The sequence below is a fragment of the Spea bombifrons genome, chromosome 1 (genome assembly GCF_027358695.1).
Source record: "Spea bombifrons isolate aSpeBom1 chromosome 1, aSpeBom1.2.pri, whole genome shotgun sequence".
NCBI lineage: Eukaryota > Metazoa > Chordata > Amphibia > Anura > Pelobatidae > Spea > Spea bombifrons.
Genome location: NC_071087.1, coordinates 86,448,861 through 86,593,039, shown reverse-complemented (window position 1 = coordinate 86,593,039; position 144,179 = coordinate 86,448,861). Strand labels below are relative to the sequence as shown.

Below are 144,179 nucleotides of genomic sequence, written 5' to 3'. Positions count from 1 at the left end.
GCTGGTTCTTGGGCATCTTGTTGTCTGCTTTGCCCTCAGACACAGGCTGCTCTCCTCCCTCTCATTAGCAGTACGCTTGGTCCTCTTCCTCGCTCTGCCTCTTTCTGCCTCTGTACTGCTACTCTCTCTCTTCCTTTTCAGGACCCGGTCTCCATCGGCCAGGTCCTCAGTCTTTTTAGCGGTTTTGGTGAAAGCTGTTTTCACTCTTTTGAAAAACTTCCTGACTTTTCTGGGGCAGCATCTCCTTCCAACCCACCTCAGTCCATGGAGTAGACAGCAGTCCCCCATAGCTCTCCTTTTTAAAAGGTTCTTCTTTTAAATCTCCTCAATCTCTGATGCCGTTGGTAACAACACTTCAAGTCCGCTATGAATAGCTGCTTACAAGTGCGAGCGCCCAACTACACTGAGCAAGCAGAGGAGCGCACTCTGGCTTTACAGTGTTGTGATGTCACAGACATGTATGATGTCACAATTCACTCACCCGCATAGTGAGGGTTCTGTGCGTCTGCTTTATGGATGTAAATACTCTGGTGGATTTCTTCTAATTTATTGATGGGGCATTTTTGTATCCATCATATAAAATGACCGGGGTGTTAATGTTTGGTGAATTTAAATACTGCATATAAATGTTTCCCTGCATGAAAAACCCATAATTCCTCTTACTTTATATTATTTTTACCGATTTGCCTCTTTTCTTGCCTTCCCAATTTTCAGACCTAACTTCTTTTAATCTCCTGTTCGTTATGGTGTTAAAAATCCTTCACTATTATTACAGTAAATGTTTGTTTTTGGGGTTTCTTCATATGTCGGGGCAGCTGCATATTCGCCGTTTGTCTGAGTTCTGTCTCTGTTATTTCAGACAATGTACTTTAGAAGCCCCCGGACTCCGTATCATACGGCCTGCGGGGAACCAGACGATGTCTTACAGGGACTTTCAGTAAATGAGGAATTGGACTTTTAGATATTAAGGCTTTAGTTCCACTGCCGTAAATAATCAGCCCATAGAACCACATGAGATAAAAGCCACTTTTCTTTAATGCTAAGCAGCCTTATTGTATATCCGGCCTGTGACGTATTCTGGCCGCGTTTTATTCTTTATATTTTGGTGCTAATACATACTATTTAATAACATGAACATGGTTGAATATTAAACTTGGAAATAATTGAGTCTTTGGCAGATCCGGTGACTCACAAAAAGAGGAATATTGGTTAAACATGATTGAGTCTTTATGGGGTAAAACACCCTTTTGTTATAAATTTAACTGCAAAACTGTACAAAGTGGTGCAGGACTGAAGAAAGGTGCGTTTTTGTGTCTTATTGCCCCAGTAAATATCCTTTAATTGCAGTCCAGGTGTAATAGAGGCTGTTGGCAGGGCGAGGTGTAGAAATGGTATAAATGGGCTGTTTGGGCAGATAAGTGATTTGGGTAGTTGTGGCAGGGAGGGGGCGCCAACCTCGGCATTTACCATTTTTACAACCTTATTGACTATGATGGCGCTAAATCATTAACATAATTATAATGCCACGCGGGAAATCAAAAAGGTCAGAGAATGCCGTCTTACCCCACGCTTATTTTTATTAGGGGTAAACAGAAATAAATTCAACAATTACATCTGAGAAAAAAGTATAAAGAGAGACAAAACGAGAAACAACTCATTTTTATTTTCGTTTCATAAAAGTATTGAAACTTTGAACATTAGTAAACTCCAATAATATTTTTTTCCCCAATTTGGCCTCCGGCAGTCGGTTTTGAAAGCGAAGAGGATCCCGCAGAGATGGCCGATTCTCCGCGGCCGGAGCGCAGGGAAGTCCGGCTCAGAGACCAGAACATGTTCCGTCTCCCGCCTGAGGAGGCATCATAGAGACGGCGCGGCCAAAAAGAATTCCCAGTCTGCAGGAGACGGCAAACAGAACGTTACTTACAGAAGTATCCAGATGTAGGAAGTAATTTTGTTACATTGTTATATTGCGTGATAAGCGTTACTATAAGTGTTATTTTGTATCTTTTGGGGGGTGTGCAGTTGGAGTCCAGTACGTCTCCTGCCCTCCAAGTTGATTTTGTGTAAATCGGCACCAAGCCGGCTAAATGCCCCCCTTACATTTTCGGGTAATTCTTGTGTCTGGAAGGACTTCAGCATTTGGACATCTTATGCCGTGACAGTATATCGATCGCAGCTCACAAGGTGAAGCTACAGCAGGAGAAGCCAACAGGCGACGGTCCGGGTGGTTTTGGAGCAATGGAGATGGGAACGTAGTATTTGGCAGCAGATAAGAACCAATCGGGCGTCTGCTTTGCCTGTTTTCCTGATCAGTTCCCGGTCATAGTCATACCCAATGCGTGTTTCCATCCCCTTACTGTATTACCCTCTACCACTTCTGGTGGAAAGTCGTTCCACTGATCTACCACCGCTACCTTCTCAGTAAGGTACAGGAAGAAGCCTCCTGGCTCCAGCTCCACAGGTCATGTCCACCATCTCTGGAAGACCCCAGCACCGCAGGTCCGCCTGACTGCGAGGGACCCTCTTATCTACAGGGCAATTCTTTCATTATTAAGGACAAAGATGCCGACTCAGCCATTCCCGATTTCGTTGCAGCTGAGTGGGGGACGCTCTAGAGGGGGTCTTGGCTGATGCTGAGGGCCCCTTCTACACACTTTTATTGGGCGTATCGATGCCCTTAATATTGTAAGGGGCGTCCTTGGTATTTTTGCTCTACCATTAAGTTATATTACATTCTACACAATATTTATTTACTATTTTTTATGATTATACCTGGATCTTTTATTTGAATACCAAATGGAGGATCCATTTAAGGTTATATAATATTTTATATATTATTATAATTTTCACTTATTATAAGCGGCACAGGCGTCTATTTCCGTTTATAATTAAAGAAGACACTGACATCGCTGACCATTCCTAGCAGATCTGGTGTTATTCCTCCCCGGGGTTCACTTCCATCAGGCAGAAGACTTCTTGGACTTCATTCCACTGGAACAAAGTAAACGAAATAACTAAACAATGAAACGGATCCGCGAGACTCCAGGGAAAGGGTTCTTATTATCAGTCACTATACAGCGTTCACATCCCAGGAGGAGACACCGGAGGTCCCAAGGCTCTGAACAGCATAAGATGTGGGAGGTGAATCCATACGCCGCCTGTTCCTATACGCGCCATTCAACCAATCCCCCTATACCTTTCCTAATACCCCAAAACCACCCAACCTACACCTTCCTCCTCCATGAGACCGAACTTTTCAGTGTGTGTGTGTGTGTGTGTGATATATTATATATATATATATATATATATATATATATATGTGTGTGTGTGATATATTATATATATATATATATATATATATATATGTGTGTGCGTGTGATATATTATATATATATATATATATATATATATATATATATAATATATATATTATATATATATGTGTGTGTGATATATTATATATATATATATATATATATATGTGTGTGTGATATATATGTATTATTATAACTGTGGCAAAACTGAAACAATTTAAAGACTTGGAATCTACACTACTTTGCTTCTGTTTACAAACTTGATTTTTGACCTGTGGCCAGAGGCGTATATAGGGTATGGCAGCCATGGCACGTGCCATGGGCGCCATCTCAAGGGGGGCGCCGGTGAGCGGCTTTTAAAGGCCGCTCACCAGCATTTTTTTTTTTGATGCGGAGGAGAGAGAGGGGGGCGCCTAGCAACCGCTCGGCGCCCCTCATTCTCCTCCACGAGCCCTCTACCCCCGTCCCGGTGCCGGCATTTCATGCAGAGCGCCGCAATATCCCGGCATATGCATGAAATGCCGGCACCAGCGAGCGGCTTTTAAACACTGATGCGGAGGAGAGAGAGGGGCGCCTAGCAACCGCTCGGCGCCCCTCGTTCTCCCCCGCATTAAAAAAAAAGAAGAGAGCGTTTAAAAGCCGCTCGCTGGTGCCCGCTGCTTCACTGCTGGGCGCCGAAATATGACGTCATATTGCGGCGCTCAGCAGTGAAGCAGCGGGCACCAGCGAGCGGTGCAGGAAGACAGAAGTCGCTGGACTTCAAGGTGAGAGGGGGGTTAAAAAAGTGATGAGAGAGGGGGGTTAAAAAGTGATGAGGGAGGGGGGGTTAAAAAGTGATGAGGGAGGGGGGTTAAAAAGTGATGAGGGAGGGGGGGTTAAAAAGTGATGGGGGGGTTTAAAAAGTGATGGGGGGTTAAAAAGTGATGAGGGGGGGTTAAAAAGTGATGGGGGGGTTAAAAAGTGATAAGGGAGGGGGTTAAAAAGTGATAGGGGAGGGAGAGGGGGTAGATATAAGTAAAGAGTGTGCATTAATGTGTGGATGCATTGAGTGAATGAGAGAGAGCATGAGTTAATATGTGAATGTATTGTCTGAATGAGGGAGAGCATGAGTTAATGTGTGGATGAGTTGTCTGAATGAGGGAGAGCACGAGTTAATGTGTGGATGAATTGTCTGAATGAGGGAGAGCATGAGTTAATGTGTGGATGCATTGAGTGAATGAGGGAGAGCATGAGTTAATGTGTGGATGCATTGAGTGAATGAGGGAGAGCATGAGTTAATGTGTGGATGAGTTGTCTGAATGAAAGTGTGAATTAGTGAGTGACTGTAAAAGTGGTTGTGTGTATCATAGATGTATAATTGTGGAAGGGCAAAGATGGCACTAGCAGGAGGTTTGAGCCTTGGGGACCAAGATGGCACAGGCAGGGTGTATATGGGACAAAGGTGGCACTGGCCAGACTGTTTGGGGACAAAGTTGACTTGTGCTGGGCTATTTGGGGACAAAGATGGCAAATCTTATGTGTGTTATCTGGGTGCTGGTCAGGTTCTATGTGGGCAGTGTGGACGCCAGGGCTGGCTTTGGGGTGTGCAACCTGTGATCTATCCCTGTAATTTAGGGGGTTTTAAATATACCTTTAATGCCGTGTTTTTATGTGAATTCCAATTGATCTTTACCTGCAAAGCTGGGTTTTTGTGTTATTCTGTAGATCCATATCTGCTATGCTATGTTTCCAAACATTATTTATGTATACCTGCAAATACAGGGTTAATATGTCTTATTCAGTTGAACTATACCTGCGATGCTACGTTTCATATATTATTATTGTATACCTGCAAATACAGGATTTGTATGTCTGATTCTGTTTATTTGATATATACCTTCAGTGCTGAGATCACCAGTGAATTTCAATTGATCTGGGTTTGTGTGTTGATCTATACCCGCTATCGGCAGCAGGGACTAATATTTATATATATAATTTATATATATATATATATATATATAGGATATATATATATCCTGATGAAAGTCTGTAATAAACAAGACTGAAATGTTGACTTGAAAACCGAAGTTGTTTGTGTGGTTATTTGGAAAGTCCCTGGAGTGCCGGTAACTATTTTTGGACTTTATATTATTTACATCTACAGCTATTTGGCATAAACTTGGCATTTGGAGTGCAATTGTTAATATATGGGCAGCAGGGGCTAGTAAATGGGTTTTAGATATTTGGACAGGGGCGCAATTTCAGTGCTTGCCATAGGCGCTATTTTCAGTAGATACGCCTCTGTCTGTGGCGACCCCCCCCCCCCCCGCATTGAAAGATGGTGTTTAATATGAGGGAGTACAGTTTTATATTGATCTATTTGTTAAATTTATGGTGCAGCTTTACCCTTTAAAATGGAAAATTCTACATGGTGCCTTGCAGCATAGCATCAGACATGTATAATTTAATTTGTTTCAATTAAAAATTAAGCATACAACCAATCAAACACTTGCCTTCAATTTAGATGTGTAGATAGGCCCTTCGGGCCAGCCTCAGGGGGAGCATACATTGGATTTGGTTTCTTAGACAGGCCTGGATTTTACAAGCACGTCCTCGCAGACCAAGATTCTGGACACCATCTGTTCGTATGATTTGCCCCATGGCAAATTGTATATTGCTGGGCACCCACTTGAAACAAAAGGTTAGGGAGAAAATTATAAAAGGCAAATATGTGGATATTTTTCCCATGTTGCTATTAGAGAAGTTTAACCACGACAGGCCTTCAAAGGCTGACAGTTGTAAGGAGGAGAAGTGTCAGGGACCGGGTCCATACAGATGACTGTTACGACCCAGAGCGCCCAATGATGGAATTCAGGAGTTATTGCGCAGTAGCAGAATTGGACAGGGCCTGGTGCAGAGCAACCACACTCCCCCGAGTGTTGAGCACCTAGGGTAGTGCAGCCACATACCAGGGCCCTGACATAGCAGCAGATGTTGTCCATTTCAAAACAAAACTTGGTAATATCCCACAGGCATGAGCTATAGCTCTACTGATGAATGTGCAGGATGCTGCAGGCTGGGAGTAGGGAAGCTAAGCAGAGTAACAGCAGAAACATAGCAAGCAAGGGAGACAGAGCAAGGAACAGGGAAACCGAGCAAGAAACATGACCAGACAAGACATACATGGTACAGGACACAACAAAAGACAGGGAACAAAGCAAGGAACACAAGGGATGGCGTGAGGAGCCGAGATCCTCATACACTTCTCCTTTAAGCAAGGATAGGATATCTTAAACTGGGGCGTGGGGAGAGGAGAGAGGAACTAAGATCCTCAGATGATTCAGGGAAAAGAGGGCAAAGGTACATAAAAGACTGACACATAAATACAGGACTAGCCTAGGACTATATGAGAACAATTGGAGATTTAGTCACATCATATGGCCATATGAAACAAAGTATCAGAAGTAAACGTCAGAGCACAGGGAAATCCAGGAATGGATCAGAGCAAAAGGGGAACTGCAGCGAGACAGGGGAACTGCAGCGAGACAGGAGAACTGCAGGGAGACAGGGGAACTGTAGCAAGACAGGGGAAACTAGAGATAAGCAGCTCCGCAGCCTGAATGGGGCCCTGACAAGAAGATACAGGTTGATCCTTTTCTCTATTCTGGTGTCTGTAGTGGGAGAAAAGCATCTTGAGTATAGCTTGGTGTTATTCTACTACGTAGACTCCATTCATGAAGCATAGAGGGTTTTGGGGTCAAGCCTGGTTGAGATATGACAAGCAATTCCAGCCGTGGATGGCTTATTGTCCTATTCACTGTGACTACAAAGATATTGCCTTGTGGGTATGTATCATGGGTCCAGGTCACAGCTCCATGCAGCCATTCCAATCTGGGGCCTGCAAGTGGGGGAATGTCCTCTGCCAAAGGGAGGGGGTGTGGTCATAAACAAGACACTTCCTTGCTATAAAGATAGACAGACAGTCAAATTTTGGGAGAAGGTTGTAAGAAGGGTTTTAAGATTTGAATTAAAGCCTCATCATTTCCTTAACCTGAAATCAACCATGCATTTTTTGGGAGTGCTTACTGAGAAATTGGGGAAAAAGGTTGCCTTAGGGCGCATGGTGAGCCTATTTGTGACCCTTGTGCTTCTGAATCTTAGGATTTACCTTTTAAAAGTTGTCTTACAACTTTTCTACATCATTTAAAGACAATCAAGTCTGTCTGTGTTTCCTTTGGTGCTCCCCTGGCTGAAGGCAAGACAGAGGGGCCGGCTACCACTGTGAAGTTTGTGGGCATTGAAACTGATTTTTGCTTTTGAAGTCCCGTCCCTTAGGATAAGGTGGAGGATCTCATTGTGAGGTCAAACTGTGCGTACTACAGTGACATTTAGGGAAGCTGAATTTTGTGTGGCACATATTTTGTTGGAGACAGCGGGGGGGGGGGCTAAATCTTTTTTGCAGAAGGAGTCACTGTTCCCAGTTTACCATGAAAATGGCAGCATTAGCATCTTGGTTTAAATGTGCTGGACTTCTTCATCTCGTTTGTGGCTCGTCAGACATTTAAGGGTTATAGGCAGGGATATTAGTCTAAGGATACTTGTCGCCCTGTCACCCTCAAGGTCTTGTTGAGTCTCTCAGGGATTTTAGAGGAAGTGTGTCAATTTGAGACTATTTTCTTTAGGTTGGCTTTCACTTTTGCTTAGGGGAGTTGGTTAGCATGTCCTCAGCGTTGCAAGAAGATTTGCATTTTTCTGATATTTTGTGGGACACAAAGTTGTTAGTATTAGAGTTTGGCATTCAGAAACGACCAAGAGGGTAAGAGGATTATGATGTTTTTACAGCTTCTAGCTGGTTCTGCTGTTTGCCCAAAGCAGTGTCTAGAGGCTTTCTTGGCAGCGTCTCTAGTTGGTTCCTTGTTGATGCATTCTTGTTCAGCCATCTCTGTTTTCTATTTTTTGCAGGTTTCAAAAATGTTTGGGTACTCTGGGTCTAGCCTTGGCTTCTCGCTAGGCTTTCTGAGAATCCATAATTCGTCGCATTGGCTTAATAGCACCATCTCAAGATTTTGTTGGCTTTAACATAGGCATAGTTGTATGTCACCCAGAGTTAAATCAGGCGGACATAGGACAATTTTGGACATTCTGCTCTTGTGTAGGGGCTGGTTGTAGGCAGACAGCCAGCCTTTCTGCACCTGCCCAAATGCGGACAGCCTGGTGCTGGGGGTATGCCCCATCAGTGGTGTCCTATATACTGTCATATACTGCTGTGCTGGTTCACCAGCATGTGCGAGAACAGTAGAAGAGGATTTGCACCCTAAGTAGTGCTCCCAAAATGTTATTTTAATGTAATTTTAAGGCAAGAATTTTAATGTAATTTTAATGTAATTTTAAGGCTTCCTATTTTGCATCTCTTCCTTTACTCTCACCAACAGCAGCAAAGAAAGAGTTAACGTAAAAAGTGAAACAACCAAAAGAACAACACACAGGTGGTATATAAACCCCTAAACCTTCCCCCTCTTACTCTTTCTTGCTGTTTCCCGTAGCTACAGGTCAGATCACTTGCTCTATTGATGCTTTTGATATCTGATTTATTTCTTTAGTTCTCACTCTCAGTTTATTCCATTGTATATTGTGTATTGCATTTCTCATGACCTTATTGTGTTCTCTTTATTTTATATTTTCTTCGGTCCTTCATTTGGTTTATTATCTGTATTTATTTCTGTGTCTCATATATATATATATATATATATATATATACCGTATTTGCTCGATTATAAGACGAGGTTTTTTTCAGAGCAAATGCTCTGAAAAATACCCCTCGTCTTATAATCGGGGTCGTCTTCTAATCAGACCTCAAATAGAGGTCTGATTAGGAGACTAAGATCCAGATCCCCCGCACCGCTGCAGGGGACCTGGATCCTCCTGTCGTCGCCCCCCCTCCCAATTTAAAGCCCCCCCCCCACACACACACTTACCGGTGCTTCCGGAGGTGAAGTTGGCAGCGGGGGTTTGTATGCGTCCGTCGCAAATACCTTCCCCGACTGTCAGAGTTCCAGAGTTCCTGATCTCTGACAGCCGGGGAAGGTATTTGCGACGGACGCATACAAACCCCCGCTGCCAACTCCACCTCCTTCCGGCTGCCGCGGAATGAGACGTCAACCCGCTGCCCCGGCAATACAGCAGGAAATTGGAAGCACCGGTAAGTGTGTGTGTGTGTGTGTGTGTGTGTGTTTGTAGGGCATTTCTGGAATGCCTTACACCCCTATATGCCACTCTGGCACTTAGGGGGTTAAAAGGCATATTATGGGGCAGAGTGGCATATAGGGAGGTATAAGGCATTTCAGGAGGCAGAGTGGCGTTAAGGGGGCATTTAATAGTGCACTCTGCCTCCTGAAATGCCTTATACCTCCCTATATGCCACTCTGCCCCATAATATTCCTTTTAACCCCCTAAATGCCAGAGTGGCATATAGGGGTATAAGGCATTTCTGGAGGCAGAGTGCTCTATATAATGCCTTTTAACTCCCTTAATGCCACTCTGCCTCCTGGAATGCCTTATACCTCCCTATATGCCACTCTGCCCCATAATATGCATTTTAACCCCCTAAATGCCAGAATGGGATATAGGGGTATAAGGCATTTCTGGAGGCAGAGTGGCACATAGGGGGTCAAAAGGCATACCATGGGGCACAGTGGCATATAGAGGGTTAAAAGGCATATCATGGGCCACAGTGCCATATTGGTGTGGCAAGCCTGGGGGCAGATGTGCGTAACTGGGGGACAGGTTGGAAAATACAAGAAATAAAAACAAAAAAAAATATTTTTCTCAATCATAGCTTTTATTAAAAAAAATAGTTTACATGAATTAACATTTACTGGTAAAACTTTTTTCCTTTAGGGTCGTCTTATATTCAGGCTTTTTCTTTTTTTCCTAAGTTAATATTCAGATTTTGGGGGGTCGTCTTATAATCAGGGTCGTCTTATAATCGAGCAAATACGGTATATTTACTCACAAAGTCCATTGCACACCATTCCAAGTTTCCCAAGCCTGGTGCTAGTAACCAGCAGTTTCCATTTAAAGCACTTCCAAAAGATGGTCAGCACTCCAGGTCTTTAAATTAACAATCTCTCTTTATTCAAAGTCAACGTTTCAGTTATTACTGACTTTGTTTGAATAAAGAGAGATTGTTAATTTAAAGACCTGGAGTGCTGACCATCTTTTGAAAGTGCTATATATCTGTCTATCTATCTATCTATCTATCTATCTATCTATCTATCTATCTATCTATCTATCTATCTATCTATATATATATATATATATATATATATATAAAACGTATTCGCTTTTATTAATTGATTGATTTATTTGTTGGTTTCCCTCCTGTGTTCCGTTCCAGGGGTGCCCGTTACCCCATCTCTGTTTTTTTTTCTGCAGCGGTCATGTTTCGGTTCAAGCTCTGGATCTCGCGAGTTCCAAGACGCCATTTTAGTGTGTTATATGGTGCATACGGCAGTTTTTCTTAATTCGGCACGTGTGTTTCCTTGTGGACTGTGTTTTGCTGTTTTCCCGGATCATCTGTTTGTAGGGTTGGTCCCTACATCTTACTATCAGTTATAACTTCAGAGTGATCCTCTGTGTTTTATTACTGCCCCATTCTGGATCTTTTGACTGGAATTTCACATGGTGAGCCCCTGCCATACTATACTTCTACAGGGTGAGCCCCTTCTCTATCCATTACTTCATTCAGGATGAGCCCTGTGTTTTCACCATGTCCCAAGACAATACTCCTTCTAAGGATGCCTTTATGGCTTGGTTGGAGTAAAAGTTTTCCAACTATATGGAATCCTTTTCATCCAAAATGACGGCTAATATGCCTCAGGGGCAGCCTCCTACACCCACTAGACCTACTGCCGTCCCCTCAGAGTCTGATTCTGAGAAGTCAGACGAGGAGGCTTTTGGCTCTAAGCGCCCTTGGAAAGGCAGCAGTGTGTCAGCTGGCAAGGGTAAGGCCCCTGCCAAACGCCCTAAGACCTCTGACACCCCTGTTACTTCAGAACGTCTCTTAGCCTGTGGCGTGGGTCCCTCACAAGATACACTGTCCATTGTGGACGAATGGCGGGCTGATTCCTCTAATGGATCAGAAGCCTCAGTTAATTTGGTCTTATCCAGAGATTTTGACTCACGCTTCGTTTGTGAGTGTTTGGTGGATGAGCCCCACCTGGCCGAGCCCCAACAAGCTTTGAGTTCATCATTAGCAGCGCATATGGCCTCTACCTCTATGGACCTCCCGGTCCTTGACCCAACGGGTTCCTCCATATTTGACCCCACTACTATGCACCACCCTAGGGCTACCGAATGAGCCCCTCATGAGAATATTGCTCTTTACTTACATAAGTGGCTGCCAAAGGAGGTGCGCAACAAGATGAGGGCCAAATGCCCACGCCCATGCATACCTGATAAGGTAACTGTCACACCTGATTTCGACCCTAATGTGGTCTCACTTCTGTCCCTCAATAAAAGAGACCCTAGAAAAGGGTTAGAACAGGGACTTAAATCGGCCCAGGATAAACTCTTGCATCTGGTGGGTCCCGTCACCCAAATCCTATCCCTGGCCAACAGGGCCTTTCTGCAGGCTTCTCCCCTTGATCCCAAGCTCATTCGTGACTGGGCTCTCCGTGTGGTGTGTCTCCTAGGCAATGCCAACTTGGCCATTGCTACTGAACACCGCAAAACTCGCTTGGCCGAGTTAGGCTCCAAGGACTTGGGGGTGGCCACTAACGGATTGCTTTTTGGGGACGCTTTCGTCAAATAATTAAATAGACACGTTTCGCTGATCACCTCCTGGAATAATGCCAAGTTATCCATGCGGATGCTCTTTCAGACGGCCCTCCAAGTCGCCAGCCGCTCATCGTTCCAAGGCTCCCGAGGCTTCCCTCAGGCCCAGGCGTCCTACAGGACTCCTTTCCAGCAACACTCCTTTATCCCACGAGGAGGCAGCAGAGGTCGAGGCGCTACCAGATTCCCTAGAGGCCGCTCAGGATTTGGTAAGCACAAGTGGTTTTTGTCTTTCTCCCCCTCCACGGGTTGCGGGCAGAATATCTCGTTTCTTCCACAACTGGGAGTGGATTTCATCAGACCCTTGGATCCGCCAAACGGTGCAAGGTTTTCCGATAGATTTTGTCCCTCCCCCTGCCAGGTCCCCAGACCTCCCCCTATGTGCAGGTCCTCAGTCGATCAGGCCCTAGAGAAGTCAGAACTTTGTTCCCTACACAACAAAGGAGCCATCCAACGGGCCACGGTTTGGGGAATTTTTCCCAGTTATCAACCACTTCAAGACCTTATATCTTCTTCGAGACCTTATGTCAGAAGGCGATTGGTTCACCAGGCTGGACCTTATGTGGTCAGCCCCGTGGTGCTTTACAAAGCTCCTAAAACCGGTCATGGCACTTTTTCGTTCCAGGGGTATGAGGTGCATCGTCTACCTCGACGATATCCTACTATTTTCCAGCTCCCGGGAGACCCTCCGAGTCGTGTGGTCCAGTCCCTCCACCAGCTCAGCTTCCTGGTTAACACAAGCAAATCCAAGTTGTCCCCGAGTCAGTGTATCCTTTTCCTCGGCTTTGAGAAGGCAGCCATGCTTTGACTGCCGAGATCAAAGATAAATTCCATTCGGAAGGAAATCTGACTTCCGACTTCTGGGTCTCCTCTCATCATTGATTCAGGCAATGTTTCTGGGTCCCCTTCATTACCGCGCCCTGCAATGTCTCAAGGCTCGACATCTCCGCAGGATCCCGTCTTATGACCAGCCTGTTCAATTGAACCCCGAGGTATGCCAGGAATTGCTTTGGTGGCTCCAGCATATGGAGGCGTGGAACGGTCGGGCGATCTTCGGATCTCAACCGCACTTTCTCCTTGAATCTGTCGCCAGCATGCTGGGCTGGGGTGCGGCTTCCGGCCCAGAGGCAACCGGGGGCCTCTAGTCCCTAGAGTAGCACTCGCTCCACATAAACTGTTTGGAGTTGATCACGGGGTCAAAGACCACACAAATTGTTGTCTTCTTCTCTGGATGGACAACGTTTCAGCAGTACGTTACATCAACCGCCTGGGCGGTGCAAGCTCCAAACGTCTCACGGAGGTGACAAGGCCCGAATAATTATAATTTTAAGAAAGACAGGAGGCGAGTATTTTCCCTCCCTTCCCTCCCTAGGGGCCAATGGTTCCTGGGGGGGAGTACATCAGCCTCTGTTCGGATTGTGGTTCTATCCACTTTATAATGTTTTCTGTGGTCCTCTTTTGTGGACCGCTCGTATTTCATATTGCTTTTTGTTGTTTTTGTTGTTTGATAATACTTGTTGGGATATGGTCCTGTTACGTTCTCTCTCGCGGTTTTCCAGTGGAGGCGCCTGGTTGCCCTACTTGTGAGAATTCCGGTTCGAGTTCCAGTTCCAGTTGAAGTTCTCTTCGGTTTTGGTTCCCCATTTGAGGAAGTTACCTTATGTCCCTCGGCTCCGGTTCACAGCGGACGAAAGAGGAAGAGGGGGAAGGTTTAGGGGTTTATATACCACCTGTGTGTTCTATTGGTTGTTTCACTTTTTACGTTAACTCTTTCTTTGCTGCTGTTGGTGAGAGTAAAGGAAGAGATGCAAAATACTCGCCTCCTGTCTTTATTAAAATTATAATTATTTGGGCACCAAGGATAGAGTAATTTCCAATTATAGTGATCTAGAGATTATTCTTGATTAAGGTTAAATATCATTATTGTTATTGTGTTGCAAGGGGATGCCTGTCTTAGCTCTTCCCCCCTTCAAATGGAGTTACTCGCTTCAATTTATTTGAGGTGAAACTGAGTGATATAATTTACTCATTCATCCTATTTCTAACTATATGCTGTGATCTGAGCTGTGATCATGTGAACAGCCAATCAGAACACAGGAACAGTCTATAAAAGTCTGCACATCTTGAAACTCCTTCTCTTTCTTTGCTGTTTAACCTCCAGGTGAGAACATTCCATTATATTCATTTATTGTCTATAGGCGACTATTTATGGTGCTTTCTGTTTTTTCCTCGTCTCATTTTTCGTATTTTTTCTCTTCTTAGTGATTATTTATCGTTTTTTATTTTCCCTGATTTATTTTTCCTGATTTATTTTCTGTCATTGTACCTCATGTAGCCGTTTGGTTTTTGTATCTCATTTGCCTTTACGTGTGTATCTTAGGCCTGTTTTTTCTCTTACCTTGGTTGCTTCTTCTCTCTGTGTGGCCACGCGGGCCTCCACGTGCGCTCACTCAGTTTTTCTTCCCTGGCTTCACGCGCCAGCTATGACCACTATGACCTTTACATTTATTGATGAACAGTAGATAGTACTTGTGCTATCACTATTCATCTGTGTTTTTTGTGTTATTCACAAGGTACCATTATATTAACATGGCAATGCGTCACTGCTCAGATGACATTGCTCTTTAACTTCTGGGTTCTTTTGGCCAATTTGCTTCTAATTCACACTCAAATGCATGTATTTTGTGAATAATGTGGTACTCTTTAATACAGTTAGTGTTCTAAAAGAAGGTTCCTGGTTTGTTTGTTTGTAATATATATGTTACAAAACATTATGTGTACCTTAAGTTATTCTGTATAAACAATTCCTCTCCATTAACCTATATATTTATTTTAATAACTTCTTGATTGTTGCTTGTCAGTTCAGGCAATGAAGAAAAGAGAAAAACTGGCTAAAAAAACTAAAGAGAAAAAAAATGGCTACCTGTCTATCGGTGCTAGTCTATAAATTACTTTGCACTAGAATCATCATTACAATAGAATCAAGTAGCTCTCTTTGTGTATCTGTGGTGACAGTTCCCTAAAAACACAGTTTTCATCAATGAATGCAGTTCATTCACTTAAGTCTTAACCGTGCTCTTTATATTCCTTAACCTTCAGTTTTTGTCCTACACTGTCAAACAAAAATAATGAATTCTATCACAGGCTCTGGCAAAGATATATAAATAAAAGCTATAACATAATCTCAGCCTGTATGTGTGAGTTCTCTACATATTTGACAGTAGATTCTGTTAATATGGAAATAGCGGTGATATTTACATACACATAAATTTACAAAAGACACAAAAAGGAAAATCCCTTCACACATTTATGTATGTTTTATACCTTTGCAATTTGTAATTTTTTTCTTCCATATGTACCCATATTAATAAGGTGTCTGAGAAATAAAGAGCCAGTTAACATTATTTTTAATACATTAAAAAATATTAAACACATCTAAGAAATATTGTCTTGACTGTTTCAGTAAAAAAGGCAGCTGCTAATTACTTTTTCTGTCTACCCATAGTTCAGGATGCAGCAACTCCATGACTTGCTCTCAGAGCCGGCGCTAGGCGTTGTGGCGCCCTGTGCGGACTACTCCTCTGGTGCCCCCCTCACCACCCCCCTCTCTGCCCCTTCAAACTACCCGCCCTCTCTGCCCCTTCAAACTACCCCCCTCTCTGCCCCTTCAAACTACCCCCCTCAAACTACACCTCCCCTCTGCCCCTTCAAACTACCCCCCCTCTGCCCCTTCAAACTACCCGTCTGCCCCTTCAAACTACACCCCCCCTCTGCACCCTTCAAACTACACCCCTCTCTGCCCCTTCAAACTACACCCCCCTGCCCCTTCAAACTACACCCCCCCTCTGCCCCTTCAAACTACACCCCCCTCTGCCTCTTCAAACTACACCCCCCCCTGCCCCTTCAAACTACACCCCCCCACTTACCTTGTTGCCGGAGTCCTGTGGCGCTCAACATGAGATGCCGGCACCGCGACGGAGTCACGGAGAGTAAGGGGCGCCGAGCGGTTGCTGAGAACTTAACGAGCAACCGCTCGGCGCCCCTGTCCGGGACTTAGGCGCCCCTGTCCCGGGCAGGTGCCCCTGCTACCATGGCGGCCTGTGCGGTCGCACAGGTCGCACACCCCTAAGGCCGGCCTTGCTTGCTCTTTAATCACATATACCATTACAATTTTAAAGAACACCAGATGTATTTATTTTTTCCATAATTTCTATTCCTTAAATTCCAACTTTCTATTTGATGCATATTTTGTTTCAAAACAAAGATGCTACATGAAATGTATATAACAATGCAATAATAAAAATATTAATAATCAAAGCACAATTCAGTATTTTAAAACTGTGAAAATTGCTATGGCAACCAATGCAAAGTACCTGCTAAATGTTGTAGTTTTTCTGTTTTGCACCTGACTGGCTATGTATAAGTTTTAGCACTTCTGAATATTGTGCAAATATGCCGGTGTATAATGTAATCGGATGAACTATAATTTTTGTACAATTTTGGGTTAATTTTTGCAAATTACTGCTTTGCATAAACAAAATGGAAATTATTAGATCACTAGAGAATTAGCAGACCTTTACTTTTATCAAAACCACAGACCAACTGTAATAATTTCTGATAATGTGTTTTTCCTTTTGGTCTAACTTGGAGCTGCAATATAATAAATATGATAAAGCCTGTATCGCTTCGATGATCACCACATTATTATAAGCACGGACTAGCGTTTCGACAGAATGTATAATACAATGTGAGACCCATGCTCATTTCAGCAAAGGGACATTTGAACTCTATCCTTTCTTCAAGGTACATTTCTGGTTTTTTTTTGGTTGGACTAGGCTGCTCAAAGGCTGAGATGTATTTATTTCTTAAGTTTGTGATATTTAAGATGTAATATGTAAGGTAATAATGAAACAAAACAATCGTCAGGTATGGGCCCCAACTGTACATCATTTATGTACTTGTGCCTGTGTGGACACAGACTGTGTTACCTCTCATTCTGTGTGAGAACCAGTTACAATCAGGACATGAGAATAGGAAGAAGCCTATAAATCACTTTAAAATTGCTAGGAGGAACCCCCCTCAACGAGGGCAGAATGTACACTGTGTGCACAATTATTAAGCAAGTGACTATTTTGACCATATCATAATTTTTATGCATATTTTCCAACTCTAAGCTGTATAAACGTAAATGCTTATTGGATTTAAGCATATCAGTTGATGTGTATTTGTGTAATGAGGGAGGATGTGGCCTTAAGAGATAAACACCCCATGTCCATACCTGGACTTATGGGCTCCGGCTACCCGGAGCCTTCCCTTGCGGAACGCTGCCAGGACTGCCCACTGACGTCAATGGGAGTTCCTCCTGACGTCAGCGGGAGGTCCTTCTGACATCAATGAGAATGGGCGGGGAGCGGTGCATGTCAAAACCCAACTCCCGCAACCCAGAGGATTCGGGTCTTAACGTTAACGTCTGAATGTTAATTTAGAAAAAAGTTTTACTATTAAATATTAATTCCATGTAAACATTTTTTTTTCATATTTCATACAAAACTATAACAAAAATGTATTTCTTGTTTTTATTTCCTTTTATTTGCCAACCTGCCTCCAGTTATGCAAATCTGCCCCTCTGCCCCAGGATATGTCTTATACCCATATCCAAACCTACTGCCAGTTTTTAGAAGAGACTTTCTTCAAGCAGTGGTACAGGAAAAAGTCTGCATCTTTCAAGAAGACCATACACTGTATGGCAGCAGACTCACTGTACTCAGGAGATGTTACTAAACACATATCGGGGTGTTGTGTGACAGTGACGTATACCAGGAGCTGTAAATTTTTACCTGAAGTAAAATGTAAAAGGTTGACAAAGACCGGTGGTATAATTTGTGCATGGGAAGAGTTAAAATACTAGAGTTTGCAATACCTTGGGGTGTCTATTCTTCATAAGTTTGATGAGGTAAATTGCATTGGTCAGCTTCAAAGATACCCAAAATAGCACATGGGGGAAGAATTACCAGATTTGGAAAGAATGGTTTTCAAATAGCAAAACGCTACTTGTAATTATTGTGTAGTAGAATTTAGTTAGCAGATTTTTTCATTAACTTTTATAGATGAGTAAAAGATTTTTCCATAATTAAGATAAAGTCATTTTTTCTCAATTTTAATATTGAATTTGATGTATGAAATTTTTTATAATATGATCTTTAAATATGTGTATATACTTTTTAATGTTATCTCTTTTATCGTTTTTCCTATAAGTAATACCTCTTTATAAATTCATATAAATTTTTACTTATTTTTATAACATTTTTAGTATTTTATAATATATTAATTTTATAATATATTAATATATATGTATTGATCATTATATTTTATGTATGTATTTTTATGATAACTATATATATAGTTTTTTTGTAAATGGATGAGGATAATGTGTGTGTGTGTATATATATATATATATATATATATATATATATATATATAAATATTTTTTAATGAAATTAATTTTTTTTTAAATTATTTTAATCTACATTTTTTATATGTATATATCTTGTTGGTCTAATAATTCGTATTACATAGATATATAACATTTTAAATATATATTAAATATACATATGTACATATTCTTCATCCATATGAATAAATATGAAGGGGTTAATTTTTACAAGCACATATGGACATAGTTAACTGCATCACGGTATGGTATATAAGACAGAGACTTACCTGGATCGGAATGCACCTGATGAAGCCGATACAATTGGCGAAACGCGTAGTGCTGCACTTAGAGATTCCGTCTGGGTGAATACGTCAGATACGAGAACCCAGAAACGACACAGCGTCCTTCTATCAGGAGAGAAACGCCGAACGAGTATCGGAACAGTATTGTTCTTTGCTGCTTTGGACATTTGTTTTTTCGTTGAGGAGAGACGTATGGAAAGGTCACCGGAACAGTCTCTTACATTGCCAGTTCGGTAAAGCTTTTCCTGACACGCATATATTGCGTCTGCTCTGGTAAGCACAACCACTTTACGTTTATCGATACTGAAGAATTCGATAGCTCTTTGCTGTTTGTTCTCTACTACTTATTAAATTTGTATTACTCCTTTTAAAAGGGGTTGTCCTTTGGCGTTTATTTTATTTTTTATATATTTGGATTAATTTATTCATCTTTTCTGGCTACAAGTTGCGCTATGTATGTTTTTTTTGTTTTCCATGTACATGATTTACATTCTATTTGGAGGAAGAGCCGTGGAGATATAGATACATATATATAAGTATATTTTTTTATATCATTTTTTTCACTGTGGTGTTTATAACATGTTTTTTATTCAATCACCTACAGCCGACCAGACTCTCACTTGTGTTTTTTGTTGTCTATTTATGGTTTTGGGTTGTTTAAGGGGGACTGCCCTGAGTATTTAGTTTGAAGCTTTTTTACGTTTACAGCACTTTATTTTCATATTTTACGTTTTTGGCAATATAACGTCTTGATTATTTTCTTTTTTCAGTCATTCTGTTGTAGATTTGTTGGGTGCGTGGGGTCATTGTCCTGTTGCATGACCCAAATTCGGCCAAGCTTTAGCTGTCAGAGAAATGGCATCACATGCAAGATATTAAAGGCCCTGAAGATTGGATATTATAAAGGATGTCTCATGTTTACAGCTGGTGAATTATACCGCCAATATTTGAGGAAAGTGTTATTCCATGGAATCCCTGAAGCGGTTGAATTAATTGAATGCCTCACTATAATTTTGACTTATTCTGATGTTAATATACTGCTAGGAACTTTGATATCTATTGGGTAACCATCTGGGACAATGATAAAGTTATATATCCTGTATAAGAAGAGCCCTATGTTGGTATTAGTATTTATTTGTGTATTTATTAAATGTAGGGATATTTATTTATTGTGATTATTTTTTTTCTAATAACTTAGTTTTCAATTGTGATCCACACAGATGTTACTGTATATGAAATTGCATGTGGAATAAAACTATTAATATATATATATATATATATATATATATATATATATATATATATATATATATATATATACTGCATATGAAAACCTATGTGTGAATATCACTATGCATATATGTCTATAGAGATCCAGCAGCCCTATGTTATTGCTAAATCAAATATATACAGGATGTGCCTTCCGTGAACAAAAATGCCAAGAATAATTCCTGCTGCATTTTCTCCGACATGAGTCTTACATAATCTTGCCTGTGCCGGTATGACTAATACACCTGCTCTTTTTCCCTAACTTGCTGAACACTCTACACAAAGTTCCTGCATTTTTAAAATAAATCCTGATACTTGATTTGCATTTGTCAGTTATACATTTTATACGTGAAAAAAAGTTAAAAAAAAGAGGGCATAGAAAATGTGAACTTTTTTTTACACTACATGGCCAAAGGTAACTGGACTCCCATTCTAATTATTGAGTTTAGGTGTTTCACCCACAACCATTGAGAACAGGTGTATAAAATCAAGCACATTGTGACTTTAAGCATGGTACTGTCATATGATGCCAAATTTCTGCCCTTCCAGGTCTGTCCTGATCCACAGTAAGTGATATTATTGTGAAGTGGAAGCTTCTCTGAGTTACAACAGCTCAGCCCCAATGCAGTAGCCTAATGCTCATACCTGGAAACTTTTGGGCCCCGGCTACCGGCTACAGGACACGGCCAGGACTGCCCACTGACCTCGGTGGGCGGTCCTGCTGATGCCACTGGACGGTCCCACTGATATTGGGGGCGTTCACACTGATGTCACGGGAAATGGGTGGGGAGTGGGGCATGTCAAGACACTGCTTTGCTTCAGTTTTATTGCCTTGCTTCAGTTTCCTTGCCTTGCCTTGCCTTGCCTTGCCTCAGTTCCCATGTTTTGCTGTAATCCATTCCTGAATTTCCACATGCTCTGTTCTGTGCTTCTGATTCCTTGATTCCAGTTCTGCACATTGCTTCAGCTCCGTTTCCTTTATAAGGTGTGCCCCACCTGTTTCTTATGTTTGTCTCAGTCTGCAGTTTAACCTCTAAAATCCCTGGGGTTTTTGGTACATCAAGTCCCAGAGCAATTTTGCCATTTTTGCGCTATGTCAGTTCAGCAATTATTCTCTTTTCCTGTGAATAGTGTACCCATGTAAACTATATATTGTTTTTTCAAGGAGAGATGGAGCTTTCTTTTGATACCACAGTTGGATGATTAGCTGAAAATTTAGAATGAGAAATTTAGTAAACACTAGCGAAAATTAGAAAAAAAAACATGTTATTAATGCCAGTGACGTCACAATGACATCAACTAGCTTACTTTATTGTTTTTTTTAAATTATTATTTAAAGTATTATTTTAATGATTATTATTATTATTTTTTTTAATGACTAACCGTTTCTTCTTTTGTTTCAGCATGGGAGGAGGGTGAGAAACATGGTTTCTCACTCTCCTCCCCGCGATCCCCCTGCACCGATTACACTGTGATCTCTATGCAAGCCCCCCACAGACTTGCATAGAGATTGCAGCGTCTGTGCATTCTGCAGAGAACAGGGGATATCCTGCAGGGGATACTCTGTCCTCCGATGAACTTCCGGGTGACGTCAGCAGTGACGCAACCCGGAAGGGAATGCCCGATTGCGCGATCGACATTTAAAAATGTAACAGCTTTCCAGCTTTCATGCCGGAAGCTGTTACATCAGATGGGACAGCAGAAAGCCAGCGATCCCGGCTTCAGCTGTCAGTGGGGAGTCCAGGCTGTCAAATGATGTGTCCATGCCGCTGTAAGAAGGGCAGGACGTTCCTGTACGTTGCTAAGCGTTTTGCCTGCTCTAACAGGCTTCCTGCTTTCCGAGAGGCCCCTATCCTACCTACTAAAGGGAGTGTTTGCGGGGTCTAGGTACATTTCAGAACCACTGGACGTTCGCTCTTGTTTTAACCCTACTGCAAATAAAATAACACCATTTGTAAAGTTACTTGGATTTTTTCCCACTGAATAGGTGCTCCTTTTTGTGTTTATCAACATACCCTAAGCACAGTAAACTACCACATGCATTGTTTTTGTATCCTTTGGTGGACATTAAAGGACCGAAAGGCTTCCTTAAACACTACACTATTCTTTCATACAATAATGCTTTCTGTTTGGGTTGCAGCAATGGATTTTTTACATGTATTGTTTCTTCAAGCCGTACATGTTATTTGAGGAATTTTTTACAATGTATTTATTATTTTTCAAAATGTAATTTTTGTATATTTTTAAACTTTTTCCACATGACTAGAGTTCCACTTAAGGTCTATGAAGATAGCTGGAATCATTTAAATATATATGATTATTAGTTATTCATTTGTTATTTTACTTTTTCCATTTTCCGAAGAAGTAAGCACATTGTATTCTTCTTTTTTTTTTTTTAATCTCCTTGCCTTCTGATCACATAGTGACTCAGCAGACTTGCTTTCCTGATGTGTGATCAGCTGCAGGACGATCATTAAGATGATATCAGATAAAAGTGTTACATTTTCTCTGCCTCTTTTCAACCATCTCTGACAGCCCTTCCTTTACTCAAACTACTAATACTAGTAATTAATTTACATGAAGACTCAAAACAAATAAACATCATGGGGGCTTGCTATTTCCCACTTGAATTTGCATCATATCTCCTAAGCATGCCAAGTTGGGACACTTTAGTTCAGTGAAACATGCACAATTTGCGTTACTATAATTTGATTTTAGGTGCTACTAAGCGCAAAAGAATAATGAAAAGAGCTGGGATGTGTTCTTTTTGGCAGTCAAAAGTGTTATTAAGGAAATGTATGCATCAAATACAGCTGTTTAACTGAAATGAGAACAAAAAAAACCTAATAAAAAAAAAAACTTTTCTTGCACTCAATAATAATAAAATGGCATCAACACGTTTTTCTTATGCCAATATTCTTTTTTTTTATTGAGAAAAAGAAAATAGAAAAAAGATCAGTGTGTACTGCTTTTAAAAGCCAATCACTTTCATACATTTTCACCAAAGTAATCCCAGAATAAATAACTAGCTTTGTAGCAAGTGGAAGAAATGAACCTGTTAGACGCCAAGTCTGTAGTACATTTAGGTCTAATGGTCATTTAGGTCGAATGAAATGATTCTGTATCTATACCCCTGTCTTTTACAATTATTGTTATTTTTATTGCAAAAATCCCACTTGTTTTCGAAAAAGAACAGTTGTCATGTATTTCAGTGATTCCTATTGAGAATAAGATAAAGAAATGTTCTGTACTTTTTATACACCATCTTAGCCCTTGCCGAAGAAATATTGCTAGAGCATGTTGGATAGGGTGCTTTTGATTATTTATTTTATGCTGATAAAAGGAGTTGAAAATAACAAAAATGTAGCAATGAAGTTCACCTTGCTGATGTTCAAGAATCAGACAAGAAAATCTTTTAAAATTTTTTTAAAAGAGATCCCACTACTTCTGTCAGCTTGCAGCATCTGTTATAAAAGACATGAAAGAAAGTTAAAAAGAACAAAAATGACAAGACATGACAACTCACACTTTAGTTTTATTTTTAACAAGCACAGAAGTTTATTCAACTTTTGACATGCTCTTTGGAAATGAAGCAAAGATTAATGAAAGAATCAGCAGGGACATGTGGAAATCCATGTAACAGAAATGTAGAAGTGGATTTCAGCAAATGTAAAATAGAACTTTGTTGATGGTGAATGATATATTCCAACAATTTAATTCTGAGCCCAACTTATAGCACTGTGATAGATTAAAGATAATTAAGACTGCATAAAAACACATTAGAAGGAATGTCCCAGAAATTCACAAGAATAAAACGCATATCAAAACAAATAGACCATTAGAAATCAAAAGATGGAGCCTACCCATCAGGGCCGGCCCAAGACAAAATGCCGCCTGGGGCGAAGTTTAAAATGCCGTTCCCCCCATTATCTACCCTTCCTCTCCCTCCCTCCTTTCCTTTTATCTACCCTACCCCCCCTGTACTTACCTTTCAGCAGTCCTGCGGCGAGTCTCCCTGCTCGGCCTCGGTGCCGGCTTGTAATGCTGAGCGCCGGAAATGACGTCATCTTCCGGCGCTCAGCATTACAAGCCGGCACCGAGACCGAGCTAGAGGGCTCGCAGAGGAGAGAGAGGGGCGCCAAGCGGGTACTGACAACTTGGTAAGTGAAAACCTCTCGACGCCCCTCTCTCTCTCTTCTGCTTTAAAAAAGAAAAAGGGCTTCAAAAGTGCCGCCTGGAGCTGTTGCCCCACTCGGCTCCATTGTCGGGCCGGCCCTGCTACCCATGCCCCTTTACCTCGCATCTTGTATGCAGTCGAATAGACTATTAAATATACTCAAACACGCTATATACTAATATATTAATACACATTTACTCACATACAGTAACACATGCTCACTCTAACACCATACAATTACACATATAGGCACATACTTACAGACACATTCACTCAAACACTATGTAGTTGCACACACATACATTCACACACCCACTTTAAGACCATACACTAAAATATACATACTTATACACATGCACTCTAACACCTTATACTTATGCATACACATACACTCCTCCCCTCCCATTATCAATGCAACTCACATAGTTCTTCCCTGTCCCCCTTACCTTGTATTTAGCCCTGTTTTCACTCTCTGTGCATCCAGCCATTCTACCATGTAATGCATGTTACTTGACCCCACTGAGCACCCTTGTTACCAGGTGCTTATGTGCTGTGCACACACACGATTCTGCTCCAAGAGAACAAGTCTAAAACTTGAGTATTAACTGCTCAAATGAATATGCACATTTATCGAACGCATATCTGCGTACTTATTCCACATCTACACTGCTGCAGATTTAACCCCTTAATGACAAAGCCCGTACATGTATGGGCTCAAAATGCATTGTTTTCAATGGGTTTAGGGACCGCCCATTGTCCTTAAGGGGTTAATAAGGTCAAAGGAAAACTACCAATTGATGTTTGCATGAGTTGTTGGTGCAGCAGAATCTCCAGTGTGTTACAAACATTAGTAGCAGTAAAGTGGAGTTAAATATTAAATTAAATATTAAATGCCAAGTTTAATTAGGTGTGTGAGTGTATTATTAAAGACTATTTACTGTTGGTGAAGATATGGCATATGGCAATAATTCTTTATGTATTTTTTTTTTTATTTTTGAAAGTAAAAATAAATGTTTGGATAAGAAGCCATCCCAGTTGAAGTAACTGTGAATTTGGTGTGTTAATAAGTAGGTCTATGTAACTCTTAATTCAAAGACATATAATTTAGCACAATACTAGCATTGTGGGTTTTTTTAATGCGGCAGTCCATTAGTTGAAAGGATTAAATAGTCACACATATACTGTATTTTTGCCTCTGTTCATGTGTAGGGTTTATGTTGGCTTTCTTTGGTGAATAGAATTTTTTTAATCATGGCTTTCAGATACTAAACATGTTTTTGTATAGAATGTATCTTCTTAAGTTCTGGCAATATTTTGCATACCTCTTAGTAGAGGTTCTATGCTGCTGATTTTTATTCAGTCTTTTTTGGCGCCCAAAGTTGAGAATCCATGATTGCCATTTGGTTATAACCACTATTAACAAGGGTTAAGGTTTAGATGGTTCATTGAATAGAGCCTCATATGTTTATGTAAGTTAATTAGGAAGTCTCATCAAATTAAGCATAATTAAATTGCATAAGTCTCCAGAGGAGTGGAGGAGGCACACAACAGCAGAAATTTATAATGACTAGGATTTGGCTTTAGAATGGAAAACAGGACTATATTCTATACCTCTGAATAATTTTGAATCAATACGATTACAGTAACATAGACAGAGTGGTTTAAGAGATGGAGAGAATCAATATCAAGTATTACTTACACAGCTGTGTAAAAAGAAGTATAATTAAAATTGTAATACGGGTTCTAATTGACAAAAACATCCAAGAAAATATCTGTGGAACATAGCAAAAATAAACAATCTCGGTGCCAATTATTAATTGCAAAAATTTGAAAACTGTATAACATAAGAAATGGACTCCGTACCAAATAGTAGCATAAAGTATCATGAAGCAATTGCAACAAGTTTGTAAAAAGACTTAGTTCTAAAATGTCCTGAATATATTAGTTCAGTTGAGGAAGGATTTTCTGACAGTTGTCAGATCCAGATACAATATTTCTAGATGTGGAGTTTGAAGCCATTAATGCCCTTAAGATTTACGAAACGACCACTAGAATTTAATGGTTTCTACTAAGTGTTTTGCACCAGCAGCAGCAGTAGGCTGGAGGCAGAAGTCAGGTTAGCAGCACCAGAAACACTTGCGATTTCTGATCACTCTAAGGTCAGCTGCGGGAGAAAAAAGCTAAATAAAAATATTTAAAACATGTGAAAAACCCCATACAATTCACACTTCAATTTTCCAACCCAAAAGTTTTAAAAAATAATAAATAGTGCAGTATGTAAGAGAACATTTTAGCCCTTAAAAACATGGACTATATATGTGGGGTATTACTGTACAACTGTATTTGCTGAAGACCTTTCTTAAGTTATACCAATTTGGTTGAGTTAACTGATGACTTGACATTTTAGTGGATAAACACATTAGAGACTAGACTTTTGCATTTGGGATTGTACAAATTTTAATGAAATTTGCCAATTTCATCAATTCACTCTCTCGTGCTCTTAGGCTGTGCACTTTTGCTAAAGTTCACTGATAGGCCAGAAGAATGAAGACAGATTTGCTGAAAAAAAGAAGCATTTATGCACCCCTCTTTCTCCACGAATCTACAGTATCTATATTATTCTGCTGTCTCATTGGACTTCTACAAAAGGACAGAGCCACAGGGACAACCTCTCCCCTGTTCAGCCAGTTCGGGAAGAAAGTGTGCCTGGAGGCTCCCCCTTTTGCGGTAGTTCACTGGGAGACCATGTCCAGTTGTCCACAGAGAAGTGGTCAAAAAAAGAGGACTTTTTGGAGGAGCGGATAAAGAAAAAAGAAAGAACACAGAAGAAAAAGACACAAGAGAGAAGCAGAGCTGTGTGGCAAGGAGACAGGGACACAGAAGCAGTCAGTGGAGAAGGTAGGGAGACATACAGAGAGTGTGTGAGAGAGTGAATGAGACTGTGAGAGAAAAAGTGTGAATGAGCATAAGAGAGTGAATGAGGGTGAATGACAACAAATTTTGTTTCCAAATGTAAAAAACCCTCCGATTTTCATCCAAACCAAGATGGTAGAAAACAAATTTGGTGTCCGAAAATGAATGGACCAAAACCAAAACAAAAAAATTGCCTGAATTGTTTTTGGTCCATTTGTACAAGACTACTAGAGATACAAAAGGAATGGTGACACATAAGAACAAAAATAATATGCACAAACACTCCTATTATCCATAAGTTACATGACTTCTTCCAGGCCACATTCACTGCCCCATAATCTCACACAGCACAATTTTTTCTACATTACAGTTGCTAACACACAACTCCCACACCCCAAAGCCAGGGTTGCTTTCTGGTGTAGTCATCTCTAGGAGCAGCTTTTACTCCTCCTCATAAAAACAACCTCAATAAAGACTATATTGCTTCACTTGAATCATGTTTTTCCCACCAGCATGTAGAAGCAGTAATGACATGTTTAAGCAGTGGCGCCTCATAAAATGCTGTAGAATGAACTAAGCATCTTGGGACATCATTGTGGAAACCTATTTTGCCTTGTGAAATGGGAGCTCAAGCTATACATACAGTCACTCTTCACCACTAGCTCAGTTACTCATGGAGCTTCTCTTGCCTGCCCTTACTGATTCACAGAAACAATACATGTAGCAGGTAGTGGATATAACTTATCTCAGTAGAAATGTGCATGTGGACACTAAAAAAAAAGACATAGGAGTTCAGACAGAGAAATGGACACACCTTACGCTAAAATATAGTGCGGGAGGAAATATATCTGTGAGTGACACTGAGAAGTTCAGAGCCTTTGTTTTATGCTGGCCCCAAAAGATAACATATAAGTAATAATATTATAGTATATAGTATATTATATATATTTCAGTAATAGTAATAAGACACGTTTGCAAAGAAGTGTGCATTACAATTTTTGTGACATATGACATGATATATCTGCCTGTTTTTTGTTTTCCCAATTGGTAATATAATAATTAGTGAAGTGTGAAAGCAAACCATATGGCTCTCTGTGAAACAATATTTACACATGGATAATAACTGTATAACTGCAAAGCATCCTTAAAAGTATAACATACATTCATTAGCGAACTGGTACACGGCTACATTTATTATTGCCATATAGTAGCATTGTTTACATTTATTTAGAGATGTTTTCTCTAAATTTCCATTTCAACAAATGTACCTTAGTAAAATGCAACTCTGCTTTTTATTTACACCTTTAAATTCCACTTAAGCATTTTTTTAATAACTGATGTCAATCCTTTCCAGCGGCTACGAGATCTGTCATATAGGGTGACCACATCAGCCATTTTCCCTGGACACATACATATGTAAAGGCTGTTTTCAGCATGTATTGGAGGGAGGGGTCTTAAGGGGAATTTATACCACCCCTTCCAGTATCCCCTCCTTCAGGGCGTTACGTTTTTGTTCCAGGAGGAGGGGCATCTTCATCTGATCTGCTCTTTCAATTGATTCTCGTATGAGAAGGGGGGTTGGAGTTTAAGGACGCTTGGACAGTTCTTGCTATACTGATATAACTTGCCCTCTATTAACCTCTTTGGCTACCCTGCTCCTACACATAGCATTGGTTCTCTCTTTGGCCCCTTTCCTACCTACCTAAGGGGTGTGTTTCTGGGTGCCTATTCAGACCCACTGGGCGTATCACACATGTTTTACATCTGTTCAGATCCACGGGACGCATCGCGCATGCTTTACATCTAACTAGATCCACTGGGCATACTGCGCATGCTCCACACACCTACAAACCCTACTCTGCTCTTACACTCAGCATTGGTTCTTTCTTTGGGCCCTTTTCTACCTACCTAAAGGGGGCGTTTCGAGGTTTAGGCACCTATCCAGACACACTGGGTGTTTCGTACATTGTTTACACATATTCAGACTCGCTGGGCGCTTTGTGCATATTTTACCCCTACCACAAATGTAAAGGCTGTTTACAGCCTGTATTTATGGGAGGGGAGGCGTCTTAAGGGGTATTTATTTACTAAGAAGATGGGTGATCAGTTGTGTTAATGGTTAATTTGACTGATCAGACCTCACTGAAGATGCATGCACTCATAAGCTAACACTTGCAAAACAACTTGAAAATAAATTTATATGCAAGTTGTTTGCAAGGACATGCGAGTGTCTGTACCTTTACAATGTGCGAGTCACAGATAAAGCCATGTAAGCTCAATGTGGACCTGCTTGTCCTTGCATGACACTAACAAATTTACATTCCTCGCTATATTAAAATTATATATAAATTATATTTTCAAAATATATACTGTATGAATATATATATATTATATATATATATATATACTGTACGTATATATATATATATATATACACTCACTGACCACTTTATTAGGTACACCTTGCTAGTACCGGGTTGGACGCCCTTTTGCCTATAGAACTGCCTTCATTCTTCGTGGAATACTTTCTACAAGGTGTTGGAAACATTCCTCATAGATTTTGGTCCATATGGACATGATGGCATCACGCAGTTGCTGCAGATTTGTCGGCTGCACATCCATGATGCCAATCTCCCGTTCCATCACATCCCAAAGGTGCTCTATTGGATTGAGATCTGGTGACTGTGGAGGCCATTGGAGGTCAGTGAACTCATTGAAGATGGGTACACTGTGGTCATAAAGGGACGGACGTGGACAGCAATAAGTGTGCCAAGAAAATGTTCCCCACACCATTACACCACCACAACCAGGATCCATGCTTTCATGTTGTTTAAACTGTTTAAACTGATTAAATGCAGCTTTAACCTAACAAAATGGTAATATTAAAGTAGATCCTGTTTTAAGGGCAGTTTTAAGATATTTGTGCTAAAAGATTTAATGCTTTCCATCGTGCAAAATTTTTTTTTAAGCATTGTAGGCACTTATTCAAGTTTTCTTCTTGCTTTCTGCATCTATTGCATGCTGGGAAATACTATCCCCTCAGCAGAAAAAAACAATGAAAATGTAAACACAAATACAATGCATTGCAAATATATTTAAAGATGCACACTGTGTGTTAGAAATATTAATAAAACATATGGATGGATTTTATGCTCTGCTTATTCATATTAAGTTTATGTTTACTGACAGTTATTTGAACTGTCGCTTTAGTGTTCTATAGTAGTGAGAAATTAATAATGTCATATTTCCTTGTATTTGCTTAATACAGCTTCTTTTGCAGCCTTCCAACTCTTTTGGATGCTTACAATATGACTATGCTTAAGAGATGAAAATCTGTGGTTTAACCTTGCATAAAATCAGCTTGAATATTTATTATAAATTACGTTTTTCTCTAGTTGATGTGAATACACGTGGCTTTACCAAGGGGTTACCAGTTTCTTGCCCAACCAGAAACCATTTTCCAATCTGCTGCCTGATTTTGTAGAGAAGATTTATTTTTAACTTAGTATAACAGGTACAGTTTGGGTATTTTCTGGAAGGTCCTTCCGATGGACTGCCAATGAAACCCCCAAATTCATTACATAAGAATGCTGGTTACATACATAGTTCATAAGGTTGAAAAAAAGACCTAAGTCCATCAAGTTCAACCCTTCTACCTAACCTTCCTATTCTTGATCCAAAAGAAGGCAAAAAACCCCTAATTAAGCTACTTCGAATTCTGCCATCAGGGGGGAAAATTACTTCTTGACTCCAAGTGGCAATGGGATTTCTCCTTGGATCAAGAAGCTCTAAAATATTAATGTTATTCTATTTATATCCCTGTAGGCTACTGATCCGAAGCACATCGCATCATCTGTAAAGCACAGTGAAGGCAGTGTGATGGCATGGGCATGCATGGCTTTTCAACGGCACTGGTTCACTAGTGTTTATTGATGATGTGGAAGAAGACAGAAACAGCCAGATTAATTCTGAAGTACATAGGGATACATTGTCTGCTCAGATTCAGCCTAATTCAGAGAAGTTGATTGGGCGGCGCTTCACTTTATGGAAAAATGACCCAAACCATACTGCCAAAGCAACCTATGAGTTTTTTTAAGCCAAAAGAAGTGGAATATTGTGCAATGGCCGAATCAATCGCCTGATATTAACCCAATTGAGCAGCATGATTTTCACTTGCTGAAGACAAAACTTCAGGCACAAAGGCCCACAAACAACTGAAGACAGCTGCACTAAAGGCCTGGCAAAGCATCACAAAACAGGAAACCCAGCGTTTAGTGATGTCCATGCGTTCCAGACTTCAATCGCTCATTGCTTGACATTTTATTTATGATTGTGTTAACTTGTCCAATTATATTTGAGCCCATAAAAATGGTTGCAATTCCTAAACATTACTTATGATGTTTTTGTTAGAAATAATTTCAATTCAAAAAAATTTTAGATTCAAGAAATAGTCTCTGAACTGAGTTTTTAGCAGCCTATGTGAACCATGTCTCTGGTGCCCTACTATTTCAACCTCAGAGCTCTAGGCCAGGCAGCCGCCCTAGGCCAGCTATTTGGTAAGGCTGGTCATAACCCTAACAGGTGTTTTATTTTTTTTTCATGTCAATAATTTTACTTTAATTCCATTCTATCCCAATCCAAATAAATGACAGTGTTTCTTTTAAAATATAACATTAATATGATAACGATACCGATTGGTATCTGCCACAAAATGAAGTAAAAATATAATTAAAAGTGTAAAAGCCGAATATGCACAATATTAAACATACTCAAATTCAACAGTGCTGATAGCATTACATTTTACCTCATGGACAGCAATATCTGAAAATGTAGACGATAACGATCAGACTCTATGAGAATGAAGTCAGAAAGATAGTCACTGTGACTGCATTATTCCATTGTATATGGGACAGACTGAAACCGATCATAGATATTTTTTACTTTAAATTTGTTCAGGCAAACAATATACAAAAGCTACAATAGATACCAAGACAGAAATATAAAAAATGCAGATTTGCTGCTAGTGTCTTTTCAGTACTGCAAAAGAAATGTGAGTTATTTCACAAAGTAAAAAATAACAATCTATAACAGCAAGAAACTGTAGAGAGCAATTTTCTTACTGTAACTAGGCCTTAACACCCTCTCCTGAGATTCATACATCGTACAAATAATTTGTGTCGCGGGGACTTAAATTATTATTGCTTTAGAATATTTTACCTGATCTCTATGGCAATTGTCGAAGCATTGTAGTCCGCATACCTCAGCTCATGATCTACAGAAGTCTTATAAATATAGTTTATAATGTATTGCCATGGGAGATAATCTTCAAAGAAATAATCTTTAAAGCAAAAAAAGGTAAATACTAATTGTGCTCTTTTGGCAACGTGTCGGGATTGATGACATCTCATCGATTAACAACAAAACCACACATTTTATTTCATAATGTGGTAGATTTTCTAAGCTGATGAAAAAAAAAGTTTTTTTATATTACTGTATGTATATGTGTCTATATCTATCTATCCACTTTATGGACAAAAGTATTGGGACACCTGACCATAACACCACCAGGACTTTAACGACATTGCATTCTAAATACATAGACATTAACATGAAGTTGGTCCCTCCTTTCCAGCTATAACGGCTTCCACAAGATTTCAGAGTGTTTATATGGGTCTTTCAACCAGTGGAGCATTTGCGAGGTCAGGCATTGATGGATGAGAAAGCCTGGCTTGCAATCTCCATTCCAGTTCATCCCAGGTGTTCTTCCACACAAAACTGCATTGCATCAGAATATACACATGCACATGTATGCTGCATCTTTGATGCCTCCGGCTTGGACTATTATTATTCCAGATTACAGAATAAACATATTTGTACTACTTCAATATGTTTTAGGGCGCGTGGAAAAAAAAAATAAAAAAAAATAAAACTGCAAAAAATGTTCAGTTTGCAGTTTTACATTAATTGGCTTTCCACTTGAAATGTTCATATTTTTTTTCTCTCCTCCAAACATAAAGTGCTAGAAATGACTCATCTAAATTCAAGAAGTCTTCCTGCCAAAGATGATGAGTTAAGCGAATGGTCTGATTACAAGAAACATGACTAGAATGTATTATTTTGAATAAGTGGAAATGCCAAAGCTTAGTTTCCATCATACAGGCACTTGTATATTTAGGAAATGCAGGACATGATGTATTATGTAGAAAAGAAAGAACTTGATTTTTTAATGCGTATTTCTCGGCAACAACATTAACAAATACATATCTGCAGGTGTTATGAGATGATTATTAGTAACAAACACAAAAATGCTTCTCACGTCAGATTACATTATTCTAATAAATGATTCAAATACTTTTTTTAATCCTACAATGTCTCTATGGATGAATGCTGGATGACTATAATCCCCGGGTTGTATTCAGTAATCCCTATTTAGATGTAGCTATGACCAGATTACATGTAAAATGGGTACCTATCTACTATGGTTTTCTAAATTCTTCTATGCTTTAGAACATGTTTCTTGTTTTAAGGAAAATCTCCCTTAGGTTTTCTTTATTGTTCATACATATTCAATTTGACACAACTCACAATTTCCTAGTATTTTATGAAACGGTTTTATACTTTTTAAGATTTTATTAGATTTTGCCCATGGGTTCATATAAAACAGTTATGGTCTTGATGTCACCTATGGTTATTTCTCAGGCACGGTAGGTGTTAGCCAAAGCGTGAAGCATCTGTAAAACATAATTATGACTATATTGCATAGTGACTGATACGTGAATAAAAAATATTTCAGCTGTAGAGCCGCTGTTTAGTGTGGATGGGAAATCCCAGGTATAATATAAATTTTGATATATTGCTGGAGGATACATAATCTTTGGATGGGTATAAATGGTGTTCTCATTGATCTTTGGGTTCTGGATACTGCAGCGCCACAGCTTACCACTTTTCCTCTTGCTTGTGGTCTCTCCCGGTCTTAGTAAAGCAGAGGAATGGTGTGATATCACAAGCATGTGTCCCACTTGCCCCTTCCTAAAGGCAAACAGTCCCTACAAATCCTGATAGAATCCCTGCCGATAGGAATATTTTTTCTTGTACTTTTTTTTCCAGATTAATGAGCTATCTCATTTATAAGTGTCTTATTAATGCACACACTGAGGTTTCCAATAGGCATAGGTTATCAATATGCAACATATCTCTTGAGTCATACATCAGGTTTCAAAGCAGGGTAGCCTTGCTGTATTCCCACAGGTGAATATATCAGTTTGACATGGTTCAGATGCAAATATTGATCCATCTGTGCTCAATCAGTAGCTACTGACATCCTGAAAACAGGCACTGTTGATCTAGCATTGAGCTGTATAGAGGCTGGGTCAATGAAGCAAATACAAATAATCGGAAGAAGTCTGAGATGAGGTTGCACATGGCATCAACTTCTTTCGCTTCAAAAAAGTGTGCCAGTTATACAATGTGAATTGTGCTGATTTTATAATAATTAGTCTCATATTGAATAATAAAAATTAAGATGGTTACTTAATTAAACCGTACTTAATAAGGAACTCTTACATCTGAGAAGAGCAAATAATTTTGTATGTGATAAAATGTATAACACTTCTCATATTCAACATGAGAAAAGTAAGAATAAAAGCACTAGAATGCATTGCCTATGGTAAAGGTCATGTCAGGTACTTGAAAGATTTTGACATTTGGGTCTAATGTCACCCCACCAATCCCTGCACTATGGGATTGCTGTTGATTCAATAAATAAACACCAATACACATTAGTTCTAAAACTTTTACTTCTATATTAATGTTTTGTATTCACAATTTTAGTAGAACACCCAATTCCACAATGGATGGAAAATATGAACTGTCTGGATATGGAATCTTTATGTGCAATGGAACACAATGCCATGTAAATTGCAATTTACACACTGAATATAGCCTACAATATCCAGCAAAGCAGGGCAGCATCCTGTGGATTTTTTGGCACAACTCAATAGGAACATAATTAAGCATGGGATTCAACATTGTTGAAATCACTGAAATCGTCATTACTACTGCTGAGATCCGGACAGGTACTTCACATATTGTTAAGCATTCATTGGCATAAACAATGGCATATTCTTTTAGCTTTAATCACAAACTGTGTATAATATTTTTAGGGTTCGCTTTCAAGTTATCTGCAAAATTCATTGAAATGCCATCCAACATTACAATGAAATGGTACGAGTCTATAAATGGTTTAAAGCGTGAGAATAATCTTCCTTAGGGATCCAGATCATCCCCAATCCTAACTCTTATACCTACTTACATCAAATGATTTTGTATTATTCTCTAAATGATCTCTGCTATCTTCTGTTATGGTAATTTCTGGTCTGTCATCATAAAATATGTGTTATAGCAGCTTCATGGAAGAACTCCAGTAGTCACCATTTATATATGTGTGCCTCAAGTATTTCTCATTTTTTGCTTTATTTTTTCTGTTGTCCCTACGTAAACCTCCTGCTTTACATAATGTAGCTTCCTACTTGGACTGACAGTAAAAATACTCCAGATCTCAATCAATGATCTATAGGGGGCAATCACCATCAGTACTGAAGACCTGTCAATAAGGGAACAGAAGATTTTCTTCTTGCCAATAAAAATAAAGCAAGCAGTGCAGCACATAAGATTCAGAGCTAAGCAAAGTGATTACCACAGATGCCAATAAGTTGAACAAGGAGCAATAATACGTAGGTAACTTGTTTAATTGTTGTCATGACCACAGGACTTATAAATACATGGTGATAGGGGAATAACTGAAACTACTCTTATTTAGCAGCAAAAATGAACAGGTTTTAACACACATTAGCATACTAACGTACATACACACATTCTAACACACACAGTAACACGGGCATTAGCATACACAAGGTTACATATTTACACATACTAACACACAGTAACATACTTACACATACACACTACGTGACATTAAGATACTCATACAGTACATTAACATACACACACTATGTAACTTATTTACACAGATAGTAGCATACATACTTACACACATACATTGTTTTCTGTATCTTTGTTGGCTCAAGATAGCTCTTCTTCTTCCTGCTCCTAATCTTCGCACAACACTTGCATCTGAGGTCGGTAAGCTTGTCTTAGAGAGCTCTCAAACTCAGCGCAAGGGAGTGCGGTATTTTAGGTCGGAGGGGGATCCTCTCCAAGCCTTAGGCGCCAGGAATCAGATTGTCAATTGATTTATATTTTATTATACTTTATTATACGTTTTTCCAGCTTGTGTTGTGTCCACACCAGAACATGCTGATGTGGGGCAACAATTTTCATGTTGTCTGTTCATTTCAATTTCCCTAAGGTTCCCATATTTCCGAAATGGTAGATTTAGGTCCAAATAGTGCAAACAATGTTATTACCTGATTTTTATCGTCATTTTGAGGCCTGTCTTTGATACATGTGCATGTGGATGCACAGTGTTGTGGTGCTATGAAGACCCCAGGCCTAATGTTAAGATCTCCATTGACCGGCTATCGAACGTGTTATTTGAACATTACTGCACCTTGGTATACTAATAGGTTATTGCAGAAATCGCTTCAGTTATCTTTGAATATCACCTTCTACAGTCCTCACTTTCTTGGTGAGCATAAATTTATTGAGGATGAACCTCATTGACAGCTCCTCAAGTCTGATGCTGATTTATCCTTTGGATTATTGTTTGAAGAATAACTGTGAACTACCATTCTGTTGAGGCAATGGCCAACAAGCTTTGTGGATCATTTTTGATCTTTAAGCATTTAAATTATGATCATGTTTCTTTTAATTTCTATGTGATATGTAAGTTATTTCAGCAATTGTAAGCAATCGTCTTTTGGGGCGTTCTCCTTGATTAACTGCCCCCTACCTATGTACACACAAAGCTTAGCAGAATAAAAAATATCGATGAGGTTGTCAGTATTTGTATAGGAAGAGTAAGAAGGAAATACTGTACATCACAAGTCACTTGTGGAGTGCAAGGGAGCATCAATGATAGAGTTACTGATGAAGAGAGAAGCAGGTTGGAGACAAGTGCTAGCAAAAAGGGAGCAACACATCGAGATAGTAAGAACTGGGAAAATGAGGGGGAATAATATCTTAAATGAAGAGAAAAAAATATGATGGATTTTATTGGGAAGTTAACACCATGAGCATTCACATAATTTTGTCCAGGGGAGGCAAAATATTAGCCCTGTCCAAGAAGAAAGGCAAGTACCTCTTGTGCATGTCCATGAGAATGGGCTAAAGAAATAAATGAAAATCTTCATTTAAAAAGGAGCTGGAGAAGAGTATAAAAAACGGCGGTGGGAAGTGTTGCAAAAATATCGTTTGGTTAGCTGAAGGCACCAAATGGGGCCATTATAACCTGGAAGGTAGGAAGTGGATGTGTGATGTTTAGTTAAGGCACTGGAAGGAGTCAGCAGGGTTGATAAAGGCATATGCTGGTAGCGAGGGGGTTAATAAGTTACTGTGACTGCATTGAGTGAAAAAAAAAGCCATTAGGTGGTAGTGAGAAGTAATAAAGGCACAAAGCAGAATTGGTGGGGTTAATAAGACATGGCACAGCATTGAGAGTTAATCAGGGTGTGGAGAAGCAGTGTGCAGGTTAATAACATTCGCTGGGCAGTGAGAAGAGTTCATGGAAGCACAGATCAGCAGTGAGAGGGTTCATAAATGAATGGAGGTGCGTGGAGGGGTTAATAATTGCACTGACAGAATAAACACGGATATAGAAGCACGAGAAGGAAGTGACTGGAAAGAGGCAGGAGACAGAACGTCTTCCCTCCACGGAGAAACAGCCATCCAGCAGGGCGTCTTCCCATCTGGCAGGCCGCTCTGCTCCCATGGTGTCTTCCTGACTGATACTGCAAGACAAAGGGGAGGAAAAAAAAAAAAGAGGTTAGTAACACAGGGCTAAGCCTGCCGGCCTGGCTTTATCAAGCCCTTCATCGCCCCCCTCCTCTCCCCCCTCCATTGTTCGACTGTTTTTAGGACAGCAAGCCAAAGAGCATGAGGGGGACCCCGGGGGTGAAAGCAGTTTTAATGCCACTCACTCCCAGTCAGCCCCTCGCGTTGTCGAAGCTCACTCTTCCTTGAATGCCCTTCAGCAGTGACTGCAGTTCCTGTTGAGAGAACACATGGACTAAAAGAGGAGGAGACTGCAAGAGGGGGGGAAAAAACGGTACGCTAGGGAAAGGGGGCGAGCTTTTCTTTCCATGGTGCAGAGTTGGTGCTGAAAGGACAAGCAAACTGCAGGGTCTGCTCTACAAGAACAAGGTAAGGGGGGATTCTTATTGTCGAAACGACCCCTATAGCTCTCAATGCCTGGAACAATGTCTTAAAGACTGGGAGCTGTCCTGTGCTTCCTGGTGCTGAAGCTGGGTTTATTTGCATCCTGCATTGCTAATGAAGTGACATTGCTGGCAGATATATCTTCCCCATGTTGTCCTCGTCATATATTAATAGACACAGGCTCTGCACTGTTTTTTCTTCTATTTAGATCTAATGTTTTCTGTTGATTTGTTTGTATTTTCTATCCTTTCTTTCCCTTTCTTCCTGATATATCCCCCCCCTCCCCAGTTAGTACACTGCAGCATGTGCTGTCTTGAATAACTGCTTTAGGATTTATGTAGCTGCAGAGCTGTGTAGAGAATGCTAAACCCACTAAGAGGAGGATGAGGCTTTTAATAGATACATGGTAGGACAGTGACAGTGAAAAGTTATTTCATTTATTTTTTATGCGCTGTTGTTCTTTAAAAAAAGATGGTGGTTGAAAACTATAATGTATATTATTCTCTTTCATTAAATTAATTTTTAACTTTTGAAGATTGTGCAATGGGCTCCAAATTGAACAATACACATGCTCCTTTTCTTTAAATATTACTATTTCTTTTTGGATTATTGCATGTCACACTTGTCAGTCCTTAATGTGCCGCTAGAGGGAGACATTGAGCTATGGTAGATCCAGGACATGGTGACATCTATTATCACCTGCAGTGCAGAAGTAAAACTACACTGGGATGGCAATTGTTGTAGCCCAACAGCTTGTGCAATAGACTGGGACTAATGCAGCAAAAAAAAAAAAAAAAAAAAAATACACTTTCTATATTCTTATTTTGGTGCATTAAATACCCACACTGAAGGCTGTTAAGTCTAGGCTAGTATGTAAATGGTAAATCATGTGCCGTCAACCTGAATTGTAGAGAGTATCTAATATAAAAAAGCATTGTGGCTGCTGCCATGAGTAATGCCTCAGCTTGTGTTCAGAAGCCTTATATGACCCATTGTATGTGACACAATATATATATATATATATATATATATGTATTCTCTGTCTGGTTGTATTCTTCCAGTAGGTTTCCGCATGAACCTAGCCAAATCGAACCTCACCTTCAAATGCCCCTTCAGACTTACACTGTTCATCTTGCAAAATCCACAAGACCAAAAATCCATACTTTCATTAAAACCCTTTTTGATAATTAAACACATGCAAATGCATTTGTTTATATATATTATTTTTTAACCAACAAAACCAACAAAAAAAATATTTTTCTGCTTTGAGATGATGACAAAGTAGTAACAGGTCTAAATGCTAAAATGCAAGGCTTGCAGATCTATAAAGCCATTTGTAGTAGTGTGTGACATTTATGATGCATCTAGAGCACTCAAGTCCATTTGAAGGTTAACTTTAAAGCAGAACGGCTTCAGCAATACCACAAATGATTAAAAAGGGTATTAATGACGTTTGTCATTAATAGACTTTGTGTATCAAGTACGCAGGTTGCCTTATGATTCATGTACTCATTTATTAATGTATCTTGAAATAAATTGCTGTTATTATTGGAAACTATATAGACATTGATGCATCCCTGAAATAAAGATGATAGAGGGGGTATTTTAGATTTTTAATTTAGGGAGTTTAGTTATATAGCAACTAATTGCTGGCTATTTCTCTGTTTATACATTTATACAATTTTATATATATTGTTATTTTTTTGACCTGTATATTCTAGGCTAGAACTGAAGAGCGTTCCTGCTTATCTTGCATGTAATATTCTAAATAAACTGAGTGGAAGGAATCAAAAGCCATCAGCATGGATTTCGTTATGAAGCAAGCTTTGGGAGGTAAGTACATTCATTTCATATTGCAAATGCTGTTTGTATGTAACTGTTAAGTACAATGCGTCATTTCGATTTGCTCCTCCCTGTATTCTTGTATTACCTCTGCACCATAATGCACAACATCCCTGAGTCACTGTCTACATCAAAGGCAAAATTTGGTAGTACCACAATAATAAGGTGATGATAATGGGAACACAAGATTCAGAACCTTATTGTAATATCGTTGCGTGTTGAACAATAAATGTGTGCCAGCATACGCGTTATTAAAATCGCAAGCTTTAACATAGCAAAAAACAAGAAAATCATTACAATATTAGTAATACTTGTATTGTAGGTTTAAAATAAAACTAAATTAAATTATCTATATTTTGCACTTAATGCAGTTAGTTGTAATGTCAATATTCAAAATCCGAATGAAAACATTTCATATGTGTCACAGATATGTGTTTTTGTGTGATATGTGTTTTTCAGTGCCTACAAAATGCATAATCCATTCAAAAGCAATTAAAATAAAATATATTCATTTTTAGATAATTATTTTGCCAAATTGTACCTATTATACCTATCAATTATTTTTTTTTTAAATCTCATCTTTGATTTCAAAAGAGACTTAATCATAGGTGGTACCGTGGATTTGTTCCAAAACTTTGTTCCATTCCCTAGTGCCCTGAATTTTGCCAAGACCACCGACATTTTACTGTTCAACACAGTGCAATGTTTTTAAACAACCAGGATTAAAGCATTGATCAAGCTCTGCTGTCTGTAGAAAAAAAAAAAAAAACAGTCTGGCAACACTGGAAACAGGATTAAATCAATTAAACAGATTTTAGATAAAAATGTCTCTCAGCCCTTCCACCTAGATCATAGCTATATCAATGCACAACATGATTAAAACTCACTGAGCTGTGCTTAAAATATTTTATGCCAATTGATTTATGCCTGTAGAAGCCTTGAAAGAGTGAACAAGGAATATGTGATGCAAATATGAAATATACAAATTTGGTTGGCAAATGTGACGTACTAAACATTTTTTTTTTATTCTTTAGCAAATATGTTGAATTCATATATATATATATATATATATATATATATATATATATATAAAGAAGTAAAACATTTTAGTAAATTGACACTACAGTAGATAAAGATACATGTACAGCAGTATGAACGCAGATGATCCAAGCAGAGTACAGTGAATTTCCCGTGAATCTGAATGGCCAGTGAACAAATAAATGGAATTCATATTACTTTCAGTTATATTACTTTATGCAGGAAATATATATTTATCAATCACAAGTTGTGTTCAACATGAAGCTAGTTTCAAATTAATTGTGATGTTATGTATAAAAAGAAATAACTATACGTGAAAGGGTATTGTGGTCTATATTACATATATATATATATTATTTTTTCGTGTGTGTGTGCTTTTTCGTTTTATTCTTCTAAGGATACATACAAATGGAACATTAACATACTACTGCTACATAAAAAGATGGATAACTCTCATTTAGGATAAGACCAAGTGCGTGTCGTACATAGAGCAAGGGGCACAGCTGTCACATCACTCTTTCATTACGAGAAAAACAAGCATTGCATGTTTTTGTAATTGTCAGAACTGCCTTGGGGATTTTAATAGTATACTTGACAGCATGTAAACACCATGATGGTGGAATGGGAGTTGGAAGGCTGATGACAGGTTGCCGTTGTGAGAACAATATCAGGGGTAGCAAAGCTATAAAGGTAATTTGCAAGGTCAGGAAATAGATGAAGGTATGAGTTTTGGGGATATGTAGGGATGATAATGGGAACACAGGGGAGGGGATGATGATGGGAACACAGGGAAGAGATGTCTGGTAGTGGGAGAATACTGTTGTTGGACAACCTGTCATTGAATATTTGACCGATATATATGGCTCCACTCAATTTTCCAATTAACATTTTGCATACATTACCAGACTAAAAACCTACCAATCCCACTTTGGTGAAAAGCCACAATGGTGGCAGCCAAATATACATCATTAGAGCTGCAAGTAGACTTTGAGATTTTATAAAGGAATTATTCTAAAAAGGGGGTGACCATGTCAGCCATTTGTATGTAGGACAAATATATAGTTAACATGTTGCTGATCAGTACACATACCTGAATAATGAATTCCCTTCTGTGAGCCCCTGTGCTGGTTAGCTACATGTGAAATGTATGTATCAGCCTTGAAGGTAACATATATGTCTTTAACTTGGGCTGATCTTCTTTAATATAATTTCTGTTCCACCCTCTGATAAGCTTAAATTAAATGGATATAGGCATGTATATTCATTTGTCACAAAAGAGCTAAATGTCTATTGTATTGAGGTCTACAGCTTTAATTTGGTGTCCAGACTATGACCCAAGTCTTAAACCCTAATATAGCTCTCTAGAGATTTACAACGCATTGAAACATAGAAGAAGATTCTCTCTTGCACAAGTTCCTATTCTCTTAAGCCTAATTTTAATACTGGCCTGAGATCTATGTAGAATAACACTGCTGTTATAACCGGAGTGGAATGTCTCCAACGTCTCACCTCTTTGTAAATATCTCTATTAGAGGAACTTCTGTGACAAATTTAACATCACGCTTCACAGTTTAGCATAAGTAGGGAAAAGCTTTTACTACAGAAACCCACTAAAAAGCCTTGGCTTGTGTGAAAAATTATAACCTTTCGAAGCTGCGAGATTTCTTCATTTTAGTTATTGAAAATGGTAGTGAACCTGACAGGAATCCATGCCGTTTGACAGACCCATCAATCCTTTCTCGGTTCAAGGGAAAGTTAGTTAGCAAAGAGGATTTGTGGCTTTTTGCATACTACTAAAACAGTAGGTTATTAAAAGCGACTTTCCACTAGTAAATAAATAAAATGAAAACAAAATATTCATTAAATAAATCTTCAAAATTACCTGTTTGCATGAATGTCTTAAAACTGACATATGGTGAGTCAAAAATGTATATATCGGGAACGTATTTAGGCCCTGTCTGTAAAATGAACATAGTTGAATCTATTTATCAGAAATAGCTGGATCTGATTACTTTCTTATTCAAAATAACCTATAAAATATATAGAAAATAATCATTTCATGGCAGATAACAACCCATTCATCTATTCTGCCCATTTTACTTTTTTTTTATTGACAGTATAGCAAGGTTAATTGAGACATCTGTGCATAGAGAACACGTTTCACATATTAAAGAGAATATATATAAGCAGCAACTAACAAAAAAATACCTCAAACACGAAGAAACTTTAATATTAAGAGGATATGATAGTAGTATGTATCGATCGATCCATAGTTTGTGAGTTCACAAGGTCCTCTTTGCAGAAGCGGACAGAATAAGGCTAAGGCCATAGACCCTCCAGATAATCTGACATTTTCCACAGGAACCTATGTTCCTCAAGGATTTCTATAATGTCATAGTTAGTATACATCTTAACCATTTTTTTTTAAAGTTTATTATGACTGTAAATATTTTTGTCCTGCTTTCATATGGCCTTAAGATGCTTTAACAAACAAAGAAATATATTTTGGATGGTTTTGTGATTAGATACGTTTCTAAATAATACAGTTCAATTTTAGGGACTCCCTATCCTCATTTGCATTAGGAGAAATATATGATCCCATGTGCTATCACTTGCTTTGCCTTGAACTCCCATAAATATATTATTGTGCACTGAATCTCTTTCAGCAATGGGGATTCGCAAGAGATATTTGGGTAGAATTTTTTTTCTTTTAAAACGGGAGAGTTGACTTTTTTGGGAAACCCTAAGTAAATAACTTGTGTTTTAGTAGTATTTCTAAAATGCTTAACCAAGAATTCCAAAGTGAGACTCATAGGTTAGCAATGAACATGAACATGTCAGGCATGTCTACCCATTGAAGTGGGAAAAATTTAGATTTAGCTGACAGATGTAATAAAGTAGATGCAATATAATGCCATAATGGCTATACGATCTGGGATTGAGAAACCACATTTTATTAATGATAATCTTAAAAATGACCAGTGCCACCTATGAAAGCAATGTCCTGCGCTGCAGTTAATAAATTAAGGTGTATTGTCAGATGATTGTCCTATCACAAATCCAACTTTGTTACTATGCAGTAGTTGTAGGAGTAGGGGGGGGCAAGTATTTTTGACGACTTGCCCATAGCTTGGCATATATCTTAACACCAAAGCAAGAGCGGTGTAATGTTTGACCATATTTTTATTTTAGGTAACATACAGCTTGAGGTTTGCTACAGGGATCTGCCCCTGCTTTTTAAACAAGTTAAAAAAAAAAACAACCAAAATTGGAGTGAATGTCTTATGATCAGGGCCGGCCCAAGACTTAATGCCGCCTGGGGCGAAGTTTAAAATGCCCCCCCCCTGCTAACGCCTCCCTATTATCTACCCTATCCCCCCCTTTTGTACTTACCTTTAAACAGTCCTGCGGCGAGTCTCCCTGCTCTGCCACGGTGCCCGCTTGTAATGCTGAGCACTGGAAATTGACGTCACTTCCGGCGCTCAGCATTACAAGCCGGCACCGAGACCGAGCAAGAGGGCTCGCAGAGGAGAGAGAGGGGCGCCGAGCGGGTAAGCGAAAACCACTCTCTCTCTCCTCTGCTTAAAAAAAAAAAAAAAAAAAAAGGGCTTGTTGCCCCACTCGGCTCCATTGTAGGGCCGGCCCTGCTTATGATGATCAGACCATCTACATTTGATGTAGAATGGACTTTTAACTGTTCCATTGCATGTTTTTTATCACTCTTGGGGTTATGGAGGAATGTCATTTTTGTGAATTTCCTGCAAATTTGAGTAATCGAATAATCTGAAAGTTTGTTAGCAATTTTAAACTATATATATATATATATATATATATATATATGTTTAATATATATTTAATATATGTTTAATATATATTGTGGAATATATTGTGGAATTTGTCCCTTTTTGAATAATAGTCAGCCTAATTTCAGCCTGCAGGTTGACTTTGGTCCGTGTCTTGTGTTCAGAATAGGTTTATGCCTGTCTCATTCATGCTTAAACTCCTAATCTATATTAACAATCTATTCAATCTATCACTACTGCTGGAAGGTGTTGTGCTTATTCACAGCTTTCTCTTAGTCATGTATTTATGTATTTAGGTACTGCACTAGGCTTGATCCAGGGCAGCACCCCTAGGCCCTCCCAGGAGCTACCTTGATGAATGGATCCTCTTTTTCATACTCACTCTGTGCTACTTTATTGTGGGCAAACCCAATTTCCAATATATTCCTGCAATACTGCTGTAACCTGAGTCTTAATTGAGGTGTTTCTTTCCTTATAGCATGATAACTACAAAATATAGGCAGTTTATGCATTTATTAATAGCCATATGGCCGAATATTGTATGTTGCCTTATGTAAATATGGGCATGGGAATTGTAGGCATTTTTGTTAGCATTTTGCTTACATGTATAATTGCAATCTTTTCAGATTGCCTAATCATCTTGTGTTACACCAATTGTTATGGTCTTAGTTCAAAATTAGTGATTTCAAAAAAAGTTGTATCTCTACAAGGCATTGTCAAAAATGTTTAGTATTCCCCAACTACAAATTTTACTTCCTGAGGCAGAAGGTCACATTGAGTAATGAATGAATTGGAAGACTATGGAATCTGTCCAGCCATCAGACCTTGTGTACTTCATTTACAGAGATCACGCATGCAATCTCTATTATGTCACATTTGTTTAGCTTACACAAGAGGAAAGGCAAATTAGAAAACTCCTCATACATTTGCATACACACACACATTTGTATACAGCAGGTATCAGAACACTTGGTATCGTCTAGAGAAAGCATACAGTATTGCATTCTTCTATGTTGATCTACGTGGAGAGCACTAAAAGCTACATTTCTGTAAAAAATGAAGGACACAGGAGGAGTATTTGGACAGATGTAAATGTGGCAGGAAAAGGCAATGGTGAGGTCATTAACTTTGGGACCTGGCAGGACTGAGGTTGTGGAATAATTATCATTTAGGAGATTATAGCATTTTTGCTGGGTTTATTGACTGAGCAATGTCTCAAGCATTGTACTTGTCAGGTTTTCGCTTGTCGGTCCAGCGTGAGAGTTTCACTGAAACATAACTGTAAACATAATAGCAAGGATAATATGAGACTAAAATATGGTTGATTCACGAGAAAAAATATTTTGTTTATGCCAGAAAGGTAGCCCTAGGAAATATAGCACCATATTTATATTGTGACATACCCAAAATACAGGTTGTTCTGACATATCAGAAACACAGCATGTTTCATTATCCCAACAACCTGCGACAGTAGGGAAGACGCGTCTGAATTGCAGCCCAGGGTAATACTGCAGTGCAGATAACTAAGTTAATGTTGCATTGTCTGTAATGATATGACAAATTATCTAAACATTATAGAATGTATGGGGAAGTAGGCTGTCATGTGTGCCTTTCATTCCTACACCTCTACTAACTTAGCACAATCTATAACAGAATTGACATTTCATAGGACTATAAAACTGGATGTAAAAGGTTGTGCAATATAAACACAAACATATGGGATTAAGAAATTGAGATGTGTAATAAAACCCTTTCACATTGTCGAATTATTCAAATGAACAATATCTTCTGATTACCAAAATAGCAGAAAGATTAATAAAGATGATGCAGATTCACTATGAAAACGACTGGTTAAACTAGAAGTGTTTCCTAATGAGTTATTTTTAATTATATAGTATGGGTTTATTTAAGATGAATATGAAAATCTTTCCCAGTAAGTTCTTTCCTATTCAGAGTACAAGAAGCCATCATTTATGATTAGAGGAAAAGAGGCTTCCTGTTCAGTCGGCAAAGAGAATTATGGGTCTCTGCAGGAATCTTTCCTGAGAAAAGTGTGGCCAAATAAAGTGAAGATTAAATTCAATATGTAATGTAAAAAAGTATTTAAAATTTATCATTACACTATAGGTGACGTTTTAAATGGACCAGAAAAAATCCTCCATTACATTTGAAGAGGCATGTTAAGATTAAATGTTCTGCATTGTCCAACTGCATTATGGCAGTACTGTTTATGTACAAATACTTTGCTAGGAGATCTATTACTTAGAAGAAGAAAGATGTATACAATAACTGAATAAACAAACTATACCTGCTAAATGAGTTACCTTTTTACCTTGATAACTTCTCTAAAGGTGTATGGAGATATGTGGCATTAACAGTCATTTAAATATTGCTCCTAAAGCATTTTTCAAGTCAATATATACAATTGGACTCAATATTTTTACATTGTGTTTCAAAATGTTTTCAGTACGAAAAAAGCCACATTTCTGTACAGTTGTGTTAAATTTAAACTATGCAGCTACATGGTTATTAATGTTAATGTGTGTTTACGTTTAGAATGCATTCAATGAACTATTCCTTAATGACTTAATAGCAATTTGTTGCACGACTGGGATATGCTACATGATAACATGTTTATGCCCAAGCTTATTATATATATGTATTTACTTATATATATGACCAAAGCATCGGCAGATTGGGAGTTATTTCTCTGTTCTAAAAGGCTTCATAATAATTTTGTAATTGGTAGCACATTCATTGGTTGTTACATAAAGCACCCATTGGTTCCCAGTTTGCTACATAATAATGTAGGCAATACAGGCATAGTGAGTATATTTTGCAGTATATGGCAAGACAAGGCTCCATCAAGATCAGATGTATCAGCATAGCATAAAGGACATGCATCTGACCTTGAATGATGGCTTTCCAGCTGCTAAACTTTCATTTCGATCTCGGCAGTGATAAAATCACATTTTTGCATCAACGACATCACATTTAATAATCCTTTTGGGCATCGTAAATCTAAAAAGCATGATTTGTGCTTTGGAAATCACTCTTATTTAGGGCTAGTTATAAATGTGTCATTCCTCATATGGTACTTTAATATACATTCTTTACCTTTAAAAAGAAAAAAAACAACTGGGTAAAATACTGGCCTTGGCTGGTGGTGAGTATCCCACTGTGAGCAGGAAAATGCACCAGATGTATAGAGAGGGATCTGCTGAATGTCCCTATCTGCTTGGGTCCAAAAACAGTAAGGTATAAGGTGACACTAGGGTGCACACAAAATGCCTATAATGTCTGAAGTATACCTTTAAAAAAGTATGCCACTATATTGCGCCTTGATGCATGTACTCGGAACTCTTTACTTTGTCCTTCTTTTTTATGCATTTCCCTACCCACAGGTGTAGTCTATAGTCATCTGTCAAAATGGCATGCAGAAGTAATGGAAAGATGATTGATGAGTCTTCCACCAGTGTTAATTTAGTCCATGAATCACTTTCAGAAGCTTATAATGCCAATTATTCACTTTGGTATAGCATTTGCAATAATTGTAGGCTTTTCTGCATATTTGTGAATAAGGTTCTGTTTATGATGCCTGTTGTCATACATGGAGCCAATAAATATGAAATATATTCCAAATGTTCTTTACTTAGGTGTCTGCCATTTGAATCATTGAGACTGGCTTTGGTATACTGTATTACCTAAAACTATGCAAAATGTATTAAACGGAAATGCAACATATGCGTGAACAAAGGTGCAATAATACATTAAGCCTTTAAAAAAATTATCAGTTATAATATACTGTTAATTATTATTTAATCATTATTGGCAGTCATTTTAGGGTACACATTTATGGTAGGGATGATTGTCACATGGATCCACTCACAAGTTTAATGGTAATATTTAAAACCAAGTCTATACTTTGCATAGAGAAGAGCCTCCTGAAAAAAAATGATTACTCTGTTTGGACCAGGTGCTTTAGTAGAGGACCTGTTCAGGGCTGGTTGTCTCTGACATGAGCACAGGTGGCTCATTAATTAGCAGAGACCTTGGTTGAGCTTTCTGCGTTTATCTGAGGAGATCTTTTAAATGTGTACTCGAGGACCATCATTAAAGAATTGTTCTAGAATCACATTAGTATAAATATTATCTCCATTGAAGGAACAAAATATATTTAAAAATACTCATTTGTATGATAGAATCCCACCGAAAATAGTCCCCAGAGCCTACTCAGAACTACTAACCAAGATAATTATGCTTTTGGGTTTTTTTGTAATTATTTATCCTAATGCCCAGGACAGAACATCTTGTTGTCGCGTACAGGATTAACTGTAGAAAAAATAGAATCATGGTAAGATTCTTAGAAACTTTTTTAGGCTCAGGTGATCCGGACTAGAACGGTCAAGATTTGTTTCACTTAGAAGCAAATAATGGTTTAAATTGTTTTAGATTATGAGTCAACACAGATGGGGACAATTATCTTATGTAGCAAGATGGTATGGATTATAGTTCTCTGTAAACCGTAAACCTCATCAGTCTATCATCTAGATTTCCCCAAGGACATCTGGAAAGAAAACCAAATGAGCTAGGCAAATTTCCGGTCACCAGATATACTTCCTGGCAACATTTTGCCATTATCTTTTCCAGGATAACCGCCAATATCACTTTGTATGCATGAATACAATTTTAAAAAGCATTATTATTGATCAATCTGCATGGTTTCTGAGCATTTGGCACCCATGTTTTAAAGATAGATTTGGCAGACATACTGTATAGTAGCAATCTCAATTGTATTGACCTGGCTTTCATATCTTATTTTCCTGTCTGTTTTCTATTTACAAAAATCAATAACATTATAATAAAGAAAAAGATGTGTGGGAATGCATATCCTGTTGTTGTCTATGAAATATCATTCACATTATCTTTTTGTAGTCTCATGTATTCATTCATATGCAAGTGGGCTTTTACTTTTTGGTACAATTGAGAATGTTTTCAAATACATAATAATTATGTCTGTTGGTTTATTAAAGAAAAAGGTTAGCCTGCATGCACAAATTAGCAAATACCAAGAAATGCTTAATATATTTCCCTAAGGCTGAAAATATTTTTTTTTTTAAATGAAAACTCCAAACAACAAATATTTACACAGGTAAACGTATCTAATGCATCTAATGGATGGCTATTATTAGCCAATACTATTAATGTCTTTCCCTGTTATTACCAGTACCATTGTTGACCTTATTTGCGTGCACCTACCCAGAATCCCTTGTGGTTGTGGCAGCACCATGAGATTTCTGATGGAAGAACAAACCTTCTGGGTTGTCTGGTGTCTGTAGATGAGTGTTTAGTAATACTTCTACTACCCCCTGTTATTACCAGAAAATATTAAAATATTTAGTATAAGCCATGTCTTTATATGACAGCATGTCAAGGCATCAAGTAGTGTCCTAAAAGGGTTAAAACAACAGAATTTAAATACATACATAATATAATAGTGATAGATAAATTATGACAATATTTTTTAGAGCTTTTTTAGAGCTTGATTTCAATGTGCTGTGCTCCTGCTGGGGTTGTGATAGGGCTGTATCACACTGCTCATTTGTATTGTTAATCTTATACGACTTTTTAATAAGGCAGGGTAGGCAAGTGCTGAGAACAATTTTTTAGCTGCAAGTAGCTTATTAGCCCAGCTGGTGTTCTGCCTCGGCTCTGTCCATCGCCTAGCCATTTGATCATGTTATGTGTACCACACTTAAAACCTTAAACTTTATTTTAGTGGTACTTGTGTCCATGAGATATTTAAAGGGAATCTACAGCAGCAATAGGTAACCTATGCCACTTCCATTGATGTTGACCATTGACATGGTACAAGCTAAATGGACATTCTTACTTTGTTCTTATATCCATGGGTATAGGTGTTCCTAGCAGTACAAAAAATGTACAAACGGAATTTAGTTTAATACATTTTATTGGCTTCATTTTTAAGAAAAGCTGTACATCGTGGAAAACATAGTGACCGCAATGGATACCGCATCAATTTAAAAAATAATTTCTAAATAACTGGGTGATCACGTGCCAATAGATTCAATACTAAAGCGTTTCTAAACATGCTGATACCATCAGAGTATCTTTGTAATGTTATGTGCATATACAGCTTTATCATAATTAGCTCTTTCAGTGCAAAATATTTTTTTGAATGTTGATGGCCCTATTTCTTAGAAAAGGACACAAGCCAGCAATAACTATTGTATATTGGAAAAGAATCAAGCATTAAGTATGTTACCAAAAAATAAGGTAACCAAACGTGGTAAAATATTAAAATTTTACTTGAATAAAAATTTTTCTGGCAATGGTTTTGGCAGTTAATGCACTAAAAATGGTGCATTTAGTTACAAAGCACAGTACATGGAAATGGCATAATGGCCACCCACCCCAACCAACCCACAGAATTAGCATCATTTACCTCCACCTAGTTATTATGGTGCAGATTACTGTAGCAACCGCATCATCTTCTTCTTTAGGTCTTGTGCCATAGGCTGTGATGGGAGCAAAAGGTTTGTTCCTTTAGACCTCTGCTACAGCACTAGGAGCCCAGCTTCCATGCTGAGCGCCGGTATATGATGTCATATCCGGCACTCAGCATCAGTGGCCAGCACCCAGGGTTATGGAGCACTGATGCAGAGGTCTGAAGGAACAGACCTCGTGCTCCCTTCATTTTGGGCCAGTTAGAGGAATATCCATGATCTTCCCAGCCAGCCCTACACCAGCAACTGCCAATTTCCCAGGACATGTCCAAGGACACTGAAAACCTCCTAAATTTTGGGACTGCCCCACCTTTAAGTTTGTGCAATTTCCACTGCTATTTATCCAACACATTTTAGTGTCTGTCTCTCTGGTTGCCGTGGACTATGCCTTCCATCATATAACAAAAAACATATACATGCCCTGTAATCGGGTTGTTACAAAAGTGCAACATGCATGCTTGGCACTTCTACAATAATCAGCCAAGCAGGTAAATTTACAGGCTTGATACAAGAGGTTAAAAATATATTGACTGGACGTAACCTTCTTGAAAGCATAATGAAAGCAAATCCTGGAAAACCACGTAATTGCACAGAAAAGTGCCAGCCGACAGAGTATACTTTACAGTGTAGTAAAAAAACTCATTTACTGCTTTTATTTTCTTTGGTTAACAATAAAAAATGCATGATGTATCTTAGCAGATAAAAGGTGACATACTGGAGGACTAAACGGGGGGATAACTGAGCTAATGAAATGCACTGGGTGAAAGTTTTGTTTGCACAGCGAGCATTGATCGGTTGACGTTCGGATTTAGCATTAAAATACGGTTTAAAACTGATTTAGCTAATGTGTTTATCAAACAGATTTTATTGTTGCTCTAAAATTTTAAGATATTATACCAAGGATCTTTGCACCAGTTAACCACATGGTAAACAATATGACATGGCTCCCAGTAAATATATATTAAGCTATAATAGGCATTGTTAAAACAATTAAGAACCAAAGGCTTAATAGTCTAATTCTACCACAGCTTTGCAATTTGAACCTGATAGGAGCTTTAGCTTAAAGTAGTGAGACTGTCTGCTATTTCAAGGCCACCCTTAGGCAGAGGCAAGATAGGCTTCTGCACATAGGATAGCTCCATAGAATTGCTGCTTATCGCTGTCTCAATTGCTGATTAAAGCAGTGTCCTAAGATATGATGTCATATCCCATTGCCCCACTTGATGATGAAGGGCGTGTGGTAGAGCACGGCCACCCTGTGTTCCTTCCTAAAGTCAAAGCAACCACACAAACCCTGAGGGAATTGTATCTGGTCATGTAAGCATGATGGGTAGAACTTCCCACTGAATCTGAGCTAGGGTGACATAACTTGTGATACTATATGTAGCAGACGTTTTTTGGATTGATTTCTGCTTGGAAAGTAGAATATTACTAAACAGAGGGAACAGTGTAATTTGTTTACCCTTTTTAACCCAGTGTGTTGAATGGGCCTGCTACAATTTACATATAGCCTGCATTCTACAGAGAGGACAGCAGTTGTGGGTTGGGGAGCACCCAAGGTAAATGCTTTACTGTCTCTCAATCATGTCATGTTGCACTGGGCCTGTTTTTGGCAGAGTTAGAACATCATCCACTTGTCACTGTTTTAGGTTCTCATATACATGAAATACCAAAGGCTTCAAACAATTATTTGGCTCTTATCTACGTCTTGTTCTTGTTAATAATAATAATTTATTACATTTATTTACATTTATTTTTAATAAATACAAACAAGTTTTCATGATGTCTATCCATATAAACAACAGTTGTTCGAACCCATGCAATGACCTCAGACTTTTATGTACAGATACCATGACTGAAATATAGCACTGTTGCAGTTAATGCTGTACAGTTGTCAGGGGCGTAACTAGGAACCATAAGACCACATTGTAAAATTGCAGCCCCACCTATTTCACCAAGCAACATGTCCCACTTTGCCCCCGAGCAGCTTATGAGTGCCATCTTTTTCCTCAAACAGCTTGCTTGTGCCAATTTTAGCAACCACCAGCTTGTCTGTGCCATCTTCTTGTCGGTGCTTCCAAATACCATGTCTGTGTCATATTTGCCCCCAAAGAGCCTGCCTGTGCCATTTGTGCCCCAAAACCGCCTTTCAATTACCCCAAACAGCTTGTCAGTGCCCAGAAGCATATTGCCAATGCCATATTTGTCCCCAAACAACTTGTCAGTGTCCCCAAGCAGTTTGTATCTGCCATCTTTGTCCCAAACAACTAGTGTGCCTAAACAGCTTTTCAGAAACACCAAATAGCTTGTCTGTGGCATCCTTGTCCCCAAACAGCTTGTCTGTGCCTCTAAACAGCTTTTTATTTGCCATATTTGTCATCAAATAGTTGTCAGTACATCCAATAAGCCTTGCCATCATTGCCCCTAAACAACCGACCTGTGCCCCTGCCCATACTACTTATCTGCAAGAGCGGTGTGTCTCTCTTCCTCCATGCTCTGCGCAGACTGATCCAACATGCAAGAAGTGGATGTCATGTCAGCAGAGTGCTGGATCAGTCAGACATAGCGTGCAGGAAGAGCATGTGAGAGATCATCCGTTTAGTATTACCCCACCTAGTAACTTTAAAGGGGCGAACAAGTGGGATAGTGGTCGTGGACCATGATTGTTACGCCCCTGACAGTTGTTGAGTATTTACTTTGAGAAAATAATGACTGGTGTATTAACTGTTAATGTTCTGCAATACACACTGTGCGAAACTGACAATATTGGAACCTCAACAGCGACAATAGCATTTATACAAGTCCCAGTGCAATGTGTTGAAAGTGGAACAACCAGCAGGTACATTGTAATGTACCAGAATCACTCCTTGTACCTACTCCTCTATATTACTAATATCCCCCTTGACAAGACATCAAAGCTTTCAATAAGGATTTCTAAACACCTGCAATGTTGAAAGACAGTTTGCTTAATTGTATTTATCACTGGCTACTGCCCAGAACAAAAATGATTGATTCATTCATTCATCGAAGGACACACATTGTGTCATTACACTCGCTTCAATAGCATCTGCCATATTAAATGATGCACAGTGTTTACAATTCAGCAAACACAATAAGCAATTAAGATCCTTTTAGAAATAGTATTCTCCAGCAGTTTCACACCTGTCCATTGAATGATCTTTCAAACCATTATCAATGCTTACTTATAGTTTTCCATTATGAATGAATGTTTGGAGGTGTTTGCATCTAATGTTGATGTTTTTGGTTTATGTAAAAATAAACAGATATTTTTTTTTATATCAGCAACTCAAAACCCAAAGAGGACAAGATGTTTTGGGGTTTTGCAGGATTTCACATTGCAAGAAGCAATGGGCTCCATATTTGTAATAATGTTTCCTGCAGTGTGACATCCTGCAAGACTCTGAGTAAACTTCATCTGTGCTGGCCTCATATTGTACGTTTTCTGTTATCAGATGGCAGTGTTCAGTCTTCAGATAAATTAAAAAAATGGTTCAAGAAAGAATGAAAGAAAAATAAATCAGACATTCAACATAATGTGTTTATTATATTTTTGCTTTTTGGATGAGAAATGTGAATACTTCTAGATTTGATTTGTAGCCCGTAATTCCCAAACTCTGTGTTTCTGTTGTGAACTAAAATGAAGCAAGTGAGTGAACAAAACAAGTGGCAAATTTGCATGCGTCTATGTCTGTGGATTTGTGAGTTATGGAGATGAGCCAACCTCCCCCTGCGTGGTTAATAAAACCTTTCCCTGAACTGGATTAAAGTTTTGCTTTTCTGTGAAGCTCAGAAGAAATTTTTCGTAAAAAAGGAAACACTGTTTAAATTGCCATGTTTAGTCTTAATATCACCCAATCATCTTTCCAGAATTTCTGCAAGTTTAATGTTTAAATAGGATTTAGTTTTAGGGAAACTGATTAAGGGTCTTTAAACAGGGGAATTCATACAAAAGTAATATTCAGTGAAAAGCATGAACAATCTCATGCAACTCCAGTAGGAAGCACACAGTTTGTATCTGGTAATTCCTGGATTAAATGTTCATATAGTTCATGCTACCTCTTTTTCTACCACAGGATTTGCATTTTGTTTTACCAGTTTCACCTAAAAAATGTATTTAATCATTGGGCATATATAATAGAATTGACATTGACAGAAATAGTTGCTTACAAGCCTGCCTTGTTGTAAGAAAATATATAGGGCCAATACAAACTTCGATAATTGGATCAACACATAAATATGTATGTGCATCAAAAATAGGCAGAGTCACTTAGATGCAAACGAAGGTGAAACATTTAATACGAACAAAAATAGACGAAGAATATAAAAAGAAGATAACAAAAATATGAAACAAGTCTTACAAAACCTTGGAAAGGAATTTAGTTCATGACATCTGTCCTACGCATTCCTGAGGATGGAGGGAGGGAGTGTTGGGACGTGAAGTGTCTGTGGATGGCAAGTACATCTTCACTCGACCTCTCTTCCCATGCCTCCCCATGCCTCCCCATGTCTTACACAGGCCTAGCTTATAAGTGCCTTGGATAGTGATGTCAGTCTATTGGTCTTCACCTAATTGGGTAAACATGCTCACTAAGATCTTTACGTCTAAACCCTATTTTAGGTGGTCACTGTAAGCCTACTGTTATGCCCTTTTACAGTTACAACTATCATGCATTAAGAAGTTACTATCCTATCTATAGACTGCCTGTTCAGCAAATCCTTCATTCCATAATTAAGGTCAAGGAAACCTTGAAACCTACCATTGAAACATTAATATATCTTAATTATCATTTATTTATGCCCAATAATTACATATCTTTGACTATTGCCTATACTAATAATTATATATGGTCCATTTCTTAATTGAGGTTAGAAAATGTATTAGAATATTTTACACTTGTATCAACCAGTACTTGTGTATGCAGCCACTGATGTATCATGGGCCTTCTCATTGACCCCTATGGCCCACTACATGGGAGTGGGTCGTCATAGCCTACCACCTGAGACAAGGTCCACATGGCCGACTATCTGGGACTGGGCACTCGCAGATTTGGGGCTTAGTTACTGTGAACTAGGGTCCAGTGACCCCCTTTCTGGGGATTGGGGTCGGGTTGCCCTGTGAGCATGGGACAGGGCAAAGGAGGAGCATTGGGTGGGATGGGGCAGGGGGGCCTTGTCTTTATGGTTGCACTGTACCCTTTCTTTATGTTTGTACAGGACATTCTTAGGTTTAATACCGTTTAAATAATTTACTTAGGTGTTGGTTTAATCACAAGTGCAAAATTCTCTCAAAGTTGATTCATTTCAGTCTATTCAGTTGCTTTTTCTGTATCTGTATTAGGTAAAATTCCAGTTGAAATCCCATTGACCTGCTGAATTTCTCTGCTTTGCTAACTGCCACATTGTATTAGGTAGTGCATTAAGCAGACATTGAAGATCAATGTTAATCCTATGGAACTACCTATGATTATATTATAATATATACTGCAAGTGTTCCTGAGAATTTGGTTATACATTTTCCTTTTCCACCATTTTTTTTTTTGTCCTCATGCTACTAAATATAAAAATAATGGAAAACTCTACCTTTAAACATAGGCACTATAGTTACATGAGAAGTACTCACATGATGGCATGATTTCTTCTTAAAACGTTAAAATTAACTTCTATACATTTGTTTCTATATTTCCTCTTTTCAGTGATGTTGCATAAATACTGATGTTGAACCGGAACTAATGTCTATGTAATGTATATACATAAATGCACATATTCCTCTAAGGTAAAAAAATAATCAGTGAACACAGATCTACATACAAATAATCTCAACATTTTTATATGCTATGGCAAGCTTTATTATTCTTTAATCCTGTTACTTTTATAGCTTGTAGATGTAATGTTGTAAATTATATTAATAAACATGTACAATATAACCAGACTTAATAAAATAAAAATAAAACTTAAGCTTTAAATATGAATCTCTTCATGATTTTCTGCATTGTTTTAAAACCCTTATGGAACTACAAGAAGCAGTCAGCCTAATAATAAAGCTTTGCATTAAAGCCTTTTTCGCGTTTAGCGTTAATTTCACCTCCTCCATAGTCCTTGTTTATTTGATTGACTTTCCCATATTATTTTATATAGCGTTAACAACCTCTGAAGCATTTTACACATTGCATGTAATTGAAAGAAATAAAACAGTTCATAATGTAATGTGTATTTTATCTTTTCATGTTACTCATACAGTTTGTTTTTAAATTTGTTAAATTTACTTATATAGTTTGGCTCCTCTGTAACTTCAGTATGTCATTTTAAAGCATTTGAAATCCTTCGACAAAGCTTGCTCTGTCTCAGATAACTTGCATACCAAGGAACTGTCCTGGTGAAGTGTATCTTATCCTTTATTTTACAATATGTTGTCTATGCATGTACTGCTCAATCTCCATTCCAGTTCATCCCAGGTGTTCTGTGGGGTTGAGGTCAGGGCTCTGTGCAGGCCAGTAATGTTCTTTCATAACAAACTCATCCAAGCATCATGGATCCAGCTTTGTGCACCCCTATATGAACAAAGGTATTGGGACACACCTCTTAATATCTGAAATCAGGCTTTCAGGGTTTAGGCTAGGCCGAGCGAAGGAAAATCTTAATGCTTCTGCATACCAAGACATTTTGGACAATGCTATGCTTGCAACATTGTGGGAGCAGTTTGGGAAAGACCCTTTTCTATTCCAGCATAACTGTGCACACAGGAAGGTCCATAAAGACATGGTTAGATGGGTTTGGTCTACTGGCCCACACAGAGCCCTGACCTCAAGCCCATCAAACCCCTTTGGGATGATAATAATAATAATAATATGGGTCCTCCAAATGTACAACATGTAATGCTACAATTATGTTAGCACAAATATGAGTTGGGTGTTTTTTTTCACATAGAATGTAATAGTACATTTGGCAGCAGAAAAGCAAAGTAAGAGGAGAAGATAAAATACTGTATTTGCTCGATTATAAGACGACCCCCCAAAATATCCCCCTGAATATTAACTTAGGAAAAAAAGAAAAGCCTGAATATAAGACGACCCTAAAGGAAAAAAGTTTTACCAGTAAATGTTAATTCATGTAAACTATTTTTTTAATAAAAGCTATGATTGAGAAAAATATTTTTTTTGTTTTTATTTCCTTGTATTTTCCAATCTGTCCTCCAGTTACGCACATCTGACCCCAGGCTTGCCACACCAATATGGCACTGTGGCCCATGATATGCCATTTAACCCTCTATATGCCACTGTGCCCCATGGTATGCCTTTTGACCCCCTATGTGCCACTCTGCCTCCAGAAATGCCTTATACCCCTATATCCCATTCTGGCATTTAGGGGGTTAAAATGCATATTATGGGGCAGAGTGGCATATAGGGAGGTATAAGGCATTCCAGGAGGCAGAGTGACATTAAGGGAGTTAAAAGGCATTGTATAGAGCACTCTGCCTCCAGAAATGCCTTATACTCCTATATTCCACTCTGGCATTTAGGGGGTTAAAAGGCATATTATGGGGCAGAGTGGCATATAGGGAGGTATAAGGCATTTCAGGAGCCAGAGTGCTCTATTAAATGCCCCCTTAACGCCACTCTGCCTCCTGAAATGCTTTATACCTCCCTATATGCCACTCTGCCCCATAATATGCCTTTTAACCCCCTAAGTGCCAGAGTGGCATATAGGGGTATAAGGCATTCCAGAAATGCCCTATGTCCCCATTTAACACACACACACACACACTTACCGGTGCTTCCAATTTCCAGCTGTATTGCCGGGGCAGCGGGTTGACGTCTCCTTCCGCTGCAGCCGGAAGGAGGTGGAGTTGGCAGCGGGGGTTTGTCTGCGTCCGTCGCGGATACCTTCCCCGGCTGTCAGAGATCAGAGTTCCCCGCACCGGTGCGGCACTGGTGCGGGGAACTCTGATCTCTGACAGTGGGGGAAGGTAAGCGCGACAGACGCAGACAACCCCCGCTGCTAGCCACACCTCCTTCCGGCTGCAGCGGACGTTGTCTACGCGGATGGCGTAGACATCAACCCGCTGCCCCGGCAATACAGCAGGAAGCACCGGTAAGTGTGTGTGTGTGTGGGGGGTGTTAAATGGGGGGGGGAGACAGGAGGATCCAGGTCCCCTTCAGCCGTGCGGGGGATCTCGATCTTAGTCTCATAATCAGACCTCTATTTGAGGTCTGATTAGAAGACGACCCCGATTAGAAGACGAGGGGTATTTTTCAGAGCATTTGCTCTGAAAAAAACCTCGTCTTATAATCGAGCAAATACGGTACATTATTTTGCTTGATCTGGGCAAGGAGCAGCTCAAATGGAATATACTTACAAGTTAAGTGGTATTACTGCCATGATGTAACTAGAAGCTTGACCAATCAAACATTTGTTTGGCAATGAAAGAAAAAAGAAGAGACCTGAATATTCGATGATCCTGAAATAAAACACAAGGCAAGATATTTTGCTATGCAGCAATGCGTATGTTAGCATCCCCTATTTACTTTCAATAATGAAATTGTTTTGCATTTTCCAATATTTTTACTCGCATAACTTCTCAGGTTGTGGCATGATGATGATTAAGTTTAGGACTTCTCTGGCACTTTCTGTATTCATTCTGCGGGGTTGTCTCAATATAAGGAGATCCACAATATAAGGTGAAGTTATATTTCTTAAGACCAGTTTTTTTTTAATAAAAGAGGCTTGTTACCAAGCACATCCAGACACATGGCAGCAGTCAACATAAAAGTTTTAAAGGGATTTGCTAATAAAAGATGTAGGGGGCTTTTTTCCCATTTCATCCCATTGTAGTATGTGTATGTAGCAAGTATCCAAATAATAGTCCCGAAAGTTAAACAAAAATCTATGCTTTATGTGTCGTCTGCCATCTTGGTATATATCAAACATATGTGAGCACCTATAATGTCAAGAAGGATAAAGTTAAGGAAGAGAAGAGAAAATAGGAAAAGAGAAAACAAAAAAAATATGAAAGAATGAGGTTCCTTTTTAGAAGCACTCGTTTAACCAAGGGACACTGCTGTCAATTGACCATGTTCACAGTTATATGGAGGTTTGACTAAAGAATGTGACCGATATACCTCTAAAAAGACTGTTGACCTATTCACGTAGTTAAGAACGTTATACTATTTTTTCCCTTTCCTGTGCATCTTGAGGGTAGCCTAAATCTGTTTTCCTTTTATAAATGAACAAAACATTTATTGATAAAAAGAGGGGAATTAGTTTAAGAATGCATCTCTTCCCCATAGGAGCCTCCAAGGCAAAGGAAAGCCAACTTCCAAGTTACTGTAACATTTGCCACGCAACATTTTTTTTCTTTTCTCTAAAGTCCATGTTTTCTAGGAGCTCATTTGTATTGATGTGTCCCTCTAGATTATAAGATTTCAAGCAGGGCCCTCTTTACCTAATTTATTTGTGAGTCTTAGTCTGTCATACCCTTGTATGTATTTGTAAGAAGCGCTGCTTAAACTACTATGGACAATTGCCTAAAAAACATCAAACTAAAAATATATTTCAAGCAGTAAAAATTGAGCGGTTTTATAATAATACATTTTGTAAGTATTCTGTTTGGAAATGCATTTCATCATGAATTTAGCAGTGACAATAATATTAAAACAGAATTGTATGGTTGTACTGTGCTCTACAGAGTATTCAATAAGCTTTTAGAGTGTCACTTTAGCAGCAGGCAGAACCACATGATATATAAGTGTATACAAATAAATACCCCCAAATAATGCATGTTTTAATTGATTTAAAAATTCTACATTTTTTTCATTTGTTTTGCAGCAATATGTTGTATATGTTTGCATTACCCAATAATATATATATATATATATGTATATATATATATTGGCATTTTCTAGTTTGCAAACATCAAAGAATATTTTTTTTTATAAACTGGACCCTCATTTCAAGTACTTAATTGCCTGCTCATGTAACACATTAGTAGCCGTGTAAGTACAAAAATGAGTATTATTTAGTTCTCAGTTCAGAAGATACCTTCTGTATATAGATGGCTGTTTTATATAATAAGCATGCCTGGGAATTTTCTAGGGTAGGATACTAAATCTCCTGTCTGGAGAAACAAAATTGACCTAGAGAAGCAACCCATGGACTCCGGGTCAAACACAGAGAGTCCCTGGTCTATTTTTCTAATATTCTAAATTTTTTTAATTGTTTGTAAAAAGCAAGTAAACATTAATCTTAGAGCTGCACTTGTTACAGCTGTGGAATTATCCAACTTCACCATTTACATAAGGTAAGGGCATCCATCCCCTGTAATGTTTCTTTATATTCTCTGAAAGGGCGATAGTCTTGATTTGAGACTACACACTGTAGTATTAACACTAAATGACCTATTAACGTATCAGGGTGCATCCCCAATGTTTACTTGAACATAGTGAATATATAAATAACAAAAAGGTCTGTGTTGTGAAAGAACATATTTTATTAATTGCATACTAAAAGAAGGGAAGGTAATTGGCAGGAGTAGAGCAAGTAACAAAGCTGATTTTAAATTGTCTTGGAAACATTTGATCACTTGAATACATTTGCTTATAAATCTTGTCAAGTCATTTTGCCATGCAGCTCATGTTCACTTTTACCTAATTGGCACTGAGGAACTGATGACACCTCATGCTCTAAAGAGGCTAAAATGATTCATATCAAATCATTGCGCCAGTAGACCATGGACAGAATAAACGTTTGAGCTTAGACACATTGGCTTTTGACATATATACACACTGCGCCAATGCGTATTATCAGAAGTAATTAATATATGAACTCTTTACCTTGTTATACATGCATATTAATAATGCGACTAATTGGAAACAAAATACTACCCTCTTCAATGCTTTTTAACTCCTGGATGGATTATCTTCAGCTATACATGTAAGAAAGAAAAAAATATAGACATAGATACATAGAAAGACGCTGTACTTTAACTATGTTTCTGATGTCTCCGTCCTACATGTGTCTGAAAAGTGGTCTTATCGCCATAACCAGGCCCAGACTGGCCATCAGGCACACCGGGCATTTGCCCGGTGGGCGGGCCGGGACAGGGCCGCGGCCAGATTGACATAGGGGCTAATGGAGCTGCAGCTCCAGGCCCCTACCTTAAAATAGGCCCAGTCAGGACCGGACTGACTGGGCCTATGCGGCCGTCCTTAATGCAGGGCAAAAGAGGCACCTGCCCCTTAAGCCCGCAGCAACCGCGACCGGGCCCGCTACTTACCTGGCAGACACACGCGAGCAGCGTCCCTTCCACGGCCAGGGGGACGCAGGAATCCAACGGAGCCATGTGACATACGTCACGTACGTCACATGACCCTGCTGTGCATCTGCTTCCCCTGTGCAGATCCGCGGAAGTCTGCGAGCGGCGCGTACATCATCAGTCCAGGTAAGGGGGTGAGGGAGGCTGTATGGAGTATGTGAGATTGAATGAAAGAGAGAATTAATGAGTATCTGTGAAGGAGTGAGTGAATATTTGTGCCACAGGCAGGCTGTTTTGGTGGCAAAGTTGCCACAGGCAGGCTGTTTTGGTGGCAAACTTGCCACAGGCAGGCTGTTTTGGTGGCAAAGATGCCACAGGCAGGCTGTTTTGGTGGCAAAGTTGCGACAGGCAGGCTGTTTTGGTGGCAAAGTTGCCACAGGCAGGCTGTTTTGGTGGCAAAGATGCCACAGGCAGGCTGTTTTGGTGGCAAAGTTGCCACAGGCAGGCTGTTTTGGTGGCAAAGTTGCCACAGGCAGGCTGTTTTGGTGGCAAAGTTGCCACAGACAGGCTGAGTGAAACCGTCCATGGAAACCCTCCGGATGCGAGTGTCAGTGTGGCATAGCCTGTCCTGGTGTTTGTGATTGGGTGTCAGTGTGGCAGAGCCTGTCCTGTTGTGTGTGTGTTTGGGTGTCAGTGTGGCATAGCCTGTCCTGGTGTGTGTGTTTGGGTGTCGGTGTAGCAGAGCCTGTCCTGGTGTGTGTTTGTGTATGGGTGTTGGTGTGGCAGATTCTGTCCTGGTGTGTGTGTGTTGGTGTGACAGAGCCTGTCCTGGTGTGTGTGGGTGTTGGTGTGACAGAGCCTGTCCTGGTGTGTGTGTCTGGGTGTCAGTGTGGCAGAGCCTGTCCTAGTGTGTGTGTGTTTGGGTGTTGGTATGGCAGAGCCTGTCCTGGTGTGTGTACGAACACAGAAAAGAACCCCAGCACTCCAATCAGCTTCCAATCCTTAGGTTACTTTATTCAAAGAAAGCAAAACAAAAAAGCAACGTTTCGGCCAAACAGGGCCTTTGTCAAGCTATTGGCCGAAACTTTGCTATTTTTGTAATGCTTTCTGTTTTTGTTTTGCCCTTTTTCCTGCTAGCTCCCAGCTTCCTGGGAGTTGAGTGCTGAACCATTTCTTCTTTCTTTAACTGTCCTGGTGTGTGTGTTTGGATGTCGGTGTGGCAGAGCCTGTCCTGGTGTGTATTTGTGTGTCGGCGTGGCAGAGCCTGTCCTGGTGTGTTTGGTTATCTGTGTCCTTAATTTACAGTAGGAACTATTTCATTTTTACTTATCCAGAGATAAAATGCCCTCCTGAATTTGTAGTGACTTCAGGGGACAAAACATTCAAGGCCCTGAAATCATTTAGTGGAAAAGATAAGGTATTGCGTTATTTACTCTATAATATTTATTTCAAGGATTAGTCGCACTAAATTGAATGGCCGAGTATTATGTATATGTATGTACATATATGTTTTTTCATAAAAAATGGGCTGCTCAGTCTGAAATGCCCGGGCCTATTTTTTGTCCCAGTCCGGGCCTGGCCATAACAACCAATGAAATTATCCAATCAGCAGGAACATTTCATTGATTACTATGGTGACAAGAAGAGTTTGTAGGGGAATGAGACAGAAGGTGAAGGACTGCTTGGACAAAGGTGTCTTCATTGCTGTAAGGTGATGTTTTGAAACCAGTGGTGTGGAGATGTTGAAGGTGGGAGTCTTCAACATCTCCATGGTTTCTTTTTGGGATGCAGGTTGTGGTTATTAGAATAATCAATTGTTTGCTTCTCTGAATTTATGAGTTTTTAGTGAGCGATGGAATAAAACTTTTTTCTAATAACCTCCAAAGTATTGAGCCACTAAATGCTAAACATTTATAAAGATTGAATTAGTCTGCATCCAAGTCAATCAGGATGTTCTAACGTAGGATGAATAGCTTTAATTGTTCTATTTCTATTTGTGAGCCATGGAAGTAATAAGTGCAAAAATTGTTAATAAGATATTACAATTGCAATTTTTGTTATGATTTGAATTATAACAATATATTTAATGATTTTCATGAAACAATGATTCTGATCAGTATTCCAAAATGCAAGTAGTAAATGTTACGGTATATTTCCTTAGGGCACCGCTTATAATGTTTCCTTAGGGCACAACTAATAAAGCTTTCTAATTAACACTTGTTAACAGCAAATAATTCAGTGAGCTAAAATAAATGCTAAATTCTAGTACATATAATTGAAGTCATGTAAGATAGAGCAGGTTTTACTATACACATCTGTGAAGTCCTCTGTTAGGCAGCTAGTGCTTATTTAATGAACTAGTAAGAGCTAGGTAAATTCAGCTAGATAAATACCTGCTGGTGCTTAAACCCAGTGTCATGGCTTGTCCAAACGTCTTACAATCAGATTTCTTAATAATGACCACAAACATTGCTCCATCATGCTCACTATATCACTTACTGGTACAAGTTGTTTCCATCTGCAATACACAATGCAATCAACAGCAGGGGTAATCTTAGCATTGATTAAGACTTTCCCCCATGTCACATAGCTGTACAGTACTTTCTATTCTTCAACTGATCTTTTAGCACCTATTTTTCCCTTCTTCTTCTACCCAGATTTTTCCTATATCTCCCTTTTTATTACTGTCAGAGTAAAAATACTTTTTTAAAAGTCTTTAGTTTTTGTTCTCTAGCTTTGTTCAACCCCCCCAAACATTTCAGGGACACATTTGTTCAGGTGTGTGGCTGGAGGTGGGGAAGGGTGGGGTTGTAGGCAGGGATCAGACTGCCCACTCACATTACCTGCCTTGAGCCTTGCAGCAACCAGCTTCATTGCATTTCAAGGTGGGTTTGCATGTAACACAGTACTACTGGCCTTATTAATTACATTTTGTAAATAAAATACATTATTCTTCTCCTAAATAGCAACCCCATTGTTGTAAAATACTGAAAAAGCTTTACAATGGTGATTTGGAAATTAGTATGTAGTTTTCTAAGAAAATGCTAACAGGACATCACTTTTATTGATTCATTGATTCTCACAACATTTTTTATTATTATAACTTGAACCATTAAGGGGGGGTAATGTAGCCTCTGGAATATTAATTAATAAGAGCCAGCATTATGTTAAAATGCTTCCACTGTATAGAATAACCTCATGCTCATTCTAGATGAATACATTTGACTTGATAGATATTTCCTTAGGGCACAAGCGTGAAGCAAAAGGGTTTGAAGCATAGGTTGCACCTCTATGGACTAACAAGAACGCTATCCTATGGGGACATTTCACGTCTTGGAAAAGCAAAACAAAGCAGATGTTTTTAAATCACAGGCAGTTACAGGTCCAGGCTTGTATGGACGCTGCATGTCACAAATTCTATGGATAAATCTGTGAATTAAATTGAACCATTTCTGTGTGTTTGCCGTTTTGATGTATATTTCAACACATCATTTAGTGCTAACAAGCACCACTGGGTATTGCTTATGGTCTAACCCTGTTTTTCCAAAGAATTCTGGCATGGTGTTGCAAATGAACTCACTAATAAAACGTATTAGATTGCCCCAATGGTAACCATTAACCTATTTTACACAGCAGTGATTTAGTTCGAGGCTAGAGCTAAAGATTGATGCCTATGGGTAATATGGGTAATCACTATAAAGTAGTCTAACAAAAGCAGTGTTTTATAATATATAAAGTAGTCTAACAAAAGCAGTGTTTTATAATATGTTACATGCAGTTTAGGCTTCTTGTAACCTCAAAATTAACATATTTACAGACTACACATCTAAATATGTGAAGACATAATTATTAGTATGAAGGTTCACACATAACACATGATTGGTAACTAATCCGTAGCATCTTTGAGCCATATTCAGGTTTGTGCTGTTCATAATAAATAAATGCCCCCTTCTTTAGTGTACTGTCCACCAACTGAGACGTCTTAAGGCTAAATGTAAATTAGATTGTCAAAGTATTTCAATTTAATCGGTTTAACGCCATAAAATATGGACAGCATAATTACAACTCATTATAAAACGCCACCAAACATTTGATTTTATGGATTATAACCTGAAACAATACACAAGTAGTATGTATTTGGAGAAAAAATCTACATACATATCTGCAATTGCGGCCTGTTTAAATTAGGGTAAAGAGTAAAGCAAAGCTATACCACATCCAGGTATCGACATTCTGTTTAGATGTTACTAAAACAATGTCCATAGATTGTGCTTAAAAATCTAGCATACTGACTTTTCTGCTGGTGAATATTCACTTTGTGCGAATGTCTTTCATTCTTATGAGTGTGTATAACTTAAGTGTGCCTGAAATAAGCACCATATTGATACTATGTATTGCCATCTGTATTATCACTCTCCAATATGTAACACCATGTGGTTCAGACCACCTGGTGAATACTCTATCATGCATGCACAAAAAATGAGACTAGCTCGGTTGTAAACAGACAACACTTAATCGCCCTGCCGTCATGTGACTTCCTGCCCATGAGAGTTCAAATTTTAGCTCTTTTATGTGAGGTAAAAATGTGAGGTAAATTTCCTATGTATGTAGGAAAGCAACAACATCCACTTAGTAAAGTTTTGAAGTTACACATTTAAATTGTAACTCACTTGTCATTGAATAATAAAAATGTTTTGTTATTTGTTTGTGTTCTATCTCTGCTATTGTCTCTTTACAACTCAAAAGAAATCCATTGTATTATGATTGATTGGAAAGAAATCCTCGTAAATGGTGGCTGTGTCACAAAATGACATTCATTTATTTTTCTTTATGCACTGTCACCATTGCCATGAGTGAGTAATAGCCCGAGTAAAAAAAAAAGATCCAGCTTGTGTGCTTTGTGATTTGATGTGGATTAACTAAAATTGAATTGTAAAACCTTTTCAATAGGGCTCTTCTAAGCATTTATTCCTGTTGTAGATGTATACTTGGCATCACGGATAGGAGCCAGATATCATTTTCTTCTTGACAGCTTTTGTAAAATCTGTGTGCGTGTTTCATAAAAGTTGCATATTAACACTTATTCTGGTCAAAGAACAAAGATTTTGCTTGTGCAAATGTAACATTGTTGGCAAATAAAAGGTTAACCCTGAATATGCCCTTTGACCTCTTACACACATCTTGACAGAAATTAAATTATTTGAAATGGTATTGCTGTATTACAATTGAAAACAATTACTTTCTGTATAGGAAGATCCTTATAACGCTACATGTAAAGCTGCAGGAAATAGAGTTCAGAAATCCACTCTCTGGAAAGAGCTGACGTGTTTTTAACATGTTGTCTATCAAGGCAGTGTTTGTGTGTATAGAACTCAGATTTTCTGGAAGTTTTCTTTCACATATAAATAAAATATCTATATATATGGTTTCCTACAAACTCACCAAAAGCATTTTCATGAAAAAAAAACACAAAATGCTTTTTGGAATACAGAAACTAGATGACATTTGGTGTCTACATCTTAAATTGAACAATGCATTTCTTATTTTGTGACTTTTCCCCCACAATTTACAGGTTTACAATTGTGCTCAATAAAATACAGTACGTGTCATATGTCATATTAATTATTCTTTCAATTACCATCATGTCTCCATGCCAGCTTTCCTTATCATCGGCTAGCCATTGATGAGCAAATTAATGTAGCAGGTTTAGTACAGCAAAATCCATGGAATTACTGGCTGCCATCTTCTAAAGGGGTAGTAACATCAAACGTCTTTTTTCTAGCATGTGTGGATGGAAGGAATAGCCTATGCAGGTGGAATGGTGATTGCCTCCCATCCTTTGACCATTCCCCATGCCATTGGCCAAACAATGAATACATGAGATGGAGACGTGCTGCCTCCGTCCCCTAAATTCCCCTCTAGGAAACAACTAAGGGGTGGAGATGAAACAGATTCTATACTCCCAATACCCCATTAAATAAACTGTTGATTGGATATGAACAATTGGATAGAAAAGGACATCCCATCAGCTGCAAGCGCTGAATTTACTAAGAATGTGTTACTAAGATATGACATTGTTATTAAACTTTAGTTCCATATGTTTCCCAAAGCTCATAAGCTGATTTACCATGCCTAAGCACCAACATTTACATACCTTGTGACAATCTATAATGTAATGGGTGGAAAGAATTATAGACTCATTACAATAAGGACGTTGTAACCAAAAAGTAACCTTCAACCTAAGTATCAATAGAATTGTATTAAGAAACAGTTTTCTGAGAAAATATATCATCGAGCTTGTGATAAGATAGTACAAAACCATGAGAGATTGTGCACACAGGGCAAAATATATCATATTTAAAGAAATTAGAAGTTTCTTTGTATTCCAGTTTAACTTAACTTTTTGTTTGTTGTTAGCTGATACTCTCCAATCCTCGTCGTATCCTTGTATTCAGGTCTGACATTTCCTCAACAATTAAACAATGTCAACAATTGCTTACATCTGAGTAATTTTATGTAAATACTTATTAACTTGGTCAATTTGTGTGCATACAAAAATAATCTCCCTAGGAAACTAAACATTCAAACCACCATGCTATGGAATTAATTGTTAGGTTTACAAATAAAAATAATATGAGAAGCAATACGGTTTTCGGATCATAAATTACATGACAAAGGAATAACTTTGATTGATTTTCTTAATTTGTTGTCTAATAATTGTAGAATTCATTTGATTAAAACCAGGTTTCTTGCTCTCTGGACAAATGCATTTTATGCTTTAGTTAACAAAATAATTTAGAATAATATATGTGAAAATGTTAGATATACATCAAATCTTAAATTTACACGTCTTATTCTTTCAATAATACATGACATACGCACGCGTTTCTGATTATCTACTTGCCAAAAAAATACCACATTTCATCAAATTTGTCCTAATTCTTTGTATCGTTCAAATAATAACCTTTCTATTTTAGACTTATACTCAATTTGCAGCTCTATCTCCTGCCAACTTGGATTGGGAAGCAATTTTTAAGCTATAACCTGCTTTGCCACTAGAAGTATGTAAATAAGAAAATATATTTGATTTAACTTTAGTTGCAGAAAAACAGAGTGATTTCCGGTCTCAAACACATATGAAATGTAAAAATGTGGGTCAACCTCAATGAAATTCTTTCCCAGAAAGATTTTATAACTATACATTCCAGCCACATATATTTAAAAGAGCCAACCTTATTTTTGCATTTGTACAATCATTTGAAATAAGCTTCAAGTAAGTAGTTTTATAACTCCTTGTCTGGGACACCAATCTTTTTCACAAATGATGTATAGACTTAGTTTTCCATTAAAAGCCATACAGGCTAATTCAGCCCTAACATCACAATCTGTACCAATTAGGATTACTTGACTCTGTTCAGTTTATAGATGGACAAACATAAACAAATATTTATCAATCTCTTCCATAACCGCCTTAAGATACAAAACATTGGGGCTAAAGGACAACCTTGTTCAGGCATAAGTTCACCATGTTTTAACATGTCTAACCATGGTGAATTTATGCCTGAAAGAGTGATCCTAGCCTCAGGAGAATCATACAGAACCCAAATTGCATACAAAAAGGAGGCACCAAATTTATCAAGCGTCTTCCTAATAAATGCTCAGCCAACCCTGCTGGAGTCCTTCCTGCTTCCAATGACAAGGCCAGCATGAAATCCCGTCTTTTCCCCATTTTTCTAATACTGGCTGCCACTAATTTTGGTCAAAGGTATTAATCTAGCTGTCAATAGAGATGAATAGATGCTTCAAAATAGGGACATTATTTGCCGTATAATTTTTTTTTACCATATACTTATTTGTATTATTTAGTTAAACAAGCTGGTCAAAATTGGGCTTAAATCTTTTTCATAGGTTTATGATAAAAAAAAGCAACTTGTTCTCCAATCTTATCCATTCCAATATTGTTTATGTAGAACTACAATTTTATTAACACTGTTTTTCACAGTTAGTTTTTTCCCTCTATTAGATAACATCTTATCTGCCTTATTCCCCTTGGCATACCAATTTTGTTTAAGGAGCAACAGATTTTTCCATATACCTCTATTAAATCTTTTCTATAATCATCTGATTTTTATTTGTCATTGCTTACTGGGGATCAACCCTTTTTTTTCCGGTGATGCAATATTTATACATCCCTTACACCACAGAGTCGATATGGAAATGTTATCTTCATTATTTTCTAAGGAAAAAAGTTGTAATGTCTTTCAGAATATAGACAATGAATCTCTCTAAATGCATCAATGTTTGGCTCAGATTATCCCAGATATTAGCTGAAATGATTTTGGTCCCAAAACAAATCAAAAAATCCCTTGGGAAACGGCGAAGTGCTGCCGATGACTCGTCCTATGAAATCTTTCATAAATTGTCTCCTTAAACCCCAAATCTCTTGCACATTCAGAGAAAAAAGGAAATCCTTTAAACTCTCTGTAGGTATGTCTGCCAAAATTTCTCTTATCCTTAAGTTCGTCCTTCTGGCATTATTTTTTAAGGATAAGTATTAACAGATTTTATCTTTGCAATTTTCATCAAAACTTATCGGGGCAATTTGTTGTTTGTTTGAGAAGAAAATTCTCAAGACTCTGGGGAAATATCAATATCTTGCAGGGAGGTGGTCATTTTATCTTCTTCATTTCTTTCTTTGTGTCTTTTTATCTGATTCTGGAGTTCTTATTCTCCTGCTGTTTCCTAGTTGCCATTTTCAGAGACAGAATGGGAAAACGTTAAAATTATTGCTAGACTTTCCTGTCTATTGATGGAATGAGAGAGTTTTTCTCTCTTTCTCAAGTCTGAAGCAATACCCGAGGAAGATAGGAACATTTTTGAAAGAGTGTCTAATGTTAATATGATAAAAAAAAGTTATCATTGCATACTGCAAATACTTATTTAGTTTATCCAGTGGCATGATTTAGTGGTGGAACTTATTAGTGCCCCATCTTCTACCTCTATGCAGATCCTGAGACGTTAAGTAAAATCCTTATTCCATAGTTATTACATACAGAAAATGTTGGAAACATTTTTATTTGACCCTGGTTTTGACATTTCCAAGTCATATTTGGAACTTTTTATAGTTTCATAGAATTTTTCCTTAACATACCTCCCAACCTTTACCCTTGGCGAATCTAGATGCTGGGGTTTGGAGCCTAAGAGGTAGTGCTACTGCGCATGCGCACAATTCTACACATGTGCAGTATGCATTTATAACAAGTTCAGAATGAAATCGGGGCCGCAGGATTACTGTCTGGAATCCTGCTGTCCAACCGACTACTACTTCAGTCCCGCTTTTCAAGACACATGAAAAATACATATGGCCCTGTATGTCTTTGACTGTAATTGCCATTGTTGTAATGAATAACGCAGCTACGAATGTGGTGGGATTTTTTCCCTAATATTTAAGAAGTTTCTTTTTTAAAAGCCTTCTCATTAACTTGAATCCCTAGGTTGAAACATTTTACAAAGTTTAAAAACTCTGATATTAATTAGTAACTGCAATTTAGACCCATAATCTCCTATAATGTAACCTATTCATTGGATGAAATCAGTAAAATAATCTTCCTTAATCATTATGAATGAATCATTCTAATCTTTAAACAACAGAAGAATTTAAAAAAAAACTGTATAAAAAGATATTGTGGTATCATGGTATCTGCCACATATATATAAAGAGAGTCCATACATTTTTGTAATCATTTCCCTGTATGTCTGTAGAATTATATATCCGATAAACATTTAGCCCTATGCAAGTAGTTGCATGCTGTTATTATTATTATTATAATTATTATTATTAGGTCACTTAACCTTCTTGAAAATATATTACATTTAGACTTTATATCAAAGCACACATAGGTAAAAGTACCTACTAAATAATAATAATAATAATAATAATACAGTTGTCTAAAATTAATGCCTGTTTAATAAGGCATCTATAGAAATATAGTGCAAGTCTACCTGTAGTATGCCATATAGACAGCTGGAAAGTTGCCAGTTTTCACCCAGGTAATTAAATGTAAAGTCACCAGGCAGGGAAGCAGCATTTTACCATGCCCATTCTCTGTCCAGATACTTCTCACTCTCCACCAGAGTCCCTCCCCAGCCATGGACTGCTGCCTAGGGCAATTTTGGCACAATGGATCCAGAAACAACCACCCGTACTAAACATGATACTATCCTGACTTAAATATATTGTCCAGATCGACTGCATAAAGGCCTCCTTGCACATAATAGGTGCTCAACTTATAATGCAGTATTGGATGGGCCCACTAAGTTGTCCCTCCTGAGTGCCTTTCAGAATACAGAATGGTTTTCTCTCCAAGTGTTGAGGGACCGACAGGGCCGGACTGGCCCACCGGGATACCGGGAAATTTCCCGGTGGGCCGGAAGGTCCGTGGGCTGGGCGGCCATGAAGACAGCCGCTGAGCTGCCCCCCAGGCTGCCCGAAATATAATCAAAGCGGCCCGCTGGGTGCTGATGCGGCCGGCCGGCATTAGCACCCAGCAGCCGTGTGCGATGGCCGTCTAGTGATGGGAGCAGTGTGAGGGGTGAAAGCTCCGCCCCCTCGCACTGACCTTTCACCCCCCACGCTGCTCCCATCACTATGCGGCCATCAGATTGCTGGGAATGTAATCTGAACGGCCGGTGCGTGCTGATGCCGCCGGCCGCCTCTGCTTTAATACTTTTTTTTTACTTTATATGGCAAGCCGATCCAGCTTACCATATAAATAATAAAAAAAGTGTTAAAGTAGCTCCGGCCGGCGGCATCAGCACGCACCGGCCGTTTAGATTACATTCCCAGCAGTCTGATGGCTGCATAGTGATGGGAGCAGCGTGAGGCGGAAGCTCCGCCCCCTCGCGGTCAGACTGCTGCAGCACCGGATGTCAGGTCAGTGGCATCCTGGCTGTCAGCATAGAGGAGAACAGTGTGCAGCTACCAGGAAGTCAAGAGAAGTAGAAGGTGAGTAAAATAATGTATTTTTTGTATTGTATGTTTTTTGTATTTGTTAAAAACAAAAATAATCGGCATATGTGTGTATGTAAGTGTGTCCCCCTATATGCCACTCTGCCTCCAGAAATGCCTTATATCCCCCTATATGCCACTCTGTCCCATGATATGCCTTTTAACCCCCCTATATGCCAGAGCTGCATATAGGGGTATAAGGCATTTCTGGATGCAGAGTGACATATAGGGGGTCAAAAGGCATATCTGGAGGCAGAGTGGCATAAAGGGGGTTAAAAGGTATATCATGGGGCAGAGGAGCATATAGGAGGGTATAAAGCATATCGGGGAGGCAGAGTGGCATATAGGGGGCATAAGGCTTTTCTGGAGGCAGAGTGCCCCATGATATGCCTTTTAACCCCCTTCATGCCACTCTGCCTCCAGAAATGCCTTATACCCCCTATATGCCACTCTGTCCCATGATATGCCTTTTAACCCCCTATATGGCAGAGTGGCATATAGGGGGTTAGAAGGCATATCATGGGACAGAGTGGCATATAGGAGGGTTGAGGCATATCAGGGAGGCAGAGTGGCATATAGGGGGGTATAAGGCTTTTCTGGAGGCAGAGTGCCCCATGATATGCCTTTTCACCCCCTTTATGCCACTCTGCCTCCAGAAATGCCTTATACCCCCCTATATGCCACTCTGTCCCATGATATGGCTTTTAACCCCCTATATGCCAGAGTGGCATATAGGGGTATAAGGCATTTCTGGATGCAGAGTGACATATAGGGGGTCAACGGCATATCTGGAGGCAGAGTGGCATAAAGGGAGTTAAAAGGGATGTCATGGGGCAGAGGGGCATATAGGAGGGCATAAAGCATATTGGGGAGGCAGAGTGGCATATAGGGGGCATAAGGCTTTTCTGTAGGCAGAGTGCCCCATGATATGCCTTTTAACCCCCTTTATGCCACTCTGCCTCCAGAAATGCCTTATACCCCCTATATGCCACTCTGTCCCATGATATGCCTTTTAACCTCCTATATGGCAGAGTGGCATATAGGAGGTTAGAAGGCATATCATGGGACAGAGTGGCATATAGGGTATAAGGCATTTCTGGATGCAGAGTGACATATAGGGGGTCAAAAGGCATATCTGGAGGTGGAGTGGCAAAAAGGGTGTTAAAAGGCATATCACGGGGCAGAGGGGCATATAGGAGGGTTGAGGCATATCAGGGAGGCAGAGTGGCATATGGGGGGTATAAGGCATTTCTGGAGGCAGAGTGGCATATAGGGGATTAAAAGGCATATTATGGGGCAGATGATATGCCTTTTAACCCCCTATATGCCAGAGTTGCATATAGGGGTATAAGGCATTTCTGGATGCAGAGTGACATATAGGGGGTCAAAAGGCATATCTGGAGGCAGAGTGGCATAAAGGGGGTTAAAAGGTATATCATGGGGCAGAGGAGCATATAGGAGGGTATAAAGCATATCAGGGAGGCAGAGTGGCATATAGGGGGCATAAGGCTTTTCTGGAGGCAGAGTGCCCCATGATATGCCTTTTAACCCCCTTCATGCCACTCTGCCTCCATGAATGCCTTATACCCACTATATGCCACTCTGTCCCATGATATGCCTTTTAACCCCCTATATGGCAGAGTGGCATATAGGGGGTTAGAAGGCATATCATGGGACAGAGTGGCATATAGGGGGTATAAGGCTTTTCTGGAGGCAGAGTGGCATATAGGGGGTTAGAAGGCATATCAGGGGGCAGAGTGGCAAGCCTGGGGACAGAGGTGCATAACTCGGGGGTAGGTTGTCAAATGAAAGGAAATAAAAACCAAACATGTCTCAATCATAGCTTTTATTAAATATGGAAAAAAATTGTCTACATGAATTAATAAAGAAATAAAAGTTTCTTACCAGAATATTGTGAAGAATAATGTGATCAGTGTTTTGTTCCACTGAATAAAATGGAACTCTTTCATCTAAAAATGTTCGCAGTAGTAAATGTTTTGATCCCATTATGTGTAATGTATTTCATTTATTAGGGCCTTTTAACACTTTTGCTTTCTGGCATTTTAATACAAATAATGAGATAAAAAGAATGGCACATAGTGTGACTCGGGTGTGTATAAGGGGTGCGTGTGGGTATAAGAGCTTCACCGTGAGATAAACTATATGGGGCTGGTCTCCAAATTTTTCCAGGGCTGCTTTTCAGTCCCAGTCCGGCCCTGGGGACCGACACCCTGTGCCCAAAGGAAGCCATTGAAATGTGTGCAGTTTCACATGATAAATTATCCAGAAACAAGCTGCAGTATACATTACTTATCTAATACAATTTCAAATATTTTAACACCTTTTCTCTAGTAACATTGTCAGTCCTTTATTTTTACATTGGTTAATGCCTGGTCAAAGAGTGCACAATTTTGGTAGCCAAATGTCTGCTTCATGGTACCAATTCAGACATATTGCCATCATACAAGGCATATTGTGCATATGTTGTTAATAGCCTATGCATTTCAAGCTCTGTTGCATTTTCTAATCTGTTTTAGATTATGCTGTCTATTGATGCAAAGAATGTTATTTCGCTTATTCTTTGGATTAAACTATTCATGACTGGGTATGTGTCCTACAATACCTTTTTCCTCTTTGAACAATAAAAATATTTCTTAAAAGACTAACTAGGGCTAACCCTGTCTTATGGTTGTATCTCCGAGCAGCCAACCCATATAGGATGACTCCAGCAATAAATAAAGGGGACTAATAAAAATACTAATTATTACATTTTATTTATAGTACCAAAAGAAGGATATATACAATATATCAGTAACATGAAAAAGGGCAACTGGGCATGTGTCTCCTTTAAGATAAATTAAATCCAACCATTCATTATGGTCTTGGACCCATCACTGTTTATCTTATTACTTTCTACCTGAGTAAGCCGAATCATATCCAATGCACTGTTAAGATATGTATAATTTGATTTTTTTTCTCACTTTTATAAATTTTATGGTCTGAGCAAAGCAATGTAGTATTGCTAAGAACTGCTCTTCTACAAGCAGGCGAGATTTATTCCATTTATTCTGAAAGGACCACTTTTGTAACTAAACATCTCTTACTACAGTTGAATACCCATACCTATCCCAGAAATAATTTGTTAATCATTCAGATTCATAAACAACCACTGGTAAGTCATTGTGCTAAAGGTTTATTTGCATGTGCAAGTAGTCTGTTGACTAAGAAGAATAGCACCTACAACACAATCAAGCCATGCATGTGAAATTAGGCAGCTGTGTGGCTTGACTTGCCACCAAGAAGAGCGAACAGTGCGGGTTGCCTTTACTGGAAAGTTCTTTATATATGGATGTTTTTTTTCATGTCAGGTGACAAGTGGCTACTATTGTGATACTAGATTGACCTTTGTTTACAAAAATGTAGACTTTTGTCATCTATATTTCTTTATCTTGTACTTATGAGACTGTTACAAAAAAAAACTAAACGGACCCATCAACATTTTGTTTTCAAAGCTGCTTGTTTCCCACACGTAACCACAAAGTCCTTTAATTTCTTTTATGACTGGTTTATGAAGGACAAAACGATACAAGTGCATTGATTATGTATAACTGAAATGTCAGCAGTCTTCGCCATCTGCAGCTTCAGACCCTGCTGAAGTTAATGGTCCAAACAGAAATAATTTGCATAAGTTAAAGCTTCATTTTGAACATTAAAAAGATAAATACATTTTAGAAGAGGACATTTTGCAATGTTTTTGGCATTCTTTTTATTTTTTATTTAAGTTAATATTGTAATGATTATAATTACAACGGTACACTGCGTCTTTTATGCTCAAAACATGAGTAGGTTCTAATATATGGTACAATATTAGAAGCTCTCATTGCAGTCTGTGTGTTCTGGACTTTATTTTCGCCATTTTAACTTTTTAAAAGTGAAACATTTTTTATGTACATGCATTATTACAGCGAATGTATTTCTAAGACCATAAAGCATTCCTCGTGTCATGTTATATTGACTCAATTCATTGGACCCATTCACTCTGTTTCATAGGTACTATGTAAAAAATCTATATTCACTGTGTAAATGCAAATTATTATTCAAAATGACATACAAACCCACTACAGAATAATAAACTACATTTTGTATCATATCGGTCAGCATTCCTGTTCCAAGTAATGTTGGCATCTACAATCCATCTATGATGCTTCCACAGAGTCTCAAGTAGTGATTAACAACATATGTTTAGCTGTGAACTCATTGAATATTGTATTGTTCTGTGAAATACATTATGAGATCTCTCACATGCCTAAGCATGTTGGTATAAGCATATCAATAGCTATCCATCTATGTATGTATCATATTTCTGATCTTTTGAAACCATTAAATGTATCATCTGTACAATAATTTGTCAAATATTGTTGGTAAAAGGAAAACACATTTATAATGTTCCTATTTGTAGAATGTGAAAATATCTGGGTTGCATATATTCAGTCTTATTGGTAACCATATGCTTCTTGCTTATATCCACGTTATGGCATTTGTTGAGTAATTCTAAATGGATTGATGCATTAAATGTACCCACTGGGCTGGTCCTACCATGTAAACAAACTAAGTTGCTGTCTTAGTAATAATGTGAAAAGGCTCTTGACCAGATGTTTCCAGTTGTGCTAAAATCTAATAATATATGTGCTACTTCTGGATATTTCATTTTGCCTTTTGTTTTGACGAAAAAAAGGCTTTTGATAAATTGTTGCATAGTCGCAAAAAAAGCATATAAAATTATATAGGGGTACATCTTTTTAATACGTTTCAAGACTACTTGAGTTATGACAAAGTGGTAGCAATAATTGAAAAACATCCTCAACTAGAAGTCCACAACTTTTTACTGCAAAGACAAAAAAACTCATATTTATACTATATGTGTAAACCATGGCAAGACTGAGCAGTAAGATAACAAGTAGTTATAGTGCATCAGCAAGGGCTCTCCCAGATGGAAATTTCAAGGCAGACAGGGGTTTCCAGATGTTCTGTCCAAGAACTTAAGAAAAGAACATAGAAACGGGCAATGTTGAGGACCATAAAGTAAACTTAGTGTAAAATATAGTAAAACAATAGTATATATATATATATATATATATATATCCCAAAGATGGAAGGCACACTCTAATCCATAAATTTACTTGCCCCGGTGCTGGTCCTTGACCTCAAGAAAATAGGAGCACTTGCAGGACTTCATATTAAAGTACAAAAATATTTATTAGTTTAGGTCATATACATATATGTTACATCATACATGGGCAGCCATGAGCATTGCATCGTGATGAAGACATTGTGGAATGCAGAAGGCTATCATCTGTAGAAGTCTGATTAAAGCTATGGAAGCTATATTGAAAGCGTAATTTCCAGTTTATCATCAGTGTGTTTAAAATTGTTATTGCAATACTATAATAGAAAATATAGGGTGTTGTGTATAAAGTGTACATAAAATATTTTGGAGTAAATTTAAAATCAACGAATTAATATGAACTAATGGAATATTTCTGCGGATTTGGCAGTGCCATTGGTTGCTAGGGTGATAGGGTATGTATCTTATGCAGATTGAAGAAAAAAAAATACTCTTCCATTCCTTTGATAACATTGGATAAATATTCATAACTTGATAATCTGTATGCAGTCCCGATAGCAGTGATTCAGAATATACATTTTAGTATGTTTATTAAGTTGTATCTTTGTTGTATGAACATACATTTATCAAGATTCTAATTCGTGTCATTTCACTTGACAGTTAAGCAACACCATCTGGCTTCCGATTTTCCTTGAGCACTTAGTTGACATAAATTGAAGGTTATGCAGCTCATCAAAGGAAAAGACAAGAAAGTATTTTTTTCTTTTAAATGCAAGGGAGGAGATGTGTAAATGTGTTTCTGAAAAGAGCTATTGCCACACAACGAACGAGAGTAGGAAAAGGTGAGGAAAGTGGAGCAATCTTCGTGGAAAGCAATGGCTTGAGTCTGCTGGCTTTTCATCATTAAGCACATTGTTCAAGAATTGTTCTTCAGAAATATAACCTCATTATCTTTAGCTGAAAGATTGATTTACAAAGCACAATCCTGGCAGGGGGCACTGAAGTGGGTGCCTGTGGTGCCTGCCCTCTAGACACAAAATACATTCTCAAATGTCAGCGAAAGGATTTAGGGGGTGCACTTTTCCATAATGATTATTATTTTCAAATACAAACCATGAACCAACGCTTAATGGTTACAAGGACAGTAGACATCAAGTTGGTATGGCCGCGCTGTCCCTTTTAGAATGACTGCATACTGCCACTGTATAGACATTTTCTTAGCTGTGTCATGTTGAATCAGCATGCAACATTTTGATATATCCATCTGTGGCTTGCAAGACACTGCTGTTGAGCTAACAAAACAGTCGTGTTTATGACCACTAAAAAGTTGTATATATAAAAAGTGCATGTCTGCAGGGATTCTAGAAACAGAAATGTAGCCTAACAATACGTGGCTAACAAATTTTGCAGCAAGCTATTTTTAGGGTATTGTGCGCTAGCATTTCATATGGGACATGGCTGTAAATTTAGTAGCACATGATGATATCATCCAAATCGTATTAGCTAATGTCCCAGTCAGATTCTACAAATCACCATTTTAATAACAAGGACACAATTCCTAGACGTTCTGTCTTCCCTGCGATATCACCTCATTTATATCAATCACATAATGTGCTCTGTTGGGCAAAAGGCTAAGTACCCTCTGCAGAATGTTTCAATCGCTTTCTTTCAGCAACAATAACAATTCAAGATTATGATAGCAGCCAATACCAAAGATTGCTGCATTAGTCAGAGTTAAAGATCAACCTCATGTTTAATATATACACGGTAATAATAAAAATATATCTTCCTAATGCCCAAATGAATGGCTTCTCTTGAATGCGGTGGTGTATATCTATTTTTAAAGCCATGAGCATCTTAAAATGTATTGTTAACTATAACAACGAATGGACATTATGCAAAACACTTTATTTTTTCATAAGAGCCCAACTTGTAACTTTCCACCTATATAAATACATTTTAGTCAATTTGTTATTCAACTCCTCGGCAAACTATAGGGAAAATGCTTTCAAACCTGCCAAGTCCTACGTTAATTGTCAGCTGGCACTTGTCTTTGTTAATTAATGTCTAAGAAGCCCAACATGATAATTATTAGAAATATGAAATGCTGCCAAGGGGCTGTGAACATTTATTAACAAAAAATATACAATTAATATTTTGTCTTAAAAGTGTTAAGTGGGCCAAGCAGTGGTATGTAACTTTAATCAGCAATGTGTAATGAGACAGGAATTAGTTAATTTAGTAGCTACACATGATTTGAGGTGAGATAAAACATTCATCCCACCAATTTATGAGGGGCCAACCCTGGTGAGTTTCTTCATAAGGGACAAGCTGAATAACGCATCGTTTAATTACTATGAATTCCTTAAAGATTTCTTATGCGGGACCAGGTTGGACTCTTTCCCAATTTAAACGTACTCTCAGATTTGGTCATCTCAAACCAAATTATGCTGCATTAGATGTTGGGAAGGAAAGGCAGCTGTGATACAGTGACACTGGGTTGGTTCACCAAGCTGGAGCTGGACCCTTTTTTCTGGATGGACAGGCTGAAATCAGGTCTAAAAATAAGGTAAGTACAACCTCAGATGAACAACATGACAAATTACATACAAAATTAAAGCATAAGCTATGTGCAAAAAACTAAGTACATTTTACTGCTTACAAGGGATTAAGATGCTAAGTAGCAAATGGTGTTACTAGTCAAATGCTCTCGATTAATTGATCATCAGCAGGTGTGGGCACCTCTGTAAAAGCCAACGTTTAAGCAGTTTACTGGTCTGGGGCATTCAGGTGTGTGTTAACACAATGCCAAGGAGGAAAGACATCAGCAATGATCTTAGGGAAGCAATTGTTTCTGCCCCATCAATCAGAGAAGGGTTATAAGGCTTTTTTCAAACAATTTAACATCCATCATAATACAATGAGAAAGATTTTTCAAAAGTCCAAAACATTCAAAGAGGGTTGCCATCTTCCCAGTAGTGGACGTCCCAGCAAAGTCAGACAAATCTGCAATGCTCAGATAAATTTAAAAAAAAAACATCTCAGACTCTAGAGGCCTCAGCATGTTAAATGTTAAAGTTCTTGACAGTACAGTTAAAAAAAAGACTGAACGAGTGTTGTTTGTTTGGAAAGGTTTCCAAGAGAATGCCTCTTCTCTTGAAAAGGAACTTAAGTTTGCATAGTTGCTCCTGAACAAACCATAAGATTTCTGGAACGATGTCCTTTGGAAAGACAAGACCAACGTGGAGATGTTTGTCTTGATGTTGTGTTTGGTTTTCGCCAAATGTGGCGCTATGCATTGTAGCCAAACACCTCATATCAACTGTCAAGCACGGTTGTGGTGTGGTTATAATTCTGGCTTGTTTTGCAGCCACAGGACATGGGAACCTTGCAGTTATGAGTCAACCCTGAACCACCCTGTATGCTAAAGAATTCAAATCTGAGGCCATCTGTCCGACAGTTAAAGTTGAAATTGGGTCATGCAACATGACAATGATCCTATGTGAACCAGTAAATCTACAACAGAATGGCCGAAAAATTAAAGAATTAAGGTGCTGCAATGGCCCAGTCAAAGTCAAGACCTCAGCCCGATTGAAATGCTGTGGCAGGACCTTAAGAGAGTTGTGCGTATATAAACGTCCACAAACCTCAATGAACTAATGTAACGTTTTAAAGAAGAGTGGGCCAAAATTCCTCCACAACGATGTGAGACACTGATAAAGTCATACAGAAAATGATTTCTTCAAGTTATTGCTGCTAAAGGTGTCTACAAGCTATTGAATTATAACGTGTACTTAGTTTTATACACATGGCTTCTTCATTTTGGCCTTGTTCTTGTTGAATAAATCATGACACTATGTAATATGTAGGGTATTAGTGTCTAATGATCTGTCATGAAAGGATGTTGGTGTGGAAGCAAATTTACCTGTGTGTGTGAGACAAGATGATGTAAATCAGAGATTATTGTAGTTAAGGAAATGAGGCCAAGAACAATGATTTTGTTTTATTTCCCACACTAGTCCTGTTTGGTGTAATAAGAACCTGTATCAAAAATATACATTGCACCTATCTCCCAAACAAACAAAAGTTCTTGCTGAGGGGTTCAGCAATTTTGTAATAGGCATTTACACTAGTAAAGGGGTTAATAGATACTACAGGTAGCACTCCTAGGGTGACCACATCGGCCATGTTTTCCAGGACATATGTAATTTTACATATTGCTGACCAGCCCAGATTAAATGCTGCCCTGCAGTGTGGGGGATATATAACTAACTGGTTCCCTTCCATAAGTCTATACATCCCACATACTGCAGGGCAGCATTTTATCTGGGCTGGTACCACAGCAATATGTAAAAATTATATGTGTCCTGGGAAATATAGTCAATGTGTTCACCCTAAGTATCCTATAATCTGATTCTATATGCTTTCTTTCTGTATTTTTTTTGTACATATTTGCAGGTTTTGACCAATCCTTGGGATTTCCCCCATCCACTGCACAGGTGCCTCATTAATGGTGTCCATGGAAGAGTTTACATTGCATTAGGGTCTTGCATTGGGTTAAAATGCGGTGCAGCCTCAATGATTCAGATATATATATACCGTATTTGCTCGATTATAAGACGACCCTGATTATAAGATGACCCCCCAAAATCTAAATATTAATTTTAGGAAAAAAAACCCAAAAGCCTGAATATAAGACTACCCTATAGAAAAAAAAGTATTACTAGTAAATATTAATGCATGTAAACAATTTTTTCATATCTAATAAAAGCTATGATTGAAAATATATATGTTATTTCCTTTTATTTGCCAACCTGCCTCCCCAGTTATGCACATCTGCCCCCAGAGTTGCCACTCTGCCCCCAGAAATGCCTTATACCCCCTATTTGCCACTCTGCCCCATGATGTGCCTTTTAACCCTCTATATGCCAGATTGGCATATAGGGGGTTAAAAGGCATATCATGGGGCAGAGTGGCATATAGGGGGTTAAAAGGCATTTCTGGAGGTATACATATAACCGCTAACAGCAATCACACTCCTATCAAGCCAAGGCAGTCAGTACATGCTGGAACCTGGGGATGATAGACGTGTGAGTACAGCTTCCATATGCCATGCTACCACCACCACCCACCTTACACATCCATGCTATCACACACACACTCATTCACAAACATTTAAATACTCATTCATTCCATTAATCACACATACTTGCTCAAAAACCCTCCCCCACCCCCTTACCTGAACTGCAGATCTCTCACTCGAAGACTTCTGCAGGGGCCCGGCTGTGCGAGCAACTTCTCTGGCCCCGCCCCCAGAGGAAGGAGGGGGGAAGCAGAGTTATGTGACACTCTGCTAGCTTCCTGTTCTCCTGCTGCTAGAAGAAGAGACGCTGCTCGTGACCAAAGCACCGGTAAGCAGCCTAGCAACCTAATCGAGGTCTGATTAGAAGACGACCTCGATTATAAGACGAGGGGTATTTTTCAGAGCATTTGCTCTGAAAAAAACCTCGTCTTATAATCAAGCAAATATGGTATATATATATATATATATATATATATATATATAAAACCATGTAAAATTAGATAGCACTTTCCAGGATTGGGGTACTTTGACTTAGCAAGATACGGCCATATAGTGTAATGGAATACCCAATATTTATGCCTCAGGCAGATGCTTTTAAATAGTATTAACTGGGTTTGCTCTGATTTATTGCGTTGTCATCTTTAGATGATGTCAAGATGAAATTGAAGTATTTAAGAGATATTCTGCTAAAGGTAGCAGAATAATGCATTAAACATGTCAGTAAGACTAAAAAAAATGAAACCACTCTAGTATTCCACAGATGTTGCGCCTATATTGAAACAGACAAAGGTAGTATTTAGGAACTATAAGCAGACTCAGAATGAGGAAGATGAGAGCAAATGTAAAGTTATGCTTAACACATTATTATATACACCGAAACACAGAAAGAGTAGAAACATTTTTTTCACTTAAGTGAAAGGAGAAAATGTAAATAAGGAATAGATAGACTAAAGACAAGGAAGATGAAGGAAAGAGACCTCTCATAGAAAAGAGATTTGGCGAGGCATATAAAACGTGTGTTTTTAGACGTAGACATTCTACTTGACCTCTACAAGGTAAATGGTTTGCAAGATCAGAAACAACCTTGATTTACTACAATGTCAAACTAACTTTTTTTTTGACTGAATAACTAAAATAATAGACCAGGGAGGAGCAGTACATATAACCTATGTAGATTTCAGTAAGGCATTTTACGCTGTGCCTCATAGTAGAATAAATTACAGTGTTTAAGTTTGGGTGTTTTAACGGATAAGGCAATGGTTGAGTGACAGGACATTTAAAATCCCAAGGCAGAATATAGCACTATGGGCACTGTTCTGTCTGAGACAACAGAACAGAAAGACTTAGGGGCAATTTCTAGGGGCTTAAAGGTAAGGAGGCAATGTAAGCAGGTAATCAGAGACAGCAAGCAGAGTGCTCTGTTGTATAGCTAGAGGCATTAGTTGTAGGAAGACGCTTAGATGTGATGTAAGGTAACGTTTTACTTTACTGAGAAAGTGGTATATAAATACCGTCTAGCAGAAGTAGTAGATGCTAATACAATAAGTAAACCCCTCTCACCACATCACCTGCTCGGAAAGGGAAGTGTTGCATTCTCCACAGCCTCGTTCAAGTCTAAGGACACAACTAAATGGGTTAATGGGACTCATTTAAGTCTAGAAAGGAAGCAATACAGGATCCAAACACTGGTAGCTAGGTGAATGGCAGTATACATATGTGTGTGTGCATATGTATATATATATCTATATCTATATCTATCTATATATATCTATATATCTATATATCTATATATATATATATATAGATATATAGATATATATAGATAGATATAGATATATATATACATATACAAACACACGCTTTTTTTCTTTTCTTTTATTGGAAGTTAATTTTATATTAATAATTGGGCTTTATAGCCTGTGTCCCATCATGCAGGTGAAGAAGAAAGGGAGGATTGATTAGTAGGGGGTCCTGTTTCTTTTTTTAATGGGGGGGAATATATTCCCCGAGGGGAATTAAGTTTCATCTCGAATAGACCCATATTTTTGTGCAGTTTAAAGAGTCCATTCATACTTTAATTTTAAAAAACTGGTTCCGTCAACTTGTGTATGTGAATATTACCATACTAAGAAAACAATCCCTTCTGCAATGTTGGTAACAGAGGCATATAAACAAAAACAAACAAGCAAACAAATCCTTGCAAAAAGAAGGCCAAATAGTTATATAAAAATGAAGCAATTTTCTTCTATTTGAGTCTGTAGTACCACAAATTAAAATGATCCAAACTATATAGTATCGTCAGTCAGATAACCTAGTCGTTGTAGCAGAGAATTAACTTGCTCAACGCATTTCGCACTTTATCAAATTCAGTTTTCTCTCCAGAAAGATGTTCTTAAAGTATACATGCAAATTACAATCATTAAAACATGTCCTTCTAAATATATATATAAACAATGTTCAGAAATGGAGATTTGCACTCACAGGTCTCCAAATAATACTTTATTCAACAAACAAGCAGCATAACAAGAAAAATCAGTCAACGTTTCAGACCACATCAAGGTCTTTAATCAAGATGATCTTGATAAAACATAGACCTTGTCGCTATGAACATTTAACTTTTGCTTCATTCTGAGATCTCAAAAATCCAGTAATTGTAGATTATCAGAGTGGGAAAGTTTCTTATTTACCAAAGTTAACAGTTCATTCCAATTAGTTCCATTAAATTCAGTGCACATGTTGTTAATATTGAGTTCTTGAATGATTGAATGTTTTGTCAGTATTGATAAAGGAGGGGGCTTTTAATTCTCAGTCCTTCGGTATGCATTTAATCTTCAGATATCTCTCAAGCGTGGCATTACCCTACCATGATAAGCAAAAATAGGCAGCTTCTTAGGGCACTGAGATGTGCTGCTGTGCAATTCTCACCTATGTTATCAAGCAATTACATGCAGGAGGTGAGGCACCGTAGACACGATTTTCCTAGGACATTTTAATCCACTATGACTGGCCCTGCTTGGGTATATGGAAATATTAAAACATACAAAAAGCAAATTAAGGTCATTGAAAACCTTCTGGGCTAGCCCTAGAGTTTCTAGCACTCTACTTGTATTTGTCCATATTTGAACCTATAGCAAAGAATGGCCATAGCCAGAGGGAGTAAAGAATATCTGGTATGGGAACTAAGCCCACCTGCTTGGGGCACCTGAAAAAGAGGAGCACAGAATGAAAGCGTGAAATATGTGTGCTACTCACAGCTTGCTAATTAGTGTTGCGCAGCTGCAACTGCATGGAGACAGACCCCTGACGTGAGCTCCTTTGCTTGTTGTAAACACTAGGATAGCTGCCAAGTGCACTGCTGACAAGCTTTTGCGTGATTGAACAATCTGCTTCCACTTGAAGTGTTCTCACTAAGTGTACTCAATGCGTAGTGTTAAGCTTCCATGGTTCATGACATCCCTCTACTGTGCTAAATAATGTGCTTTGCACACAATTTTATCATAGTATCTTTTCAATATATGCTTATGTGTACAGAGATGAACATGATGCAGAAAATTTACCTAAACACACCAATACATACTTTGACACACACACATTTATACTTGAATATATATACGGTAAAACAGCAGAACTCGGTTTATAAATTACATTGTCATTTGCAATAATATGATATGTAAAACGTTAGGGATAGGTCTTCTTGAGTGGGGTGCTATTTGGTCAAGGACCAGCCCTGCGGTCTGTCAAAGCATGGCCATTGGTGGCCAGAGTTTTTACTCTAATCTCAGGGACAATGGGCTGATTTTACAGAAATCTGTGGGAAGACAGAATTCAAGTAAATGGTGTGTATATATATATTACAGAGTGTAAGGGTGTGAGAGATTGAGGTGTGATTGACAAAGTCATGATGGAGTCTATGGGGGAGAATAAGTGTGTGTTAGAAGGCGTGTATGTGTGTCACATTAAGTGTGTATGTGAAAGTTTGTGTATATTATAGTGAGTGTGCCAGCCCTCCAATGAACAAGAGTGTATGTAAACATACAACAGTGTATATCTATTATATAAATTAGCCTTGTCACTGTGGAAATCGTCAGTCACGCTGGGGCTTAAAGTAAGGTCCAATCAGAGTGCACATGCTGCACTCCCTATCTCACGCTGAGAATGACCTGTGCATCTGTTGCCTGCTGTTTCCCAATGCTGCAACCTGCTCTGCAACCCTGTCCCCCCTCTGTAACACTGTCTGCCACTTTGCAATGCTTCCCTATGGTATCCACAGTTCTCTGACGATACCTGAAACTGCCTTCTGGTATGTCCATCTGCTGCCCCCCCTACAACTCTACTCTGCCTCCTTCTACCCCACTCTGTACATAGATAATATGCAGGTAAAATGAAGTGGGAGAAGGTGATGGATATTATAGTAAAGAAGAGAAGGAAGGAAGGAAGGTAGGAAGAGATGGAGAGAGAGGAGGGATATAATGAAAAATAGAAAGAGGAATAGAAATAGAGAAAAATAGAATACAGTAAATTAACTAATACATTGCCCACTATTTCATATCCACTATGTATTCAAGAAAGTAAAAAATAAACTTAATGGATACAAATAATTTGATATCTTTTTTTCAAAAAGGCACATTTTGTTAAATTTAGGTGAGTATAAATTCATTAAATTACATTTTAGTAAAATAAATTAAATAATTTAATATATATTTATTAAATAAATTATTGTTGTTAAAATAAGTTATTAATTTTAACAGACAGACAACACTCTGGCCTTCTGGTTTCTGTATCATGTCATCGGGCTGCCAATACCCATAGGATTCCTTGATTGCAGTCACAATGTGCCACTGTGCCAATTAAGATCTATGAGATCATAAGAGACCCCAAAAAGGATATTTAGACACAGTTTGCTGCTGCGATAGATAAAAAAAAGTGCTTCCAAATAATATGTACAGAGGTGTCAATAATGTAGGGAACTGAGAAAACAATGGGACAGGGAGAGACGAAGAGAAGAAGGGGGAACAGATAGAAGAAATAATTAAAGGGGGTGGAAGCGAGGGAAAGCAAAGAACGATTGAGAGAAAAAAGGGAGAAATGGGGAGGAGAAAAACTAATGAAGAAAGGGTTATAGAGGCAGATGAAAATATACAGAAGAAAGAGGAAGTCAAAGCAAGTGAGGTGAGAGAAGAAAGATGGCGAGAAGAAGTTGGATGACAAAGTAGAATAAAAGTAAGAGGGAGATGAAAAAAGGGGAAGAGAAAAGAAAGAGAAAAAGAATGAAGAAGAGGGTTAAGAGAGGTGAAAAGAAAGTGAGGTAGAGAGAAAGAAAGACTTATAAAGAGAGAAAAAAATAGTGGGAGAAAAAAAGAAAGGGAAGGGAAAAAGGCATGACATTGCAATGACTGGCACACATGCTATTAGCTTATATTGGCCTGCTGCTTTCCTCTACAGGCTGTGGTATATATTAATAAAGCAGATCCTGCAATATTAAATCAAACCACTTAGAAATTAGAAATGTATATAAACCGTTTTAAACAAAAGTTGTTGAAAACCATCAAAACATCGCAGCAAACTATGTGTTAAAATAGTTTTTGATCAACAATTACATCATATAAAACTTTCCTGCATGTATACTCAAGTGTTCTAATTAGTGCTCCCACCACACCACCTGCTTAGATACTAAGATGTACAGTAGATTCTGTCTTTATTTGAGCAGATGGCATTATGTGGGATGGCTGTGGGCCATTATGCAAAATGCTATGTAATGAAAAAAAAAAAACTACTGTTAACAGGAGAAGCCTTTTAAATTGACCAAAACACCATTATAAACATATATCTATACCTAATATCCCCCATATGCCAGTGCCCTCTGATATGCCTTATACCCCAGATATGCCACTCTGTCCCCTAGATACGCCTTTTAGCCCCAAAATATGGCATTCTGCCCCCGATACGCCTTATATATATATATATATATATATATATATATATATATATATATATATATTGTTGTTGCATTTTTTTTGTTACTTTTCATAAAAATGGTTAACACACCAAAAAAAAAAAAACAATAACCATCATATATAATGTCTAACATCTATCACACTTCTATCATGCCTATGCAGCCAGAACATGCCAGAACCTGGGCATGATAGGAGTGTGATTACAGCCACACCCCCCCCACACACACACACACTCATATGCTCATTAATTTACAGATATTCATTCCTCCTTACCTGAACTGCAGGCTACTGCAGGGGCCCTGCTGCTTCCTCTCGAACAACTTCTCTTCCCAGTGGAAGAAGGAGCGGAGCAGAGTCACGTGATGTGCATTCACGTGAATCCGCTGGGTTCCTGCTTTTCCTGGCCGAGATGTTGCTCGGGTAAGCAGCCAAGCCCCTGCCGATTATTTTCAGTAGTTTTTTTATTTATTTTTGCATTTTGCCGATAATGCCCTTTTCGGCCGATATATTTCGGCCACCAAATAACGGTGCATCCCTAGAAAAAACCCTCATCTTATAATCGATAAAATCGATTCAACTAACCGATAAAGAAATTTGTTGGCAACGATTTTCATTATAGATTATTATCGATTAGTTGTTGCAGCCCTAAAATATATATATATATATATATATATATATATATACATACACTCACTGGCCACTTTATTAGGTACACCTTGCTAGTACCGGGTTGGACCCCCTTTTGCCTTCAGAACTGCCTTCATTCTTTGTGGCATACTTTTTACAAGGTGCTGGAAACATTCCTCAGAGATTTTGGTCCATATGGACATGATGGCATCACGGAGTTGCTGCAGAGTTGTCGGCTGCGCATCCATCATGCGAATCTCCCATTCCACTACATCCCAAAGGTGCTCTATTGGATCTGGTGACTGTAGGTGCCATTGGAGTACAGTGAACTCATTGTCATGTTCAAGAAATCAGTTTGAGATGATTTGATCCATGTGAAATGGTGCATTATCCTGCTGGAAGTAGCCATCAGAAGATTGCTTCACTGTGGCCATAAAGGGATGGACATGGTCAGCACTCAAGTAGGCTGTCGCTTTTAAACGATGCTCAATTGATACTAAGGGGCCCAAAGTGTGAGAAGAAAATGTCCCCCACTCCAAAGTCTGCGTAATTCGCGCAGACAACCTCCGCTGCTGCCAGCATTTCTGCCAGGGCTTCTATGACGGTGCGCCGGCGTGACATGACCTTCCAGTGCTCAGTCATAGATCCCTGGTGGAAGTAGCAGCCAGCAGCAGCGGAGGTTGTCTGCGTGCATCGCGCAGATGTTCACTGGCTGCCAGAGAGGAGGATCCAGGTCCCCTGCAACGCTGCAGAGGACCTGGATCCTCCTCTCTGGCAGCCGGTGAACGTCTGGGCAATGCACGCAGACAACCTCTGCTGCTACCCGACACTTCCGCTGGGCTTTTATGACGAAACACCAACATGACGTGACCATCCGGTACTCAGTCGTAGAAGCCCTGGCGAAAGTCCTGGCTGCAGTGGGGGTATAAGGCATATCGGGGGGCTGATTGGCAAATAGGGGGTATAAGGCATATCAGGGAGGCAGAGTGGCATATAGGGGGTATAAGGCATATCGGGGCAGAGTGGCATATAGGGGATATAAGGCATATCTAGGGGGCAGATATGCATAACTGGGGGGCAGGTTGGCAAATGAAAGAAAATAAATACAAAAAATGCATTTTTCCCAATCATAGTTTTTATTAAATATGAAAAAATAGTTTACATGTGAATGAATATTTACTAATAAAACTTTTTTCTTATAGGGTAGTCTTGCAGGCTAATATTCAGGCTTTTTCTTTTTTCTCTAAATTAATATTCAAATTTTGGGGGTCGTCTTAGGATCAGGGTCGTCTTATAATTGAGCAAATACGATAATTCTTACATATCAAAGATCGGTGTACAATGCCAGTAAAAATCATCTCAAGGACGTAAGGGCAAAGTGCCAATAAAATAGGCTCTAGGATGTTAGACTGGTTATGAAACAATTATATTCAACTGTGTATTTTATTGGCAAATATATATATCGTTGATGTTACATAATATAATATGAAATTGAAATTATTAAATAATTTCAGGTTCACATTTCATTTTTTGAGCGTACTTTTGACATCTTGTCATCCTGCACCCATGTCCTATTTGAGACATTTTGAAGCAGGACAGTTTAACCCAATCAAACCATATATTTTTAAAAACTAGACACAACAGGGTTTTCCAAATGATACTATTTTAATACCTTTCACTAATTGTACCCTGCGCTAACTTGAACTCATTGCCCTATAACTTGCAAAAAAAAATCTTGTTTTTCTGTGGCAAATATTGTGAGCAATATATCATAAAAACATCTATATATATATATATCCATTTAAAGATGAGAAATAATCATTTTATCTAAATCAGAAAACTATTACAGTACATACTCCCAGGAGAGGAGTAAGCATTTTTTAATCTAATCATCCAATCAATAAAATAAAATGGCTTGGATATTTTTTGCAGAGAGAGGCCATAGAAGCTGTCTTTTGTGTTCTCAAACATGTTATATTGTGTATACATTTATACACTAGATTTATTCTGTTGTCTCTGTGTACCCCCCAAGGCTTCTTGGTGTCTATTTTAACTCTTTAGCCACCAACCATGCAGGTTACACTGCATCTATTATAACAACATGGAAATTAATGATCTTAATTAAGCTGGGCATTTGTGTTATTTGTGGTAAGAGATTTATTACCATATTTTACACCATTTCTACCCCCTTTAAGAAAAGTTCAAAAGCATTACAATATTTAAATGATTTTTAAAACATCAGTCATTTAGATTTATCAGTGAGTTAGTGCATTTATGGACTGATCCAAAAGAGCTATTCTGTTCTGCTGATGAAGGGTCGTTAGAGATGAATGTTAGAGAAAGATACTCGGAAACGTTTCTCATTTTGTAAGGAATGTTCACTGACTTTGCAGTATCACTTAAGGGACCTAGATGAATGATCCACATCTTTTACTGATTAAACATAGCTGCTAATGCTTAAATTACAGTGAAGTGTGACTAGGAAATAGAAAATTACTTAAAATTGTCTTTCTCTTTGGGTAAATTAACCTTGCTCATCTTGTGATTAGTCAAATCCCCTTTTCACTTTATTCACTGAAAGAAATCAACATTCACATGTACAAGGTCTCTCCTTCATTAAGCCCATCAGATTTCGAAAAATAAAAAAATAAAGAAACTACTTTATCTATATGATTCCAAAAAGAGCCGAAAATATACTGTATACTTCGTTTGGTGGCATGGAAACAAAATGTACCATATTAAGTAAAACATAAACCTTTTCAGCATATGCAATGTGTGGCAACAAAATTCTGCTTGCAGCCAAAGCACATTGCTGGCCTTCTTATCTGAGATCTTTTACATCCTGTGCTTTTGTGAGTAGTATTATTTTGATATTTTGAAGTAAAGTTATCGGATTTTACTGCAACAAGTATTTATTATTTTAATTTTCCAGAAAATAAAGTCTATGAAAATATTATCGGGCTAGCTTTTTGTTTACATTTCTATGTGTAGGTTTCATACTATTGATTTGTGAGTTGTTGTAATATATTATTTCTTTTTTACTTTGTTTTGAAGTATATCAGAGAGAGTGCTTTCATGATCAAACAAATTGATCAAAGCAGTGGTGATGATAGTTACATAGCAAGATAAAAAGACAGGGGAGTGACTGGAGTGCCATTTAGGTGCATATTCTAACCAATAAAAAGCCTTGCTTCTCAACCATTAATCTGGGTTTTCTGAATGAGTCATGGTCTAAAGTGTAGGAATATGCTTTTTAGAGAGCCCATGTGCAAGGGCAAAATGCATCAGGCTTCTCGTTTTAATCATTGTATTGGCTAAAATAAATGTAAACTTAAAAAATGAACCCAACCTGGCATAACAGAAGTGGAAAATCACCTTTTCTGTGATTGGGTCCGTTCTCACACCCAGAGGGACCTCCGTATCCAGACGGCACCTCTGGCTGGCAAAACGTATAACTATTATACACGAAATGACCAAAAGTTTGGGGACATCCTTTCTAATTATTGAGTTTAGGTGTTTAGGTATATAAAATCAAGCACACATCATTCTTAATGAATTGCTTAGTGACTTTAGATATCAGTTTTGTGAATTTTGTACCCTGCTAAATCTGCCCTGGTCCACTGTAAGTGCTGTCATTCTTAAGTAGAAGAATCTAGGCGTAACAAGAGCTCAGCCACGATTTAAGTTTCCAGGCTTGTTAACTAATGTCCTGTGAACAATATGGTCTTAAAAGTAAAAGTAGTTTACATGTATCTGTACCTGAGTATAACAAGGATGTCCTTCAGACTCACCTTATCCTAAAAAGGAATCACGTTGTCAATGTTCCATGACACTCCTGTAATCCAGTTATCATCCAAAACCATGTGTAAAATACAGCTTTTACTGGAAGAACTTCATGTACAGCGCTATAGAATTTGATGCTATATAAAACAATAAATAATAATAATAATGTAGAGCCTGTATTTAATTTTCCTTTATGTGCGCAACCTTTTAAGTATTATTGATCCTTGTAATTTGCATATCTAATTTTATTTAATTCATTTTAAGAGTGGATTATAGAGCGTGTATGTGGGAGAACAGCTAGGCAGGTTTACTATTGCTTGACAACTTCCCCTAAGTATACATTGGTATTTTTGGATATTTGGGAAAAAAGATATGACTGTACCCAGGTACTCCACATATTCTTCTGGTAAAGCCATGTTTCCCTTGGCCTCTTCATATGCTTCTTTTTTCTCCAGGCAGGGGGGCAGTGTTTGGCCATATCCATTCCCATATCCAACTCCCTGCCACTTCCCACTCGCTGAAAGCTTTCTCTACCCCTATACACAGCTAGCCCTGCTCCTACACATGGATAGACCTGCCCTATCATGAAGGTTAGGATAGCCTAACTGGGAAGTTCCCAGTTATGGAAATGACATTAAAAAAGACTTCTGGCCAGAGTGGCAAACCTGTCAGCAGGATTGCCCTACTTTTACCACTCATTTAACCAGTATAATCATATAGTCACACAATATGGTATAGGAACAAATACAAACAACATGGTTTTAAATAAAAGAAAAATCATTACAACTTGCCACATCAATTATTGTTCCTGGAGGAACATCATGCAGACACTGAAAATTCATTGAGCTCTTATTATCACATGTATCATGTAGGTTCATACTAACAGCTGTCAAAGGAGTAGTAAGAGGAATAGTTTCTATGTCACTATACAAACAAAAAGTATAATTTCTTTATATATTTTGAAATGTAGGAGTCCCATTGTGTAAAATAAGTCATATGCAATTGCTTACATACAGCAAGCCAAAGCAGGATAAAGGCGCTTTGCCTAGGGCCACCTGTTACAAATATATACAATATATTTCCACAAAAACCTTTAACTTTCCTTCTCACTTGCTTACAGACACCGGGATATGACATTACATCTCAAATCTTCCTGTCGGGCTGCATCAATGAAACATTCCCATTTTTGTTTAAAAAAAGATAGAGTATATACAGTTTTCTTAAAAGCTTCTCTAGAATCTAACAAAAAAAGTTATTGTCATATGGCATCACTACAGGCAACCATAGTCCTCTGGTATATAGAATCTGAAAAGATATTGTGCTAACCTATAGATAGATAACTCGGCCTTGCAAAATCTAGAACTAGCCCTAATTTAAATGGCATAACCTCCCTTGCCTACCGAAAAGCACTGGGCTCAGCTGGAAGCTGATTGATATGTTGTCCAAATTGTTTTTTTTTTTCTGTTTGCAAAGCGTAATCAGATGCGTATACTATCAAAAAAAACAGCAGGGGTCCTAGCATTTCAGTCATAGAGCAGATGGAAGGGGAAAAAAAAACTACTTTTCACATTTCATTTGTTTAGGGAATTATAAAAGCTCACAAAGCAACATGGTTTTATTAAGGAAACAAAGACGCAAAAACGCATCTTGTGCTTAGTATTCAAAAATAGAAAAAGTCGGATACATCCATATATAAAAAGTAAATGAGGCACTTTTGAAAAGTTTCGACATTTCCAGTTAGATCATTTTGCAATGGTGTATCTTAACCAAACAGTACTTTAGAAATACTCAATTACACCTGTTTAAGTAATTCAAGCTTTTGTGTGAGCTGCATCATAAAGCAAATATGCATGTAGGTTAGGCAACAAAATATCACATATTTGTTTAAAGTTAGAGGGTTCATCCTCAATATGGTATTTGATCAGATGTATGGACATTGTTTCCAGACTTATGTTGCATTTATTTAGTCCACATTAAAGGTCTTCAAAATACTACTTCCAATTTATATGAAATGTTGACTTTTGTGATGTTGGGAAATCTATATAGACTCAATTCAATTCTTTTCACAGTGAAGTTATTCGTGTATGTGATCATTGTTTGTCAAAGCGAACATGTGTCCTTATTCCCTTCCCAAAAATTAGGGAAAATAACACAATCTCTCACATCTCTCACATTGTCAAGTGAGATTATAGTCAGAGAATGGGAGATAGTGCCCTATTATTCACACATGCATGTCTGTGTGAATAATGTATAATGCTACCAATTAGATGCTGCCAAAGATCCAACTCAGCAACAAAATTGTTAAAATAAGCATTTCTACAGACCCAGCTGCTTAGTTTCAAGAATTTGATGAGCTCTCAGTTATGGCTTTGTGGAGTCTGTTTTTAAAATACAAAAGAATTACTTTCACATTGTATTTAGTATTTCTGTACGTGCACAACCTTTTCTGTATTATTTGTCCTTGTATCGTTCATACACAGTTTTATTTACTGTATTTGCTCGATTATAAGACAAGGTTTTTCAGAGCTAATGCTCTCTGACAGCCGGGGAAGGTCTGCGCGATGGGCGCAGACAACCCCCGCTGCTAACCGCACCTCCTTATATGCCACTCTGCCCCATAATATGCCTTTTAACCCCCTAAATTCCAGCGTGGCATATAGGGGTATAAGGCATTTCTGGAGGCAGAGTGGCACATAGGGGGTCAAAAGGCATATCATGGGGCACAGTGGTATATAGAGGATTAAAAGGCATATCATGGGGCACAGTGGCATTTAGAGGGTTAAAAGGCATATCATGGGGCACAGTGGCATATAGGGGGTTTACGGCATTTATGGGGCAGAGTGACAAGCCTGGGGGCAGATGTGCATAACTGGGGGGCAGGTTGGAAAATAAAAGGAATTAAAAACAAAATATTTTTCTCAATCATAGCTTTTATTAAAAAACACAGTTTGCATAGTTTACATGAATTAACATTTACTGGTAAAACTTTTTTCCTATAGGGTCGTCTTATATTCAGGCTTTTTCTTTTTCTTCCTAAATTAATATTCAGATTTGGGGGGGTCATCTTATAATCAGGGTCGTCTTATAATCGCAAATACGGTCATTTTAAGAGTACATTATATAGAATGTATGTGGGAGAAAAGCTAGGTATGTACATACTTTCCCTAAATATACATTGGTATTTTTGGATACGTGAAATAAAGATATCACCGTACCCATTAATTCCCTGGGTTTGACCCAGAGTCTCTTGGAGAAGCCAACTCCTTGCCTACTTTCCACTCCACTAGCCCATCCGTATCATGATAAGAGAGATTTGGGTAGCCTAACTGGGAACTTCCCAGTCATGTATATGACATAAAAAATACTTTTGGCCAGATTAGCAAACCTTTCAGAAGGATCAGTCCCTTGCTTTCTATATGGATTTCACTACTGTTACCACTTTTTGAACCTGGATAATCATAAAGTCACACAGAATAATAGAGAAACAAATAACAAATAACAACATTGTTTTGAATAAACTCAATACATTTGCCACATTAACTATTTGTCCAGGGAGTACATATATTTCACATGTTGCTATCAGCATATATAAAGTGGCACCTTGCAGTATGTGTGATGTGAATCTGGTACATTATGAAAAGAAGGAATACACTAGTTAGCTTGGTGAAGAAAAGCCAATTCCCAACTTCTAGACATCCCAAGAACACACTCCAGGAGCCATATCATTGTCAAAGGTGTAAACCACTTGTACGCCTCAATAATAGTAAGGCCAGATTAGACTTTGCCAAAAACAAGGTAAAGTACCTGCCCAGTTCTGGAAAAAATATTCTTTGGACAGATTAAACTGTCCATAATCGAATGATAGGAGAAGAAGAAGATGAAGAAGGATCCATAGCAAAGCACATCCGTGAAACATGGTGAAGGCAGTGTTTTGGCATGGATATGTAAGGCTGGCAGTTGAACTGGGTTACTAGTATTTATTGATGATATGATCGCTGACATAAGCAGCAGGATAAATTCTGAAGCATATAGGACTATACTATTAGCTCAGATTCAGCCAAATGCTGCAAAACTGTTAGAATGGCGTTTTCACATGAAATCTGATTAAAAAAAAATCAATACAATTTAACAGCACTAATACTTGATATAAACAAAAAGTACCATTGATTCTGAGTTGACGAGTTAAAGTGTTAAAAACACTTGCTATAAAAGATTAAAAAAAATAGGGCACCCCAAGCAACATATTAACCAGAATGGAGCCATATGGTGCGACCTTCTTTTTCCCTGTAACTGTGTGGGGCAGGTAAATGTATTAAACATGAGGCCTTTATGTCTATGTGTGTGGGAGAATTTAGATTACAAAATCTCACTATCTAGCTCCCTCCTTGGTTATTTTTTTCTGTGTCCCAAAGCACATGGGTATGAAAAATCTAAAAAATATTTTATATAATCAAAAAACCAAGGAAAGCGACACTTACAAGAATTATATCAAGAAATACTTTGGTGCAAATACAAATACCAACTATATGAAATCCCCCCCAAAACAACAGAGCACTTTTCTTTACAATATTTTTATTATTCTAATATATTTTTTAATCTGTCAGACCTTTATCAAAATTTCACTTATCCACGTAAAAACTGTAACATTTTACATATTTTTAATTAACATTACAAATTTTACAGGTGATGCATCTGTCCCAAGTAATATAAGATATGACAGCAAGGTTTTGGTCCAGTTCCTCTGTGACGCATCACTAGGTTATTAGTAAAAGAATGTTCTTTGTATTTCAAGAAAGGTCCCTTAGTATTTCAAGTGAAAACAGGAGAAGGATTGCAATGAGCCTTGTGATTAGTAATTAATGAGGCAAAACATTTTTTAATAGCTTCTCTCTGCCAGGTGAGCTTTTTGTAGGTTTTTACAGTTAGAAGTTAGGTAAAAATATTCTATGACTGTAAGCATAAGTAGAACCTTCCTGCTAAAAGGGAACTTAGTATTTTGCTTATCATTATACAGCCTTACAGTTATTTATTTGTTTATTTATTTCCACCAACGTTTTAATCAGGCCAGCTACAGCACCAATAGTTATATAGCTCATCCCACATTTTACTCTAGTAAATCAATTTGATTTTATCTTTTTTTAACATCTACTTCAAGGGTTTATCTGTGGTTTCCTTTACTTCTCCTATACTGTATTATTACTTTTATTTTTATAATATCCACCACCCATGTCATCTATGTAATATTATAACCTCTTATTTCTTTACTGATCATGATCAGATTTTCTTTTCTTGCCACACATTCTCACGTATCTATATTCCTGCATCTTACTGTGACAAATATCTCCTTTGGGATGTTTTCATACATACATACATACAGGGCCGGCCCTGCCATAGAGCAGAGTGGGGCAATTGTCCAACATGTGCCCCGTGGGCCAAATGCGTCCCGCCGGACGTCGAGGTGCGGGTGTGATGAGCAGGGCCAGACTGGCCCCAGGGAGATTTCCCACAGGCCGGCCGTTCCGTGGGCCGGCAGACCTTCATTTAAAGCGGCTGCACAACAATATACAAGGGTTTGTGTTTCGGTGTGGCAGAGCCTTGCCTGGTGTGTGTGTTTGGTGTGTCAGTGCGGTAGAGCCTGTCCTGGTATGTGTGTTTGGGTGTCGGTATGGCAGAGCATTGCCTGGTGTGTGTGTTTGGTGTGTCGGTGCAGCAGAGCCTGTCCTGGTATGTGTGTTTGGGTGTCGGTGTGACAGAGCCTGTCCTGGTGTTGGTGTGTTTGGTATGTCAGTGTGGCAGAGCCTGTCCTAATGTGTGTGTGTGTTTGGGTGTTGGTATGGCAGATCCTGTCCTGGTGTGTGTGTTTTGGTGTCGGTGTGGCAGAGCCTGTTCTGGTGTGTATTTGGTTGTCTGTTTACATGCACTTTACCTACTGCAGGAATAAATAGAACTATTTTATTTTTCCTTATGCAGAGATAAAATGTCCTCCTGAATGTGTAGTCACTTCAGAGGACAAAACGTTCTTGGCCCAGAAATCAGTGAGAGGAAAAGTAAAGGTTTTGTGTTATTTACTCTATTTCAAGCTGCATATTTTATTAAAAAGGATTAGTGGCACTAAATTATGGCTTCAGGTGTACCGTGTATGGTGACTTTTTTAGTGTACTGATTACTCCCAGTCCCATCACATGAGATTCTCTCTTGTATTATCTTCCTCACACTGATGTCATCTTTATCCAGTACACATGGATGCCGAGGAGTTAAGATTCTGTCTATTTTATTGATTTCCATAAACTGACCATCACAATCCTCAGCACCAGGCCTGTGATGCTCTTAATCTGGCCCTGCCTCCAGTGTGCATCAGCCATCTTAAATCCAGTTTGTACCCACAGTGTGCTACAGCCTTGTGCAGTTTTATTTGGCTAAACTTGTTTTAAATAGTTTGTGGACTGACTTTGTTTTGCTTTTTAAGTAATTCAGTATTGATAGAATGACATATCAAAGTTGATCAGTGAAAAATGAGTGCGACCCACGCACACATACATTTCTGATGAAGTGGCCCACTGCAGCAAAAACCTGGACACCCCTGGCCTAGACGGTATATTCTATTCCACCATTACTTGGTTTAACCTTCCCAATTCATCAGCACTTGTTTTCAAATGGCCTACCCTTGTATACACAGACCTACGTAAGTTTGCACATCTCTCTTCTTTTATTTCTTTACTTTTAAACCATCACAACCTTTGTCCCACCTCTCCTATTGTTCTACTTTTTAGTTCAGTTTTTTCTCCATACCACAAACTCCCACTTCAATGACCTTTTTACACAATTTTTCACAAATACTTCAAAACTCGCTAATTCTGAGATGCCTTTGTTGGACCACATAGTTCTATTCCCTTCCTGACCTAACTCATCCTTCCTCATCCCTCCTACCTCTCATTCTGCATGGTCCTATCTCTTTGGTCAGTACTAATCTACCCTGTTGGTGTTTTAAGGCACCCAGGATAAGGATGCTATAAATGAGATTCCATGTCTCATTTGATGATGGGGGATATAAACTGGTTATTGATGGAACCTTCAGTTTGGATATTCACCATGGTCTCACTCAATCGTACCTAACATTTACATGCCATAAAAATGATTTAAATTGGATCTAAAAAAAGCAAGAACAGTTGTTTTAACAATTACTTTCAGAAATATATGGGCAATATGGTATGGATTCACACACAATAACATTTTGCTCTGTTGTAATATTTAGTTGTGCTCTTGTGTTTTCATATGGAGTAGGTTTATAGTGGTTTTATAGTCTAAACAATCTTGCAGTTTTGGTAGTAGAATTTCTGATGGAGTTTGATCTGAAAAAGACTTGCCTGGAGGTAAAATGGCTGTCATACGGAGATTCAAGCTTTTTTAAAACACCTTGAAACTGAAAAATGATTGAAGACAAATAACAAGAGGATGTTTAACAAGAAGAGCATAACAAATGACAAGACAGGTTCAGGACTGACTTAGTGTGACATAATCACAAGTTTTGTTGTCATATTTTCCATACCATTAACTCCAATATGTCTGTTTTGTTATCTAAATAAAGATTAGGTTTTCAAAACAAAATGTTAAGCTTTTCTTAGCGGCGCAAAAAGTAACATATTTTTCTGTTTCCACCCAGTATCTCCTGACCCCTCACTTTAATGCTGTGTTCATCTTCTACAAATATGCTCATTATTGCAAGTGTTCAAAAATACAGTTCTGAACCACTTTGCAAAATAAAAATGTGTGATGACAAACTAAATATATGAGGGATATTTTTAATGTGTCATTCATTTTACTATTCTTATTTTTAGGGCAGTCAATAGGGAAATAGCGTATACAATAAAAAGGGTTTATTTGGTAATCTGGTAGTTTACAGATGAGTAGAACTTTTCTTTTCACTGATTTAAGCCTTATGAAGGACCAACCCCAGAGAGCTTCTCCTGCATAGTGCATTGGCTGTGAGGAGACATTAAAAGAAATTCACCTGTATTAATAATGCAGGGCCAGCTTTTTCTCCTTGCAAAAGACAGTGACCAGGTCAGTGCATAGTGAAACCAGTATTCACCTACACAGTGCTTAAGGTAATATTGTTAACCCCTTAATGACAAAGCCCGTACATGTCAATGTATATTGAAAATATGTATATTTTATACAAGCATGCACATGTGCACACACACACACACACACACACATATATATATTTATTTATAGTGAGTATTACTGGGATAAAGGGATTTGCAATAGTCATTACTAGTAAGGCGATTGCTCAACTTACTTCCCACATGCACGCAAATGGAATGCATAGAGAACTTATAAAAATTGTTCTCATTTGCGATTGTGGATAACATTAATATATCAAGCTTAGACTCATTATGAAAGCAGCTTTTCGTCTCCAAATGTGCCTTGGAATTATCTTGAAAAGAGTGATGAACACATGCAGTGCTAATAAAAACAGCATGTTCTCACACAAATTATCTAACATCTCCGTTTAAAATGGACAACTTGTGGAGTGAGGGTGTACAAAACCAGAAACAGTCAAAGGTTATTTTTTTTCTTTCATAGTAACAGCTTGGTTCCTTAGAAAAATAGTTTTTGGTATAATTTTTGCTGAAAAGTTCCCACTATTAAAAGCTGAGATTTGAAGCTTTCATCGGTGTGCTTTCTTTCTTTTTTTCCCCCCAATTTTTATTAGCTAATTTCCATTCAGATCTGACATTTGAAAACACAGTACATAAAACAGCAATGGAGAAAACAGAAAGCAAGAAAGCTATTTAGATATAAACAGAAATACAGACAGAATGCTGCAGGACTAGAACCTTGGTTTGGTCCCATACCTTCTTCTAAAGCAACAGCATTGTTTTACTTAGAACGACAGTTCATGTCTTGTGAATCTGATAATGCTTATGGTCATTTGTTGCCATTGTAATTTCAGATGCTTTATCATACATTGTTATTACCACCACAAATACAAAACTAATTTTACTATAAGATTATCCAAAGTAAAATTATCATTAAACCTTTAAATAACCAGACCATAACCTATTTGTGTATTTACAAAGAAAATAATGGAAATGTATAATCTATTTAATCTCTATGACCAAAGCATTATATGTAGATTTCTTCATCTTGCTATACACATTATATGAAAAGAAGCATTCAAGGTCACATTTAAAATGTGAGACTTTCCTGGAGGCTAGAATTTCACCTTCGCTTTTTTGGATGGATCTAAAAGAATAAAAGATACAGAACAGCTTCAAATATTTTACTGTTATTTTACTGCAATAACTAGTCGTGTACAATAATGTAATATTAAATATGGTTGCTGTATTTTTCTGCAGTTAGGACCCTTTGAATTATAGGGGGGGCTGTGTTTTTCACTGTCCACTCTCCTGGCACCCAAAAGGAGCAGACGTGCAATACGTGTACCTTGACTGCAGATAACATTCAAGCCATCTAGTATGCCACTGGAATTCTTAGTAAATAGATCTAATTTTGTCAGTCTTATTAAGCATAACAGAGTTCTGGTTCAACTCACCTGGAGAGGTGGCGTTTAGTTAAGTTCATATTGTCAAGTATGCATTCTTTTAATTTACCAGGCAAGTTAAAATGTTTATAGCTCACTATGATTTAGAAAATCAGTTTAATTTAAGTAATTGAACTGATGTCAAGTGTACAGCTTAGTTCGCTTAGCTAAAATACAATTTACCCAACGTTCTATGGATATTCATCATTAGCATTGAAAATAAGGCTTGATTAACTAAGATTGGGATTTTTAGCTTGTTGGTTGTCACGTCCTAATATTAGTATCTCCCTACCTATTACTGTCCCCTCTGTGTTTTTCTACCATTTTCATGTGCTATTTATTTAAGCAAGCCCTAACTTCTCTACCCAATGTACTGCTTTTGTATTGATTTATGATGTATTTATTGACTTCTGCTCATGTTTATTATCTTTTACCACTCTTTATAATTACACCCCTATTTTTAGTCTTTCTCACTTGTGCATATGTGTCAAAAAGAAAACAATGATTGTGAGACCTAGAGTTTATGTAGAAAATATGTGTTGTTAAATATTGTCTGGAAGTCTTTACACAATGAGAGCCAGGGCGGACATATACATATATGACACTGAATCGCCGACCTCCATTGTTCCTAATATCAAAGACAAACTGTTATATTTCCCTGTAAAAATGTAGAGTTTCACTGATTGTATAACTTTATAAACATTCTTACTATACACGCTACAAAGCTGAACATTTTTATTAATATTCCAGGGGCTACAAAAGACATGGGAAAGATGCTTGGGGGAGATGAAGAAAAAGATCCCGATGCTCAAAAGAAAATGGAAGAGCAGCAAGAAGCACTTCGGCAGCAAGAAGAGGAAAGGAAAGCAAAATATGCAAAGATGGAGGCTGAAAGAGAAACCATGAGACAAGGTATTCGGGACAAGGTGAGTAAATATATAACATTAACTGCCTTATTTCTACTTACTTTGACCATACCTTATTACTACTGAAGAACAACCCACAGGTTCAGTAGAATTCATGGGTTTTAACTAAGTTACCATGAGAGATAATTATTGGGATCAAATATATAAATATGCTGTTGAAGCAAAATAACTAACACGCATAAAAACCTGTGGTTGCATGTATAATATTAGTACATACAGTAAGCTACATATATCTGCTTCATAGAAGCCTGTTCTGACCTGTGGTTTCAAATACTGGTCTGTTCCATTTGGATCCAGTGACATATTACCCAATGGCCAATGAAATTGCCTAGAGTCCACTATTAAAATGTAGCCATTACTGTCAGGTCTGCTAGAGGATGGTTTGAACAGCCAGTTAATTTGTACTTAGCATTTATACTACAAGATGTTCAGAATTAGTCATAGCATTCATGTGGCCTCATACTAGAATTTTGGAAAAATGTTCATCCTTTTGCAGTATTCAAAAATATGATGTCATAATGCACATGATTAATCTGGCTGTGGAAATTCGGGGTAGAATTGTATTTTTTTACGCAGATGTTTCTATGGGGAGGAAAGTAGCAATTTCTGCCATTTTAAAAATATGAGCAAAAGTTTTTTGTCCACCTCTTCCCAGGAACCAGAGATAGGAGGCAATAGACAACTGTGATTCATTAGTTTCTGGCAAGTTGAACGGAGATAGTATTTCTGGCTTGTGGTTACAAAACTGGATAAGCTAAACAGGAAGGTTCCGAGAGAGTGATTCAAATACGCCCTCACTTCCAGTTAATATTAGTGTACTTGGAATAAACTACTGTTTTGGCAGAATATGACCAGATGGCTCACTCCTCGTGGCTAATGAATGCTGAAAGTATAGTGAATAAATAGCAGGGATATAATAATACAAGATAAAAGAGGCACACAGGAAACATTTGAAATCATCGTAATTATACATATTATAATGGGCTGTTCAGTCTTCTTCAGCTTCTTATTATGTATTTGTGAGACAGGCAAAGTAGGCTTTTTATTTACTGTTACTGACAATTAATTTGTATTTTTATTGTTTGCGTTGACATTTGCGTAATTAAAAAGTTGCTTATTTTCTTTAGAATATTTTTTTTTGTTTCAGAGTGCATAAGATAGATTATTAACCGTTTCAAGTTCAAGTATTATATATTGCAATATAATTTTTGTAAAAATGCCTGATGTGAAAAAGTGCTTTCAGGTTAAGAATGTACTGTCAAAAAGTGTATTGCACTTTTGTGTAATTTAAGGTTAAAGTCAATGTATCCTTTTACAAGCAACACCTAGGTACTTGGAAGTCACAGGAGATAGTGGTTGCGCATACTGTCACAGCAATATAATATGTGGCTGGCACCGTGTGGCAAAGAGTCAAGGAATGGGTACTCACATTTTTCGGGGACTTAAGCAATTAGTCCCACAAAACTTGCATGGGCGATACAATCCTCGCCTGGGGATATCTTTGACAGCAGTCCTGTGTAGTTCTTTTGTTTGGTTCTCAGGATAAGGTGCACATAAAAATTTAAACAGAAATAGGCATAGTGCTTTCTGTATGATAAAATGAATAAAACAAATAAAAACAGTTCACTATATACTCACAATATGGTGAGCAATAAATGGATTGCTCACCCCTTCTGGCGTAGGTGGAATGATCCCCACCGAGGATATAAACTTGCGTGTTTAAAACAATAAAAGGATACCAGGAGCAGAAAAGAATGGTTTTTAAAAAAACTTATTTATTTTCAGCTTTCTCGTTAAAAACCATTAAAAAGTCAATAAAAATAGCACAAACGCGTTTCACCTACTAAATAGGCTTCCTCAGAGTGTCTAAAACTTTTAGACACTCTGAGGAAGCCTATTTAGTAGGTGAAACGCGTTTGTGCTATTTTTATTGACTTTTTAATGGTTTTTAACGAGAAAGCTGAAAATAAATAAGTTTTTTTAAAAACCATTCTTTTCTGCTCCTGGTATCCTTTTATTGTTTTAAACACGCAAGTTTATATCCTCGGTGGGGATCATTCCACCTACGCCAGAAGGGGTGAGCAATCCATTTATTGCTCACCATATTGTGAGTATATAGTGAACTGTTTTTATTTGTTTTATTCATTTTATCATACAGAAAGCACTATGCCTATTTCTGTTTAAATTTTTATGTGCACCTTATCCTGAGAACCAAACAAAAGAACTACACAGGACTGCTGTCAAAGATATCCCCAGGCGAGGATTGTATCGCCCATGCAAGTTTTGTGGGACTAATTGCTTAAGTCCCCGAAAAATGTGAGTACCCATTCCTTGACTCTTTGCCACACGGTGCCAGCCACATATTATATTGCTGTGACAGTATGCGCAACCACTATCTCCTGTGACTTCAAAGTTATTTACCAAGCCAAGAAGAGGAAACCTTGGCGAGTGGGCTGCTGCTATTTATAGGACTATTTATTCTATTGCTGTTTTTATTGTTCTTAGCGCTTTTACCTTCCTATATTTTTTGCAACACCTAGGTACTGTCTGTCAATATTTCCAGCTAACAGCTCTCTATAGATCATTTTAGGACAGCTTGAAATCAATAGAAGTAATTCCTGGCACTAGAGTGCTATCACAGTCCCCAATTGTGTTTGAATCCATTTGGTCAGCATACCCACCTAGACAAGAGTACAAAAGTAATAAATATAACTTTTTGACATTTTTATGCTCTGTAAAATTACATTAAATTGTTACTGAATTTTCCATGTAAATCTACTATTAAGAAATTTCAGTTTCATATCTGTTCCTTTCTGATGATGATAAGAACTGAAATTAAATGATTAGTTTGTGTCCCACACCATTTACTGTCTAATTTATTATTATAATACTTTTTTAATATTATACATGCAGACAGCATTGCTTGTTACAGTAACATAGTGCATATGGCACACTTGTCAGAATACCCAAGATGCAATACTAGCAGATGATACTAACATCACACAATGTAACTTTATTTCACTATACACTGTTTTAAAATGTTATTAAGTAAGCATACACCCTAAAACATTATATGATATGACATCATATTTTGTTGGGGGGGGTTGTGTTGTTGGAAAACATGATCAGTTATTGTTAGTTATTAGTTATCTCTGGCCGAATCTTTGCTGATATTTGTTGATTGGTGCAGCCTTTGTAAGTGTAGGAGAAGTGAGAGATCCTCAGTACTAGAAATGGATTATAAATTGGCAGCCTGGTTACCTTAATCCTCAGATCTCATTTTCTACAAGATGAAACTCAATAGTTATTGAAATAATTACACTGACTGCCAGACAGCACATTTATAAATGAACTTATTTTATTTAGAATCTATGGTAAAAGCTGTGAAGGCTACAGTTCCTTTTTAGGGTATCTTAAAAGAGTACATTTAAGTATAATGGATATATAATATATATATATATATATATATATATATATATATATATATATGTATATATATATATATATATATATATATATATATACATATATATATATATAATTATTTTCTCCACAATTCTATGCAGCATCTATCAATGTATATTTAACATTTTTGCAGAATTAAAAGATGTATAAGGTTATTAATAATTTGTGCTTGATTGGATACATTTTTACAATTCTCACAACAAAAATGTAAGAAGAAAGCAAATTTTATATATGTAGGGTATGTTAAATTTTTGCATATTTTCCTCACCATTGCATTGCCTATGGAGATTGAGTAACACTTATTCTATTCAATAACCAAGATGAGTGACTGAGCAGTGGAGATGAGATTTAAACACCTTGTCAAAGAGAACAAACTTTTTCTTTTTAGTAAAAAATATTTTTTGGGGGGAGAATTTTATTTACAGTACATTCAAAGTAATTGAATAGAGTGCAGAAGCAGATACATATCTAGTGAAACTTAATAAATAGCTATTCGGAACCTGAATTCCATACAATTGTAAAAAATTATTTTGTAGGTTAGACTGAAGCTATATAAATGGATAGTTGATAAAATTATTGGAATAAACCTAAAATGTTACAACAATGGTGATGGTGTGTTATATTGTGTGACTAAGAAAAGCATATCATCAATTTTCTTCTAATGATATACCGGTATGTGTGGTGCCTAATACAATCTTATTTGTGCTTAGTAGTATTATCAACACTTGTATTAATAGCTACAGTATTATTATTAGAGATTAAGAGATATTTATGCCTGGACAGACTCAAAGTTCACTCTGTTGAATACTCAGTCAAGTTAAGGGTTGATTCTACTACCCAAACTTGACTGAGGTTATATGCCCTTACACGCTAACACTCGCAACACAACTCTCAATGTGAGTCTTGTTTGCTAGATAAATTAATATAGTTAATTATTTACAGAGTACACACACCTCAGTCACTGACAATATCCATTTAAGAATTTAAAAGCTTATTAATAGTATGTATACTACCCATCACTGGCCATGGTGAGTCACAGCAAAGCTCCACTAAGATGTCCCATAAGCTCCTTAACTGAGAGTAAGTGCCACAAATGTACCTTTGTATTCAACAATAGGTTGAAATTGTAAAGTTAATAATATAACCAACTAGTAATACATAACACAAAGTTATCCTTGTGTAAAATCAACATACAACCAAATACTTTCTGCATTTCCATGTATAATTCATCTTTAGCCTTCAGAACTTTATTTTTTTTTGGCAAGAACCTCACCTTGGTGTAAAAGTTACATAGGCACTCTCATATTATAAAATGACTTAACAGGATTAACAGTACATACTCACGAAAGACGGCTCCTAACATTAAATGTAGATGAATATCACTTGATTAGGTCACTTCTCAAACATTTGCTAAACTTAAAGGGAACTGGCTTACCATTAGGGATAGGCAATGTCTCCGAACAAAGACACCAGTGTAGAACATTATTAAATTGTCCACAACAGACGCCAGTAAATGTCCACCATGAGCAATGTTGGTGCCTACCCCTGCTTCTCAAACATAGAAACATGGGAGCTGATGGCAGATGTATGTGATGAATTCATGATTTGATGAAAAACTCACTGGAACTCAGAGCACCATGCTGCCACAAGTTTCCAATTAAGAAACAGCTGATGTGTTTCTGTGAGGTTCACCAGACTTACTGGAACCTGTATTTGTGGGAATGGCCAAGTTGGTCTATTAAACTAGTCAGCTTTGCTCTTTGTGAATAAAAACGTAGCACTGGAGGTTTCAAGAAATGTCACTTCCTTGTATGAATTGTCATATCCACATGCTTTTTAATAACCTCTGAAAGGTTGTGCAGGCCCCTGGATTCCACAGACCACATTTTGAGAAACACTGTTCTTATATACTGCTCTTAGGCTATGTTTAGGATATGTTTTGGAGATATTTAATTTAAAAGTTCCATCATGACAGCTGATATGGTCCGTGGCACAGCCCTAATTATCAATTCCTTGTCTCTCCCTTCAGTTCCCCCACCCTTACAAACGCTAGCTGCCTGAACCAATCAACAACAATCAGCAACTTAACAGTGGGTATGAGAAAAGTTAATTAGGGGATTCTCATTTAGATCTTAAGATAATGATGCTATTCCCCATGGAATAGTATCTTATTTTAATCTCTAGACACTATTAGATATATCTATTTAGGGTATGGAGCTGTAAAATGTAGAGTTGGAAGAAAAAGCAGCACACTTATATCCCAAGTCCATGTCATGAGACGTTCTAGCTATCAAGCACTTCATTAACAAAACTTGTAAAAAGGCACTGATGTCCCTGTAAGTGTATTAACAACTTGTTAAAATCACTTGGATGTACTTTATAGGTTGTAAATTGCATTTTTTGTTGTTGAAAGGAAATACATTAGTTATGAGGAGCATATTCTTTGTGTGATGCATTTATGATTGAAGGAGTTTTTAATTGGTCTCACAGGAAGCCAAGATTAGCCCACATAGTATATAATGTGAGCAGATTAGACTACTTTGCCCAAGGCGGACTCTACATCTTTATATAATTTGGATTAAATTGCTGTATATAAACAATAAACGATACATCTCTAATAAATAATAATAAAGACTGACTGTAATAGATTTCCCAACTGGAAGAAACAAATTTACAAATGCATTGCTAGAGATCTGATTTCAGTACGAAAACATGTTTTTGAACAATTGTTAAAATACAAACAAACAAGGCTCAGACAATGGATTCCGTCAGTAAGGAAACTGAAGTGTTTTGGACATGAAATGTCTTTTCAAGCATATTTCCAATGATCTACATCACACAGCAAATTTAAATGATCTGCATTATATAGTTTGACACTTGAAATGATACGCAGATTACATTATTCCTGCCTGGATGGTTCACAGATGGAATATATTCTGCCAAATGATTGATAAGTGCATGAAATCTCATTCCATTTTAGACATTAAATAATGTAAGCCTTCGATTCAGACAGCGCGTGTTATGAGCCTATACACTGCTATGTATGAACTTTTCATGGAATTACCACATTCATTTAAACATAAGGATGTTGTAACTGCTTTTCAGTATGCATTTTAGTATTTTAATATTTTTTTTGTATTTCTTAGTATGGGAGCATGTAAACAAATATCAGAAAACAGACTCCATTTTTTAATATAAAGACCTTCGATGCCAAGGGATTTACAATTTAAAACTGTTTCTACCCATATTTATACATTATGGGAAAATATTTTATTTATATTTTATTTATTTTGTGACAAATAGACAAATAGCATGTGTGTTCTTAACCGACAGCTATTAAAATGTAGCTGAGCAACACAGAGGTCAGCAAAAAAAAACAAAATGATTTTTACACCCCAAATTTTTACAAAAAAAGGTCTTATACATGGGGAAATACGGTACTTAAAAAAGAAACCATTCAGTGTAAAAAACATGCTTTTAAAATTATTGTCCTTCATCACATAAAGGCACGGGCGTAGGAACCGGGGGGGACGGGGGGGACAGATCCCCCCCAGGAAATCATAAGGGGGGGACCGATAATATAGAAATCCCCCCCAGGGCTGTACGTGAGGCGAGTGCACTCGGGTGCAGCTGTGAGGGTGCTCACAGCTGCCCGATCAGCAGCTGCAGCCTGCAGGACTGGTTAGGGAAATCCGTGATCTCCCCAACCAGTCCTGCAGGCTGCAACTTCATTAAGGTCACACTCACCAGCGTGCTGTCTGTAACTGAGCGCCGGGGCGACTGGATATGACGTTTATATCCAGCCCCGGCGCTCAGCATAAACAGCTGTGCGCAGCCGCACTGCACAGACTGTGAGCGGCAAAAAGGAAAGTTGGAAGAGAAAGCAGAAAGGAGGAAGAGAAAGCAGAAAGGAGGAAGAGAAAGCAGAAAGGAGGAAGAGAAAGCAGAAAGGAGGAAGAGAAAGGTAAGAGATGTGGAAAACGAAGGTGGATGGGTATGATGTGGAAAACGAAGGTAGGTAGGTAGGTAGGTAGGTAGGATGTGGAAAACGAAGGTGGGTAGGTAGGTAGGTAGGTAGGTGGGTATGTGGGTATGATGTGGAAAACGAAGGTGGGTGGGTGGGTATGATGTGGAAAACGAAGGTAGGTGGGTTGGTGGGTGGGGGCTCTGATGTGGAAAACGAAGGTGGGGGGGGTCTGATGTGGAGAACAAAGGTTGTGGAGGGGGTTTGATGTGGAGGGGGGTCTGATGTGGAGAACAAAGGTTGTGGGGGGGTCTGATGTGGAGAACAAAGGTTTGGGGGGGTCTGATGTGGAGAACGAAGGTGGGGGGTCTGATGGTAGATTTGTGTGTGCATATACATATGGTGAGGTATGGGTACTTGGGCAGGCATACGTGTTTCTGTATAGGGCAGCTGTGTATATGTGCATGTATGTGCATACGTGTGTATATGTGTACATCCGTATGGGCAGTGCATATGTGTACGTCTGTATGGGCAGTGCATATGTGTACGTCTGTATGGCCAGTGCATATGTGTACGTCTGTATGGCCAGTGTATATGTGTACGTCTGTATGGCCAGTGTATATGTGTACGTCTGTATGGGCAGTGTATATGTGTACGTCTGTATGGGCAGTGTATATGTGTACGTCTGTATGGGCAGTGTATATGTGTACGTCTGTATGGGCAGTGTATATGTGTACGTCTGTATGGGCAGTGTATATGTGTACGTCTGTATGGGCAGTGTATATGTGTACGTCTGTATGGGCAGTGTATATGTGTACATCTGTATGGGCAGTGTATATGTGTACGTCTGTATGGGCAGTGTATATGTGTACGTCTGTATGGGCAGTGTATATGTGTACGTCTGTATGGGCAGTGTATATGTGTACGTCTGTATGGGCAGTGCATATGTGTACGTCTGTATGGGCAGTGCATATGTGTACGTCTGTATGGGCAGTGTATATGTGTACGTCTGTATGGGCAGTGTATATGTTTACGTCTGTATAGTCAGTGCATATGTGTACGTCTTTATGGGCAGTGTATATGTGTATGTGTGTATGAGCAGTGTATACGTGTACGTCTGTATGGGCAGTGTATACGTGTATGTCTGTATGGGCAGTGTATATGTGTACGTCTGTATGGGCAGTGTATATGTGTATGTGTGTATGAGCAGTGTATATGTGTATGTGTGTATGGGCAGTGTATATGTGTACGTCTGTATGGGCAGTGTATATGTGTATGTGTGTATGAGCAGTGTATATGTGTATGTGTGTATGGGCAGTGTATACGTGTACGTCTGTATGGGCAGTGTATATGTGTACGTCTGTATGGGCAGTGTATATGTGTATGTGTGTATGAGCAGTGTATATGTGTATGTGTGTATGGGCAGTGTATATGTGTACGTCTGTATGGGCAGTGTATATGTGTATGTGTGTATGAGCAGTGTATATGTGTATGTGTGTATGGGCAGTGTATACGTGTACGTCTGTATGGGCAGTGTATATCTGTACGTCTGTATGGGCATTGTATACGTGTACGTCTGTATGGGCATTGTATACGTGTGTATATAAGGAGTGTATTTGTCTTATAGCGTATACGTCTGTGTAAGTATGCGCAAGGGCAGTGTATATTTATGGGGAGGCATGTGTGTGTGAGCAGTTTATGTATGTTTGGGCAGGCGTGTATAAGGGTAGTGCATATGTGTGAGTACTGGCAAGTGTGTATCTGCAGGTAATTGCAGCATATATGTGTGTTTTTGTGGGCAGGCATCCGTAAGAGCAGTGCATATGTGTGTGTATGAGCAGGCATGTCGTACTTAAAGGGAAGATAATGATTCCCTGTAACACATGTTTAACCCATTGTGTGTGTGTGTGTGTGTGTGTGCATGCGTGTGTATGTTATTCAAGTGTTTAAGCGTGTGGATATGTTCCTGTGTGCATGACGTGTTAGGAGTCTTAGATGGTTCCTTCAGTACATCATAGTAGTCTCTGTGGCCGGGTCCAGTGGGGTCCATCTGTGGTTGTAAGATTTTTCTGTTTCTGTGGGAATTTTCTCCTATCCATCCAGTAGAACGTTTTATGAGCTGAAGGTGATAAACCAAGATATTTTGGACAACACTATGCTTCTAACTTTGTGGGAACAGTTTTGGGGACGGTCCTTTTCTATTCCATCATGACTGTGCCCCAGTGTACAAAACAAGGTCCATAAAGGCATGGTTGCAAAAATTCCCCACAGAAACTCTCCAAAATCTTGTGGAAATCGTTCCCAGAAGAGTGGAAGCCGTTATAGCTGCAAAGGGGGACCAACTACATATTAATCTCTATGTATTTATAATGCAATGTCATAAAAGTCCCTGTTGGTGAAATGGTCAGGTATACCCTACCAGTAAAAATGCTATCCCCCCCAGATTTTTAGGGGTTCCTACGCCCATGCATAAAGGCATTGCTTGGCAAACTGAAACACATCTGGGCAGCATTTAGGACATTTAGTGTGATCAATTTCGACACAATGTTCTGGAAATTTACACCGACAATCTAAATTGTGCTTACATTTTAGCTCTTATTGTTAATGTAAATAAATGCTTAAGAAACACATTACATTAGATAGCAAAAAGGCTACCTAAATGGCAAGTACAAATATGTTTTTATATATATATATATATATATATATAAATATATATATAAATATATATATATACGGTATATATATTATAAATATATAAGCTGTAAGTAAAAATATGTTTCTGAAAATGGATTTATCATGTGGTCTTAAACTTGCTCTTCTAAGTTTTAAACCCAAATGTTTTATTTGGAATTGCTTTGTTTGTACCAGAGGATAAAACTCTTATACTTAGGGCTACAGTAACTTTTAAAAGAAGAAAAAAAAACACACATTCTTTGGATCAATTACTGCATTTCACATTCTTAAGAAATCTCCCACTGCTGCATTTTCTATTGTTAGATATGAATGGAAGCCAATAGCTTTTAAAATTGAATGTCCTACTGTTTTCTATTCTTCTGGATAACATTTTCTGTAGATGGAGCTGAAAGCTTTATATCTATACTCATAGAATCGCGGGTGCCATAAACACAGTGGTCTCACACTGTCATTTGTTTTCTATTAACAAGATTTTTATAGCGACTGGAAAATATAAAATGCGGAGAATTAAAAAATGACACCCTCGGCTATGTCAGTGCTATTAAATCAAAATACTAAATATTCTAATTTTAAACTCTCATTACTAACTTAAAGCACTACTGTTCTCAGCTACAGGAGAAAGAATATTGTGTGTGTATGTATGTATATATATATATATATGTATATATATATATATAATATGCAACAGCACAGGACATTAATATGCTTCATGTAAATGTTCACTTAACCCTTTAAATCCCAGAGGTAGGACGTAAGACCAAGTTTCAAAGTTTTTGTCCAGTTAGATTTAGGTGACAGGCTTTTGATGGAGTCTTTACTTGTAGATAGTGTTGCCATTTGTCTTGGTTTCGCCTGGATAGTCTCGGTGGACATGTCCTGCTCAGGCTGAAAGGTTGAGCTACAATATCAGGGTGTGCATGTCCTGGAGATTTATAGTTTGGAGATAACCATGAAAAGGTCACATCCCTAGTTGAATGTGCTTTTAAGACATTAAAGGGGCTTTTTCATAAAGATTACACTTTACCTAAGGAAACCTATATGTACTGTTTTTTTAGAGGGCAAGTTAAACTATTCTTAAACATCAATTTTAAGGCAACACATGTATCACATGATATAATGTTATAAAGAGACAAAAAATTTAAAACATATTTTCCCGTTTTTTCCATATACATGATATCCCAACTAAAATATATATATATATTTTCTTTAAAGCCTTGATCCACTATATATTGTTGTACATGCATATAGGCTGCACATAAAATGAATGTAGGCGACAGTACCTAACATATTGCATATTGCTTACCCTTTTATACCTTTAGCACACACACACTTTTTGTTGCAGCTGCCAGTTTACATATCATGGATCTGAGCTTTTCTCATAATATAGAGAGATGTTGACCTATCAGAAAAAATCTCTGTCAGTAGGTGGGATATATTAGGCGGCAAACTAACATTTGGATTTCAAACTTGATGTGTTAGAAGCAGGAAAATGGGTAAGTGTAAGGATGTAAGTGACTTTGATGAGGCCAAATTGTGATGGCTAGACAACCGGGTTAGAGCATCTCCAAAACTGTAACTTTTGTAGGGTGTTCTGGTCACTACTTATCAAAAGTGGTCCAAGGAAGGAAAAGTGGTGAAGCGGTGACAGGTTCATAGGAAGCCAAGACTCACTGATGCATGTAGTTGGCGAAGGCTGGCCTGTGTGTTCAAATCAAACAGACTTACTACAGTACTGTAACTCAAATTACCAAGAAAGTTAATGCCGGTTCTGATAGAAAGGTGTCATAACACAAAGGGTATCACAGTGTGTTGTGCACAGGGCTGCATAGCTGCAGATCATTCAGGGTGCCCAGTAGGTCATATGAACCTTAATGCGTCACCTGCTCATTCATGTGTCAAGTATCATAATTAACCATTAACATGCTGTGCCTCCTGCAAATTGTGTTGTGGGCAGCAAAAAAGTATCTCCATTATGCAGAACCAGTTCACCCTTCTTCGTAATGTTCAGTAAACTATGCTATAACTTTGTTATTCTGTAGAACTGTTCTGATGATAATCAACCTTTAGAACTGTGCATCTAAGCCATGAATCATTATGTAGGACCTCCCATGTATGTAGTGCTCCTAAGTCATGACTCCACTTCCACATGAGAGTGGAAACTGCTACCTAACTCCCATGTAGGTATTTAATCCGATTAGACCATGCACAGAGCTCCACTGTCAGAGATATCCCAACATGTTTTGGTGTCTTTTTTGGCATTATCTACTATTCTCTTTCATTACTGTGTTGACTTGACTTACCATGTGGAATAGTGGTAAAGGCCGTAGCATTCCTTTTACTATGCTTACAGCCTTCATACCACTATTGTAAACCCCTCAGCCATATTAATATAAAATTGACATATATGTCAATGACATATATATGACAAACACAAGCACATATTCAATGTAAAATGCACAAACAAAATGCACAAAAAGGCAGGTAATTATTTAATGTGCAACCAAATCCCTAGGAAAACAACATCATAGAGAACAATGTAGGTATTTACATTGTCGGTACACTTTGCCACTTTCCCGAATGGCTCCGGGAAAGTGGCAAAGTGGCTTCAGTTGTTGTGATACAAACACCACTGTCACGGACTGGGTCCAAGCTGGTGACTGGAAGGACCCAGCGCGCCCGATGTAGTTTGCAGGAGTCACGATGCAGCAGTGGAGTCTGGGGCAGGGCCTGGTTGCAGGGTGACCACTCTCGCCCAGGCGTTGAGCACCTAGGAAGTGCAGCCAAACACCAGCGCCCTGATATGGCAGCAGATGGAGTCCAGAACAAAGCGAATCCTGCAGGCACCCTGGAGCAGGCATGAAGCATAGCACATAGATCACGAGCAGGATGCTGCAGGCTGGAAGAATGAAAGCTAGGCAAAGGGTTAATGTAGCAGACACATAACACAGCAAAGGAAAGGGAGACCAGGCAAGAAACATGATATAGGATATACATGAGAAGTGGCTAGAAACATGACATGAATAGCGTAAAGTATAAACAGGCACAAGACAAGGAATAAACATAACCTGACAAGACATACATGGTACAGGGCACAACAAAGGACAGGGAAGAAGGCAAGGAACACAGGGGAAGGAGTGAGGAGCCGGAACCCTCGGACGCTTCTTCCTTTAAGCAAGGATAGGAAATCTTAACTGGGACATGGGGAGAGGAGAGAGGAACCGGAATCCTCAGATGATTCAAGGAAGAAGGGCAAAGGTACATAAAAGACACACAAACATGAATACAGAAACTAGCCTAGGACTACAAGATAACTATTGGAGATTTCGTCACATGATATGGCCATAGTATGCTTAGCCCACCACTACGCCAAAGTACTCCAATGACGGTGGGTCCTAACGCTAATCCCTGCAGACAAGATACAAAACAAACCACACATGTAAACCAAACACAGCACAGAGACATACCTTAGACTGAAGACTGCAGACTGAGACAAACAGAACACAGGTGGGGCACACCTAATAAAGGAAGCAGAGCTGAAGCAAAGAGCCGGAGCAGAAGCTAGGAATGGAAAATAGAACAAAGCAAAAGGAAATCCAGGAATGGATCAAAGCAAAGCAGAGAAACTACAGCAGGACAGATATGCAGCCCCGCAGCCAGGGCAGAACGTGACACAATCCCCCTCCGAAAGAGCGGCCTCTGGACGCGAACAGAAACATCAACAGAAGGAAGGCCCACTCTCTAACGGAAGAACTGAAGAAACAAATCAACCCAGGAACCAGCATACGGAGTCTGTAAAAGGTAGGAGTCCTTCGATGACCAGCACTGCCGCTAGTAGACCAATCTCCTCCAAAAACAGGAATCAGAATGTCTGAACAGGATTGAGGAAGTAGTCTCTAGCTGACATTTAGGTCCAGACGAAGGCAAAGTAGATAAGCCACTTGACAAGGCAGACACGGCAGGTAACCCACTTGCTGGGCAGACATGACAGATAGCCCACTTGCTGGGCAGACACGACTGGTACAGGTTCAGGGTCAGGCACGGGTTCAGGCACGGTTCAGGCATAGGGACGGGTTCAGGCACAGGCACGGGTTCAGGTTCAGACAACAGGTTGCCCACTTGCAGGGCACACGGCAGATTGCCCACTTGCAGGGTACTCGACCAGGGTAGCCCGGATGCAGGCACTCATCCTGGGAGTCCACTAGTGGGGCGTTGGCCGCAACTCAGGAAACCCTCTTTCAGGGTACACGGCAGGTTGCCCACTTACAGGGTACTCTACTTAGGAGTCCACTTACTGGGGCGCTGGCCGCAACTCAGGAAACCCTCTTTCAGGGTACACGGCGGGTTGCCCACTTACAGGGTACTCGACTTAGGAGTCCACTTACTGGGGCGCTGGCCGCAACTCAGGAACAAGGCAGGTTCTGGAACAAGGCAGGTTCTGGAACAAGGCAGGTTCTGGAACAAGGCAGGTTCTGGAACAAGGCAGGTTCTGGAACAAGGCAGGTTCTGGAACAAGGCAGGTTCTGGAACAAGGCAGGTTCTGGAACAAGGCAGGTACTGGAACAAGGCAGGTACTGGAACAAGGCAGGTACTGGAACAAGGCAGGTACTGGAACAAGGCAGGTACTGGAACAAGGAGAAGCCCTCTTGCGGGGCACACGACTAGAAGCCCTCTTGCGGGGCACACGACTAGAAGCCCTCTTGCGGGGCACACGACTAGAAGCCCTCTTGCGGGGCACACGACTAGAAGCCCTCTTGCGGGGCACACGACTAGAAGCCCTCTTCCAGGGCACACGGCATGGCTAAAAGCCCTCTTGCAGGGCGGACGTGAACAGAGTACCACCGGGCTAGGCACATGTACTGGTTCATGCAAGGGTACCGGCATAAGCTCAGGTAGTGGATCATGCATGCGTACAGGCTCAGGCACGGGTACAGGAACGGAGGCCCACTGGAAGGGCGGACGAGAACGGAGTACCACCGGGCCAGGCACATGTACTGGTTCATGCAAGGGTACCGGCATAAGCTCAGGTAGTGGATCATGCATGCGTACAGGCTCAGGCACGGGTACGGGAACGGACACAGGCTCAGGCAGGAACAGGCTCAGGCAAGCGGGTACGGAGGCCCACTGGAAGGGCTGACGGGTACGGATGCCCACTGGAAGGGCTGACGGGTACGGAGGCCCACTGGAAGGGCTGACGGGTACGGAGGCCCACTGGAAGGGCTGACGGGTACGGAGGCCCACTGGAAGGGCTGACGGGTACGGAGGCCCACTGGAAGGGCTGACGCTGCAAACTCCACTCCGCGAACTCCTGACCATTTACCTGCGGCCATGTGTCACGGACTGGGTCCAAGCTGGTGACTGGAAGGACCCAGCGCGCCCGATGTAGTTTGCAGGAGTCACGATGCAGCAGTGGAGTCTGGGGCAGGGCCTGGTTGCAGGGTGACCACTCTCGCCCAGGCGTTGAGCACCTAGGAAGTGCAGCCAAACACCAGCGCCCTGATATGGCAGCAGATGGAGTCCAGAACAAAGCGAATCCTGCAGGCACCCTGGAGCAGGCATGAAGCATAGCACATAGATCACGAGCAGGATGCTGCAGGCTGGAAGAATGAAAGCTAGGCAAAGGGTTAATGTAGCAGACACATAACACAGCAAAGGAAAGGGAGACCAGGCAAGAAACATGATATAGGATATACATGAGAAGTGGCTAGAAACATGACATGAATAGCGTAAAGTATAAACAGGCACAAGACAAGGAATAAACATAACCTGACAAGACATACATGGTACAGGGCACAACAAAGGACAGGGAAGAAGGCAAGGAACACAGGGGAAGGAGTGAGGAGCCGGAACCCTCGGACGCTTCTTCCTTTAAGCAAGGATAGGAAATCTTAACTGGGACATGGGGAGAGGAGAGAGGAACCGGAATCCTCAGATGATTCAAGGAAGAAGGGCAAAGGTACATAAAAGACACACAAACATGAATACAGAAACTAGCCTAGGACTACAAGATAACTATTGGAGATTTCGTCACATGATATGGCCATAGTATGCTTAGCCCACCACTACGCCAAAGTACTCCAATGACGGTGGGTCCTAACGCTAATCCCTGCAGACAAGATACAAAACAAACCACACATGTAAACCAAACACAGCACAGAGACATACCTTAGACTGAAGACTGCAGACTGAGACAAACAGAACACAGGTGGGGCACACCTAATAAAGGAAGCAGAGCTGAAGCAAAGAGCCGGAGCAGAAGCTAGGAATGGAAAATAGAACAAAGCAAAAGGAAATCCAGGAATGGATCAAAGCAAAGCAGAGAAACTACAGCAGGACAGATATGCAGCCCCGCAGCCAGGGCAGAACGTGACAACCACCATGTTTTTTTCATTAATATCTGTAAGGTCAAAACTATTACAAGACATTAAGCTTCTCCTTTCCTTTGAGATATGAGTTAAATTATCACGTGTCCTTCAAGAAAGCTACAACCAATGAATATAATACAAGGTCAAACAAATAGACAATAGCTGAAGGCTAGTACAACGAATTACTGTGCTTTTCAGCTGGATGTAGTTGTAGTGTTTTTCCTATAATTTGGCAAACCAAGTGGAGAAAGATTTCCCTGGTGTCAGTAGAAAGCTCAGCTAGCAGGGATATCATCCCCTGTCTGACTAAATCATTTTTAGAGCTATACTGCCCTAACAACTGTTTGTTGGTCCTGTAAAAACAGGAATAGCCCTAGGCTTAAATAAGAGACAGAGACATGCACACAAATTACTCGTTTTCTGCTTTTTTCCCACCTTTTTTGTTTTGGTGTGGTTATAGCATTTTGGCTCACAATTAAATATAAGTATTATAGATGCTTGTGTATTATGATGAAGCCTATGCATTTTCATTGGTATGAAAGACACTCATGAAGCTGCCTGATAAACGTTGTTGCTTTGCACACTTTATGTAGGTTGTCTAGGAAGCCCTTAATAGCATAGTAGACCCCATAGGCATACCTTGAATATCTGGCACCTGGGGCGGATTCTATATATGGTGCCCCCCATTGGCAACGCACATATGCACTGGTACACATTCTTTTACACAAACTCTCATATCTGTACAGACTTGCACACTCATGCCAACACACATGGACACACAAATACTAACACTCTAATTCTAACACACGTACACATACACGTTCATGCTCACACACGCATCCGTGTTCACACACAAATATTTACACATACATGCTCACACTCATATACTCATCCATGCTTACACACTTACTACCCATGCACACAAACACTTACACATATACACCCATGTTCAAATACAAACATTTACACATACATACTCAAAAACACTTACACATACACTTCCTTGCTCACACACACACACTTACACATAGTATACATGCCTAAACATAAACATTTACACTTACATGATCATACACACTTAAACATACAAATGCATGCTCTCACACAAACACTTACAAATACATGCTCACGCACATACACATCCATGCACACACAAACACATTTATGCTCACACACTTATACATACACATCCGCTGACACACAATTACACATTCATGCTCACACTATATAATAATAATAATAATAATAATAAAAAAAGAGATCTGGGGCAGACCCCGTCCCCCTTAAGTACATCGCTGGTAGATGCATAGTAAGGACACATATGGAACAGTAACAATGTTTTTAAATTATTTTATTAATTATTATTACGTTTTGGATTATATCAATGGAAATACATTGATTATGACTGGTTATTGTCTCAGTTACTTCCCCCCTAACTTCCCTAGTTTGTGTAATATAACTGAGTGTATTTTAGTGTAAACATTGAAGATTTGTAGTACTATAATTTCTATATGTCTGCTTATGGAAATATAAAACGTATGTGTTTATACTAAATGGGAATCTTGGTGGTCATTTGTTTTTTGAAAGCTATAGACATTGAGCACTGTAAAAAGTAGCACTTAATCAGTTTGTAGATTGTGCTGGGTTAGTGGTCACCTCTGGATTCTACAAATTAATAACAGATGTTAGTTTCTCAATCCTGCTGTTAGCATTTACAAAACAGACAGGTGTGGCATATGCCAGTGGGTTTAGCTTTTTTAGTTTAGCTTAATTATATAGAAAAATGCAAGTATAAAAATCTTGATTCTGCCATATTAACCTTTTCCCAGGATTAGGATGTGTATTACTTCCCAAGATGGAAATCATTTTTCCGCTTTTAAGATGCATCCTTAGGAATTAGAATTAGCTCTCACAACAGGTTCTCTTTATGGATATGGGACAGACATAGATCCCGAATCAACATTCCGAAACCGTGTGTAGACACCATTCCAATCTCAATACTTCAATATCACATAGTGAACATATCACTTAAAAGCTAGAGGTTGAAACGTGTGACCCAGGTAGGCCAACTGTATATGAATGATAATATACTTCCCTTTCTTGACCTTAAGCAAAAATTTTACCTCTGTCAGACTGATGTTTACAAATGTCTCCAAATGCAGCATTTTTTAAACTCAAACCAGCAGATATAAACCTGGAAATGGAGGTGGGGCTCACCTTTGAAGTTGATGCTTTCAGGCCTTATCAAACGTGCACAGAGTGTCCAAAAATATCTCACATTTTGAAACAAGCATAAAGGTGTTTTAACGATGGTGTCTGGTCCCATTCAAAATGTCTAAAATGTTTACAGGCACCACAAGTGCTTGCTGGAGGGGATGCCGGCATGTTGGTACAATGCTCTATATGAGGTGGAGCCCTGTGGAAATTTCCAAACTTCGGTGTGATGTTTTTGGGCTTATTGGGTCCCCACTATCCCTCCCTATTCAACACACAGTAGATTTTGCATTATTGGACATCTATCCAGAAGATCTCTCTAGACAATACAAGGGTCAATAGGAATATGGCAGAGACTGATGGAGACATGACAAGGTAAAGACATGCCATTGGCTGATGGGAACAAAACAGGGGCTGGTGGGGACATGACAGAGACTTGTGGAGACATTACATGAGGTGATGGGAACAGGACAAAGGCTTGGGGAATTATGGCGGGGGCTGGGGCCACAATACAAGGGTTAGTGGGGACAAGAGGTTACTGTAACGAAATACAGTGGAAGAGATATAGTATAGAGACTTGGTGAAATGAATGAAAATGTGGAGGTTGATGTAGATTAGGTTTCCACACCTGTGGAGCAGTAGATTGAATTAGTGTGTGGTGCTCTTGTGTGTTAAGAGTGTGTTGGGGTGCCTTAGAATATGTTATTAGAGTGATTGTGTGGTAGTTTATGGTACATTAGAGTGTTAACATAAGGTGTTATTGTGAGTGGGCGTGTGTTAGAGTATGGTGTAAGTATATAATGTTAGAGTGAGTTTGTGTGTTACTGTATGATGTTAGTGTTTGTGGATGTTAGAGTGTGTTTGCAAGTTAATATGTTTTGGTATGTGTGTATGTGTGTGTATGCTACTTGCTGCAGAGATAGGGGCACCAAAGCAATCCTGCACCCAAGTACCAGTAACCCTATGCTCACCCCTGGTTGGAGCTAGCTGCACAGATGTGGGTGTGAATTCCTGGAGTATGAATAGGGGACTGATAGTGAAACTACACAAGTGGGCAAGGAAAGGGGCATGGAGTAAAGTAACTGGGTGAGGAGTGGTTGAAACCAGCAACACTAATTTTTCTGATGATAAAAACTGATTGCTGGAGACCCAGGAATCAGCTTTGATACCCCAAATCTCCTGTTTCTGGAGAGTTCCTGGGTATTCATATTTATGTCAAATGTTTGATCAAAGATATCGCGAATGTATATGCGTTAATAAATACAAGATATTCTCATAAGTCAAACAAAAGTCAGCCCAGCAGGGGTCTGCCTCAACATAAGAACAAAAAGAAATAAAAGTGGTTCCATGAACTTTTGTAACCTAGCGTAATTAAAAATAAGGTAAGAACAGGGATTTGTTGGATATACGAAACTTTAAATTACAGAGACTTAAAGACTAACATGAAAGCCCGGAGGGCCTACAAGCAACCTACTGGAAAGAAAGAATAACTATTTAAACTAATTCAAAGGAAGGATTATCATTTCTGTTCTCAGTATAGTAAACCGACACACAAATAACAAAATCCGTGTGAATATTGATTATAGAATGAGTTCACAAAGCAAGTGTTTCTCTTATAATTACAAACATCTTAAAGTACTTTTTTCTTTCTTTTTTATGCAACCCAAGCTCCGTGGAAATGGGTCACTTCAAGGTTATTCATCGCTCACTGAGAAACACAGAATCACATCAGTAGAAATCCAGAAATGAGAATATAGTCAGGATTTATTTTGCCATTACCTGAACACCTTGTTACGGCAATACACAAAGACGCATATATAGAAGTAGCTATGTCACCTGTCATTTAAATATGACATTTATTTTGTTTAACAAAAAAAATCATTAAACTTAAGGGTGCAAAAGGCATTATTAGATGTGGCGGAACAAATTGCCAGGTTAATAAAAAGGTGTGATTAAACCTTTTTTAGACATATAAGGAGAAAACATAAACAATGAATAATTACACTAAAGACCAATGTCGGTTTAACATAAAGGTCTAGCTGAGTACCTAAATAAATACTTCTTTTCAGTTTTTACAGTATCTTTGTAACCATACCTGGAAACTTCTTAGCTCTGGCTACCCGGAGCCTTCCCTTGCAGGACGCAGCAAGGACTGCCCACTGATGTTAGCAGGTGGTCCCATTGATGTCAATGGGTGGTCCTGTTGATGTCGGTGGGCGGATCTGCTGACATTGGGGGTGGTCCGCTGACATCACAGGAAACACCCCCATTTAAAGGGGAAATGGGCGGTGAGCAGGGCGTGTCAAGACCCCACTCCCGCAACCCAGTTACGGTGTTGATCCTGAGAACAGGAGAAGTGGTGCTTCACCCAGAGATCTCCGGGTCAAACTTGGTACAACTTGGAGGAAAGAACAGAAAGAGAAGAGTTGTGATAGAAATTGTTAAGTACTTAATTACAGAAGTGAATTAGAATCGTACAGAATGAGATCTAAAATTAGATGGTTAGAGGCTTAGATGTAATGTAAGGGGGTTGTAGCAGCCCAGCAGAAGTGGTAGAAGCTAAAACATTGAGATAATTTAACTATACATGGGATAGGCATAAACCGATCCTGAAACAGAGATACCAAGAGACCAAGGACCTATTAAGGCTTGTGTCTTTACCTCAAAAATAAGTTGAGGTGCTGGTGTAAATATTAATGATCAGCAGCTCTTCATTAACCCCCAATTCCACTGGAGAAAAGGGTTAACATATTCTCTGCTGGGTTACTCGCCATTTCAAAAAGATGTTATACACAACAGTAATTATTTGTGACATAATACATCCAGACACAGGGTGTATTAAGCTGTCAAACAAGTCATTCTACTATTGTATTTCTGCGATCGAGTTACCTATTAACCCATTAGGTGAAACAATACATTTAACTACACAATACAAAAACAAGCAACTACAGTGTGTAAAGATGTTTGCCAGGTAGACAGTTGATGAGTATACTACATAATTTGTGTTAAAGACACATTGGTGTTAAACTTTAACACACATTTTCTGCACTTGTTTATTCTTCGCTTTTAGAATACCGACAAATAACATGCTCCACTTAACCAAATGTCAAGTGCTGTATTGAGTGATGATACTTATTTGATCAATAAAGATACTCGCGAATAAAAGTTTCAACACAACAGGTCATACTGAGGACTGGGGATATAAAAACAAATCTGCAGTTGCCAAGGGAGAATTTGTGAATTGAATCAGTTCTGACTAACCATGCACTGTATTAATAATAGTTAATTGTCTAAAATTTTAGTATTCTGCTGTATGCATTTTAATTGCTACATATTTAAACACTTTCTCACATTGTATTTATTGTGAGACTTTTGAAGTTAAAGACGGTTCTATGATTTAGTGTACAGAGGAGGATTCAGACTCCTGTTTCCAGGGAAAGCTTTGGGGATGCAACCATGGTATTGTCTGCCAGGGAGTTCATACATAGAAGGGATCTAACAAACAAATAATGACGCCTTGCACACACACACATCTGTTCACCATTGTCATTGCACAATACTTTTTCCTCTCCAGAGCTCTTTTTCTCTGTGGCTTTTTTTTTTTTTTTCTCCAGGGAATATGTCTGCCTGCATGTGAAGGTTAGAATCTGAATGATACTGTGTACGTTACAACTAATTTCATATTTTCTCTCAATGTTGTCAATTCATGTAACCGTGGAATGTTTTTTTAAATAAATGAAAGAACAAATGCCTTCAATGATAAGTATGAGTAAAAGGCGGGTACATTTACAGAGCTGTATACATTCTTTGTAGTAACGGTATCATTAGATGCATACACAGTCACCAAAACAGCCCTGACCTGTCAAGGCATGGACTCCACTAGACCTCTGAAGATGTGCTGTGGTATTTGGCACCAAGACGTTAGCAGCGGATCCTTTAAGTCTATCACAGTCTTACTACATGGTATGTGCAGGGTACCTGCGATTAAATAGCATACAGGGAGTGTCTGGTGTTCTTTCACATGACACCTGATTCTTCATTAAGTATAGATAGCTAAGTAAAATATATTGTATAACTGAGAATGTCTCTCAGTCTTTGTACTAAGTGCTTTTCTGTGTAGAAAAGTTAATTTTCCACTAGACAAATAGTTCAACAGAGAAAACAAAAACATTTGGTAAAAAGTATGTATATTAAATTTGATTTCCTCTTTATATGCTTAAGCCAGCTATTCGCATGTGTGGTCCGAGCGGATCAAGATCTGGGAAATTTGGAGGCCAAGTCAACACCTTCAACTCGTTGTGTTCCTCAAACCATTCCTGAACCATTTTTGCTTTGTAACAGGGATCATTTTCCTGCTGAAAGAGGCAAATGCCATCAAGGAATAATGTAAGGGTGTACATGGTATGCAAAAATGCTTAGGTAGGTGGTACGTGTCAAAGTAACATCTACATAAGTGGCAGGACCCGAGGTTTCCCAGCAGAACATTGCCCAAAGCATCACAATGCCTTCGCCGGCTTGCCTTCATACCATAGTGCATCCTGGTGCCATATGTTCTCCAGCTGACTGTTCCAGCTAACTGTTCTCAGCAGTTTTGGAGATTCTCTGACCCAGTCATCTAGCCATCACAAACTGGCCCTTGTCAAAGTCGCCTAGATCCTTATGCTTGTCCATTTTTCCTACTTCTAACACATCAACATTGAGAACGAAATGTTCACTTGCTACCTAATATGCAGGTGCCATGAGAACAAGATTAGCGGTGTTATTCACTTCATCTGTCACTGGTCATAATGTTATGGCTGATCATTGTATAATCCTCAGCAACATTTATACATTTTATAAATGTACCATGGAAACATATGCACTAGGGCAGACTGTGTTACATTATATGCTACAACTGAGAAATGTAGAAAACTTAGTATGATACTAATAATAATAATATAGTATAAAAACAATATAATGTGTTACAAATATACTGTACATGTGTGATTAATTGTTTGCATACTCAATGGATGGTGGCTTTTGTCCTTGGTGGTCTAGTAGTGGGTCAGGGGAATATGTTCTCTGCTCTGCATTAATAGGAGCCCCTTAAGAGACTGAGGGGTATATGACCTACACGCTTTCTTTATATACTAAAGTAAACCATGTTTTTAACTAATTATTCTTCTAGTGGTTAACATAACCATTTGAACCCAAGTGCCCGCATATGCTGCATTAGCATTTTTGTAGTCTACTACATTGTCCAATCATATAGTAAAATAAAGTTAGTATTTTATTGAGAAAAGGTCTGAATAAAAGAAAAGAACAACTGTAGTGGATTCATCATAACAATATGTTTCTTAAAAAAAAAACATGAAGAACTAAGTAGTATATCACACACAAGTTTCCCATTTTAGCTATGACAGAAATAATAAACGAGTACAGAAGAAATAAATGAAAAGAGGTGACGAAATGGGAAAGAGAATGGAAGGTAATTCATATTACAGTTATGTCTTATTTCCATGTTCTTTTCACTAAAGGCCAGCTGCCTTTATAATACTATTCCAAAGACTTGATGCCTGGATGATTATTTCAGGTGGATTGCCCCAGCACAGCAGAAAGCCCCTTGGCAATACAAAGTTTATTAAATTAATGCTTGACAACTGGAAATTGCTTGGAAGCGAGTTTAGAAAACAATTTGATGCAAAAGCTGCCATCAGTTAGCTTCATGCTTAGATAATAGTAAGTGTTCAACCTAACCACTGTTTAGGGTAAAGCTCTTCCTGTCGATCACAGTCTTACTACATGGTATTTGCAGGGCACCTAGTGATGAAATAGCATACAAGGACTGTTTGGTGTTTGCCATTTCCACTAGACAAATAGCTCAAAAGAGAAAAAACATTTTAAACAAATTTATTTTATAACGTGTATATTAAATAAATGTCCTCCTTATATGCTTTAAGCCAGCCAGAGACGGCACAGGCTGCTTCAGGGGCAAAGTTGGCACAGTTAGGCTGCTTAAGGGGCAGAGGTAACACAGTTGGGCTGCTTTAGGGGCAGAGGTGGTACAGTTAGGCTGCTTTAGGGGCAGAGGTGGCACAGTTAGGCTGCTTCAGGGGCAGAAGTGGCACAGGAAGGCTGCTTCAGCAGCAGAGCGGGCAAAGGAAGACTGTTTCAGCAGCAAAGCAGGCTGCTTCAGTGGCAGAGGTGGCACAGGCAGACTACTTCAGCGGCAGAGGTGGCACAGGCAGACTGTTTCAAGGGTAGCGGTGGCACAGGCAGGCTATTTCAGGGGCTAATAATAGGGGTTATGCTGCACTAGCATCAATGTCTGGGTTAGTGTATAGTAGTGGGAATTGCACTGTACCATATCTGTTCAGTAAATGTTATTTATTTAAACCTTTTCAATTTATTTATAAGTTAATTTATTTTTCCAGATTTCAATTTTTTCCAGCTGACATACAGATAAACATTTGTGAAATATTTTGCCCATCACTTTTTTTCTGTGTGGAGGGGGTGCCACATACAGGATCTGCCACGGGTGCCAAATACGCTAGGTACACCCCTGGGTCCATGCCTCCTATGTGTTACTCTTACTTTCATCCCCAATTAGGTCTAACTCACATTCGTAAATAACTCGGGGTCAAATTGTTTGCCTTTTTCAAATTGCATCAGCTGGACTCTCCTCCGGTGAAGAGTTGTGTGTTACCTTATGCAAGTTTTAGTCAGCCCTTAACTTTACGGGAGATATTAAAGTCTGTCCTGTGTGTGAAAAGCAAAAGTGTTAAACTATAGGTACAGAATGCAGGAAGATTTGAGAAATACATATGTGTTCAATAGGAGTGGTTACATCATGCAACCAAAGCTGGGTGCGTGTTACCCTTTTGTGTTATTATACTTGGGTATGGGTAATTTTTGGTATTGCTGTGATCGTAAAGCAAATAGCAATGAACATACTCTAAAGCTAAGCATTTTGCAAATAATGATGCCATGATTTCAAATGTTTGGAAACTTCAAAAAAGTGATATGTCTATGAGTAATACAAAAATAGTGATGGAATATAAAAATCTAAAATGTGCTGTTGATGATTACTTACATGTATGAAAAGCTTCTATAATACCGTAAACTTCTATGTACTCTAAGCCTTATTATCCTACATTGAAAAAAGACTTCAGGTTGCCACCTTGCACAAACACATAAACTGACACTGGTACTAACAACCAGGCACTCAACACTAACACACATGTAGACAGACACACTAACATATCCACACACAAACATATGCAGACACACAGACAACTACACTAACAGACACACCGGACACTCACACTAACATGCACAGACACAATCACACTAACACGCTCATCCAGAGACTCACACTAGCAGACCCAATCACTCACACCAACACAACCAGCCACTCAACACTAATGTGAACACACTAGCATACTTAGACAAAGTGACACACACTAACATACCCAGACACACTAACATTCACAAACACTCACTCAAACATACCTACCCAGACACTGACAACATAACCAGACATTTTAACCCACAATGACACTTACGCAACTGGACACACACAATAACACACAGAGACCAACGCTTACATACTCAGACACACACTAACATACCCACACACACACGGTCACACACACTAAGATACACATGCACATAAGCACATAAGCAGACACCCACCCAGAAACACACAGTCACCACATTAACATACCCACACATCTCACTTATTATTGTGAAGCGCCAGCCTGCCCTTATCACTTGACACCGCAGAACACTGACGCCTCCTTGCAGTCTCTTTTACTTTTTATCTCCCTTTCTGTCTCTGATTCTTACACTATTTAATTTGCTATATCTTTTTTCAGCAAACAACATATATTTCTCTTTTTTTCTGTGTTTTTCAAGCCTCTCTCCCCCTTTTTTCTTGCTGTCCTCGAAAGGACAAGGACATAAAAGGAAAACCATACAAGAATCAAAGAGACAGAAAGAGAGATCAAAGAGAAAAAGGGCGTCTCTTTCATGAGGCAGAAAAAAAGAGTAAATACAACCAACCATTAAATGCACATAGATCCTTGCAACCAGAAATAAAATAAATTGAATCCAAACTTAACTTTTAATAAGAGTATTATGATTTCTGTAGGTAGAACAATGCAATATGCCTAAGTAGCAAAGAAGAGTTTTAAATTACAGATCTATCTCTCAAACCTCTTCCTCGCCACTTAGACATTATGCATTGTTCTACCTACAAAAATCATAACACTCATATTGAAGATTATTAAAAGTTAAGTTTTTATTCAATACTAATTAATGTTAACCCCTCCAGTTCCCCAGAAAAACACATACTCAGTACTTACCTACTTGTAGTCAAGTTCTCTCACTGCACGATCGAAATGACATCACTTTCTGGTGCGCAGTGAAGAAAGACATTGACTATAATTACTGACGTGAATGGTACCACACTTACGGTTTATTACAGGATGCAGAGGCTAGTGTGATTATATCTGACAAAGCACATGACCCTATATTTCTAATAGGGTAGAAATTAGGGGTTAGGTATGGATATTTCTTGAATGTGGTTCAATTTTCTAGGACCAGCCTTTGCTTCATTTTTATATCACAGCTAACATTCACATGATTAAAAAAAGTATGATGAATCAAATCTATTAAAAAAAACAATTCTTCATTCACTAGTAATAGCATGTTTTAAAAAATGGAGTTCAGTTTTTATATCCCGTTCTGGGATCGATGTGTTTTTATGACCCTATGAAATTTTAACTTCCCACAGCTAGTAGGTATAAGAGAAAAGGTTGATTAAAGTAAAAGGGATTTACTAACCTCTTTACATTTAAAGGGAGTCTGTGATTAAATGTCTGTTCCTACTGGACTCTATTTCTCTGCTCCCTTATGATGCGCACCAGTGACTAATGCTGAGCGCTGGGATATGATGTCATATCCTGGCGCTCAGCACTGAACCTGTGCACAGCGTAAGGGAGCAGTGAAGCAGAGGTCTGTAGGAACAGATGCCATGCTTCCACTACATTACCACAGCCCTTAGAAGAAAGAAAAAGAGAGGGAGAAAGGGGAGAGATGGAGAAAAAGAAACATTGGCTTTTTTACTTTACCACCAGGGTAGCTAGCGAACAGTCGCAGACCAATCAGCAAACTTCTCTTCTTTCCAAGTAAAGCCTCATGCGTAAGCATAATTGTAAGGCTTGCATGTGTTCTTTAAAACATGCGAGAATTACTTCCAGGAGTTAGCTATAATGCTAGTGTTTAGAGAAGGAAAAGAGTGCTCTTACATAGATACACATAGCTCGCTGTCTGAGCCCACTTTGCCTGCTACATATTTCCTAAGTGTTCACCCCTTAAGGACCAAGGAAGTATGCCTGTACAGGAGATCATGCTGTCAAATGTTGTCTATTTTTCATAAACATGTATTGTTATGTGCAGAAATTAAATTGGGGTCTGCTAACTTCCCCAAATAGTCTATGAAAATGTAAAACTGAAATGCATGTGCCACAGTTTTATCTCTGTACTTCTCCCAGATGACGCCAAACCTTTGCTTTTGAGGCATCGCTGTACTGGGAAAAACAGCAAAATAAAGCAATGTTGCCACAACACTTTCGAAAGATTAGTAATAAAATGGCTGCATGACAGGATGTCAAAATTACCCTTGGGTATCTACTGTTTGGAAACATACACTTGTATGGGTGGGCTGGTACACTGTCCGAAACAGCCCCAGTAAATCAATCTCTGAAAATTCCACGTTTGAAAACTGATATGTGCCCAGATGCTTGTTGTGTTGCCATGACAGCAACCTAGCTGTTCCCCCTGCTTGTGACACATGACCACATGCATTCTCACTATACATATAAACTGGACCAAACTTGAAATTATTAAATATTATTTTGATAACTTTGCAATATTATTATTATTTTTATTATTTCAGCTGTTGAATTGAACATTATGTGTCATCTTACTTGAACCTGGAACAAAAACCTCATTATGCCGACTGCCCTTTTTTAAAATATGTATTCCCTACATATCTTCACCATCCCTCAATCTTTTCTTTAACACCCACCCATATCATCTTCCTCTTATACGGTCTTCCATAATGTGATAGAAATATTCTCATTGATGAGTGCCACAGATTACACCAAGATGAACAGTATGACTAGTGCTTAACAAGTGAGTCTTACTGCACACCAGGAGACTTTTAATTTAGACATGTCCAGTTCCAGTCCACAAGGACCAAAAACCCAGCAATTTTTCAAGATGAAACACATTAATCATAAAGTATATTTTTTTTAATAAAATGCTAGAAAACCCAGAAAACTCAGGACAGGCATACATCAGTCTGTGACAAGGTTATACACATTATAGCGTTCAATATACTAAACAAAAATGGGAGCCACCATCATAATTGGGGAGTTCGCCACTTTGCACGGGGAGATTGTAAAACCAGAAACGTGTTTTTATACTGGTTTTGCCCCCTTTTCCCTAATGAATATAGTCCCTGAACATTACCATTAAAAAACACGTTATGTGTGGTTTTAATAAGTCAATTTTAGGTATCCTTAAAGCTGTAACAGTTAATTTATTATTGACCTTATTATTACACTTTTTAAAAAAAAATATATATATATATATATTCTTCCACTTTTAAGCATCTCTCTTAATATGTATTGCTAGAAGTAGATATACGGATACTGCTGGGTCATTTTCTACTTCAACCCACTAGATTTTTGAAAACCAGGGATTTCGACAGCCGTCATACTGCTGAACAATTTCTTTGTAAACTAGTAATGATCAAGTCCTATGTAACCAAAAGCTGCTTGAAGCTAAGCCTCCTTCTGCTATCGTCGGAGCTTAAGACTATTTACCGGGCTAATAGAGTAATCAACTTTCTACAGCAATTTTACATTTTGTGGACACCCTTGGTTTACTTAATGACCGTGTCAAATCAATCTAAGCATTGATTTGTCCTAGCAAACACTAACCAATACAACTTTCCTGCATTCAATGCATCTTAAGTAAAGCAATGAGCGGGAACATTAGTTGCTATGGTGACTGGACCACATTTTTGCCATTCTGCAGCAAGATTTCTCGTAATATATAACCCTACATATTTCTTTGTGACTTAATGTGTTTGCATGTTTGATTAGGCCACATGTTTAAGCAAATGAACCAGAGTCCCCTTTGGCAGAACAATCCTAGTTTTCAGGCACTTCCCCACTGCCGCTCATAGCTGCCCCACTATAGTATAATGAATGTCTACGTTTTTTAACATGTGAAGCTCCAGTTTTAAGGGAAAAATAGATGTGTTGAACATAAATAACCTTTGCTTCAATTGCATTTATCGTGATTAAAAATGTAATTGTTTGAGTCTTACATCCACAGGGTCTTGAGGCTTTAATGTAATTTTTCCCTGGCAGCTCATATTGGCAGATTGCAGGCCAATTGAATTGTAAAGGATTATTCCAGTACGCACGGCTGCTTTACAACACACAATACACTTCAAATAAAACAAGTTTCTAGTTATAAAGGCTTCATGGACTACACCACTGGGTCTCACATATAACTAAAACTAAATGTCCCACTAGAACCATCAATATAATAATATATAATAGAAAAAGAGGTAGGGTCATATGCACTTTTAATGGATTTTATCTCTAAGGTACTGGACGCTTATGGGACTTTTAATTAACTTATAAGAGGTATCATCTTCTATTAAGGAATACAAAGTAGACAGAGATTGTTGATTCCTGAAAGCTAGTCACATAAGCGAAATATGTTCCAGTATGTACAGTATATATGCTTACATGACGAATCTGTTGCTGATAATGTGTTTTGTGTGTTTGTCTAACAGTATGGTATTAAGAAGAAAGAGGAAAAGGAAGCTGAGGCACAAGCTGCAATGGAAGCCACAGCTGAAGGCAGTTTGACTCGTCCAAAGAAGGCAATACCTGCAGGTTGTGGGGGCGAAGAGGAAGAAGAAGAAGAGAGCATTCTTGACACAGTTATTAAATATCTACCGGGTCCACTTCAAGATATGTTCAAGAAGTAAAACACAGTAGACTGTCAGACTGTTTTAACTATAATCAGACAAGCAATGGATTTCCCATTGTCTGATGGGAAATTTCAGTATTGCCACATGCTACCCTCCCTCCCGTCTCTTAACCTTTGCTCACTAGACCCTTTACTTTCTTTTCTCCTTTCCTTTGTCCATAGTCACATACAGTAGACACCTCTAAATGGATGTCAAGGTTATGAGCTGCAGTCTACGCAATTTTATTATAAGCCATAGTACAATGTATGTTAAACCTGGTAGTTACACACACAGATTAATGAGGGGGGAATTGTCACCTCATCATTTCTTTCTAGTAATATTATTAATGCATAGTTATTCAGTGAAACTCAACATGTAATTGCTGCTTTAATGCATCCTTCAGATCAATTTGGAAATTATGGCAGAATTTTATGAAAAATTACATAAAGTATGCTGTTATAATGAACAATGTAACGTGACGTGTTTGTTACTTCATAGTCTTTGAAAATACGAGAAAATTCAGAAAAATGAACCATGTTAACCTCCTTTATTCAGGGTTTCATCTTGAACTGTAGGAGAGCCTCTGGTATATACACTACAATAAAGATTTAAATAAATGATAAATATCCCTTTTCATTTTGTTATTATATAACGCCATATGAAATATTGATTTTATATAAGATTTCATAGAAATCTATATTCAATTTAAGCAAAAATGCTGCCTTTAACACCCTGTCGTTTTACAATATGTCCTACATTATTGCATAATTATTAAAACTGTTAAACCCAAATAAATTTTAACGTGGGTCGAATTTTAATAGCTACTAATCCTGTACTTTTCACACACGACATATTAATATGAATATGCATTCACCTGCCAAACATAGGCTAACCTGGAAATATGTTTCTGAAAGATAAATCAGTGTGTGTATGAAATGCATATTATTTCATTAATTTAAATATTTATTTTTTCGTGTATTTATTAAACAGCCTGCTTAGTATTTTATACTTTACTGGAGTTTATAAAAACATGGTTTATCTTTATGGAAATGGCCAAAAGACATACAGATTGCAATTGAATTAATGGGGCAGTGATTGTATCCTATTTTGAGCCAATATAGTCAATTCCCAGTAATCCTAGAAGTCTTACTTATAGAGGGATACTGCTGACATTTTTACACGGTTCACAAAATGTTTAGATTACCAATTTAGAAACAATTTACAGACTGAGACGCATTGGAGTTCCAACCGTCACCACGAGGGCAGCCTTTAACAACAATAAAGAAAACACAGTGAAAAAGCAAGCCCTCTTAATCTGTTTAGTTACGAAACCTATTTTAAATTCTGGTTGTAGCACTATTGTTAAAATAACAGAAAACGGATTTAGTAACACTGACCACATGCAAAATAAAGACTTATTATGCAGAACTCTATGTATTATACTGTGATGTCAAGATGTAGAAGTCAAGGTTTGGCCTGTTCTGCACTAGAACATGGCTCTAATTCCTCAGGCAACTAGAGCTGACTTAGTTGCTCTCGGTGCCTTAAGCAAACTTTAATTTTATTCCGGCCCTCTGCTTGTAACCTGCTAAACCTTCCTAAATCTCCTTAATTGGACTTTACGAACTTAAATGCAACACATGGTTGGTTGATCATTATGGGAATTATGGGAATCATACTCTTATGATTAATGATTAATATACCTGGTCCAAATTAAAAATATAGACTTACATTGTGCAGAATACATTAACAATGACTCTATTATTATTATAATTATTAAGAAATGTAACGCGAGGCTTTAAAACAAGACCAAAGAGAAGCCTGGTTCATTTGTTTAATTCATTCTGAATTTCTCTGTCATCGTTCATTGTTTTCTGTCCATAAGATGTTTTTAATCTCAGGTAATTGAGGTAGTCTTTTATATGTTTTTTTTTTTTAATTGAGGAAAAGGATGCATTGCATTAAACAATATCTATTGTTCTATCAATGACACAGTGCTAGAGCTGGAATCCTTTTTTAGTTCTCAAAACAAAGTCATCTTTTTTTCCTTTGGAGGGTAATAAATTTATGAGATTTAAATGTGGCATTATTTTTTTCGCAATTTACATCTACCTTTAGAGAAAGCCATATAAAATCAGACTGCAATATTAATTTTGAATGCTATGTATAAAAGAGACTAGATCATGTATTAATTTGCACTGGAGTTTCTTGTTTACTGTATGTTATTGTAGTGTCTTTCCCCTTTGTGTCAGAGTAACACATATCAATGCTGCTCTATATGTCTCTTTTGACGAGCTTACTAATCCAATGTTGTCACGTGACGTTAAGCGATTTGACGTTGTAAACTAAATGTAATGTCCTCTGTGTATGCTATGTACTTGTGTTTCCTCTCTCTGTTAGTAAAAACAATGTTTGGATAATGGTCTATAAAAATGTTTTCTCAAATGGAAGCTAACCTGTTCAGCCATAATTTTGTGATTAGCTCAATCATTTTGTAATTTGAAAGCTTATATACCCATGACAAATGCATGCTTTGGTCTTCTTAACAACAACAAAAGGAAGATGTAGAAAGTTTGTGAATGTAAACTTCATTTGTAACTTGCCTGCTATCCATTGCATGAGATCAGTAAATAACCAATTATTCTTTTTAAATGGAGTCACGGTCAATAAAAATAAAGTGATTTCATTTTTTTTTCTTTTACATTGTCATTCTTCTTCTTCTTCTTATTTTTATTATTATTATTGTTATTATTGTATGGCAGGATAAATAATGTGTATAATAAAACATATCCAAAATCATACTTCCCAACATCTTAAATGGCCTAAGAGGACTTGTTTCATTTAGATTTCTTTCTTTTGGGGCAATGCCCAGTGGTCTGGGCTTAAATAAATAGGTAATAAAGTGGGCACTTTAGTTAGAACACATTTTCAGAGAGGTTAACTCATCAAACTAACATGGAGAATTTAGAAGTGTTGGTATATCCCACTGATTTATAATAAGAGTCATGTATTAAGGGCAATCTTGTACAATCAGACTGGCACAAATAACTTTACAAATATTTTACCGTTTACACTAATATTGAAGCAAATATTCAATGTTTGTAAATTACATTGTTCTAAATGAAAATGTGAAGGTTAAGTACAAAGGTGCCGCTGGAGATAAATACAACTGTTTCACTTTTTTTTTACTAGTCTCATCCTTAATAGCCCCATCTACTTTTAGTCGCACGGACTGCAAAAAAAATGACTTGATGTAAACACTTAAACACATACACTGTGGCTATAATTAATTCATAAAATAATAAAGGCACTTGCAGGGTCTTCCCAGCACTGTATATATTAAAATGAAATTTATGATAGAAATACTCCCATGTGCTGTGAGATTCCAATGAACATTTACACTACATGTGAGAGCAGCGCTATGTCCTCACATCCACCACTGAGTATAAGGATTGCTTCTACCCATGAGCCCTAAACTCCAAACTATAAGCCTGGGATGTCACAGTCCCAACAATCTCAGTCACGTATACTGGCTTGGTTGTGTTAAGGTAGGAGGGCATCAACATATGCTATGATTTCGGATTGGGCAGTACTAGCATTTCTCTCGACCAATCCACCATATATTTTCTCCAACTGATAAACTAAAACTTTTTTCCATTTCCTGCCAACACTCTACTGCTGTTATGACACAATAATATAAAGTGTATTCTAAACATGCATAATTTATTCAAATAGGTATAGCATAAGATAGTTGTTTAGATTTACAAATACACTAATTCAAGGAGAAAAGTCCAATAGGACTCAAGCAGCAATTACATTGTACCTTGGATCAATCCTTATTTATTTAACATTGTAAGTTTGCATTTGTAACACCTAAATCTTAAACAGTATTAAAGAACTTACACTAGTCCCAACTTATAAAAAGGTAACAGTATGAGAATCAGAGAGGGTGAGTGTTACAACCTGCCCTTGCTCTCCACTGCCGCCTTACCTGTCGCACAACCTGTAGCAGGCCCATAATGCTATCCCTTTACCAGTCTTGTGTCTCATCGTTGACAGATGGACAAGCCATCTGCTTCATCTCCGGCATATGGAGTGCTCTAGTGCGCAGCATGCATTTCTTTTACCCATGGCACAGTGGTAGCTGCCCAAATATTTGGAGGACAGTACCACTGCAGCTCATGTAGGCACATGGGGTGACAGGAGGGGTGGAACTGGGACAGAATGGCAGCAGGATTATAGATCTTTTTTCACTCCAAGCTGAGGTTATGAATGAGCAGCACACATCAGCTCACATTTTGGCAGCTGCTATGCACAGTGGATTGGATCACAGTTAGGCGCAGTAGTGGAATGGGAAAGATGGTGACTGATGGGGCAGCAAACATGGTGAAAACATTTATAGATGGGGGCTTTGTGGGTTTGCTTTGTGTGGCACATATACTAAATCTGTTGGTAACCTAATCAAAATGACCGGCTGTGTATATTGAATAGTGCAAGGAGATTGTCACCACAGCGTCAAACAAGCCAGCAGCTAAATTTAAACAAAAATGCTGCATTTAACACCCTGTTATCTTATTTCACAAAATGCCCCCTGTTCCTATATTATTGTATAATTATTCAAGCTGATTGAGATTATGTTAAACCCAAACAAATTGTAATGCCGGTAGAATTTTAATAGCTACTAATCCCGTACTGTTCATACACTGCATATTAATATGAATATGTGTTCACCTGCCAAATATAGGCTAACCTGGAAATATGTTTCTGAAAGATAAATCACAGTGTGTGTATTAAACACATATTATTTAATTCATTTCTTTTTTCATTTATTTACGAAGCAGTTTGCTTAGGATTTTATACTTAACTGGTGTTTAGTGGTTAAGATTGTTTATCTTTATGGAAATTGCCAAAAGAAATACAGATTGCAACTGAATTATTAGGGCAGCGATTGTATCCTGTTTTGATTCAATGTAGTCAATTCCCAGTGAACCAAGAAGTCTCACTTGCAGAGGAATACCGTTGACATTTTTCACGGTTCACAAAACAATTAGATTACCAGCTTAGAAACAATTTATCGACTGAGACACACTGGATTTCTAACCACCGTCATTAGGTCGGCCTTGAACGACTATAAAGAAAACACAGTAAAAAAAAGTAAGTCCTCTAAGCAAAACGTTGGAGTGTCCAGCCCATTGGGCAGAGGGGAATGTGCATTAATGGGCAGGTGGTGGCAGTTCTGAAGCATTTCTTCCTGGGGAAAAAGAGGAGATCACAGATCACATGCAAGCCATCAACACAGAGTACATACTGGCCACCCTCTGTGACTCAAGGGTTAATTTAAAAATACATTTTAAACTAGGAGGAACATGTGGCATGCTAACGAAAGAGAGATGGAGGAGTTGAACATATACATTCCCAGCAGAAGTGGCAGTAATGCCACCCGCATATCAATTCTGAATCCCTTACACCCAAGCAGAGCAGCAGCTGTTTGGGGAGAGCAACTTGATACTTTGGTGGGTACTACCCAAGCTCCCAAAAGTCAGCCAGGCATCTTTGAAATGGTCAAACCCTACATTTTAGGACTACCACTACCTCATATTACTTACCCTGTTAGTTATTGGGACCTGAAAGCTGTTATCTGACCAGGCCTCTTCTTACCACCAGTGTTCAGTGAGAGAATTGTGTCAGTGACAGGCAACATACTAAGCTTCCAGGGAACACAACTCTTCGCACACCTAGTGGAGTAGATAACCTGCCCAAGTTAGGTTACCCAGCACCCAATATTCAAATTGAGTGAGGTTTTAGTGCTTCTTTTACTTACTCTGGGGGATCAGTTATTTAGATTTTTCAAATATCTGGGAATTTCAGTCTTGCAAGTGGCTGGATGTCTACTGCTGCTGGTACCTGCCCAAGCCCAGTGCCCTTTTTTGTAATATTGGGGGAAATTCAGTCTTGTAGCATATGGGTTGATGTGGTCATCTGCCAGTGCTTGCCCTCTGCCTTGCCCTGCATCGGTTGCTGCTGCAGCTCTCCTTCCTTACTCTGAGGAATGAATTCTTAAAATATTTTTCTAATTTTGGGGGAAACTCAGTCTGGATATGTGTACCTGCCAGTATCTTTTGAATTGTCAGGAAAGAAAATGTATTGTCCTAAAGCAAACACGGCAACAATGGAATGAAAATTTCATCCAAATCCATTTTGGTCACAATGGTCAATGGTCACAAAATAACCCCAAATAATAAAGGTATGAAGCAGTCTCAATAAGAAATGTTCAGGTGAACAAAATATCTACAGTACATATGTACATATGTACATCACTTACCACCTCCTTACTTACATTTATCTCTAGGTGGTCCACAGGACCTCTCAAGAACATAGCTTTTTTTTCTTCATGTGGGATTCTGGTCTACAGTATATAGATCATGAAAAAAGAATGAAAATTAACTTCATGTATCTCTTGGGCATAGAGGTACCTCTTATGTGTGGAATTTCAGCATTACAGGGTCATAAATGACAACCAAGCCAAGCAGTGTAATCTGGTTGTTTCACCATAACCCATAAGAGTTATGATTTTGTAAAATTCTTTATTTCTATTTTTTAAAGCATTGTAAAGGGGAGAACAAAACAAGAAAAAGAACGGTCCCACTCAGTATAAAGAGCATTCCATATAAATAAACAGAATGCTTTAACCATAAAGGCAAATGATGCATTGACAAATCTATAAAGATGACAAAAGAACCCTGTGCTACCATTATGAAAGGAAAGTAGGAGTACTATACTCCTAGGGGAGGGGGTGGAGAAGGAGAGGGATTAAGATGTAGGGTGGGAACAGTTAAATAAAAGGAAGGTTCCAAGGGGACAAAGCAATCAAATACGTTAACCATTCAGATGCACACCAGAGTTTATCCCAAAATAATACATGAAGGGTTATAAAGTCATGGGTCCCAGACTTTATTGAAGGATCTCTGGCGGTTATGCAATGATGCACACAATCTGCCCATCTCGACCATGTCCTTTATTTTGTTTTTACCCATCAACAGAGAAGGGGCATGTAGTTTTTTTTTTCAAAATGTGTCTATGGCCTGTCTGTAGCTAAGGCTATTTAGGCTATTAGCTTGTCTCCAGTGGTCTAGAGAGTAAAAATGCCCAAGGATATAGCAAATTTTAAACCTGTGACCAAAGAGGTAAAAGCTTAGGGCATGTCCACTAGACATTTCTAACGGAAATCATTTTTGAGTTTGTGCATTTAACATTAACATACTGGGGTCAGATACCAGTGCAACATTATTTTGAATGCTTGTTCTTTATGATTGGCACAAATAGAAACAGTTGAGATGGCTTCACAGATTTCATTCCTCTAGGACAAACCACAGGCCATCTTTCTTTTTTTTCACATAAGAAATTGTTTCCTTGAGCTGGGCTAATAAAAGACAGATATTTTATTTTATAAAATGGGTTTATGTAAACAGCACTATGCAAATAAGGATAATGTAGTATTTGTAAAATGAGTAAACTGTAAAACATCAAAAGAGATCAACTGAGTGATGGCAAGGTATGAAAATTGAACCAATTTATCTCTATGAAAGAAGTGTAATACCCATACCAAAGCTTTAAAGTCAGTTAACTGTAGACTGGAGAGAAGGCTCCATTGCACCATAAGGGAGTCATCAGGGTCAGAATCTCAATCAGCTTACATTTATGTACAGACTTGTCCCAATTCATAATAGAGTGAAGACTGCCAGGGTAGGTGGGTTGTATCTGTGTGTGGTAAAGTTTTGAGGTCCATTCAGGGGTAACATTTGAGCATGTTGGAGGGTAATCTGTGTTCCAAGTCCCATCCCACTGTTCTAGAAGAACTAATTGAGGGGCACTATAACAGAGGAGGAGATTGGGTAAACCCAGACCCCCTACCCTATGCCCCCCTCCCCACTGAGCACACGGTGAGCTAGACATAAGGCCAGGCAGACAAGGAGTCTCTCCATGAGTCCGTCATGGCCCCTCTCCCAAACTCAAACCTACCCTCATGTATCCTCAGCCTTAGAGGGTTACCATGACGGGTTCCATCTCATGTATTCTATATAGAGAATTTAATTTCCTGATTGGATGGGAAGAATAGCTGCATTTTTTCATGATTTTTTTTTCCATTTATCAGTCTATATGTCTGTCATTTTCTAACTTACATACGGACATAGATAACTTGGTGTAAAAACGGTATAAGGCGTTCCATTACTGCATGCCTCATTTTATGGTACCACATAGCTTTAAAAAACAAACTTAAAAGTAAGTCAGTTTTAATAATATTAAAAAACTTTTTGAGCTCTGTGTTAGAAAAGAATAAAGTTCAAATGTTTT

The 144,179-nt window shown here is 38.5% G+C and overlaps 1 protein-coding gene across 2 annotated transcripts; it reads left to right on the top strand.

Annotated features, from left to right (window-relative positions):
* The first annotated feature begins 37,984 nt into the window (after window positions 1-37,984).
* On the top strand, window positions 37,985-136,551 carry CPLX1 (complexin 1). Of its 2 annotated transcripts, none has more exons than XM_053465807.1 (4): window positions 37,985-38,163; window positions 40,278-40,389; window positions 104,913-105,088; window positions 135,648-136,551. In XM_053465807.1, the coding sequence occupies exons 2-4, from the start codon at window positions 40,359-40,361 to the stop codon at window positions 135,843-135,845; spliced, it is 405 nt and encodes a 134-aa protein (XP_053321782.1). In that variant the 5' UTR covers window positions 37,985-38,163; window positions 40,278-40,358; the 3' UTR covers window positions 135,846-136,551. The 2 variants fall into 2 exon arrangements, with proteins under 2 accessions (XP_053321782.1, XP_053321781.1); XM_053465806.1 differs by lacking the exon at window positions 37,985-38,163 and adding an exon at window positions 38,426-38,541.
* The last annotated feature ends 7,628 nt before the right edge of the window (window positions 136,552-144,179 follow it).

Bases quoted from the DNA above. Each gene is read 5' to 3' on its own strand.
- CPLX1 (XM_053465807.1), top strand. From the start codon at position 40,359: ATGGATTTCGTTATGAAGCAAGCTTTGGGAG. The intron at 40,390-104,912 runs GTAAGTACATTC...TTAATATTCCAG, and splicing joins TATGAAGCAAGCTTTGGGAG to GGGCTACAAAAGACATGGGA. The intron at 105,089-135,647 runs GTGAGTAAATAT...TTTGTCTAACAG, and splicing joins GACAAGGTATTCGGGACAAG to TATGGTATTAAGAAGAAAGA.